The sequence below is a fragment of the Brugia malayi genome (genome assembly GCF_000002995.4).
Source record: "Brugia malayi strain FR3 genome assembly, contig: Bm_v4_Chr2_contig_001, whole genome shotgun sequence".
NCBI classification, from domain to species: domain Eukaryota; kingdom Metazoa; phylum Nematoda; class Chromadorea; order Rhabditida; family Onchocercidae; genus Brugia; species Brugia malayi.
This window is the reverse complement of record NW_025062476.1, coordinates 4892067-5015781: the sequence shown is the minus strand read 5'-3', so window position 1 is coordinate 5015781 and position 123715 is coordinate 4892067. Positions and strand designations below refer to the sequence as shown.

The following is a 123715-nucleotide window of genomic DNA, read 5'->3' as shown; positions in this document are numbered from 1 at the left end:
TTAATTAAAATTTATTTAAAATAATATTTAAAATTAAAAAAATATTTTAAAGTTGACATAAAAAAAAAAAATAGCTGCAATAATTAGGTGAAATAACAAAATTTTTGTTTAAAAATTAAAATAATTTACTATCAAATTATGATATTTCAACATTTACACTAATTAATAACTGAACTGAATAAATTACACAATGCAATATATATATAACATAAATGGAAAAGTGTGCTAAATTTCGATTAAATTTTTATAGTACTGTATTAATTTCAAAAAAAAAAAAGAAAAAAGTTATTAATGTATGCTTGAATTATTAATTTTATCTGCAATGATACTGAAAATTGAATGTAAATATTGAATTATTTAAAAAAGAGAAAACTCTTAATAATAGTTGCAGTATTTATGAAATTTAACTTTAGTGTCAATTAATTTGGCTAAACTAAATGTGCAAACAATTTAGTGATTATTTTAAACAAATAATTTTATCTCAGAACAACAAAATTTGGTCATTTTTTGAATGAAACAAATTCATTGAAAGAAATGAATTAGCTAGGATAAATGTTAGTAACTGATATTTAGTAAAATTTCAGGATACATCAGCAGATTTAGTACATCAAACAACAAAAATTTATCGCTCTGTAATCATTGTCAAAATTTAACAAAATTTAAATTTGTATTTGAATTTTTTTGAAAAAAAGAAAAGATATGACTTTATAATTATGAAAATCAATGAAAACGAAATACAATTTTATGTGAATACAAAAATTACCTCATTCCAATTATATATTTGTTATTGATTTTAAATAGCTTTTCAATATTAGGAATAAAAAACTTAAGTTTTTATAATTTTAAGTTTTAGAATTTAAAGTTTAACGGTGTTTATTTTTTTTTCTTTGCTATTTAATTTTTGGAAATTTAGAATTTTTTTCTCTTTTCTTTTCCTTTTTTTTTTGGTTTTTCAATTATTCAATTACAACACTTTTTGTTAGAATTGATTGGTATAAGAAATTGGCAGAATGATAAAGCGTTGAAAGGAAAAGAAATTGATAACCGGTTATCTACATTTTATTGATTTCAGGAATTATGGCGCAATTTTTTTCTATTTGTTTCAATCTTTAATAGTACTAAAATTTGTGTACTAAAAAAAAAAAGAAAGGAAAATGTATTTTATCAATACTACATAAAATTGTCATTTAATATATTTTAAAGAGAAAAAAAAAAGCTTAGTAAATTGGAAAAAAAATTCTATTTAGCATATGAATAAATCTGTTTTATTTAATTTTTAACAATAATTAATAAAAATTCTCTGTTATTTTTAATCTTAAATCTTTTTAAGAAAAATCATAAATAATATAATTTTATGAAAAGCTTAGTGTAATATTTCAATGATAGATGTAGAAAGAAAATTGATTTGATTGATTTGACAGTAAAACTGTCTTCGCACAATGATTGCTAATATTGTTATGACTAGTTGACACTTTGAAATTATATGACTTATCTGATCATTCCACTTATATTCCAATCATATTTTTGCGCTTCTTTTCAGAACATTAAGAAGTAAAAATAATGAAAAATTTTTTTATCGAAATTAATGGAATTAATAAACTGATGAATTTATTTAACAATATAATAACGTTCTAAAAATTTTCACTCTCTTTTCTTTTTTGGGTGAAATTTAAATATTTTATAAACCGATGAAATGATTTTTCGAAAAAAGCGGAAAATTTTTTAGTACTTTTGCAAAAAAAGATTTTATTTTGTTTTTATAAAAAGTTTTCTATTTTCATTAATAATACATTATTATTGTTTTTTTCAAATGATTAACAAAATGAAAATGTATTCGATAAATGAAACTAAAGTATAAATTATACATTATAATTGATTAAATTGTCACTAACATAAATAATTCATTTCAAAATGAAGAAATTCTACATTTGAGATTTTATATCAGTGATATAAATTTGAAAATTTCATCCGCATAGCAATGTCAAAAAAAAAAAAATTATATGAAATACAAAAGACAAACACATATCGAGTTTGCATTCATAATTTCAATTTCAAAAAAGCTAGAAATTTTTGATGGACAAAAATTTTTTCCGGCAAAAAATCAAAAAAATGAAGCAATTTAAACTTTGACAGAAATCACAACAATTTCTTTCTTTCTATATCAAAGAAAAAGAAAAAAAGAGGAAGAGAGAGAAAAATATTACAAATTTCCTTCGTATCGATTGATGAGTAAATTTTTTATGAAATGATTTTATGAGTAATTAATCTAAAAAGTAATCCATCATAATTAAAATGACAAGTACAAGGTATACATATATGACAAGAAAAAATAAACATTTACTTAATTCAAAATGAGAAAAATTTTGAATAACAAAAAATAAAATATGGAATTTTTTCTTTTTTTTTTGAAGCGAATTTAATGGCATTACAATATTTTATACAATAAAGAAAAAATGTAAATAACAAAGTAAAAAACAATAAAAGTTGTTTGAAAAAAAAGATAAAATTAATTCAAAAGTTCTTAATTTTACAAAAATTCAATAATTTTAATCATTTTCGAGCTTCCAATTTTCCAATTTCAATTCCAACTCCCAGTTTGTTTCGCTATATTCTTTCTACCTAAAAATTTTTTGATGATTATAGTAAAAAAAAAAAAAATTCTTGAAATTATTATGTTTGATTTTTTGTATTTTATGGCGCTTTTGTCTAGCAATGTTGTTTATGATAAGATTATTTAAAAAAAATTTCAATCTTTTAAATTTATATCAATATTGAAAGCATATTGAAAGTAATATCATAAATAATTCAACTGTTTACGACTGAAAAATTCGATAATATCGTAAACAAAATGTAAATTTTTATGTAAAGAAAAAAAAGGGATACTGTCGATGAATTGTAAATCAATCAATTAATGATAATAAAGATTAAATGGAATTTTACGACTGTTAGTATAAATTCACTCAGACGGAGAAATTCTTTTTATACAAATATGCTCTTCTTATCATTATTATCAGAATAACTGATAATATTATCAATAAAATTTGGTTGTCATTTGTCAATGTAACATTGATAATCCTAACAAATAACGCTAAAAATTGACGAATCATAAAAAATTAGGTATAATTTTATAAATTATTAACATTCACTTTTATTAATTGGTGAAAAAATAATTCGTATCACAAATATTTTTTCATCATTCGATTAATCAAAATTAAAAAGTAATATTTGTATTTAATTTTTAATTATTATTTTCAACTATTAGCGGCAATTAAAAGTAATTATATCTTTAGCACTATTATTCACATTACCTTTCTCAGATTGGTAAATTTTAGCTCCTGGTTTTGGTGTTGGAGTGCGATTCTTAATTGATGTTGTTGATGGCCTTTGACCTATGGATAATAGCGAACATTTAGACAATTCACCAGTTATCATCGAAGAAGTTTGATTCATTTTTACTTCTAAAAAAAAAAAAAAAAAAATTGAATAAATTAATTGTATTGGTACTTTATGTGGCAAACCTTAAAAATAATTCATAAACAGAATTAAATTTTTGCATTATAAATTAATTATAAAATTTATAATATTAAATTTTACTGACCATCCATTTTAAGTGCTTTTGATGATTTAATTATGGGTTCAGCTAATAATGATTTAGACGATTTAGACGGATTTGTGGAAATGAATTTCACTGCATCTCCTTTTTCAGCTTGCGATGTGTTACTAATTGTAGTTTTAGCCACATTACTCTCTTTTACTAATCTAAAAAAATCTCACAATTACTTAAGCGAATGGTAAAGTAAGAAAAAAGCACAATCACTTAAATGAATAATTAAGTTTTGAAAAAAAAAAAACGACAAAGTAACAACATTTATTAGTAGAAAAATTCACCCAAACACATCAGTAAAAAAATACAAGATATAAAATTAATTAATATTTTTTAATGAAACCAAACAATTTAATTGAATTGATAAGATTATCTGATTGTGTTTGTTATCATTAAAAGTTATAAATAAATATGATAATAGACGACAAAGTGATTTGTTAAAAATGTAAAATTTTGATACGATAATATTTTGGGTTAATTTTTAAATAAGAGAAATGTTAATCGAAAAAAGTATTAACATTATTCATTAAAAATAAAGGAAAATTTTCGCTTAACAAAAAAAAAAAAAAAAAGAAAAAGAAGACTTTGTGACCTATTTCTGCCGTTAATTATTCGCTCTCCCACTTAATTATAATTAATTTTTGATCCGTGTGACAATTTATAATTCTGTAAAATGTGAGTATTAGCTTCTTAATAACTGCAAAGTAATTATTTAATTTGGATTTTCTTACTTTATTGGTTTTGTTTGCTCAGCTTTTGATGCATTGTTGTTTCCATCTGATAACTAAAATGAAATGTATAATCGTTTGAACTTATTTTATTCCAACAATTATTATCGTTTGAAATGAATTTGAGAAAGAATTTCAATAAAACGAAATATATTTTGTAAAAGAAATCGTTTTTCATTAAAGTTAAATTATTAAAAATTAAAATTAAAGAATTTCCTTTTTTAAAAAATAAAAAAAATAAAAAGATCATAAATATCTTATTCAAATCAAATTATGAAAGCTGAAATTAGTGGATTATCAAGAAATTAATCAATTCTTCATTAAAATTGAATTATTAAAACTGAAATTATGGAATTAAGGGATAAATTTCAATTATTTAAAAATGATTTTTTTAATTATTAAAAATCACGGAATAAATTTAAATCATTAAAAATTGAAATTAAAATATTGGAATTAATTTGAAATAATTTACAATGGAGTAACCTTTCTTTGCGGTTGCACATTATTTTTGCTTTTCTTCTCTGCCACACTCTCCTTACGCCAACCTCTTTTCATTTCAACATTTCTCGACATTCGTAATGCTAATACTTTCGTTGACTTCAAATAAAATTTCCTTTTCCAGTTCACTCAATAGATACACATACATGGAACAGCTTATTCTCTCTTTTAAATATATTATAATTAAATTTAAAATTCGATAAATAATTTTAAATAAAATTATTTATCCAATAATTATTTCAAATTTATAAAAAAAAAAAAACTCATTTTTAAATATTTTAGCAGTTACGATATAATATAATCAATTTCAGTAACTAATTTAATTTTAAAATTTGCTGAAAAATTGAAGAAAAGACGAAAAAAATATGAAACGAAGACAGAAAAAATAAATAAATTAATAAATAAAAAAAAAAAAAATAATAACCGCTAAGGAAGAAATCTCAGAATTTATCATTGTTAGCTTATCGATTTTATCAGTAGATGTAATAAACTTCATTTGTCCGTATAAAAGTGCTTTGAAAACATTTGTTGCCGCTACATATTCCTTTAAAAAAAATTTTTTATTTTTGAAATTAGAATTTAAAAGATTTATTTCATTATTATTACTCTTATTATTACTATTATTGTAGTGAAGTTTTGTTAACTTTATGTTTAAATTTTGAAGTTTATTTTATTTGCAAAAAAATCAAAAAAATAATAACTGAATTAAACATTCAAAAAAGGAAACAGAAATTTTGTAAATATTTATTTTAAAACCAAATTATTATCACTCATATTTGCTTAATGAATTAAAAGAAAAAAAAGGCAGAAAAAACCTTATCACTAATTATTTGTTCCACTGATTGAATAAGCTCTCCATTTAATGTGTATAACTTTTTTGCACCATTTGTTAAACCAATTTTCTCATTTATAATATTCAATAATTCTTGCATATTTTTAAATTGATCCGTGTTGATGATAAACTAGTGGAATTGTCATTAATTTATTTTTCTTTCAATCTTTTGATTTTACAGAGTAAACAAAAATATATCTTAAATATTCTTTTGATAAATGCATCAACAATTTCGCCTAATCATTATTTCAAAATTTTGCTTTTTATTTTTTTAAAAAAACATTTCTTTTTAAATTTTTATTTAAATAAATAGCACATCTTCCAAAAAAAAAAAAACATTAATTTGTCTAAAATTTGAAACTTTGATTGAAAAAGAAAGAAAATAAATCCTTACATCAAGTCCTTCAAAAGAATTATCACCATTTTTATAAATTTTAACTCGCTTTTTAGCAATTGTTGTCTCCATCATTTTTTGATAAAATTATTTTAATTTGTTTCTGAAATGAAAAAAAAAAAAGAAGAAAAAGAAAAAAATAGATTAATTTATATTTAAAATACAAAGGATATGAAATTGCAAAAGAAAAGAGAAAAAATTAAACTAAATGTATAATAGAATACGTAGATTCTTTGAAACTTAAATATAATTCCGTTTTTGGCACAACAAATTCATAAAAGTTAAAATAAATTTTTCGATTACAATGAATTAATGCTTAGCGTTAAATAAATGTTACAAAGTGTAAAAGAATTTATGATAAATTACTTGCTTATATTTTTATGAAAAAATATTAATTTAAAAATATTTCATTTCATTTAATTTTTTTTTTCTGATAAATTCCGGCAAAACAAACAAAATAGAAAATGAAATGAAATTTGAAAATTGTGACAAATTCTTGGAAATATTATTAATGTCATATCAAAGTCTCTTTGAATTTTTCTTCATTATCACATTATCATATTTCATTTGATTACTAGAATGAATTTATTGCTATCTGAAAATTAATCATTTTATTGCCTGGTAATTAATAAAAAGATTGAAAATTGTTGTTAATAAATTATGATAAAAAGAAAAGGAAAAAGACTAATTATAAACACATAAATTATAATTAATAAAGTAAAATTAATTAATTAATTTGCTTTATTCCATCAATAAGTATTATTTGTTATTAAATATATATATATATATATGTAAGTCAATGTACATTTGTATATTTTTTTTATTTTTGAAAAAAATATGCTAAAAGATGTTTAATAATTAACTACTCAATTATATTGTTAATTAATCGGTTAGTTCAGCTAAATGAAATTTATTAAAAATGGATGAAACGTGATTAGCACTCATAGAATTTAATTGATTATTTAATTAATTAGTTGGTTAAAAGAAATGAAATTTGCCAAAATGAAATGCAAAATAAATAAAACTTAGGAATATATTATTAATTAATTAGTTAGTTAAATGAAATGATATTTGTGAAAAAGAAATAAAACTAAATAATATGAGTTATGGAATATATTGAATTTATATAAATTACAAACATTTTAAGCACGCAATTTTTTTTTTTTTTTCATTTTTTTAATTTCTTTCATTTTTCTCTTTTCATAATTTTTTTTCAATGCAATATTTATAATTTATCGCTTTTGTTCTTGAAATTGGTGTAGATTGTGATTAAAAATATTAGAAAAACTCCTACAATAATTATATTTTTAAGTAATTATTAATTAAACAATTCAGTTGCTTAAAATTCAGAGTTTAATTAATTGGTGATAAATTTAAAAAATAAGTATTTGTCGTATTTCCTAGAAATGAAAATATTGGTATATGAAAATTCAAAAGGAGGTCGTATAAGGGAGAGAGAGAGAGAGGGAGAGAGAGAAAGAAAGAAAGGAAGGTGATAAAAAAAAAGTGTAAAATATTTCGGAAAAATGAACAATGTACAATAAATTGAATCTTTTTTTCTTTTCAAATAATTCAACTTTTCATTTTCAATTCTTTAAAAAGTTGATTCAGTTTCTCATTGTTTAATAGTTTAGTTAAAGCCAAATTAAAAAGTAAGAGAGAAAATTTGAGAGAAAAAAATCTACTTTAATTCATTTATCTGAGATATTATAAATTAAAAGGGATAAAATTTTTTACCTTTTTTTCTTAATTTCACAATTTGCTAATACATTAAAAATTAACATTCAATCAAAGTTTTTTTTAAAAAAAAAAAGTTTAAGAGTTTGAAAAATGATTTTTTTGAATAATAACTGATTAAATCAAAGATATTTTAGCAATTTTCGAGAATTTTAGAGATACATAAAAGAGGAAAGAGTGAAATTTTTAAAATGTAAATATTTTATGAATTGTAACATTGAATTTTATAAAATCTCATCAGTTTATCATTAACGATAATTTTGAATTAAAAAAATAATAATAATAATAACTGAATTAAAACATTTGAAAAAATTTTTACTTTTGCAAATATTCATTTCAAAACCAAATTATTGTCATTTATATTTGATTAATAAAAAGACATAATTGTTTAAATTTAAAACACTTCCAAACGATTCGGAAAAAGGTTGGAAAACTGAATCTTTTTTTTTTCAGGAAAAAATAAAAAACAAAATTAAAAAAAAGGAAAAGTAATAAATAAGATGGGAATGAATGTTAACACAATGAAATTATACATATATATTCAAATTACGATCTTAATTTTCCTCTTCCTTGTTTTTTACTAATAAAATTTTCATTATTTCTTTATTCGTTCATTCATTGAGCGGAAAAATTTAATAGAAATAAGCCTATAAAGGATGGAAAAAAGGGAAAAAAGGAAAAGGAAATGCTATTTTTTATTTTATATTGAAACGATCTTTGCATTTTTTTTACGCAATAAATGAGAAAATTAGGTAAAATTATATTTGTAAAAATTAATAAAAAACAAAAAAAAAAAAAAGCAAATAGATGAATGACACACATACACAAACAGAAAATAATAAATATTATAATTAGTTTACTTTTTATAATTTACAAAATAAATAATAAAAGTGAATAAAAAATGAAAATAAATAAATAATATGATTCGTCCACTATGCAAAATGTATATGTATGTTTTTTTATTTTTTTCAACATAAATAAAAGTTATATAAACTTTTTTGCTTTTATTAATTTTGCATCCTGATCAATTAATTAAATTAGGTTAGATATGTTCTAATAGGTATGCTGTTCCTTTTCACGATATCATAAAACTTATGTGGAAAGCTCATAATATTTCATAGAGAGAGAGAGGGAGAGAGGGAGAGCCTTGTCATATGTATAGATAGAATCTCACTTTATCAGATTGATAATTTTTGACGACCTATTTGTTGAATCTTTACACTGAATGGCTTAAGTTAAGTAAAATGAACTTTATTTACCACCATCTCAATTATGAAATAACAGTAGCAGTAGCAGTTAGTTATATCACAGAGACTGTCGATTCTCAGTACAATTAATCAGTATGTGTTTCGGCATTTCAGTATCAAATTTGATATTTCACTTCTTAAACTGTTTTTCAAATTATCTGTTTTTATCTGCAGTACTTATTAAATTACAAAGAAGTGTTCCACATTTTTTTTATATTGCAATAAAGAATTACAAGACAAAAAATGTACTGTGCAAAAAAAAAAAAACAAAAAAAAAACAAAAAATAAGCACATCCTATGAGAGAGGTAAATAGTTGCCAAGACAACAAATTAAATATTTGAAAAGTATTAACATAACTGCTAAACAGCAACACGCCAACTGCTTCCTTCAAACAACAAAAAAAAAAAAAATGCAAAAATACGGTGAGATCAGATAAGAATGTAGTTTAAGTAATTAAAATGGGGCTTGCATAATCATCCTTATCAAAAAGCTCCCCATAAAGAATTATCATTCATAATGTCAACAAAACATGGAACGCTTAGTAAATGGAGCTGAAAAAAAAGTAAGGTTAAAATGTAACTGTAAGAATGATTTTTTTTTAAATCAAAGTAAAAAATTCATTAAAATGCCATTGATAAGTAAGATCAAAGAGAGACATAAACATGAAACATCTGGAAATATAAAAACTTTAAAATAGGCACCCATTTTTCGACAAAGTAAAACATTTGATATTTAAACATAGGTTCTATTTTTCTAATACTAAACACCAGTTGAACCAAATCCATCCGTTCCACGTTTACTATTTTCTAGCGATTTAACCTCGACAAATTCGCAGTGAGAAATTTTCTCACAAATGAATTGAGCTATTCGATCACCTTTCTTTATCTGTAATATGTATATAAGTTTTTTTTTTTTTTTTTTTTGAAATATGAACGTTGTCATGTTGCATAACATTTATATTAATAAAAAGTCGTCTTTTACTTCCTCGATAATTATTTTTGCAAACTTACTTGGAAATCTTCGGTACCAAAATTGAAAAGCACCACACTGAGGTGACCTCTGTAATCCGAATCAACAACTCCGGCACCAACATCAATGAAATGCTTCATAGCAAGACCTGAGCGTGGCGCTATTCTACCATAATAACCTCGCGGAATTTGAACTTGTAGATCTGTCCCAACAGAACCTTTATCTATAAAAGGTATAGAATTTTGGGAAGTATTTTATGAATAATCATAAATTACTGACAATACGTCAAGAGTTGGCTAAGGGATTATATTATATATCACTAGTAATGATAAAATTTCTAGCTACTGAAATAAAAAAAAATTACCCTTTGCGGGTATCACACAGTCATAAGCACTGTATAGGTCAGCTCCAGCTGCCCATTCCGATCCGTAAGTTGGAATCTGGGCATTTTCCGATAACTTCTTGAAATAAATACATTTCTTATCCATTTCTATAGTAGAAATAATCTGAAAGTAATGACCAATCATTATATGTAAATATGGTGAACATACTAACTTAAAAAGTTTAAAATCATTTTTACGAAACTGTGGCAAGAACTGTAGAGAAGTACTCTCGTTTCCAAAAAAATATAAATTTCCAAGCCGATTCTAATCACTAACTAACAGCTTAGGAGCACTATAAAACTAGTAATTAAGGATTTAACTCATTACTTAATTACTTTGAATAGCGGCATTCCTAAACCGGTCTTCATATGTGAATTAATCCCCAGAAACGCTAATAGTTATCAAAAAAACTAATAAAAATCAATGTATTAACAAATTCAACGAACTTGAACTCGATTACGATGAAAGATAAATTATCAGTTGAAAATAATACTTGCATTGAATAAAATAATTGAATCAAACAAGAATAAGATTTCAAAAATATTACCTCCGGAATTAAAGCTTTTACAGCAGGAATGGCATCCACTTTTAGCTTTTTTGATGTCGGATTTTCTGTTTCCTGCAAGATATTCTCCAATGGTGTTATTACATCACTATCCTTCGACATAGCTGCTTCTGAAAGTCCTACTAAAATTTCAAGCAAAAAAGATCTAAGTTTTGACAATGAAAGAAAGATGTTGCGGTAATGCAACTGTCTTATTTATGCAATATTTCAGGATTATACCTTTACTGAAAGTGCGATAAATCAAAAAGTTATATTTGACGTAATCCAAGAAGTCAGTAAACCGGCGTATCAACATTGTTATTCAGAACTAAATTCCATGTGCTGAAGGATTTAAAATCTAAAACTGTCAGAAAGAAAAAAACCCAAAAATTTCCAAGTAATTTTTTCAATTTATAGGTTATAACATATTTCAAAAAATAAAAAAAGCAATTCTGTCAGGAATTTATATCTACAGGAAATGCAGAACTGAAATCTCACAGTCTCGAAAAAAAAAGTTTTCGGAATGAAGTTAAAAAGTTACCAAGAACAATTTTAAATACTGCTCAAATAATGACATGAACTAACGTAATCACCACGCTACACCTCACGTACGCAACACCATCACGAAAAGACGGCTCAAATCACGCAGTCATTATGAAAATGTCAACATCCACATGCTTATATACCTATTTAATTTGATAATTAATTACAAAAGCAAATAGTCTGACGTACTTCTCAACGTCGTACGCTGTTTTATAGTTGAAAAACTATTTTTTAAAAAAAAAAAAAAAACGGAAACAATTAATATGAGAACTTATATGAAATCGAAAATTTAGAAAATTGTTATTAAAAATAATTTTTTAATAGAAACTTATTGAATAAAATATTTGAATGCTCCAACCTTCAAACTAAATTACTGAAAAAAACTGATAAATTTAATATTTTAAACTATTTGCCAACATTGTTATAGTTTTTTTCTTAAATTTATACTACACAATTTGATTTGATACTGAAATCAATCGCTTAATATGAAATTCAAATGATTTTTTCACTTCCATTGATCTAGCATTCATCAAAATTAAATCACAACTATATGTAAATTTGAATTCTGTTTTAAAAAAATTAAAAAGACGAATGAAAGTTGTTTATGTTCAACAACTTATTATTTCATTCGAAATGAATTAATCTTTTCATTGTTCTTTTGTTTGATTAATTAACTTTAATATATTATTAAAAGTAAAAATCGTTAAAATATTTTTTTATTACTTATTTTCAATAAATAATAATTAATGTTTCAATGAATAATTTCCATAAATATTTGAAAAAAAGTTTCATAACGATTCTGTAATGATAAATGATTCAATGTAAACTTTTTTCTGCATATTGCCAATTAAACAATTAAAAGGGAATAAAATCAGCAATAATGATTAATTAATTAATTTAATTATATTAAAGATAAATTTGATCGGAGAAATCGAATAAAATTAGTTGTTCGATAGCATAGAAAATGTTTTTATTTTTTTAATATAATTTTATTTAATGAAATGTTTCAATTCAAATTATATTAAATAAATATTTTAGTTAATGCAGTTTCAAATTGAAATTTTCAATAACCAAACGCATGATAAAATTCTGATGCATTTATAAATAAATAAATTTACCAGTTCAATTTGTTAATTAAAAAAAAATACAAAATGAATGGAATTTTAGGCGTAAATCATTTCTGCTTGAAGCTAAGCAATAAAAAAAAAATCATTGCAAAAAAATTTTTTGCGAACAGTTTTTTCTAATTTTTAAAAATTTCTAAGTAATTTTAATCAGATTTCAGTATATCTATTTCTTAAAAAAATTAGACAACAAGCAATAATCATTTTTTGCACAAATTTGTTTATTTGTTTTTAATTTAGCATAATGATAATAATAAATTTAATATTAGCATAAAATTTTCCTTGAAATCAATTCACCAATACTTTTTTGATAGATAATAAATTAAGAGAATTTGATCAAAATGGCATTCATTGTGATAAGAGGTCATTTGTGCTTCTTTATCAAATCAAAATTAATCACTGGCCTATAAAATAAAATAAAAATCACTGAAGAAAAAATTTTTTCTTTTTTACTTTACAAATAGTTTTTAAAATTTCTATAACAATTTGAAATTGAATTTTATTGCATATTTTTATTGAAAAATTAATTGCCAGTTATTTTTGTTTTTGCACAAATTTATGATAATATAATATATTTTATTTCAGTATTAAAAATATAACAGTAGAGTTATAATAAATTAATATGTTCAATTTTTAGTAAATAATTTTTGTTCCATCAAAATAAGCAAAATGTTTTTGTCTTACTAATTTCCAAATAGTTTGATCATTTTTGATTCACTAATTTTGTACAATTTCAAATGAACGATACAACTTCATTGTGATCTATTCTAAGTCATTTTAGTGATTAACTGATCTTCAAATGATAATATACCTAAAAAGAAATTCAACCAAATTTGAATTAAAATCTTATTTAAAGAATGAACGAATTCACTTACTTACATAAAGTACTTTTCAGAAATAATTCTTTTCAGATCCGATTGGATTAAATAAAAAAAAAAAAATGCATATCATTTTGAAAGGCGGATTCTTTTGGCTTTCTTAAATTACAACAGTGACACTTAGGCTTCTCTTCCAATATTTGCTTATCTCTTTTCCCTAGGCTTGAATAAATATTCGTCCTTTTTACACGCCTACTATTTATACTTTTAATACGATCATTCCATCGAATTGAAATATTTTAAGTTTTTTTTATTAAATACAGATATCATTTTATAGATTTGAAATATTTTTAAATTTACTAATTGTTGCTTATTTTATCGTACAAATTCAATTGTTATTTATCTATTCGATGTTTTTATTTTTTTATCTTTCATTTATTATTTCTTCATTTACCTATTAATTTGTTTATTTATTTTGATTACTTATTTATTCATTCATATAGTCTTTTGGATTGTTCATTTCATGCATCTTTTCAATAGATTGATGTAATTTATAGATGATAAATGACAAAATTTTAATTAGATTTTAAAACTAATGATTTGAAGCTAAAAAAAAATCAGTCACAATTATATTTTACCATGCTTAAAAACAAAATATCATTCATTTCATATTTAATTATGCATGAAATAAACCAAATAGTCTGATTAAAATAACTGATAGTACGATGAAAAGACCAATATTTCCTTTCTTTAAATTGTGAACTTAAATTGAATTGATCAGTCAGTGTATTCAGTATTCAGTATGAAAGTTTAAAACATCCAAAAAATTGAATGAATTATAAATAAATTCTTCAAGATATATAATATTTCAATAAATCCTACACCAAACAAAAAAAAGATAATTTATCTAAGTTTCAAATCTACCAAAAAAAAAAAAAAAAAAAAAAAAAAATGTAAAAATTTTAAAGTCATTTATGAAAAATGAAACATAAAAATGTTATAACTCCAAAAAATTTTTTTGCATATTTCTTCGAAAATTCTCTCAAAACTAATATTATTTTTTGTGCGTTATACCTGAATCAAAATTTTATTAAAGAAAAAATTTTAAAACCAATATGTATGAAAATGGTTTTTAGAATTTGTTCAAAATTAACTACCATATTTTCAATTTCCCTTGAGATAACATTATCCTCTAAAATGAAATAATGAAAAAAATTCTGAATCAGACATATGAAAATATATTTGAAAGTATTGCTTATGTATATTCTTTTTCTTCATTTAATTATATACTCAACTGATTATCATTATTATCATTATCACCAATCATTACTAAGATATTATTTTTTTTTTAATTCAATCAAACAATTTTCTCTAGTGGAATAGCTAATATTGCCTAAATGCATATATTACAAAATAAGATTCAACGAAGTAATTTAGTCCAATACTTAATATCATTTCTGATTATTATTATCATCATTACCAGTACTAATATTGTTATCAGTTAATGCTGTATTATTATCATTGTTATTATTATTATCACTATTATTATTATAGATTTCACATCATTATCACCACATATAGCAATATTTTATTTGCAAAAAATGAAACAAGGTTTACTTATACAAAAGTTACTTTTTCAATTTATATTAAAATATTATTTGTGCAAAATTTTTTGCAAATTCTTTCAGAAATTAAGAACAATATTTTAATTTGAAATGATATTAGAATTAATAATAACATCAGTATTACTTTTGTCAAATCGTAGTACTGCACGACGTGTACCACACTGTGTACTTAAATGTAAAGATGCACACATGCAACAGGTTGGTATTATTCATTTTAAATTGTTCAATTAATTTGACAAAAAAAAAAAAAATGATTCAGTGACCGGTAGACGACTATTTTTTATTTTTGCACTTCCATTATTATCACTACAGTAGGGGACTAAATTAAAAGAAACAATCATTGAAAAAGATGGTGGTCTTTGATCTTTTGACAATGTTTAAAATTGTTTTAAACATATTTAAATTGTTTAATTGAGTACCTTTTATTATTTTTATCTTTTGAAGATGGAAAAAGAATGGTCATTGAATTTTGCATTTCCATTATTATCACTACTGAAAGCTACCGGTAATGAAACAGCTGCATATAATCGAGCAGTTGAAATTTGCAGGTTACAAATATATTTTAATTTCTTTCATTTAATAAATTCGACAAATAAAAAAGACTAAAGGTTAATTTTCAAAAGTAAAAATTCGTATTTAAGTTTCATTTGAAGTGTCAAAGATCGAAAAAGAATTCACTTTAAGATATTATTTATTTTTCAAAGTTAATTCACAATTCTGTTTGCGTTTCATATGAAAATTTTCGACAAAAGAAAAATCAATTTCAAAATCAAATTTTTCATATCAAAAAATTATTTTACAATTGGTAAGGTAAGGCCAATTTGGCTCAGAACAAATCAAATAGACAATTTGACTTAGTAGAGATAAGCCAAATAACCTATGTAACTGGCATATAATTCCTGTTTCTTAATTAACTTATAATGCAACGAAAGTCGAAATTTTTTTCATACTTTCGATTAAAAAATTTGTTAGAAATTTTTTAAATTTATTTATTTATTTTATTTTACTTTTTTTTTTAAAAACACATACAAAAATATATGTTTACAAAAGAACAAATTTTATTTTTTAATAGAAATTAAATTAAAATTTCTAAATTTTTATTCAAACGTTTTTTCAGCCTCAATTTCTTTCCTTTTTTTAAGTATGAAAGTTACAATTATCTGCTATATTTTGATTTGAAAACATTTTATCAGAAAAAAAGAGAAATTTACAAATTCTCCGTCTTTTGTTTGCAAAACAAACAAACAAACAAAAAAAAGACACCGACAATAAATTTGGAAAAAAAAATTTATTTCAAAATCATTCGCAGATTATTCGCAAATTAATCTTTTGTTCAAAATTCTCTAATAGCTTTAATCTATGTAAACAATACCGTACTTTGCGCGATCCCACAATAATTATACTAATTATAATTGCTATAATTATAGCACATCGCTAAATTACAAAGGAATTTTTTGATGGATTAAGCTAAAAGAGAGAAAGGATTAAGATTTTCTGTCGATCAAAAATATTAATTAACTTCGAAAATCAGGCGCTATCTTACTATATCAATTATTGTTTTTTTTTTTTTTTATTATTATTTTAAAAAATAAAGAATAAAAATTTATTATTTATATAGGAAAATGTTATTTTGGTGATGTGAAATGACAATTGCAAATTAAATTTTCAATGTTTGTTAACATTGAAAATAAGTGTAAAAATCGAAGTGATAATTATGTATATTCCCTGAGGTAATAATATATTTTTATTAAAATGAAATTTGTACAATTTAATCATCTCATATATTTTGAAGATACTAAAAGAAATGAAGAAAGGAATGAATGATAAGAAGGATAGAAAGGAAGGAAGAATGATTAATTTTTAATGATAGGACATTTTTTTTGAAATTTGCTTTTTTGTTTTTATTAGTAATAAAAGCATATTCTATTTATCATAAAATAACTTTTCTTTGATTGTTTATTCGTTCTTTTTTTTTTTTTCACTTTATAAAATACGAAATATTTGTTTGTAAATTATTTTATACTAAGAATTTTTCAATAAATTTTGTTTTCCTTTCTGTCTTTTTTTTTAAAATAAACAAAAATATGAGCATTTTAGGTTTATTTGGCTGATGCTAGTTTTCTATGGAACGGTTGTTAATAATAATAATAATAATAATAATAATAATAATAATATATATTATTATTAATAATAATAATAATAATATATACATTTATTATTATCATTATTATTTAAAAAAAAGTGGTAAATATTTCAGTATAATAACAATGATAATTGTCTTTAATCGTTTTTTCTCTTTTCCTTAATCAAAATTTTCATATTTGTTTTTGCTAGAAAAAAAAAAAAATATTTTTATGCTATTTTAATGATTGCATAAATATTCATATTTATGTATGTAACATAAAATTCCATCACGTACCAAATGATGATAACAGTGTTGGCAGGGATGACAGTGATGACAACGTTGACAATAATATGTCAATGATTTATGGTCAATTGAACTGAACTGAATAGCTTATCTTTGATGAATGCGACACAATGACATCTATCATCAAAAATATTCAATCCATTCATACAAAGAGAGAGAGAGAGAGAGAGAGAGAGGGAGGGAGAGGGAAAAAGAAAAACGACCGATAATCGGTTTAATTGTCGCATTAGATTGAATTGTAAAAAATATACAACAATTAATGACACTATCTTATCGCTTTTAATTACTTAACATAAGTAGTGTTCTGGCGTAAATTATAGTTTATTAGTAGCAAATATTTCTTTTTTTTTTAAAAAAAAAAAAAAAGGAAAAGAGAGAGAAAGACGAAATGAATGGATAAAGAAAGAAACGAAAAAGGAAAAATTACCTTTATTCATTTTAAGGGATTTTCTCACAAATTTTTTTTTACAAAAAAAGCAAAAGTATGATTTAATTTAAAATGAGAAATATTTCTCAAAAAAAAGTAATTAACTTTTGAATGTTTTTTTTTTTTTTTTGAGAAGAAAAATTTTGTCACTAAAAAAAGGAAATATTTGTAAAATATTTTTAGAAGTAATGATTTGTTAATCAATTGTCTTGCCGGATGTAATAAGACAAATGAACGAAAAATTATAGAATTGGGACTTCTACCGTGGCAAGAAATATGCTTGAATTTACCTGGTAAAAGTATATTTTCATCTTTATGCATATCATATTTAAATTTTATTTCTTAGATAAATTTAAAATTTTCATTCACCTGACTGTGTCAATTTATAATTAGTCCAAAATATGATTAATTATCTTGAATATTTCTTAATTTTTTAATTTATTCTCGAATATTTCAAAATTTTGAGAGATAATAGGAAACTAAAGTTCTATTTAAATTTTTTAAGCTATGAGATTAATTTATTACACTAAACTGATTAAACGCTTTCTCATTCAAGTGAAACTTTTATTTTTTCATTGTTCTAAAGCAAATTTTGTTTTCCAGTAAAGTTTTTTTTTTTCCATAAATTTTGCAATTTTATGGGAATAATATTAAATTTATTAAGTTATATTAGTCTATCAATAGTTTGTTATCAAATGTTATTACCTTCACTAAGTTATAATTATCAAGATTTTGTTGAAAAAGTTAAAAACTAATTCAATAAAAATGTTGATCTCGATTTTATCACTTTTATATTGTCCACTTTAAATTTCAAACAAAATTGCTAACAGCGTAAAAGTTAATTGAGTAATAATTGAATTGATTAGAACGAAGAATAAATTAAAATACGAATAAACAAATAAATATATTTAGTGGACAAATGAAATTTGAAATTAAACTAACTTTGAAATGACAAGAAAACTGAATTAGCAAATAAATTAATTAATATACAAATACAAATTGGACAAATAAATAAATTTCAGTGCTTCAAGCGCAGTTTCCATGTTGGCGACAGAATATCGATAATTTAACGTCAAACTGTCGCAAACAAAGTTACGAACTTCGTGAACGCATCAAATTTTTAACTGTAAATGAATCGCCGTCAGCCCTTCAGAGAATATGTTTGTTAGTTAATTTATGAATTCTATTTCAATTGAATGATTATTTAATTATCATTTGTGTAAATTATTGAAATTAATGAGAATAATTTCTCAGTTTCTGAAGGAAGAAAAAAATTTAATTAATTAGAAGATTTTTTAATGAAATGTTTAGAAAAACTTACTCCACCACAAAGTAATTGGTTGTAATTAGGAAGAAAAAAATTTTTGTTCCTTAAATTACAAATCTTTTCTTATTATTATAAAAATGAATAATTTTTCGGTATTTAAATATATTCCTAATTCATATAAAAAAAAATAACTGACACTTAATTGTAAACAATAAAAAATTTTTTTGTTCGCCTATTTTTTTTTTTTTTTTTGTTCATTTTCAGAAGTCTGGATAAATTTGCTGATTGTAGTGTCCGCAACTATGGTCATCTTTGTGGACAAAGTAGTGAAAATGTAAGATTTGCATATGCCATAAATTATTTGTAATTATTTGATATATTAAAGATTTAAAGACTAATTGTTAAGTTTATATTTATACACTCTGTATTATAAACATTCTATTTAATAATCTCATAAAACAACTAAAAAATTCAATTGGGATTTTTTGCTTTTTTTTTAAAAGTAATATTTTAAATTAGCTTTTTTTTTTGTTGGTTGAAACGAAAAAAATGGAATATCTGTAATACTTATCTTTTGAGTGGTATTAATGAGCGCTTATGTTAGATATCGTTTGAATACATTTTACGCATTTCTCAAATAATAATAATAATAACACTTCAAAATATCTGTTTTCAAAAAATTATTATAACATTTGATAAATCAAATTTATTATGTCAATTGCGCCATACATACATTTTCATAATTTACATATAAGCAATCATAAATCATTGGCTTATAATTTCAACAAAAATAATTTTAGTTCATCGATCGATTATTGTGGATCAGTCGTAGTGCAATATATGACATGTTGACAATCAAATGGCCTATTCTACCACCATCCTGTAACATTGATTTTTCAAAACGTGAATTGAGTTTATTAAATTCGATTTATGTTCACAATCAACAAACTCACAATCAACAAGAATATAAATTATTGATTGGTTCAGTGTTATTATTTATATTTCTGATTAAAAATATCAATTATTGATCAGAAAAAGAAAGAAAAAACTTTGATACTGTTGTGTTATTTACAGTTTAATATGTTGATTCATTACAATTAAACAGCATTAACTGAAGATATTATCACAAATTGATAATTCATTAATTTCAAAAATTATGAAAAGAAAACTTTTCTTTGATGAAAATTTTCACTGAGAAATTTGAAATTTTTCATGTTATCATTCCAAAAAATATAAATAAAATTTCCTCATTTTGAATAAAATATTATTTTTCTATATATATAAAAAAAAAAAAAAAAAAAAACGTTGCTGAAATTAAATAACAAACACAATAATCACATGCAAAATAATTTTCCAAAAACAGCTTTTTTCCTACAAATTTGAAAACAGTTAAAATTTATTCTAAAATTGATATGTTTTTTATGGGTATTATGTTTTCAGTGCTTTTTTTTTTTTCTTTTATTGTTTTTTTTATCTGATATCTCTCAGAGAATTGCAATATTTCAGAACTTTGATAAATTTTGCATTGTAGTAATAGGTAGAGTATATAAAAAAGTAGTGATAAGCTTTAATAGATAACAATCATTGATAACAAATGAGAAATCATTTTTTTTTTTTTTTTAATCGTATCAATTTGCAATTATTTAAACCCAACTCATCTGAGTTCATCTCTTGTAATTTCATCTGTCTGTAAGAAGAAGTAATTTAATTATTAATATTTCATTTGTTACTATTTATTTAATTAAATGTCATTAGTTCATGAAAGATAACTTTAAGAATTTTGAGAAAGAATAAAAAAAAAATTTATTCACATTTTAAATTAATCCAACTAATTGCAATTTCTCTTTTTATTCGGATCGAATGATTTGATTTTGATAGTTTTATATTAATCAGTAAATGAAATTCAGTCCTTCACATTTGAATATATTTCCCTGAAAAATGGATGATTTTAGCTAATAATATTTTTCGATAATTTCAAAATTTAATCCATGCATCCATATATATGCATTTTTTATCATTATTATTGCTACTATTTAATATTATTATTATTATCATTTACTATCATCATTGTTATTAATTATTATTATTATGTCATCGGATCTTAAAGGAGAAAAAAATGATAACATTTCAATGGTTCGTCAAGTGGCAAAAGTTTTGTTAATTGGAATATAAAAATCAGTAATCAGTTTTGTGATTAAAATTTGCAAAATGTCAGATATAAAAGCAAAAAAAAAAAAAAAAAGAAAATAGAAAACTAATTGAATGTATTACTAGTTAATGAATTATTTTTGTTTTTTCTTTTTTAAATTAATTTCTGACAATGAAAACAAATTCTTTCAACGATATTTATTAATTACAACGATTAATCACTGTTCAGTATTTGAAATCATTTAGTTGTAGTATCGCTTCATTCTTTTTAATAGCAATGTTAATTTTTTGGGAAATATTTTGAAGGTATATTATTACTAAATATTATTTCATCTCTAATCTCTTAAAGATAATAAATTATAAAAGTAAATTTCATTGCAAAATAATTTCTGCGACTATTTTTAGACTTTAAAACCAAATTTTATGTTTTTTTTTTTCAAATTTATATAGTTACTAAAAATTATACTTTATGTAATGCATTTGAAATTTTTCCTTTTTTTGAAGAAAAATTTTTTCTACTTTTCAAATACTTCCAAAATTTTAAAAATTTCGATCAGATTTTATGCATTAATATTTTTCTCATTGCATTGTTTTATCGAAAATAATTTAGCACAATTTAATCAAACAGAAAAAATCAAAACATCTTAAAATCGTTTAAAATTCTTTTTGACATTTAAAATCTCAGTGATAAATTATCAGTTTAAAATGGAATGAAAAGAGTTTAAAATCAAGAAATAGTAGAAAAATCAACAAGATAAATTTGACATTTGCCCTCCATAACTTTGACACTTGACCTTGCCATTCTGCTCCTTAATTACTATCAATATAAATGTGTAAGATAATTATATGTAAAAGTATTTGGATCTTCACTCATTTTTAAGTACCACAATAACAAAGGTTGAGTAAAAAATCTCTTAGTCTACTTTATATTCCTGAAATGAAATGAACCAATTAGAAGGATTTGAAAAATTCCAAATTTAAAAATTTATTTGAATAATTGAGCTTTTTGTATTACATTTGTTATCAGTAATATAACTAACCATAATCGGAATTTCTCATTTACATTTATGAATGAATATTTGCATTCTAATGGAACCAATTTCATAAATAATTTAAATTTGAGCATTTAAAGTATTTCACTCCTTGTCGTTAATAACAAAACTAATCTTAGATATTATTTATGTGAGCTAGCAGAAATAGATTTCATTCAAATGTGGAAGCAAATTTCATAATCATAAATTGCTATAAATATTAACCAAAGAATAAAACGCCGATAATTTAGACATTTAATTAATTAATTTCATTTTTTTCCTTTCCACTTCTGTTTTTCCATAAATATGCTTACTTTTCAAATAATTTAATAATTTAATAAATCATTTATTTCTTAATAATTGCTATAATTTATTTACTTATTTTTCTACTTCATTTTTCTTTACTATTCCTCTGTAATTTTTTCAAAATTTTCAATTTAAAATTTTTAAATTTATTTTTCTCTTTTTTCCGAACAGAACAGACATAAATTATTGTTACTTTATAATTCTAATTAATACTATCATTATTATCACGTTAGTATCATTGTTATTATCAGCAGTTCCTGAAACTTTTATTATTTCTCCACACTTATCATTTTCCAAATATTAGTTATTATAACTAACATTATCATTATTATCGTTATTGTTGTTATCGTTTTTGTTATCAATAGTTATTCAAACTTTTATCATTTCTCTACACACATTTATCAATTTATCATCACCTAAATAATATTTCTTGAAAAAAAAAAGTGAAAAATAAGGTGAAAAAGATTAATTTGTGAAAGGTACTTAGTAGATATAATAAATTTTTAGTGAAATTTCTTTTTAAATTAAATATGAAAGAATATTTCATCTAGCTAATATAATAAATATTAATGATTAAATTGATCTGCTTAATTGAATTAAATCATTTATTCGTTAAAAAAAAGTGTATCAGAAAAAATATAGGCAATAATATATAAATTATCAATTTTAGTTCTAATTATTTTTTTATTTTTTAGAATTATTTGTTCGGATTAAAAAATTCTAGGGTCAAATGATCATAAAATATTTGTTAGGGTCGAGAAATTCTAAGGTCAAATGATCATACAGTGTAAATCTTTTTCACTCTGTACAACACTTCCGCTTTCTTTGCTTTTTCATCCATTAATAAATCAATCAGCGTAGTAGTATATCGGTCATTGGCATTTAGAAATCGTTGACAATAAATCAAATTCAATTTCATTCTCTGAGGTAACTTTTTTAAGAACTTTTTTTTTTTAGTGTTGCTATATCATTTACATATTATTTTGTGAAAGAAGAGTGGAAATTCTCTGAAATAAAATTCTCATATCTGTTAGAAAAAAAAGGAATGACTTTAGATTATTCAATTCAGTTACTTTCCTCATTATCTCCACTATTTTTTTTTTTTTTTTTGATTTTGTTTAACAGTATTCTTTGTATTACCGAAAAGAATAGAAGAGAAAAAAAAATGATAGCACAACGAGAACACTCCGGAATAAGGAATAACTTAAGATTGGTGTAATTTTAAGTAAGTATAAAAACTATCAGCTGTATAACTTATTCCAAATTTAAAAATTACAAATTTAAAAATATTCTCCATTTCAAGTTTACACGAAGTCTTTCGGAAAAGAATTTCGATCATCCGGAATTTCTTAATGATTACTGGTATGAAGAAGAATATGGACAATAAAGGGGAGAGAGTGATCAGATCATTTCGAGTGAAATGATTGTTACAAATATCAAAAAGAAGCGCTAAAGTATTGATTGCGCTCATTTCGTTTTCAAATGCTCCCATTCTATTCTACTTTATTCTTTTCTATTTTATTCCATTCTGCTCTATTTTATTCCTGAACGGATTATAATAATCGTTTATTTGTTTCTTTTTTTTTTCATTTTATTTTATTTTTATTTTCAGTCTATCCGAATTTTTATGCCACAACAATTCGATGTTTACTCATTTTGTTTGCATGTTTCATCCAAAATAAGACCATCCTATTTTCTGGAACTGCAATATCACCGGAATGATTGATATTTTCTAGCTAATAAACATTCACAAATCGGAAATTTGACCAATCCAAAAATGAACAGAACAAGTGCTGCTTAACTAATTAATCCCTATAAATATGATTAATTAGAAGAAACAGTTATAAGAAAAGAAATAATTTCTATTTAATCTTATTTTCTAACTTATTTCAATACAATTTTAGTGGTAGTAATACTTCTAATCATTATTTTAACTTATAGGATTTGTGTAATAATAATAATAATAATAATAATAATAATAATAATAAATAACAATTAATAACAATATTAAACTATAACAATAATAAATAACAATTAATAACAATATTAAACTATAACAATAATAAATAACAATTAATAACAATATTAAACTATAACAATAATAAATAACAATTAATAACAATATTAAACTATAACAATAATAAATAACAATTAATAACAATATTAAACTATAACAATAATAAATAACAATTAATAACAATATTAAACTATAACAATAATAAATAACAATTAATAACAATATTAAACTATAACAATAATAAATAACAATTAATAACAATATTAAACTATAACAATAATATCACCAAGATTTTTTTTCTTTTTTGACTAATTGCTTTAAAATGTTTTTTTTAGTCAAATTTTAGAGCTTTCCTTATGAATAAAATAACTAAAGAATAGTAAAAACTTTAATACAATCATTATAAATTACTAATATTGATTGAATAAAAAAAATGAAAAGAAAAGAAAGAGAAAAATAAAACAAAACATTCATTCTTTTGCAAAGTAAACTGAGAAGTAAAAAAAGTATGTGAAATATAACTTTCATATTATTCAAAATCTTTAAACCATTTTTTCCTTTCCTTCTCATTTGTCAGTAAATCTCGAGAATATTCTCTCTTAATCTCTCAACAATATTAAAATGTATCTTTCGAAGGGTTCGAGACTGCACAAAAAAGGAAGGAAAGAGAATTCTTCTTTTTTTTTTAGAAAAAAGCATAAAAATATGTTTTATAAAAGAAAATTGGAGAAAAAAGACATTTATCAAATTATGCAAAAACCATTTGACATTTTCTTTCTCTCTCTCTCTCTCTCTCTTTCTTCCTTTCCTCCCCTTTCTCTCCCTCGTTCTCTTTCCCTTCCTCTCTATCTATGCATTCCTCATCTCTTCATCTATTCAAAAATCGTTTCCAATTCTTTTTTTTTTACTTTCGATCCATTTCATTTTAAATTTTTTGTGATTTTTTTTATTCCTGAAAATAACGTCTCATCACTCTTTGCTTTTTTCCACACAAAAATTTATTATTGTTTAAATTTTTGCTTCATTTTTAGTCATTTATTGCTTCTTCTTTTCATTTCTCTTTGTTTTCTTTACTTACTTTTTTCTTCATTTTATCTTCTTTCTCTCTTCTTCCTTCCTCGCTATTATAATGAATTTTCAAAAAAAAAAAAATGAAAAAAGTGACTAACTTTGTTAAGTCTAAATTATATGAAATTGTTCTGACAATTTTTTTCTTTCCTTTTTTTTTTTTTGTTTTTTTGTAAATCATTTCAAATTTTGCATATAAAATCCTTTTACTTTTTTTTTCAGAAAAAAAGTTTTTAGTAAATATTAAACTACACACAAACATACCACACACACACACACACACACACACACACACAAACATACCACACACACACACACACACACACACACACACACACACACACACACACACACACACACACACACACACACACACACACACACACACACACACATACACATACACTACACACTCATCTATTCAGTGATTAATTGAAGTTAAAAAAGAAAAAATAGGCGGATATTTGCGCTTAAATAATGAATGATAGTAAAGAAAAAAGCTTTGATAATGAGAAATATGTTAAGTAGAACAAATGATATGATATGATAATAGTTTGATTAGTAAATGATAGTAAAAAGTAATGAGGAAGAAGAATTTACCTCTCTTTATCTTTCTCATATATTTCATATGTAATTTAAAGCTATACAAAATCACCTTTCTTTTCCACTCTTTTTTTTTTTTTTTTCAAACATTTCATTTGATTTTTTCCCCTTTCTCTCTCTCTCTCTCTCTCTCTCTCTCCTTCCTCTTATTTATTCATTAAATTTATTGAAGTGCTAAAATTAATCTTTTTGCCTCTTCGATATTTCCTACAGAGCAGTAGAAAAGAGTAATTTTAAGGGATTATTTGGCTAATTCATATTTGACCTTTAATACATTTCAGTTGTTTTTCCATTCCGAACACACTTTTCCTCTTCTTAAAGGTTCTTTTCCCTCCTTTCGTTCCATTTTGAACAGATACAAACATGGCATACACATACATACACATACACATACATACATACATACATACATACATACACATACATGTACATATACATATACATACACACAGACAAACAGATAGACGCCTACACAGAATAATCATTCATTGGTAGTGAACTGGTGCAACAGGCAGATGGTATGTATGGTACTGGGAGTGGCTGGGTGATTCCTCCGATGCTTTAGTTGTTTGTGCTTCTTAATTTGAGGTGGAATAATAATTATTTGTTTATGAATTATATAATATAAACATTGTTTATAATAAATATAAAATAGATATAGTTGAAAGATTTTAATAAGTAACACTCAACAATACTGATATTGAAAATGAATAATAAGTTTTAATGAATATTAAAAGTATTGTTTAAGTCGTTTCAAATGAAGCTAAATTTTTTAGAGAAAAAGTTTATTTATGACATTTTTCTAAGTTAAATTTGTGTGATGGGGAATTGGATTTTAGAACGGAAATGGAGAATTTTTAAAATTATCTACTTCATTTATTGATAATTAGAAATATCAAAAAATCAGTAATATCGTTCACTTATTTTGCAATGAATTTTTCGTCTTTGAAAATGATAATAATTACATCTCTTAGAAAACATATTAACGGTCGAATGAATTTCTAATTCTATTTTAATTTTCAAAAGTTTCATTCTTACAAGAAAGAAAGCCATTGAAAAGATTATTTTTTAATTTGCAGAAAATTATAAATTTTGATGAAAAGTTAGAAAATTCTGATTCATCAATTGTTTGTACAAATGTTAAAATCTCGTGGAAATACTTTTTCTTTGCCCTTCTTGTATATATGCTTTAAAATTAATATTTTTTAGAATTACTTCATGGAAAATTAATATTTCAGTACGTAATTTCAAGCCAAATAGTCTATGCGCTTTTTTTTACTGATATTTTTTTTCTAGAACTTAGTAAATTGCAAAAAAGAAAAAGAAAAATATCAATGCATCCATTAAATCTCATTAATTATTTTTGATTTGCATTTCCGAGATACAAAATAACTTATTTAATGCAACTTGAAGATATTTCTCTTTCTTTTTGAACAGCTAACTAAACAATTTTAATTATTTGTGATAGGAACTTTAAACTAACAAAATGTAAACATTAGATGAGATTTCGAAACTGAACAGTCATTTATTTCATTCCATTTTAAATATTCTTTTTCTTTATCCTTATATTCACGATTAAGTTGAAATAATCACTTCATTTAAACACATTTTTCATCCATATTTAAGATTCATTAGTTTAGTCTTAATTTAGCTTTCGTGATCACAACTTTGAAAGGAAGTAACATAGAAGTTTACTTGCTTTGTCTAAACGGTGCATTTGAAATTCAAATTCCTTATCAGAAATTTCACTGTACTGATAACTGATTTCTTAATTAGCCTATGTGAGAGGTGATATAAATATCTTGACTGTATTTATTAAGATTGATAGGGTATGGTAGAATTAGAGGAGTATCGACTGATAACAATAAATGTGACATTAATGACAACAGTGAATGTTACAATAGCATTTAGTAATGAGAAAATTAAATGATCAGTTCTAGTATGTCAGTCATTATGACAAAAAATCAGATTTGTGATAAAGTTACTGAGAAGCATCAACTATTTACTGATTACAGGAAATGGTTGACAAGCCGGACAATAAAGGAAATGCTAGGATGATAGTTGGAAATAGGATAGCAGCATAATTTAGTATAGAGTAAAGGATGCAATAAATTGTTACTAGACAGAAAGCATACTACTCTGTATGGTTTCATTTAACTTGATTCAGAGGAAGAAATGGAGGGAAGTTTTAGGGTAGCATATAATAATAGTACATGATAGTAGTACCAGGTTAGTGAAAATAAAGAAAGCGATGAAAGAGGAAGGATAATAATAACAATAATAATAATAACGATATTAATATAATAATAATTCATATATAATTGTTATAAAATCAATAATAATTTATACACTTTAGTGTTATCATATATATATATATATATATTTGAGTGCGATAATCAGAAATTTCCAAGAATTAAAATGGCCGAAGCCATGAAATGCCATACGGGCTGCGTTTTTCCCACCCAATGGTTGGTTTAAATGAAATCGATTGAGAGGGAGGAAAGGAAGGACGAGGAGGGATGAAGGATGGATGGTGGGTGAGGTGGAAAGGGTAAGGAGGAAGTTAAAGCGGGGAGGGTTGTGTGATTTTTGGTCTGAGGAGAGTTCTCTTCATTCGATATGTACGATGTATGTATAGACGGCTAGTTGGAGAGTTGGATTTTAGTTTGAGCGATTTTCTGTTTTTTGGATCAGTTAGTATAGAATTCATTATAGAACATGTTCGTTCAATTTTTAGATTAATATATTAATGAAAAAAATTATCATCAAAAATATGTCGAAGTACATTTTTTGTCGTATTAATGAATTCAAGAAGATTTAAACTTCAGAGAAGTTAATTATTTGAAATGTTTTAGCCGCTTAAAGAAGAAGATCTGGTGCAACAACCACCGCAAGCCGTACCATCTGAAATGGCTGAAACCAACAACGTAAGCAATTTTCAGTTTAATAAAAGAATTTTGAAAATTTGAGGAAAAAGAATGAAGAAATATTGTTTGTTTATCCGTTCCGATTCAGTCAGAATTTAATGGATAAAGTTATAATTCAAATGTTTTCAAGTGAGCCTACGCAACGCAATGATTTTGCAGAAGCCGGAGGGCCATTACGAGCAACCAAAGACTGAAACGCCCTTGAATGACGAAAACCACATTGACGGCAAGAAAATCGTTGCACGTCACATACAGGGCACCGTTAAGTGGTAAGTATTTCTTGACGTATTAGAATTTGAGATTAAGACACTGGTGAACAACGATATCGTTGTTGAGGCTATGTCATAAACAGCATTACTGTTAAAGAAATCCCACAATTCTGACATTTTATGTGACAGATGAAACAGTATGAGTTGCCGTTAGCAATCTTCTATGCTAAGAAATTGGATGGACGGATTGATTCTGTGATGGGTAATATACAGCAGTAGTGATTGATGTGGTATCACATTATTCATTCGTTCTATTTAAGTGATCCCATAGTGGTGTTACTTTCCATCATATTTTCTATTATTCACATTTATATTTTTCCAGGTTCAACGTCAAGAACGGCTATGGGTTCATAAACCGCGCTGATACAGGCGATGACATCTTCGTTCATCAAACGGCTGTCACAAAGAACAATCCAAACAAGTATTTGAGATCACTAGGCGATGGTGAAAAAGTTAGTTTTATTTACTTAAATTGTTGAATCCTGAACTTTACATATCAGAAGTCTGCATTGTTAGGGTTAATAATTATATTCGATGGTTGTGGTAATAAGAGTAAATCATTCTCTTATCTTTTAGGTGGAGTTCGATGTCGTGGAGGGACAAAAAGGCCCAGAAGCAGCGAATGTAACTGGTCCGAATGGTAGTAACGTGGAAGGTTCGAGATATGCAGTTGATAAAAGCGATATGCGAGGAAGAGGACGAGCTTATCGCCGACGTTTCTATTATGGTTATCGTCCGGGCAGAGGTGGAGCGAGACGTGCGAACTCTGAGGGTGATAGAGCTGATGGTGAAAGTGGCGATAATGAAGATGTGAGAAGTTCTGAATAGATGCTCTTTTATGTTATGCCTGCATGAAAAGGCTGCAGAATATGGTGAACATGTGGTTTTAACCTATTGATTGGTAAATAGTCGCGTTTACTGTTTAAAGTGAAATGCGATTTAGGGAGGAAGACGCGGGCGTGGAGGATTCCGTGGACGCGGACGTGGCCGTAGTCGTGGACGAGGGCGTGGTCGTGGTGGACAGCGTCGCCGTGCATCGGAAGGAGACCATCAGGAGGGTACAACGGAGGACCAATTAAGTGGTGAAAATGTTGCGCGGAAAGGTGGCCGCGGACGTGGTCGTGGTGGTACAAATTAATTTGCTTCACTTATCTCAATTATCGGGAACTTTCTGGGAGGTGTAAATTAAAATCACCCGACCTGTAAATTTCAGGCAGAGGTCGTCGAGGGGTTCGCAACCTTGATGCCATGAATGGTGAAATCGGAAACAATATTCATCTAGCTTCTGATGGTGAGAGTAAAGAAAATGAACGTCCAATTGGAGATATGAAGCCGTCTGAGCAATAAGTTACTCAGGTATGGATTCAGAGTGCTCTTTTTAGGTCATATTCAGAAGATGAAGATAGCCATGGAATACAATGTTATAGTTATTACATTGAATCCATTAGTTATCTTTCACTGGTATTTTTTAATTGATTTACTTGGTTATATCTACTGGGACATGTTAGGCTTGAAGTTTTAAAAAATTTTTAGGAAATTTTGGAAGTCTCTACTAAAATCTAACTGATCATTTTGCTTTAAATAATTTGCTTTTCAGCTGAAAACTTAACCTATTGTGCTTTCCCCAGCTATCATCAATTTGTCATGAAGCTCAGCCCTGTTATCTGAATGAATGACATCAGCTTCATCTTTTGCAAGGAAAATCCCTCATTGTTTTGTAGTCATCTCTTCGAACAAATCATTTTTTCTCATGTATGCTTCGAGTTGGCAATTAGTATTGTTTACTTTGTAAGTATCGCATTAGTACTCGACCACCGTCAACCTCTTGTTATGGACGGCCTCGCTTGTGTATCATTGGTGTAGATGCTTAGGAAAATTTTCCATTTTTTCAAGCTAAAATTAACATAGCCAGGATATCATGTTTTTCTTAATGTTACAGAGTTTTTTTTTTTTTTTAATTTGATAACCCGATGCATCCATTCAAAATTCTGGTTAAATCGTTGCGAGCAGTATGCGTTCATTCAAGATAAGACTTCATATCGTATTGCTATTGAACACACAACAATAAAATGCCAACAATTAGAGCATCCTTTATCATTTCTTTATTTCATCGATTCTGCTTCCATATGTTCCCAAAATCTGTCCTGAAAATAAATGGTATAAGAATTATAGTTCGGGAATACTGCAATATTTTATGTGCGAAAATGGTTTGAGTTCTCCTCTCATTTTTAAACATAATGTTAAGCTTTAAAAAGCATTCATAATTGTTGTTTCTTCACTCATGTAATTTACATTTCGTTTTCTGAAGTTTTGTTTTAGTGATAACCCACTTTGCTTAATCCAAATTTGTCAAATTTGATAATTACATGTATGCCTTTCGGTCTGTTGATGATTTGGAAGGTCTCCGTCTCCATTTTCGTCATTGCAATTGTTTTTGTTCATCATACAGCATATATGAGGAAAGCTCTTTTCCTCCTCGTCACTCCCAATTTTGTAAGTGAAAAACTGTTTTGTTTAGCAGGTTTTTCTCTAGATATTCATTCATCGTGGTCAAGTTTTATGTGCTTGTATATGGTGATGATGATTGCAGATGTACGGTGTTCAAAATTCATCCACAATTTAAATTGTTTGTTTTGTAGAGTTCCATTTAAATTTGCATGGGGAAAGTAAATTGGTTGCTTCTAACATGTTTTTCTTCCTGCATACTGTTAGAAAACAATGTTAAAAAGCGAAACCCCGACTACGAAATGGAATAAAGGTTGATGGAAGGACTAATGTTGAAGAGCGGAATAGTAGGAATCGCGAGGCAGTGTGAAGGGGACTACAGCTAAAGAGCATGAAGAACTGAAGTGATTGAGTTCACAGATAGGACTTATTAGTGGACTTGTTTCGACAGTCAAGTACCCATGGGCTAGTCGGAACAATAAAGATCGTGAAGTCGGGTTGCCATTAGTTTACAGTGCTGCAGATGTAGTGACTCGTGAGATGTTTTAATTAATGGTAAAAAAGTTATTTGCAATAGAGTACAATCAGTATCACTTGCGAAATGAGAATGAAATCAGACTTTGAATTTGTAAAAATGAAGGTAGTAAAAGTATAGCATTTATTTCAAAGTATTCTTTGTTTTACAGAATAAAACTTATAACTTCAAGATTTATTCCGAATCACTCTCGATAATCCGCTTTGTGCGCGTCTTTTTTGAGGTGGTATTATCATCCTCATCGGACACAGCTATCGGTCGTTCCCGTTTCCCAAGTATGATCTGAATTCGATTTAAAGACGTAATTATAGCAGTGTCTTAGTAAGAAAATTAAGATAATTCTTAATTTGAATCTTTATTATTAACTTGTAGCTTCCTTTACAAATGTACTATCCAGTATTATCCAAAATTTGACTTTCTCAAAAGGCTACTAATTCAAAATTTAAATTATTCAGGCAACATCAACCTCATCGTCGCTGTTATTTGTAATGACACTGTTCGTTTCACAAGTCGTTAATAATTCATCAACTTCCGTATTTCCATTTGATCTGGAACTCGCATGTTCAAAAATATTTGAACTGATAATACCATCAGTGGATTTAAGATCATCCTGCAAACCAAATTAATAAGTAAAATGCAAGTTTGTAAAAACTTTCAGAAATCTCATTATTGGAGTAGTTATAAGGAATCTCACATTTCGATATGCATTTCGTCATGATTTATTGTACTACTAACAGCAGTTGAGTGATATTTGACAATAATTTCTAGTAGCATTATCTCAGCAATTAACTAATAAATAATTCAGTCGATTTTTCTGCATGGAAAAGGATCAAACCCTTTATGTATACATTAACAAGAAGATTTTTAGTGCCAATGTTCTTAGTGGTTATAACTAGAAAGTAATATACTGGTTAATTTACAGTAGTGCGGCTAAGTCACGTAATTATACAATAAAAAAAAAAACGAGAACGAACTTACTTCTGGTGAAAGACATGTGATAGATTTGTTTGTTTTATTTAGTTCTCTGAAGATAAATGAAACAATGAGTCTTAAAAATCTACAGTTTTAGATACAAGATAGGAAAGGAGAAATCACTGAAGATGAGAAGTTCCTTGTCAAAAGTATAAATGACATTTACTACCTTTTTCCATATTCATCGTTACGTTGACGGGAATGGCCAAATCCCAGCATATTTGAATCTAAAATTGTAATCAGACTAAGATATGTAACATAAAGTCGTAAGGAAAGAAATAAATGCAGATATCTTTAAAAGAAAAGACAAACCTTCCAATAACTGATCAATCTCTTCTTCACCCGATTCTCTTTGTTCAATTAATTTTTGCGGTATTTTCGAATACCTGAATTACTGCATTATCGTAATTAATTTTATCTTTATAACGCATATTTCCATATATCAAAATTTAACATTACAAGGTTAATTATAGAATGAGAATAATGTAATAGCAGCAAAAAGGTTTACATATAATAATAGGCAGTATAACAACAAGAAATAACACAATAAGTGATAGAATAGTTGTACGAAATGATTCAAATATTTTATTCGACTCAAAAATTTATTTTCTTTGAAAAAATTTCATGCAATGATTCCTCTGTTTTGAGTGTTCTACTACAAAAAAAGTTCCTTGCCTACCAATCTAAATGGAAAACATGAAGTTTTTCACTATCCTGGAAGAATTATCATAAAATACGTATTTTGAAGGTTAAAATAAGTCTCCCTCAAAACTTTTTTCCACAATAGATTGAACTGTATTTATATGAGTTAACTGTAAATAAAAAATATAAAGTCAAAATTTCAAAAATTTTTTTGTAACACAAAAAAAAAAAAAATTCTTTTTGTGCTATTACTAGCACTAAAAATCCATTCTTTACAAACCTCTTTCTTGGTGGTTGTTCGTAGTGTATATTCTCATATTGTAGTTGTTTGATGATTTTTGCTCTCGTGTACTTTTCCGTCAAATTACTACGAATAAAGTTAACCAAATCTGAAAAGCAATGATCTGATATTATGTTCAGAACTTCGCGAAATTCAAAAACAGACGTTACATGGTTTTATGAAAAATATATAATATTCAGTTTTTTATTTTTTTGTAAACCGTTAAAGACGTTCATATAGCGATTAATTTCATATTTTCCGATTGTGACATTCAGTTGTACTTTAACTTAATAATCCACAAAACTCAGCGATGCTTGTAAGCCTCTATAACCGTAATACTATTCTTCCAGTGTTCATTATCTTATACCACAAAAAAAAAAAAAAAAAAAAAAAAAAAAACAAACAATAACAGCTTATTCAGATTATATAAATCATGGATTTGAGAAAAGAGTCCTTTAAACTTGGGAAAAATAGATTTATAACCTCCCTTCGAATCTGATCCAGAAGGAGGCGTTTTTGAATTAAATTCGTCGATAAGATTATGCATTTGATTGACAATTTCTGGTGTAAAAACTGATGACTTAAATCCTCTCTCCATATATCTGCAAAAAAGCTTAAAAAGCGCTTTGGAAAAATACCTGGTTTGAGATTTGTTTTAGCTAATTATTTGACTTTTTTTTTTCAAAAAAAAAAAGACATGCTTTAAAAAACGATTTGACCGAACATTTGGTAGACCGAAACAATATACTATAATTTTGTAACTCTTCTGTCTTCAATCTTGTTCTTCACCAAGATATGCTGAATTGATTTTCCATAAAAAATTGAATTTCTTACCTTCTCGTACCTCTAGCACCAAATGTGTTTAATCCAAGCATTTTCATTTGTCGAATAATTTGTCGACGTGTCCGAGGTCTTGACAAACCTTGCTCGATGTATTCAACAATATCAACACCTAAAAAGTTTTATCAAACTGCATACACTTCTTTTTTGCATATACTGAGAACCAGAAAATTTGAAACTTTCTCTTCGTCTTACCTTCAGGCTTTTCCTCAAATAATAAATATTCGTCATAAAGAGCCCGTAATTCGTTATCCAACTCTTCAGGCCATAATATTTCTTTTCCTTTACTACCATCTGATTTAATCCTGAAACCACATTTAGCTTTTAATTTTGTTAACATATAATATGGAAATTCCAATATGCTTGAGAAATTTTTACTTCCTAAATGTCTATTGTGCCTTTAAAATATTTTTTCTAAAAAAAGAAAGAAAAAGTGTTTCCGAGTAAGAACACAATAAACAACCAGTAATAACCGATATATGTGCACATATTCATTCAATACTTACTCGAACGTTCCATATCCATTGTCAATTTCATAACATTCTTTTGGACCTTTCCAGAATAAGAGTTCAGGAATCAATTTAGATCCAATTTTTTGATAATCAGCATAAAATCGTCGTAAAATATGATAACCAAATTGGTATATTTCAAAATATTGAGTTTTCTTGATCTCACTTATAGACTGATGTTTGAAACGTTGAGAAAGTCGCTTGAAGATTACAAAAAGGGAAAGCTGTAATTAGTAATTATCACTTAGTGCTTAAAATGTTTATAAGAATTTGAAGTCAAAATTTGAAAAAAAAAAAACTACTTTACTTCATTCAGATCGACTAACCTGATACAAACGTGAAGCCATTTTCAAATCAAAAGCTACTCGATGTAAAAGCTTTAAGACTGCCTTATTTACTTCGAATGTATTAGATTCGAAATCCGCTAAGAGAAAGATATACCTGTAAAGTGATTTTAAAATAGTTTCAAACAAGCAATGTAAGTTTGTTATGTAACATTGTTAAGAGAAAATTAATATAAAAGTATAACGATTAGCAGACACATTAAATTACCATTTTAGAACATCCACTCGTGCAAATTTTGCGACATAATTGTCGAAATGAAAATCGATTTCTTTCTCGACTATGTTTGTTTCAGCACCTGACTCACCACTTCTTTCCTCATATTCATCATCGAATTCATCAAATTCGTCACTGAACAGGATATCGTTTCGTGTGTCATCATCTAGCTCCGGTCCATATGCTTCTAGTCGATATTTCTTCCAATTTGCTTCAACCTAACTGTTTCTCATATTTTATTTTTTCAATCCAAATTCGAATTTTTGGTTTTTATTATATCCAGAAGTAAAAATTAAATTTGAATACTTTGAATCGATTATAAAAATTTTTAAATACCTCAATATCTCGACTTTTTTCTTCGATCTCGATTTGAATTGCAAATTTATTTAATTTTAAGGGGAAGTTAATAATTAATCACATTTATTTCAATAGGAAGTCAAATAATAAAAAATTGCGTTCTCAATTTCCCAATTCCTGTATCACTAATATACTCTAAACACAGTAATTCTTTCTCCTTCCACATTAAACGTTTTGGCTTTCCATCAGTCTCTTTCTGCATTACACACTTCCAGGATTAAAATCATCAAGAGAATCGTTGATACTTACAAATGAATGTCTAAGAATGACAAAACATTTTATACCAATCTTAATTTTTTTAATTTTTAAGAATAAAAAACCATTCTATAGTTGCTTTAAACTGAAACTGCTAATAAAATTTTGCTAATAATAAAAAGTAATCGATATAAAATGAGAAAAAAGAAAATGAAAAGTAATGAGAAAATAAAGAATGACTTCTTTAAGATCCACAAAGTATATAGCATATAATTCGAGGAACTCATCATCGGGTGTTATGTCATTTGTTCCAAATACATCATTTACGGGCCACAAATCACGCGCTGATCGATATATGCCAACAGCATCAGCCACACGTCGTTGTCGAAGTGCTTGCTGTACCATAAGCATTGCAAACTGCCTGCAAATAAATTTTTACAAACAAATATTTTTTTAAATCCTTGAAATTCACATGAAATATTGGTTACAATTAATTGCTCTGATATAAGGAAAGTAAGAAAAGAAGTTGTGAAAAGATGCCTGAGGCAATCACCATGAAAGAAATAGAAACAGTATAAAAAGTAAATAAGTTGATAAATACTGATGAATTCGATCTTCCACATTCAAAAGTACATCGATAACACTAATATCAACGGTTGGTTCAATATAACCAAATATAACATCCGATAATTCTTCAGAAATGTCATCCCACAAATTCCAGTCTGGTTCTTTTGATTCATTCACAATGCTATCTAGGAGAAATTCAATGATTTATACATGAGGAATATAAAAATCTGAAAAGACAAATGAATGACTTTAAGTTAATTCAGATTTTCAAGAAAATCAAATTGTCCTTAAATGTCAACGAGAAATAACCATCTAGCTTTTCTTTCTTTTTTGACTTTCGTCGCCGCATTTTTTGACGTTTAACTACCGTCGATAACATTCCTTTCTTGGAAAACTTCTCAATCAAACTAATGTATGCATGGTTTGCAAGCACAACATCTCGCAAAAAAGTTTTCGAGAATACACCTGGCTGCAAAAGACATAATCTTTAGCAGATTATAATTGACCATAAAAAGTGTGATCGATACAATTATAAAATAATTCATCTAAATTTAAACATAAATGTAGTAGAAAAAAAGCAATGACAATTTCAAAAAATTTTAAAACCAAGGAATGGAAGTAAATGTCATACTATATAGACTTCTTGGAGTACTGCAAAATAATATGAATACGTAACGATTCTTTAAATTTTAAAAGTTTCGATTCAAAATAAAAAATTTATTTGTAGTAGAAAATGTTAGCACTTAAATTAAACTAACCATAAATTTACGAATAACACAACTCGACAAATCTCTGTATTCTTCAACTCTTAATATATGTAAACAAGCTGATCCTACCTCCCGTTTCCATTCCTCATTTCCAGATTTCAGGACTGATATTAACCTTAAATGGTAGAACTTTTCAGTGGATTAAAAAAAAAAGATCCAAATGGAAAAGACAACTGGAAAAGAAAAAAATCACAAACAAATAAAATTAAATAGAAAAACTTACATAAGCAACAATTCTTTGTAAGCAGCTAAGGCGTATTGTGCACGTAAACCGTGAAGACGGCCTTCTTTTCGCTCAATTCTTACCTTTTCCAGATAATCGTCCAATTGAGTTTGAACATGATGAAATGCCTCTATGCTGAGTGAAGCCTTTATCTGAACTGACCACATAATACTTCATTTATTTAGATTTCGAATTCAAATTACGACATTTATAGCCATTCTCTACCTCTATTTTCTTTAACATTAGCTTCTGAATAGATCCAAATATTCTGTCATTCTCATATAAATCAACTTATATGCAAATATAAATGAAATATGGAATGAGAATTAGAATCTGAAATTTGCGCTATTCATCATTAAACAACAATTCTTATCCATACGTATCACATACTTACATATTCTGGCGATAAATCAGCCAAACGACAGAATTCCAACGAAAACTGCATTAAAATAAAATAATGTATATCAGCTTTATCTTGTCCCAAAGTTCGTTTTCCAGAAAAGGCCTAAAACGATTTCTGTGAAATTATTTCTCCTTTTCGCTCTAACAGTTGTCAAACTATCCATATCAATCGAATTATAATGCTCCTAAAATAGTAAAAAAAATTAAGATCTAAGCTACATACACTCGTTAAAAAAAAAATTCCAACAAAAAAAGAAATTCAAATTTTTTGTTGGATTTTTACATATAAATCAACTTACGCCATCTTTGCATCCACATATCAATCGACAGTACGATTTTTGCAGCATTTCTATGCAAAAGGATCGTAAAACTATACGCACGTTGAGAGCTGAAATATGTTTGTTAGTTTCAATGTCAAATGGTCGCCGACTTTTAGGAGCTCGATGCTGAATCTTCCGCTTATTTAAGTGACCGATATCATTGCAGTTTTTTATCACTCTGAAAAATTACATTAATTTGCTTTGAGACTGCAACTGAATTTTAATTTTTCTGATTTCCTTTTCAATCCTACAATTAATTGATGAATAATATTCAGATGTTGGCACTGTAATTACCAAATAAATGTTAAACACAACCTTTCTTACCTTTATAGTATAAAATTGTTTTAATTTAATCGAGATTGTTGAGAAGAAAATGAATTTAAAAGGACATGAATTTCTCAAATAGGCGGTTTTATTATGAAAAATGCTGAAATAACCCTAATACGATTTCCCAAGAAATAAACACAAGATTTTGTGCGACTTCCTTATTATTGCTTTTCATTAAATTTGATGAAACAAAAGGCAAAAACAGAACTTGTTGACAATCATATCGTTATCCTTATTAATGGCTTTCAATCCTTTCAAAATGTAAGAACCAGCAAAAGCAGTATGCCTGCTTGAAATACATCTACGTTTATTTAATTGTTTCTCAGTTTCTTGTTCAACAACTTTTCGCATCTCATTCTCTTGTCTCTTTCTTTCTTCAGCAGTGCGAATACTTCCAGCTGCCACAACATCCTTTGCTTCCTAAATTTTCAGCACTTCTTATTTAAGAAAAAAGGTCAAAAAAAAAAAAGAAAAAAAAAATCATCCAGCAAAATTTACGTGTTGCTTCAACAGCATTGCAAAAATTTCCAAAATCCACAAGTGAAAATCACGTTCCGCTGAATTTTCAGATATTTCAACAAGCAGTTTTCCAAAACCACTTTCCAGAATGGCTAGAACTAATTGATCATGACTGTTCATATCTTGTGGAACACGCTGCAATGATATGTTGGTAAATAATTCAAACAATTTTGCAATAAAACTTTTAAAATAAAGAGAGAAAAAACTAATCCAAATTCATTTTATAAAAGTACTTTCTCGAAATGAAGTTCCATTGGCTTACCTCCTTATCCAAATCGGTATCACCAATAGCAAGAACATAGCGAGATAAAGCAAAGATCCTTTCGACCAAAAGCTTCATTTCTTCATTTCTCTCTAACCAATCCTAAAAAAATATTTGAAAAAATAAAATGACATTTTGGAGCCATTATTTCAATTTCCATAAAATATTTAAACAAAGAGTGAGAAATCAATAAACATTTATTTCTTCGTTATCATTTAAATTAAGTTCAGGACCGGGAATGGATAAAACCACAGCACTAGGTTAGCTGGTGTAAATCAAACTGATTAGTTAGATCATTACTTGTTTCGTCAAGAGTGTCTACATTTTCGATTTTAAAGTGTTTCTGCAATTCTAATATTCCTCTTTTCATAATTTATGATTAATCAAACATTCTAGCTTATTCCGAAACAACCGTTTAAACCAAATCGTTCGTAAGCAAAATTTTCATACTTGAGCAAAGTAGGTCGCAGCTTTTCTTTCAAAGGTTTTAAACAGTTGAATATCACCGAAGGCTTCTTTTGAATTCCTGAGATTTTGCTCGATCTACAATAAAAGTGACAACTCAACGTCAAAGCAAACGATGGACAACAAAAAAGAAATCTAGAATTCACAAATAGCTTTACTTCTTGATAGATCAGCCAAGCCTCTTTATCTTCTGGATGTCGTCCAGCAAACATTAATGAAACTGGTTGACATAAATTTATTGTAAGCCTGTAAATATGGAAACAGGAATGAAAGAAATACGAAAATTTTAAAAGCGTCAAAATATTTTTGAATAATTCAAAGCATACACGAAATAATTGCTAGCCTTACTGCATTTCAACATTATTAAATCAGTAATCTCCACATGATAAAAAAAAAAAACCGAAATTGAATTCGGACAGTCTTTTTTTTTTTTTTTTTAGAAAAAGCAAGTCTGAAAAAATAAACATTAATTCTTCTTTATAATAACAGAAGAGGGTTAAAGGGGTTAAAAACTACATGCATTAATTATGAATAGTGTAGAAAAATAAATTTAACTTGGCAAATAAATAAAATAAAGTCTTAGAAACATCGACTGTTTGACGGATTGTTATATAAAGAAATACATCTTCTGCCTTCAGTTCATTAATTTGGATTTAATCAGTGATATTTTACTGTCTTAAAAAGGAATGCTAATAAATACCTCAAAGCAATATCGAATAATTTGTCAGGTGTATTTGGTGATTTCATAATTGGAATTAAATCGTATCGTACAATATTCCTTTCACCGCAAACACGTCGAGCCACTGCCGTAATCGTATCATTCCGTAAGAATCGTATCAAATCACGTATACTTTCTAATTAAATTCAAAATGACTTGAAGTAGAATTCTTCCGAAAATTTTTGTTATTAAAAAACTTCATTGCAAACAATGTAACATCTTATATTTTGATTACGAAAAATGATTTAAATTGTTTGATGAAATCATCATTAGATTTCATCAAAAAAAAAGACTGACAAAATGATAAAAAAAATCAACAAAATTTTTTCGCGGACATACCAAAGCAATCCGGTTCCGGAAAGTAAACATCATCTTCCAGAAAACCTAATGCATTGATTGTTGCTTGAATTATCCGTTCCATTGAGAAAAAGTTTAAATATTTATTGAAACATCTAAAATGCGAAAGGTATTATGGTTATGATAAACACAACATATGATAAATTGTGATTCAAATCTTATCACTAGTATCTTATCAGTTATCAACAATCAATTACCAACAATTAGTAATACTGACAACAAAAACAATGACAGTTCCACTAATTTCAACGATAAAAAACAGACAGCACAAATTATTTAAATTTCAAATTTCACTATTCCGCCACATTTCATGTGAGAGACAATGGCGACAGTGTAAGAGTGAGTGACAGGAAGAGGAGATGTCATTGTGGAACGTTCAGTACGAGAAGATTTAACGATTTAATTCTTAAATTTTTAGCAAGTTTTTTTTTTTTTTTTTTTTTTTAATTTTACAAAATTTTAGCAAATTCTTTTTTGAATTTCTCAAAATTCCAACAAATTCTTCCCTTTTTTCTTAAATTTATATAATTCCTATACTTTTTATTGGAATATTGTTTGCATCTTTTTTTTTTGTCATTTTTTGTTTTCAAACTTTCAAAAATTCTTTTTTTGATTATCAAATTTTCATTTATAATTGTTGTGAAATTTTAACTTCAATTAAAACATTGAAAATTTTTATTCTAATTGTTGATAATATAATTTTTATGTAATTTTAATTATTAAAAGAAAAAATTTTTTGCATAATTTCAATCATAAAAAAATAAAAATAAAACATTTGTTTTGTTAATCATAAAAAAATTTTAACATAATGTGTCAAATTTTTAGTATCAAATGAAATTTCCATTTGAATTGTTAAAATTTCAATTTTACTCATCATAACTGATAAGTTTTGGAACTTCACTAATGAAGTTAACTAATGAAATTTCATTTCAATTATTAATTTTTTTTCACTTTGATTCTTTCAGCAAATTTGATTTATTCATTTCATGATAGATAATTCAATTTATTGATTAATATTAAAATGAAATTCCAACTAATTGAGAGGAATACAGTAAGAAGAAAAAATGGAAATTAATTTTTAAATTTGAAATTTTTTGTTTCACTTTTTATTTTACTGTTTTTGACTTGAAATTTATTTTTTTCATTTTTTGTCGCATTTTTTCTTTTCTTTTTTTTTTTGTATTTCATGTTATGTATGCTTTATTAAATGAAAAATAATTCCAGTTGGTTCCTTTTTTTTCTCTTTTTTGGTTAAATATTCTTTTGATTATTAATAACTTTCATCTTATGTTCGATCAATGATATATTTTATGACAAAAATTAGCTGTCATAGGCAACTGTTGTGACAATAAAAAAGATCCAAATATTGAGAAAGTGAACAGTTGATTTATCTTAAACTAATCAAGCATAATTGATAAGCAAATCAATTTTTTTTGGCATTTAATCTTAGTTTAATATGCATTTTATGATGATAATTTTGTTTAAACAGATGTAATGTGACAATTAGAGTTCATTTAAAATATCGATATATGTTTCATATTATTTTATATTATTTAATCTATGTTAAGAACGTTTCATTCCATTGATTGACAATATTTTGTTAAGTCAATAAAAATGGCAATAATTCATGTTCTTGTAAGAGAAAGAAGTGAAAAAAAAAAAAAAAAAAAGATAATTAATCAGATTAAAAGAATTATGTTTTAAATTTAAAAAAAGTTAAATTTGTCAGATTTTTCATTCACAAATAATAATTGACATTTGCCATTTGCTTTATTTTAATTCCAACTTTTTACATTTTCAATTAATAAACAAAAATTTTAGGATGTATTAGAAATTTGAAAAAAGTATAATTATTGAAAGAAAAAGTAAGTAAAATTTCTAATTTACATATTGTTTAATCGTTGAATTCTTCATTGTTTACATGAATGATTTAATATTAATATTTTTTATGATAATTACTCCATTACATTACACATGATAAATTTTTCTTTTACAAAATAATTTCTTACAAATTTGTTTTCGTTAAAGAGTGAAATGTAATTTTAAAAAGTAGCAGTATAACATGCAGCACCTTGTGCTGGTATTACACCTATAACCGTCCCTAAAATTTCACACATAAATTCAAATTCTCCTAATTGGAAAAAATTGATAGCAGCACAACCGAATTGTCGACATGCTTGTGTGCACTGATCCATATCCTGCAATGTGATTGAAATAAATGATTATCTATTATCAGGTATCAAATATATATTATTTAATTTGATAAGAGTGATATCAGAGGGATTATTTGAATTACGATATAATTTTATTATAATAATTTTTTTAAAGTTATTAAGTAATCTGTTTTGATAGGAAAAATTTTGAATTTTCTGTCGAAAATAATTCCAATTAACAAACGAAAATGTCAGCGATAGTTTGTTGATATTCTTATTTCTTTTTTGTTATTGCTAACAGTGTAAATAGAATTTCTCGAAAATTATTTTTATTTAAAATATATATGTTACAAGGATTAAGCTTAATGATTTAAATCAATAAAAGCTAATTTAACCTTAACAATAGAAATTTATTTTTGGCTACTAAATTTTCATCATAATTTAGAATTATATTAGGCTAAGAAGAAGAAAAGCAAGCAATAAGCAAAATATTTTTTGTCCTGTAAGATAAAATTTAAAAATTTTAAGTATATTTTTTGTAAGTTATATTTCTGTGAAAATTCCTAAATAATCTAATATAGTAATTAACTGTTGCATACAATTAATATTTCAAGTAATATAATAATTTGCGAATAATTTGAAAGCCTTACCTGAATACCTTGGATTTCATATACTTTGGCACCTCGACATTCGGCATATTGCAATAAGTGAAAATTATTATAGTTTAGAAATTGTGGCAGTGCTGAAATTAAAATTTGCTAATTCACACCTAACAATAACAATGATAAACATAAAACTGGTTCTCTAACTGGGTAAAGTTCTCAATTCACATAGAAAATCTCATCATAAAAATAGTTTTTTTCAATTTTTTTATTTTCATTATTTAACTATAACATTATATTTGAAAATATTGTAGATTCGTTATCAATTTTCTATTTTTTTCTATGATACTTAAAAACTTTAATAATATCCAAGATAACTATTTTATCAGTTCTGTCTCAGTTTTTACTTAGCTCTTACCTTTAAAAGAAATATTCAATATATAAATAAATAAAATAAATGGCTGAATAAAAAATAAATAAAGAAAGAAAGAAGAAAAAAATAGTAAATAAATAAATATATTCTGTTCTACCCTATTAGCGCTGGGTGTTATGTTGTATGACAGACATTATCCAAATAAGCAAGTTGATATGATATCAACTCTTATAAGTGTAATAATAATAATAATTGATTAAGTAAATAAATGTCACTTACGAGAGCAAGAGTTTGCAGTAGGCGCTAGATGGAAAATAATGAAAGTGATGAAAAGTTGTCGATAGTGGTTTATCATGATAATCGTTGATTGCTGTATCAATAATGTAATATTAGGACACTGTGATAAGATAAATTTAGAAAAACTATAGTTTATATTATCTTATGTATTGCAAATGGATACTTAAAGTGAAATGTTTTTATATAATAAATTATATCTAACATAAGTTTTATATGTTTCTTATTTAATAATAAATATATTTTTAAAAAGGAGAGAAATTAGGAAAACAAAAAGTTTTTTCTTCCTTTTTTTGTTTTTATCTAGAATTATTAGAAGAGAAACAAATCTCTTTATCAACATTAAATAAAACTATGATGTACTATAATCGTTAGTTTGAAATAAAAAAGGAAAAAAAAGCTAAATATATTATGAAAAGAAATATATTTGTCACACTTTTTTTGCCATCATTTATATAAGTATGCTTTAACTATAAATTGATGAATAATTTTAGAGAATATTTTTATTTCTTATCAATTCTCATCGTCATTTCTAACCCTTCATTTTGATGGATATAAAAAATTGTCATACAAAAAGATTTGGTTATTATTTCCATTATTTATTTTTCTTTGATATAAACCGCTTTATGCATAAGGACGATTGGTCTTTGGTATTATATATGCTTAGAAATAGATCTATTATATGAAATTATTTCTGTACTTTAAGATTAATAATAATATATAAAATTAATAAAATATAATTTCAAGATGACAAAATGTTATCATAGGTTCATAATATGCATTATAATAAAAAAAATTTTTTTTTTTTTTGCAATCTAACTTATAAAATGTTTCATTAATGATATCTTTTTATGAACAATATTGTTTCGCATTTCTCATTCGACAGCAAAAAAAAAGAAAATTTTTCACGAGAAAATATGATTTCCTTGATTCGAATGAAGACAACAATGAATAATTTGTAATTTAGGGAATACTTTTATTTCTTATCATTTTCATCGGCTCATGAATGTTTTCATTTAAAAGTTAAAAAAAAAATTCTATTATTTATATTCTGAGGAAGAGAAAGTTATATTATATTAGTTTATTAGATAATAATAATTTCTCACATAAAGACACTTTGAATTATCTAAATGATTGATTGTTTTTAATCATAAATTAACAATTTCAATTACCTTTAAACGAATAGCAATGATAAGAGAACTATTATATTTCAGTCGTATCACATATCATTACACACTGATAATATAAATACCATAGAAATCATATAGTATTCGATCAGATTATATAAAATATTCGAAATTTTATTGCGACAACAATGCAATATATGCAGAGAAAGCTGTCTATTGCAAACTGTCGAAATTATTATATCTGATCAAAATAAAAGTGAAAAATAAAAAAAAAATACTGATCCATGATTAGACGTATAATACAAATTGAAAAATGTTTATTAATATTTCGTTGTGCAATTATCATAATCGCTAATCATAGTGATAATCAGTGTGACTAATGCAGTCTGTATAAATGATTCTAAAAGATAATATTATTAAAATTAACAATAATGAACTTTTTTCTTCAATACTTTTTGATTAAATTCATAAAATTGAAACTATGCTTATGAAATTATTGATTTTATAAAATGTAATGTTTGCATTAATTCATAATAAAAAGGAAAGTTAAAATTTTAACAATAGAAATTCCAATTGACTGTTATTAAGAAATTGATAATTTTATCTTAAATTAGAGCATTTACTGATGCAGTTAGGAAATTTTATATGAAATAACACCATGCAATAGTACTATCGGCTTATCAAACCAGTTTTGTTATATAATATCCACTTTACGATTCCTCTATAAAAAAAAAGAGAGAAAACTACTTTCCTGAATATTTAACTGTTATTTCATCATTTTAGGATGATATAATTGAGAAGAGGGAAAAAAGCAAATACTGATGGTATCTGTCTGGTTTTTTTTCTTTTTGTTTTTTAATGTTTAATATCAATGTTAACAATTACTCAAATTACTAAAAAAAACACTTGAAAATAATGTTGACATAGGTACAATAAATCATGGAATGTTGAATAGTAAAGAATTAAAAATACATCGCACTAAATATACTCAGAGTTGTTCATATGAGAAAATTGATTAACAGGATGACATTCAGATTTTCCATTTCATTTTCACCAATTATTTATCATTATTGCATGAAAGTGAAATACTGTATTACTTTTTTTGCTTCTGTTTTTTTATTCATTACACTAATATTGTAGGAAGCGAAGATTTTATTTTTATTTTATCACTTCAAAAAAACATATTAGGAAGAAAAGAACAATGAAAGAAGATAACAAAGTATGATTACTGAATTATAGTATTAGTTCATTTAACTTCAGAAACTAAAAACATTGTTCGCTAAAAACTTAAAATCAAGTCAGAAACAACTCAATTTATAATTCACTTACAAAATTTGGTTAATTTTGAGCAATTTCTATTGCTAATCAATTTTTCTAATCCGAAAAATGAAAATTTTTTCAAACAGAGTAAAGATAAACAATTGATCAATTCGTAATTATTGCAAATGTTTCAACCGCCTGTTCAACTCTTCTACCAAACTGTCTCGAGGAATATCCTGGAATGTTCCAAATTCCATAATGGTATTAAAAAATCGTAAAATAATATTGTTTACAGCATCATCATCATGAGTGACATCCTGATCATTAAATTGATATATGAAAAAGCGAAGTTGTCATGCCACGTAGGCAAGGTTCGATTTCAAACTGAAATTGAAACTTAATCAAACAGAATCGTAATATAAGTGATACCTGTTCGATACGAGAAGGTACATCTCTCAGTTTTAATATGCCTTCTTCCAACTCGCGCTCACCAACAATTATTGCTAGCGGTATTTTATGCTCTTCACAATATTGCATTTGGTCTAACATTTTCGGATTTGCCTTCAAAGCCATTTCAGCCTGAAATATTTTTACAATTCAAAAAAAAAAAAAAACACATGAATAATATTTTCAAAAGAAATATGTAGTTCATAGTGTTCTTATATATCTTGAGTCATGGAACACGTAGGCTGTAACTAACAAGAAGTAATATCAAATTTATTTAACAACAGACCTTAATATTATTATCCCAAAGCAACCGGCAAATTTTCATCCTTTCTTTTACTAATTTCTTTTGCGCAGAAGCAACAAGAACTTGTGTATCTTTTGATCGTACATCTTCCATCTAAACAACAAAAACATGCCAATTAGCAAAATTTTTGAACATTTACATTTAAATTTTTGAAATTCTTCCAACATTTTAATAACTTACTTTTAATTTTTCTTTCATAATCGTAAAAAGCCTTTCAATTCCGAGCGAAATTCCTACGCAAGGTACTTTATGTTTTGGTAAAAACATTGATACTAAATTATCGTAACGACCACCACCAGCAACTGATCCAATATTAGTACTTCGAGTTTCTTTATCGGAATCGCCATTTTCTATTTGTATCTTTTCGGAACAGTCTAAAATTCATTCTGCAGTTTTACTGCCTATATTTAATATCATCTCTATATCAGATTTCATTAAGTTGATTTACAGTTATTCCTCAAAGTAAAGCTTTGTGATAGGAGAATTTTTGAATAGAAACTAAGTTATACATAATAATATATACATAATATTAAGCTGTAAATCAAATTTATTTATCAATACTTAATCAAAAAAGAACCAACCTTTCAAAGTAACTTCAAAAATTGCTCCTGTATAATAATCAAGACCTCGTGCTAATGATGGTTCAATGGTAATAGTCGAAAGAATACCAAAAAGCTCACAATATTCCAAAAGTTGTTTCATTTCAGATACAGCTTTTTGTATATCATTATTTTGCGATGTCGTTTCATCTTTTTCAAACCAGTTTAATAAATCCAAATTTGTTAAGCTGCTGTTATGTTCTGAAAAAAAAAAAAAAAAAAAAAAAAAAAAAACTCGAATTATACTATTCTGAGAAATCAAAGAAGAATTAAAGATTGAGGCGCAAAACCATAATATAAATAGACAGCTAAAGAAAGAATGGAATAGTGACAATAAATTAGTGAATGGTAGATACATTTACATAGAGAATATCGATAAGCCAAAACATATGCAGATGCAAAATAGAAAATTTTTATATAGTTCTTCAAAAAATATGATGGAAATTCCCTCTGTTAAATTATGTTTCTTTATCTAAGCATTTCGGTTCCATAAAATCTCTTTCAAGCTTCTTTTTGCATTTGCTTTATGAAGACAACCTGAAATTACGAAAAAGATAGACAACAAACCTCGTAAACGTACAAATGTTTCCAGTTTGCTGGCTACATCACAATGAATATGTTTCTCATTACACAATTCATTTTTGATATCTTCCCACGGGAGTTTGTCTAATTTATCAATCGACGAATATACCGCTTTATAAAGCTTTTTCGGTACATCGCAAACAGCAAACATACCATCAAGTAGTAATTTATGGTTTACCTAAATATAACTTCTGAAAACACAATAGCACATTGAAATCAGTGCATAACTTCAACATAAATTCCATTTTTTCTATTAAAGAAGCCAAGATTCTAAAATTTAGAATATCATACATAGCATATTTGAGATAGCATTTCAGACAACAATAATATGACGAAGATTAATAATTAAGAGCAATGATATTAAAGATTTCAATCCACTTACTTTAATTTCAAATGTACCAACATCTAATGCATTTAGTATTTCACTAATAATTCTTAACAATTCGGCTTCCGGAATCATCAAGTCGTAAGAACCAGCAATATCAAAATCCTGAAAAAAATTTCAACAATAGTCTTGAGTACAAATTGACAGCAACAGATAAAATGCAAAGTCATAGAAAATAAGATGTTCCTTCAATACTTTGATTTAAAAACTTTGTAATTCTTGAAATAACTCATGATGAAACCCAAAGTAGCCATACAATCCAAAGTTTTCCTCTCCCTATTTTACCAAACCTTCAACTTTACAGTCAAAAACAGCAGGCTTTCATTTGTTAATGTTATTAATCCTCAAATTTTGTTGATTAAAACATTTCCCAATTAAGTTAAAAAGGAACTTCAATTTAGTTAAAAGATGAAAATACTCACACACTGATAAAATTCTCGAAAGCGTCCTCTGGAAGGATTGTCTCTTCGATAAACTTTCCCAATATGATACCGTTTTAGATACATAATGGTTTTATTCATAGCAAGATAACGAGCAAAGGGTACCTAAAACACCATAACTTTAATATATAGAGTTTAAAAGTCTAATGTGAGTTTAAAATTAAAGCGGTAGGTTTCTTCCGTATATCAAATGAAAAGTAAGATTCACCAATCAAAAAATTTAAGTGATCATAGGTCAATTTTTGAAACTAAACTTTTCGAAAAACTCCTAGGCAAAAAATTTATTTTTTCAACTTTCTAAATTCATACTTCAAAAGGATAAATATAAAAGCAGCTGCTTAATTTAAGGACGAGTGTATCAGCTACAGATGATAAGAAAAACTTCCTATATTCTAAAACATTAAAAAGCGTCATTTTGAACCATAAAATGATGACAGATGGAAACATATCATTCAGCTTAAAATTGTTATAAATATCATTGATAACATACCGTGAGGTCGTAGCGCAGACTAAGAAGTTCACCTCCTTGATCAGACAAGTCATAAACTAATTTCCCACCTTCCTCACCATACTTTCCCATCAAGATATCACGTAACTCGAACACAGGTGTATCAATGGTAACACCACCATGGCGTCTAAAGCATTCTGTAACTACATCTAATACTTGTCTTCGCAATGTCATATCTTGAGGCCCGTAATCACGAGTACCTGGAAAATAAATCCTTGAAAATAAGCGATGAGGAAGGAAAATTTCAATGCCTCAGATAAGAAACTTAGAGACATACCCCTTGGACATCGAATTTCAAATTTCCTTTGAGATTCATGGTTCGCCAAAGGCTTCTTCTCAACCATGGCCACTATATTTCTTTTAATCTATAAGAAAATTTTGGTAGAAAAAAACTCATCAACTAGAAAAATATCCTTTCATATTAAGGATTAAAAATTAAATGGTAATTAAATTTTTAAAACTAAATTTCATGTACATAGAAAATTTTGTAAAATCTTATGCCTAAAAAATAAAAAACTATTGATGGTGAAATTCTCACTACATAAAAATGAATATTTTATATAAGCTTCTGGACAATTTCTTTGGGTCAAATTCTCGAAAATGAAATCATATGACAACATCCCATACTTTAGGATGCAGTTTAGTTCACACAAGTTGTCTTCACCAATACATTTTGCTATTACGAAATAAAACAAAACCTTTAAAAAAAAAAACCAAAATCTTCATTCGGAAAAAAAAAAAATGAATTGTTGCCGAATTGATATTCATTTTATTACCTCAGCGATAGATCCGTTTCTTCGAATAGCAAAAAATCTGACAAAATTTGAACAAGAAGGCAGCCAATGACCAACAATAGATAACATCAATAATGAATGCGTACTACTCAACAATTATTATCTTTCCGCATTAGCTTCTCTCATGTCAAAAGATCCACAATTATTAACGAATTCTTCATGATCTAAGTTTTCTTTTGCTAGTAATCGTAGAAAGTTGATATTATTATTATTATTATTATGGTTTACAATGCCTTCGCCCAAATTCCCAAATTGATATCGATAATCTGTAGCTGAATTAACACCAGTAACCCATCAGTGAACATCATTTCGGCAACAAATCAATAAGAGTAAAAATTTATTTTCAAATATGCATAAACATTGCAAAATCATTAGAATTTTTTAAAATAATTCTCGCTTGAGAAAAATAAACATAAGACACAAATGATGCTTTCGTTTGAATTTCTGAGAATTTCAGAAGTATACCTTTCTCCTCCTCTCTCTGCACTCTATTTAAGAAACTCAACCATGTAAAATCCTAATTAATTAAACAATTCACTAGAAAATATTAAGAACTACAGATGTATTTCAAAAATCAGAGAAATTATAGAAGTACGTAGCATTAAATCTACAATCAAAATTAGCATTCAGTTCCAAACATTTATAAATTTCCATTATTTCTGACAAAGATGTCCACATTCATAAAAATTTGGAGAGTAGTTGAGAGATGTAAATCTGTATCTTCGATTTAATGAAAAGTGTGAATATACTTTCGTTACTGTAACGAGAAAAAGCTATCAAAATACTTCCTGCTTGCCATACCTTACAATCCTAAGATTTTAAAGTTTTTTCGTTTTTCATTTCATTACCAAGTCTTCTAGAATAAAATTTCTTACGAAACACTCACATTACTACGATTTATGCTACAGTATAAGATGCAAATATCATGATTCAATGAAAAACTATACTATTTAATAATACCAAGTCTTCATTCTCTTTCATATTTTTCAGAGTTTGTATTTCATTGGCTAAAGCTTTGATTTCCTCACGTAGACCATGTGCCGAATTAATATCAATGCTTTCCATTTTCGAAACGTTACTCTGAAAGTAAATTTCAATGCATAACTTAGGCTTACGTCAATCAAAAACATGCCATATTTTAAAATCATAAACCATCAGATAGCTATAAATGAATAAAATACTAAAAAAAACTCCTTAAAGTTTTAGTTTAACTTTCAATTTAATCTGCAAATTTTTAGTTTAAACCCGTTGAAATTGACTAAAATTCCAGACACTGATTAATTCACACAAATAATGTATGATATTTAAAATATTTTCAACTTTATATATTTTATATAAATTAGCCAATTTTAGCAAATTTGACAATGCAATAATACAATGATAAAATATACAACTCATTTCTTAGAAATTATTTTAGCATATAATTTTACTGAAAAAAAGAAAGAAAAAAAAAGTGGAAAAGAAATGGAACGAAGCGATACTACAAATTTTTGTAAATATTACTGATTTCACAATGAAATAAGTCCAACAACATCACTAAGTCATTTCTATCTAACCAACTAAACAATTCCGTTTTGTCCGAGTCTTCAAATACCACCTTTGATATGGGCTATAAAATGAGCAAATTGTTTGATGCGTTTGCAATAGTGTGTGATGCATTTCTTATTGCTGTACTTAAATTTACTATGAAATGAATGGTACTTTTAAAGATTTGTAATATTTTTTTCTCTTTTTCATTTTATTTTCTTTTTTCAAAAAAAAAAGAAAAACTTTTAATTCATAGTAATTATAAATTTGGTTGTAGTTTTTCCTTTTGTTTGATATTTTTATATTATTGATTGTTTCCAATATTATTTGTTTTTTTTTTCTTTTTTTGACAATAGAAACAACTAATTACCATTGTAATTGTCATATAATTTTTCTTTCTTTTTTATTCGGTTTTATAGCATAGCAACTATTGATTTTTTTTTTCACTTGATAGATTTATATTTCTAGAAATTATTTAGAAGAAAAAAAAGATTTTAATAAGGAAAAATTTTTATATTCCTTAGCTTCTCAGATATTTAAATCCTTGATAGATCTTTTTTCTTTTCCTTTTTTTGAGAACTTTTTAACTTTTTCCTCTAGAAAAATTTATATTTTATCATTAAGATTGAAATCTTAGCAATTTTTGCTAAATAATAAATAAATTAATAACTTTATCTAAGCTAGGAAAGTTTTTTGTCTTTATCTGTACAATATTTTTATTATGTACTTCCATCCGTAGAATATGATAGTCATTTACCTAAAATGTCGATCGATATTGGAGGGAAGCGATACTAAATCTTCGCATGTTGTTTGTTTTCTCTGTTGTTCTTTTTTTCTGCCTTCTTCCTGTTTCTCCCTCTTGCGTATTATATTTTGAACTATTCTGAAGTACTGTTTCCCTAATTGAACTTTGTATTTATTTCACGTTTCTGCTACCTTTGTTTTATCCGAACTGTAGATGCCCAGTGATAAATTGTTTATAAGTGGGAAATAGCATTGTCATATTTGACTGGCTGCGTGATATGTTGTGACCTTCGGATAGCTCGGGATTGGGTCTTCTAAACTTGCTTATCTCGAGTTGAGTAGTTAGGTTTCATTGTTTTTCGTATCAGTTTTAGTGTATTTCTTAACTTTTAGTTTCACAACTTATTCATTATTGAAGCTTATTATTTTATGGCTTATTTTGCTCGATGATGATTAATTCACTGTCACAAGAATTTCTCATTTTTGATATAGGTGTTAAATTATTCCCATCTCTTATTTTCTTCTTTGTGTCCTCTCTTGCTCGTAACATGTACTATTTATCATTGAAAAATTCACTCCAGAAAAGAAATTTTGGTCCTTTCAGATTGTTATTTCGTGTCAGGAATTACAAAGGAAATGAGCGATTATTCTCATCCATCATACAATCGGGCGGCAACTACGAACACAACCGCATCATCACATAAACATAATATTCCACCTTCAAATCCAGCATCTCAGCAACAAAATACGCGTCCGCCCTACACCAACTCAATGTTGAATTCGATCTCTTCCGGTATGTTCTATACACTGTATCATTTTATATGTTCTGTATATCATAGTACGCTATATGTGAGGGAGATATTTAAATGATACCATTGGGTTGACTGTATATATTTCGAGATATGATAAAATTAATATTTTTGGAGACGATAATATGTGATGCATTATGTTATCAAATTTCTTCAAATGTGATAAAATACTGATAACGTACGATAGAATCAGTAAAAGAAGTAAGGGGTGATTAGAGGAAAAAGCGTACTTAGTAAGCATTCCATACCAAAATAATCCGATTATTTTCATTAATGAGAAACTTCAAAACAATTTGGTTTAATAGCGTTATTTATAATGTATGAATTGGAGAGAAATTCAAGAACGTGTCCATAAGCCACAAAATAATTATGACAAACTGTAATGTGATTCAGACCTATCTATATAAGATTGTTTGTTTAGAATACCAACATTTAGTAGTTCTCTAATTATTTCAAAATTACTGCCAATGTGTCTTTCAATCTCCTCACTTCTCTGGAATATAATGCTTTGTAAACTTATATCTGGGGCTGTTTCATTTCCGGAATGTATACTGTTTTTTTATAAAAATTTGTCAAACTTTTCCCTTTATTAAAAAAATAAAAAAGACTAATTATGCAATGTTTCAGATGTGTATGGGTCACCGAATTCACAAATTCCATATCAGCAACCACCATTAAATTCTCATCACAACGGTAGTTTCCAGCTTAATCCGAATGCTCCACCTTTTCACCCATCATATTCGGTATGTTGTTTGTACTGAACTTCGATAAGTTTTAATCTATTGGTAATTTGGTTTCAGTGATGATAATAAGTATTTTGCTTTTTAATTTCTTTTCCTTCGACTTTCTTAAAGCAATTTTTTTTAGTATCATTTGCACGATATTCCATCTTACGTAAATGCTCCAATGTACGATGGATATTGTCCAGCTAACGCTTATGATTATCAGGTTTGTTTGAAATGAAATTTGACTGGACTGTAGATTTTTTTAGTTAAAATTTTAGTAAATATCGTCTGATTAGTTTTTGCTAGTTAGAGTAATGAGAATAAAAGTCGGAAAGCTCTCCAACTTCGCACACCTTCACAAAATACATGAAATCAAGAACGAAAGAAAAGGATTTAGTCAAGAGAAAGTGAACGAATATAATATTAATTTGATCTTATTAATTGATCTCAATCGAGAAATATTGCTTTTTTCTTTCTTTCTTTTTTTTTAGTTGATTTTTCAAAACTAAAATATCTCATTTGAAAAACTTATATTCTCTGATTTTTCAGCACTGTGGTGTAAATATAATGTAAAATAAGGTCTTGTGGTAGTTAACTTACTTGTAAGAAATGGGTTAATCATAACTCTGTAACCTTTTATGTAATTATGATTTGGAGCTCAGAGAATATAAGTTCAGTAGAACTGTGCTATGCATGTGGTCAAATTCTATAATTATAAACTGATCTCAGTATTATTTGAATGCTCTATATGCATAGCACCACAGAAAGATATACATAAAAACTATAAAAACAAACTCACAAACCAACCAGGCTAAGTTTTACGCTATTAAGCAAAGTTTAGCTTGGTTTGTGAGTTTGTTTTTATGGTTTTTGTGTATGTTTGTCTGTGCGTTGAGCACATATTCTTTTTTAAAATCTGACTTGGATCGATATGGTGTCATTAGAATGATGTGATAGACTACTATGATTGGGATGACACCGAGAGAAGTGGAGAAGGAAAGGCATGAATGGTATCGTGGTAGTTGGATGATTTATCTTATTCTTTCTGTGGTCTAAGATATCATCATTGTGCACTGTTTGCGCAGTTGTTTGACGATTATTTATAAGAAAGAAAAGGTAGATGAACATAATTCAAGGGATGCATAGATAATGTGATTTTATCGAAATTTTTAACCAAGCGATTTTGGTATGGAAAAGGAGGGGAAAGGTTCATTGGGCGTACTGAGATTGTTGGATGGGACAAGGCAATGAGATGCGGGAGAAGCGCGCACCGAATAACCATGCCATTTTCATTGCTGTATTTAAGTATGTGAGTCGATCTTCTCACTCAATATGAGCTCATTTTACCAATTCAAATTTATGAATTTTCCTTATTCTCTGCTCTGCTAGAAATCTCTGCAATCTGCTTTGTGTTTTCAAAGCACTTTCGTGCATACATACCTCTTTTGTCCTTTCCTTCACTTTTGATGTACGAGAAAGAGGGAAAGGAAGGATTGTCCTTCAATAGTTTCTTATTTTTTGTCCCACTTGGTTTATCTCACCTGTTCATTCTAATCTACTCATTGTCTGATTATTCAATTCAAGGTTTCATCAGCAATGACAGTAAAGCAAAATCAGGTTTAATTCTTTATAATATATGAGCTCAAAGGTAATTTCACAGAGAGAATAACTTTCGAGAATCGCTCGAGTAATTTTATTTTTACTCTGATACAGTATTCTTATGCTGATTTGAGTGGAAGAATTTGATTTTCTTTTCTGAGAAAATTGCGTTTTTATTAGTGGATAGGTCTGAAAAAATACTGGAATTTATAGCACTAGCTGTTAATTGATATTCATTGAATATTATTTACCTGAACGGATATTATAAGACGAATGTATTAGAATTAGAAGGTTTTGATTTTAACGACATTATTCTATAAGTATCTCCAATTACCCCAATTAACTGATTCTTTCATTTCAATGAATTTCCTTTTTATAAGAAATCAGTAAACAGATTTATGAAGATCAACTCCATTTTCGTTAGAACTATTCTATCGCATTTTACGATTGCCTTTGTTTAAGAAGAGCGCTTTGCATCAGCCGGGGAAATTTTTTTGGGTGTTTTTATCTCACTATGGTGTGATTTTATACAAACAGAACTGATTTGTACCAAAAATTTTTAAAATAATCCATCAGTAATAGTAGATTTGGTGGGGTCTGGTATTTTAGTATGCATCGATAGTAGTAAAAATATTGTCGGAGAGAAAATAAATGAAATTCATTATGTGTAATGCTGCAATTTAAATGAAAAGGTGTAGAGTGGGAAAGAGCATGGGAAGGGGGGAATGCATTAAAGTGAGTCTTTTCACGATTGTGTGCGCTACTGTGAAAGTGCATGATTAGCATATTGTGACTGGTACGGCCTACAACTGGTGGGTGATAATTTTGTGATTACTTTTTCTTTTTTGCAACAAACTCTACCTATTTTTAATCTCGAGAAACAGAAACAGGGCTGTTTTATTTTATTCCATGAGGATCTGTTATCGATGTTTCTTGTCGTTATAAGTTGATTATAATTTCTGCCACTAAGCATCTAGTTTTTACTGCTCATAAAACATATTAAACTGAACTCTTGAGTATCGGAGTAGAGGTAATTTGGGAATTTTAATTTCTGTCTTTTTTTTTAAAAAAAAAGGAAAAATCTCATGTCTGGTTTTCATAATTTATTTACAATAATTTCATTTATCGTATTTAATAATTTTTGATTCTAATTCCGATAATTTCTAATCAATTGTGTCCAGTCAGTTTAATCGTGATTATTCGAATAGTCATTACTAGGATCTTAATGTTATGATTGTAAGCTGTTATGCTGGAAGTAATTGTTATTGTAGTTTTCACAAGAGATTCCAATGTTCACTCCATATATGGAGCCACCAGCAGCAAATGGTGATGATGCGGAAACTCTTGGTGCAGAATTAGGTTATGCTAATAACTTTGGGTATTATGGACTTCAAGCTAACCTTTCACCTGCTCTCTGCGAACGAATGCTGTGCAGTGAACGAGCCAAGGAGTTACAGGAGGTTTGCTTATTAAGTTTATATGTTATTTCTTTTTGCATAATAATGTGAGTCTGTTTATTCATTTATATTTACAGTTCTGTCTCTATAATGCTGCAGTATTTTAATTAGAACGGATTAATTTTAAGTTTTCAGTCATACGACAGAATAAAATTAGGAAAAATTATATATAAACGTAATAACCTAGAACAGTTACTACTGAGAGAAATGAGTGATTTAGCAAAGGATTATTATGCAATTACCTATTCGGATGAGGTAAATGCAATGGACATATATTTTTTAAGTAGTTCTAGGTTTTTTAAGTCTTAAATAGTCCTAGGAATATAAATGATATAAGTTTATTAAATGTAATTGGTAGTGTTTTACGGTCGAAACTTGTCTAATTAATGTTTTCCTACCTCAAAGCTTCCTTAGTGAAACTGCTAATTACATGAGCTGGAAACAAATTGACCATTTAACCATTTGCATGATCTCTTTTTTTTATGTATTTTAAAAATTATCAAGACATTTAGAACTTTACCAATTTAGATACAAGTCGGTTTAGAGCAGCTAATATTAGAGCCAGGTGAATTTGAAACCTGGTCGAATGCTATCCGAGAGCGCACTACCAATCCATCGTTCAAAATTGACGCTTTGAAAATAGCGGTTGAAATGATTATTCAGTTGGTAAGCATATGCTACTTTTTCCGTTAAAATTGAAATAAGATGGTTTCGGTGTGAGGAAATAATATTTGGGAAATGGCGAATGACAAAATGATGTGATCACTACAAAGCAAGACTGAAAGGAAGATTTTGGACTTTCATGATTGTAGTTTGATGAAATGGGGATGTCTTTCTTTTGAAGATAAGGTAGGTGGGAGGACAAATATGGGAAGCATTACGAAGACTTCAAAAGTGACTGTTTATCTCTGTGTATTATATTAGGATTCATAGAAATTAATAGTGCTCCATTCAGAAATATATAATTTACTAAGAAATTTCTGTAAATTATTAAACCGGAATTTGTTGTATTTAGTGAAGAGTTCATGAACAAAGGATGAGCATTTTCAGCGTATGGCTTAAATTTGATTTTATAATTTATAGGCAGCTTTTACTTCATCATCGCAAACGGTACAGTACAATTTGGCAAAGTTATGTTCATTTTTGTGTCATGACCTGCAAACTTTCCAAGATGATATGATTGCTAGCTTATTAAGCTTCCACGAAGAGCAAAGATCTAATCTCAGTGATCAGCAACGAAAGAATCTTTTGCTTTTTTTTGCAGAGATTTATGACAAACTAGAGTCGGTAAGTTTTCTTAAATTCTAATATTGCCTTATCATATATATATATATTTTTTTTTTCTTTTCATATCTAACTTTTTCCCAATATATATTTTTTTTCACCATTGGTACTAATATTTAAAGGAAGTCCTTATCGCTTCCTGTTTTTCACCTAAATTTGATTTTTTGTTTTGATTTCTGGTGGCTGTGATTTAGAAATGGAACAATTTCTTATCATATTTACTGTTAAAATTTGTATTTTTTAATATTGTTTTTTAATGAAATTCTTTTTCGACAACACAATATGAATTTTAGAAAAAAAGTTCACAGATGCAGGCTTTTGAGAACGCGCTACTGGACCAAATCAAAGAAGTCTTAGTAGCTGATCGTTTGGATGATTCGAAAGTTAAAGTAGTAGTAGAAGTGCTTAAGGTAATTTACTGCATTTCCCAAATTATGTTAATTTTTATTATGGTATTGATAAAAATTATAAAGTCAATTTGAATGTGACTTTTATGTATTGGAACTTCCATGAAATTTATTCCAGCTTACTGGTCGTTATTTGGATATTGATGAAGGAACCTCAAAAATTAACGAGATCCTCACACAGTTGAATGCTATTGCTAAAGCACATCCAGCTATCAGCGAGTAAGCAATAGTGTTATCAATGTAGTTTATATCTTGTATGTTCAAGCTTTTGTAAAATAGTGTGGTTTAATAATACCGACTGCTACATTTATAATCTTAGAAAAAGAGGTAATATCAAGCATAATAAGTTGTGTGATGTCGAAAATTTATAGATCAGGTTGATATCATTTATGTAAGCTACTAAAATTTCTAAACAGGTCGTTATTTACATGGTTGGAGTCGGTAGTACTTATAGAGCTAGGAAGAAACCTAAAATTGAGTGACCTAAAATGTCTTATCAGCGTGCTATTTTCTTGAGATGCGAAAATGATTAGTTCTTCACAGTTTCATTGCTGTTTGCCTCTTCCTTATTTCGTACTAAATCGCATTCGTACAGAGTGTTCTTTGCATCATCTGTGGAAAACCTAAAGGTGAAGGTCTATAGGTTTGACCTTTGAAGTACACTAATCTCGAACTGCTCTGGTTTTCAGTTCTGTGAAGGAGCGGATACTGAGTTTGAACACATGGCGTGAGAACAAATGGGATGCAAGGAATTTTCCAGCTAATAAAGAAGGAAAATTAACGACTGACGTAAGTGTTTATTCTTCAAATTTTTAGAAGATTATTATATTAGTATTTTTATATTGATTTCAAAAAAAATTTTTTTTTGATCTGTTCATTAAGTACCCGGAAGGCAATATCAAAAATTTTTTTTTTCTGAGGAAGTGAAGCTGGCATAAAATTGTAAAATTGTATTTCAGCAGGGTCGTAGAGAAAATGATCAAGGCTTAACACCATCTTGCTCATCCAGTTTCATTATTGGCCCTGATGGTCAGCCATTGACTGAAGAAGAGCGAGCCTTTCTCGAAGAAAGCTTTCGTAAACTGGATAATAATGACACGATGTTGGATAATGATGATGTGAGCGACGAATATGACGAATTTTTGTCGGCAGGTTTGAAGGATTTTTATTAACTTTGTATATTTATAAAAAATTTACTCTCGTATATTTATAGGCTAGAAAAAAAGGCTATTAATTTCTCTATTGCAGCTTTAATGTGTTTTTTTTTTTTTTTTTTAATTAGATTTTTATTCAGATAAAGATAAAAAATAAAAAAAAATAGCTAATTACAGTCGCTAATGAAGAAGCTAAAAAACGCGTGGCAGAAATGGAAATGGCTGAAATGGAAAAGCAAATGGCAAAAACTAGTTTAGACGGTCGGGGTGAAATCTCTTCAAATCGGAGTGAAAATGGCAAGGGTACGGCAAAAGAAAGAGGAAATGGAAAAAACTGATAATCAAGTTATGTCGGGAAATTCTTTAGAACACGGATGGATTGTAAGATAGTAATTTTTTGGGATTTAATAGAATGCTCTAATCATATCACTGGAATGAACTTTTGCTGAGATTTTCACTTGACTGAGTTGGTTTTCTAAAAATGCTTGGCTCAACTTATACTAATTTTTTAAGAAATTATTTCGAAAAGTGTTGCTATACACGGTCACTCTGTCTTATTATTGTTGTTGTTTTTCTTTTTTTTTTTTTCAGTTGGGAAGGCTATTTTTCATTTGATTTTCAAAACTAAGCTTTTATTTTGGTTAGAAAGTCCATTCATAACGGATTGAGAGTGTATTAGATTTTTTTTTTCAGATCATAAACTTTTCATGCTTTTATCTCCCATTGTTCTCCACAGTGTACGAGTTCCATGTTGCAAGTGTTGTAATTTTTTTAATCTCGGCAGTGGATATTATTTTTGATTTTTAAGCTTCTTTTTTTAAGGTCCTGCCAGTAGTGAATACAGCACGCTTAATAGATAAAATAGGTAGGAATAAAGGAATGCTTATTTTGTTCAGCAAAAGCATCATTTTATCTTTCATTTGTTAAGTAGTATCCTTTTAGAAGGTTGGTTATTTTTGTCGCGATAGAAACTACTGACATACATCTCCTATTATTAATCAAAAATTAATTGAAATTATGCAGTAAATAAACCAAATAAATTACGCTAATTTTTCCAAATTTATTTTATAAAGCTACTTGCTTTAACGCAGAAATTGCTTTGAAAGCTATAATAACAGTATTACTATGCATCCTGACTGTAAACTGCCAACAAAAGGATATTCATAATTTGATGTACGATAGATTTCCTCTTTTGGAATTTTATTGTTTTCAATGTATAATTAGTTCTCAAATGAATTTTTGCTATGTACATAATAGTACTTATTGGCGAAAAAGATGAGTGCATCAAGTACCTCGCGTGATGTCACATCACGCAATGTCGTTTTTTTCACTTTTTTCTTTTCATTCTTCTAAAAGTAACAGCTCTGAAAGTTATGTGCTCCTTTCCTGTATTGCATTTGATACATGCGCGCTTCACACGACGGTAAGACTGTGTAATTTCTTGATCCTCTCGTAAAATTTTATGGGCACTCTACATTCAGTTGAACTTCTGATATATCTCTTTTTGTTTTCTTCATCTAATGTATATCCGTTGTGAATAAATTATGACTGCAAAACCTTTTTATACGCATTAAATCTATTTACATTTTCTTATGTAGCAAACATTTCGTAGGATGTAACTCTTATGTAATGTAAAACTATATTTCAGTAAGAATTTATTTCATATGTTATTCTATTTCATCTACAGTTTATTCTCCCAGATTCTCTGGAAGCTTCACTTTTTTCTACCAAGATGAAAAATCACCAAAAATCTGATTTGGCTTAACAGTTTTTTTAGCTATGCCAAATTCGGTGGCATTATCCGCCATGCGCTTTGTCACGGCAACTAATTCTGGCAAATTTATATATTTTCCAACACCAGTACCATATTCCTTCGGTTTTGGGATTTGTGTTGCTACAGCTGGCTCACTTACTGTTGTTTCTGAAATTGGAAGTTACAGATTCCCACTTATCTATTTCATGCAAAAAGTTATCAAAGCATAAAATTTTGATACTTATTACAGGACAGTCCATCTGCAACGTAAAACGTAAAACAATTTCACCTAAACAATTCTCAATTCTGGAAATTTAATGCCTTACTCGAATTTGAAAGAGCTAGATTCATACCATTTCCTTGATTAGTTTTCGCTAAGCGAATATTTTCTCTTTCTTTCGCTACCGCTGCTTCAGCCTCTTCGAAAGGGTCAACAAAAATTTCTGAGTTAAGAAAAAGTACATCTGCCTGAAAAACAAGTGAATTTAACCTTTCACTGCTCAAATATACAAGACTCTCAAGTCTAAAATTAAAAACTTACAATTGGACGGCTGCCTTCATCAGTTTCTACCTTTTCGATAGCAGCCAATGTTCCGGTACCGCCCACGACACGTCCAAAAATGCTATGTTTACCATCTAGGTAACTGCATGATCGGAAAGTAATAAAGCTAAAAAAAGTATCATTGAAAACTATTCTGTAATAGGATAAACAGTTTATTCACAATGTTATTCGATGAAGTACGTAACATTTCTTAGACTTAAAGTATACAGTACATTAACAGAAATATTTTTCAAAAAATCACAACACTTACAACTGCGATTTATTCGTGTCCGTTCCCTGATTTGCCATACTTAATATACCACGTTGATTATGACTAAATGATCGTATGATTTCATCTTTAAAAGGCTTTCCCCAAATGGAATCACCCCCTTTGCCGGTACCTGTTGGATCACCTCCTTGCATCTAAATTATAAATTCTTCCGTATAAATTTATTTCATTTTATCCAATAATTTATAATTTATTTCCTAAAAGTTTTTCAGTGAGTAATAATTTGAAAATGATATCGCAGTGCTACTATAAGGATCTGATAATGAACTCAATATTTATAATAAAGATTTTGAAATTCACCATAAAATTCCGAATGACTCGATGGAACTTGGTATTATTGTAGTAACCATTTTTGCAATGCTTGATGAAATTTTCGCAAGCTCTTGGTACATCTTTGCAATACAGTTCAAGATTTATTGCACCATAATTAGTTATAATTCTTACATAACCATTCTTGTTCACTCTTGCATATCTGAAGAGTGAGAGAAGTATATCTGTATAGGATAAAAGCCACTACTATTAATATTCCAGAAAGTCTCTAAAACTTGTAAAAATCACGACAAACTATCATCACTCACAATTTTAGGAAATACAATATTTGAAAAAGCTTTTGTTTACTTGACGGTATCAGCATCAAGTACAGCTGCCTTCTGCTGTGTTATAGGCTCCATCATCGTAGATGTCAACCCAGCAGCTACACGACCTTGACTGTAATGTGCTGCATTAAGTTCATCTGCTTCTTCTTCTTCTGTTTTTTCAATTTTCTAAATGAATTTTGGATTTTAAAAACAGAATTTGGTTTTGAAAAAAAATGATCGAAATTGAAATTTGTGAAGTATCAATGCACATATAAGTTTTTTCTCACTTGAGATTTAAACTCGATTTCCCAATCAGTAGCACCATAGAACTATTAAGCGCAACCACTATCAATTTCAAGTTATAAAAGACCGCTTAAATTTACCGATGGAACATATTCTTTCGCTAGCTTTTCCAAAATTTCTTTAGTTTCATTATTCATTCGTCGGATATAAAATTTTGGATCTTCCATAGCTTTCTTTTCAGCTTCAATTTGAGACTTCGTTTTCAAATCCAATTTTACATGATGAAACTGTTCAATGTTAAACTTTTCTAAATGATTCGGATCCTTAAATAAGAACTTAAGGAAATCTATATAATGCATGGATAATGTTTTACTAAACAAAACTGTTTTCATAACTTCTACTTGAGTCTAATTCTTTACCTGATTGACCTCTTACAGCTTGCTGATATGAACTAACCAAGAAATTTCGAAGTACAAAAAATAACTTAGGAAATAATTTTAGTGAGAACCTAAACGTAAGTCACACGTGTTCAATTATGTCAAGTAATACGCGCTACATTATCATAAAAATATGGAATGAATTTAAAAGTTTCTATGCCTGCAGCGTCACGATATCCTTTCTTTGAAATGGTTCATCGGTCAGAAGATCTCTCAGATGTCCAGGTTTCAAGTTTAATTCTTCGATAGCCTCAAGAGAATATACATTTCCTGTTTGACAGATGGTCACAATATGACTTGTGGGTGTGAAGACACGAAAGGTAACTGGACATCGAAAATTACCTAAAATATAAAAAAAAAAAAATTTACAGCATAAGAATACAGAAGTATTCTAGCTGATTATCAATGCATTAAATAAATAACAAATATTACTCAAACGCAAAACATTTGCATATCAATTAGTGCGACATCTATGACTATTTCCTTGTAACTTCCCTTTCTTTTGAATGATTTGAAATTCTCATAAATATGAAAAAGTACATTCACACTCACAATAATTGATTAGTGAAAACTTAGATGTGAAGCATGGCAAGAACTACAAATCATTTCCTAATATGAACTTCAAAAAAATAAGCTATTTTCAACTGATAGTCAAAGCAAATAATGATCAAAAATAATCTTTACCATCACTGTCTTTGTCGAATTTTAGATGAATCAATTCTTTCGCTGTCATTTTTTTGCCAGTTACTGGATTAACACCATACTTTTTTAGATAGGGAATAATTTGTCTGGAAAAGTTTTTTATCAAGAAATTACAGAGTTGCAAAGGAAAAACGAACTTCCTTTCTTGTATTTCTCTTCTTTTCACTACTTGTTTGTTTGTAAATGTTTAGAAGTAGTAAGTAAACACAAAGAAGTATGCAAATCTTGTGCACGGCTAAAATAAATAGAGCAGAGAAAAAGTCTTCGGAATAAAGGTGATTGAATGAAAAAACATGAGTGGCTTATTTTGCAAAATTTTACCTTCAACAAGAATTTGATCAAAAATTCTATATTTGAAAATTATTAGAAAAGAATAGAAATCTTAATCCATACGTCAAGTCAAAAATAATTCCATCTCGTGAACAAACAGGATCCTCAAACGGTAGTAATGATAGAGAACAATGCGTAATAGGCAAACGTTTGAACAGTGCACGTTGCATTCGCTTACCAGTATCTGTAAGATTTTTTTATAAACTTAAAGAGAACACTAAAATATTCATAGAAATTTTTTACCAATTCAATATATTATTAAAATTAAAAAGTATTTATGAAATCCTTTCCTTTTTTTTGATCATAACGTTAACTTCGAGTAAAATTTCACGCCGCCCAAACATTGAGCATCAATATGAAATCAACTGAAGTAAATCAATCCATTTTCATTATTCATCAACTTCTTATAGAAAAATATACCATCCTTGTGACCGCCATAAGTTTCTTTCCATTCGGTAGTTGTCAAATACCTAGAAAAAAAGTTCCTCGTATTCCCAGTTAAAAGTTGGAGTAGAAAAAAGGCAGAACATTTTATTTAGAAATAATATGAAAGAAAAAAAAAAAAAAAAACACAACTGGAAATACAGAAATAAAAAACAATTTAATCAAATTAATTAAAATACTGCACTGTTCCTTCATTCTTGTATAATTCATCTCGTCACTGTGTAATTCGGTACTTTTAAAAACATTAAATTTCTCTCTACTTCTTCCAATTATTTTCTTTTTGCTTTTCATAACTGCTTGGTTGAGAAATATTAGCACAGAAATTCTTACGTTGAAAAGATGAATAAAATAAATTCTTCACCATGCAAAAAAAAAGGATACGGAGATTGTCAAATTTTAAACTTCATATAAAATAAATTCAACGATTACCCCAAATTTATTTTCAGTTAATAAAATTTGATTGAAAACCAACTTACAGCTTATCTTTCTGATGTTGCTTCTTCCCCATGTCTAAAAAATTTCAAAACGAATAAATCCAATTGATAGAATTAAATTTTTGCAAATTAGCTAATGTTAATATCTTATTACAAATGTGTTTTAAATCTAACTCATAAACCTAACATTCCAGCATTTTTATCAATCTAACCAAATTCACCTCTTTAACTTCTCACAATAATTGCTGAAACTTTTGAAAATCTTACTAAGTCATTGTCACTAATTCATCATAATCAAAATTTGTCAGTTAAATTATCAACAGCAATATTATAAACTTACCTACTACCAACCCTAACACAAAACTCCCAAAATATTACGGAGAAGCGCAAATTAACTGAGCGCAAAATGACCACATATAGCAAAGCTAACCATAGCTAGGAGCGTTATGCAACTTTCTTGTTCTTCGGAGAACTTGTCAGCAAAGAATGGTGACAATAAGAAAGGTAGACAGTTCCAAATGTACTTTTTTCATTCTACAATGATTTTTAGCTTTAATGAAAAATCTTTTAAAACAAAAATTGTTTAACGTTCGAATAGTTTAAAGTCTAAAATACATCCATTAAAATTATATGTAATTTAGAATTAATTTGATTTATCAAATTTAAATTATGCATATGTTATTATTTTTGACAATTTCTGTGCAAGTTTATCTGTTTGTTTGGTTTATTCATATTAATTTACTTTTTAATTTTCAAAAAAATCAGTTCATTATCAATCATTGATTTCTTTTTCTTAAATCTGATCATATAATGAAAGATTAGAAAATTTCTGATGATTTTTTTTCCGCCAATTTTTAGAAATTTAAAAATAATTCGTTGAAAATAATTCAATTAGATGTCTTAAAATAAGTGCAGATAAAAATATTTCAATTTATCACAAACTAGGAGAATACTATTTTTCTTTATTAATTTTTTTTTGTCAGCAATTTTTTATCAATTGTCCAAATTCTGATTTCTATAAAAAATACGAATAATTCTTCATGCAAGATTTACAAATATGATAATTGATAGGAAATCTAGAAAATAAATGATTGCAATGCTAGTGATAACACTGGTGATAAAAGATGTGAAATGCAATGTTGGCAGTAATAACTTTTCTCAAATATTTTGAGATATTTTTTAATGGCAAATTTTAAATTATTATTTCAATTTTAAATGAAACAGATAAATTGAAGTAAATTAAATTTCTGTTCGTATTCTTAAGTATTGTCATTTTAATTACAAGGATTGAACAAATTTATGATTATTACTTATTGATAATTATCTCTCATTGATAGTTTGTAGAATAATACAATAAAGTTAGTTTAAAAATTTGTTAATTTATCAATCTTCCATTATTGCAGCAATTAATACACATAAAGTATATGAAAAAAAAAAAAAAAAACTTTTTTCTTCATTCAGTGCAGTAAACTGCAGAATTTTTTTTCATTAATTTGTTAATTTTTAATTGAAAATAAAACGAAAAAAAAAAAGAAAAAGGAAAATTTGTTAAAATGAGTAATAAAAATTATCAATAAAAATGATATTTAAAGGAAAAAAAAAAAGATATTTAAAAAGAAAAATAGTCAACAAATAGTGATAATACATCAAAATGAGTATTTAAAAAAAAGGGAAAAAAATGATACATTTGAAAAAAAAAAAACTTATTAGAATATTTTGTAATATCACTAAATAAAAATATTTTCATTCTCAAAAAAGCAAAAAAAAAAAAATTAAAATTAAAAAATACAGCACCAATAATAATTGTCATTGATATCATTATCACTTATTCATTCTTTCTTAACATTTTGGCTTATATCCTATTGGATAGAATTGTGCTTTCCATTCATGAAACTTTCTCTGCAATTTGATAGTTTTATAAATTAAATTTTTAAATCGATTAATTATCAACTAATATTTCATAAATTATGTTCTCTTTGTTTCATTTTATTAATTACTCATGATATTTCATTAATATTTCTTTAATTATTAATAATGTTAAAAGTTTCAGAAAAGAAAATTATATCTATTACTAATCTCATTTGATTAACATATGTTAAGAGTTAATTTCAACTACTCAATACAAAATACTATGAGCTTTTATTTCAATAATAAAAATTAAAAATTTTAACTCGAAATTCCTCCTCTTTCTTTTGCATATCTTCATTAGCAATTTTTCGTGCTAACATTTGCCTTTTCCATATTGGCAACGGCTTTGTTGTTCCATTAATGAATTCTGGTACTTGATTAATGTATTTATCTGGTGTACATTCCTTTTTCATCATTTCAATATCAATTTCCAGCTGTAATTTTAGAAATAAAAATTAAAAGTTAAATTAAAAATTTTACGAAATTATTTTTTTTAGCAATAAAAGAATATGAATCGTCTTGACATTTTTAAAATTCTTTTCGTCTAAAGTGATATTGGAATGCGTTAAGCAGAATTCCATCATACTTTTGTTTTTGTTCCTTTTTTTTTTTATTTCTAAATTCCTGGAATAAATAAAAACGATATTGTGACAATAAGATACACTAGAATATTTGCATCTTATTTGAATTTGTTACGTATGAATTTTGCAGATTACTAAAATTTCATCACTAAAATTTTTTACTAAATTTATTTTAACATTCTTATTAAAGATATTAAACAAAAAATAAATTGTTCTAACAACAAACCAATTTTTGCTGTTCATTTATTAAATTCTTTTGTTTTAATTTATAATCTTTCAGTGACATCATACCATTCGGTAATTGTTTCAATTCTAAAAGCATTTTATGCTAAATTTCATTTAACTGAATTTCTATCTCAATTTTTTTTGATAATGGATATAATTTTGATTGAAATGCTAAATTACATAAAGTACAAAAAAGAAATAAGCGAAATATTTTACAACAAATGTAATATAAATCTTAGCCATTTAATAAACTATAATCAAAAATTCATTGTAATATACAATTTGCATAACTTTTGCTCTCTACTTTTGCCTACTAATAAAATAATATATGTAAAGATTTATCACTTATCATCTCTGATTTTATCAGTAATAAAATCATACATTATCAATTATTTTCGCAATTTGTATCTCTTATCTAAACTATTATAGCTTTAAAAAAAGACTTTATTTTGATGAAAAAAGTTAGCAATTTAAAAAAAAAAATAAAATAAAATAACAAACCTTGAATCAATTGATCACTGATCGAAATAGTTGTCTTATTGTTATTTGATTTTTTTTCATATTCTCGTCTTTTGTCTTTGTTTTTATATGCATTTCGTAAATTATCTATAATAATTCTAGAAATAAATTTATCTTTTGATATACGTGAATTAATGATTTGTTTTTTTTTTTTTTTTTTTTGGTAATGAATGGAATTTTTCAATAGTTAAAATTGTTAAAAATAAAAATTACAGTTCATCACTTTTTTTCTTAGCATAGTTAGATTATAAGGGGAATTTGAAAAGACTTTGAAATGAAATAATCAAATTTTTTTTACCATATTCACGGGCTGAAGAATATTTTAAATCATCCAAAAGATCGTTTGATATTGATGTAATTTTCTGCAAGCAAATCAATTTATCATTCAACTCTCTCTTATCATTAATACTTTTTTTCCCTGTTTACTTCTTTATAGGATGTTTTTTTAATAGAAAATTAAAAGCAAGTGAAATTGAAAAGAAAACAAAGGTAATAACATAAATTGTTTCCAATAAGCTAATTCTAATTTTAGAAAATTAAAACATTCTCAATAAATTAATACTTATTGATATTAAACGGTTGTTTACACTTAAAACTCATAGTTACACTGAATAGAAAGAGAAGTCAAAGGGATTTTTTTTAATTTCCATTAAATTTATTTGTGTAATTTCTATATTTTATTCATCATATAATATATATTTACCAATAATCAATGATAATTTGATAATTTTTGATCAATGATAAATTGAATTTGGAAAGAAAAAGAGAATAAAGTAAAAAATTTTTACAAAATACACTGCAGAAGTTTATTAAATTAAAAAAAAAAAAATTACTTCTGAATTTTGCTGTGTTTTGTTATCACTGTTCAATGATATATTGTCCGATTCAATCAAAATTTCTTTCACAATTTCATTAGCATTATGTGGATGACAAATATCTAAAATTTAAGAGAAAAATTAAAATAAAATGATTAAAATTTTTTTTTCTTCTTTTTTTTAGAATAATTTTTATTTTCATTTCTATTACTTATCTACAAAATTTTGCTAATTTTCTCACATAAACATATGTAAAAATGTTACATTTGTAATATCGATAAATGATAACGATTTTTTAAGCAAAACATAATAATTAAAAAGTTATTATTTTAATAAAAAAAAAATATTTCAGAATTGTTGAAATAGTTTTGAGAATTAAATCGTCACAAATAATTAATTCAGTAAATGCATTTTTTCACGAAATAGCTAAATATATTGATTATTAACTTTAAACATATCAAAAAAAAAAAGATTGGTTTGATAAGTTTCAAACAAAACAAAACAAAAAAAGAAAAAAAATCACTCTTATATTATTTATTTTCCATTAACGATCGCTATTGAATGAATTAATTCAATAAAAATCATTCAATGTATTATTTAATAATAAAAGTAATTGTGAATTTTATTGATGTAATTATGATATTGATAATTTAATTCAACATTTGAATTATTTGAAATCAAAAAAGATTTCAGTGACTTTTTTTGAAGTGATTATTTTTTGAAAATTTCGAATAATTTTTGATGGTTTTGATAATTTCCATTTAAGTGGTTCATTTTTCTTTTTTTTTTTTTTTTTTTTTTAGTAAGTATCATCACATTTTCTTTTAATTTCAATTTTAATTTACTACATATTGTACTTTTTTTAATGAATTTCTAATTTGTTGCTATTTTAACTTATACTTTTTAACAACTTTTTGTTTTCTTTTTCTCAACAATTTCTTTTATCTCTGTGTCATTTCTTAAAACATTACTGATATGATTCGATGGTTTTTATTTAACTTTTTCATTGCATTAATTAAATTTATTTTGAAGAAATAATAATGTAAGGGTAAATTATCTTTAGTAGAATTGGATAAATTCCTGGAATCAACACTTCTCTCTTCCAAATAATTCAATTTCTTATTGTCATTGAAATTACTCCTGTTATAGGAACCATAATGTAACAACGATGGATTGTCAAGAATAATATGCGATCGACGAGTGGGAAAAACAAGTATTCCGAGTGAATGATTTTGCATTTGCTAAAATTAATTAATTAATTAAAATACTGACAAATAGATGATGAAATAATATATCAAGAATTTGCGCAGATATACAAACTTATTTGAATAATAATTTATGTGCATAAGTAGAAGAAATGGTTTGTTACTTTATTTTAATAATACTTAATTTAATTCATAGACATATTATAAGTAGAAGAAAAAGTTTGTTTAATAATTATTAATAATTGCCTATATATATGTAATGATTATATATAATGATAAATAGTTTAACCTTATCAATGCATGTTAAGGATAATTCATAAGGATGGAATACTTAACTTAATAATACTTAACATACAGACACACACACACACATACACATGCACACACATACCACATGCATAATACACATATATATGTATATATAGCGATGATGGTGAAATGAACAAATTAGTCATTCTTTTGAAAGTTTTGAAAAAAGGTTTGCAAAAATTGATGTGAGGGATGAGAGAGTGATACATTCAGATATTATTGTTCCAAATTTAATAATCTGATTGTTATCGATTGTATACGGTATGAGAAAGAAGGACATAGCATGAATAAGTGAAAGAGAAGGTTTTTGCCTTGATGGGTAATAATTATTAGAATAATGAAATGATAGAACCTTATCAATGTATGTTGATGATAACATTTTGATATCATTTCACTTTCTATTCCATTTTCTGTTCACATGTAAACATTTGGAAATTGAAGATTAATGATTTAGAGAATGATAGAATGACAGTATTTGATGCGTAATATCATAACAAATAAGTCAAAGATTGCTTTTCTTTGTTATATTAAATTGTATGATATGTATTTCTTAGAATAATGCTTTAATTAATACAAACTATTTAAACTTTAAAATTTTTAATTAAATTGATATGGATAAACTAATATTAATTATTATTGTCATTACAATTATTACTAAGAAAATTAATTAAGTGACTTAACATCCATTTTGTTAGTTAATTATTAGTTATATTTTACTAATTATATTATGATCATATCAGTCTTATTAATTAAATTATAATCGTTACTATCAATAATCATTATTCTTAATGATTAATATTTTTACAAAACTTTCACTTATTTCATAAAAAATTTCACAAACTATAAATAAGTCAAAAAGTGGAGATAGAAGAAGAAATGAGAATAATTTCACTCACATCAACAAATCTAAATTTAAAATATTGATCTATTCATTCGTCATCTTTGATTCTTTATCAAAATAAATCCATTAAATTTATCAATGTTAACAGAAATTGAAATCAACAACATCATACAAAAGAAAAACGAAAGAGAGAAAAAAAGAAGGAAGAAAGAATAAAGAATACAGAAATGATAAGATGAGAATGAGAAAAGAACATAGTATTATAAATGAAATAAGCCAACAATAAAATTGAAATTGGCAAACAAATACGGAAAGTGGCAAAAACGAAGGCAAAGTATTGTACAGGTAAAAAAGTTCCTATCAGCAAGGTGGAAAATTTATTCAGTAAATTTTGATAAATGCAAAAAAAATCAAATGGTAGCATAGGAAAATATTTGACAAACAAACGATTGTTAATTGTACATTTTTGCTTTACCTGTTTGTATCATTCCTTTCTAACGTTATTACAGTGATATGATAGCGAGAAAAAGAAATGCATTTTTATAGATTATCACTAGATAATACTATCATTGATAATGAATACATAGTTTTCTATGATTTATCAGTCATTGATTATATATTGTCACTAACTAGTGGTAACAGATGTGTGTTTTCCTAAGATTTATTAATTATTGATCATTAGTCATAAATAATATTAATAAAAATGAAACGTTAAACAGATCAAAAATGAAATAGATGTAAATATGTGACAACAGTAATTCGTTTTTCAATTATCAATATCACGAATAGATTATTGCTAGCTAGGAATGGATTAGAAATTGAAGTAGATTGTACTAATTAATCGAATTGAATTTTTTGTAATTAAAAAAAACGAACAAACAAGGAAACATTAATTATTGATTATTAAATATTTAACTTCGATTGTTAGATTAATAAAGATTACATGAGTTGAAATATTTTTCATTCTTAATTTTTGCTAAATATTTATTCAATGAATGATAAAAGACTGATATTTGTCAATAAAATAGTGAAAGAGTTTAATGTCATTTACATCATTTAATAAACAAATTATCAAATTTTATCATTCGATTAAAACTTTATCATTCAGTTACTTATCCTACGGATCAACTGTATTCTTATATAATACGTATCGTTTATTTACTACTAACTTAGTTTCGACGTTATTTTTTTAACAAAATAATTAATAAAGTATATATTTACTATTAAATTTATTTTACAACATTAATTAAATTAAAGTAATTTCTTCTTTTTCTTAAAAAAAAAAAGAATATTTATTATGGCAAATTATGATCCAAATTGAATTATTAACAAATTTATTTTTGTGATCAAATTGCATTAGATTATTTTTTTCTTTTTTTTCAAAAATCTTTGGCAATTCAAATGTAAATTAAATGAATAATAATTTGGATTTTATAATTAGTTTTTTGCTTTAAAGAAACTTTTAATTAAATATTTATATAAATAGCATAGGCAATAAATCATCTATTATTAGTATTCAAGTATTTTACTCATGCTATTACAGTTTGTCATAAATTTAAATTAATATTTTTCAACCATACATTGTTACATTTAAACAATCATACCATTAAAAAAATTACTGTTAAAATTGAAATGATTTTAATTTTAATATATAATTATTACATTTCATTAATGCAATTAATTCATATATTTAATATACATAATTAACATACAATTAATAATTAATATACACAATACGTTGTAATTATCTATTATTTGTTAATTGCTGCCCAGATTACGCTATACTTCCCTGATCCCAGTTTTTTTCTTTTTTTATTATTATTAAAAACTATATTATGACTTTATCGCTTTTTATTCCATAACAAAATACTATTTTAAAAATGAATTAATCATATTATGTTTTTATCATCATCATTAATCAGTTGTTAATAATAATTATTAAAAGTTGTTATCAATTATCAGTTAAATGATATTGATTATCATTAATGCTATTGAGTTGTAAATACTCGTATTTGTCATGAAACGAGTATTATAGATACGATAGTAACATATTATCTGCTCATTGCTACTGTTCCGTGTTCACGTGGATTACTTTGCACGTGGGTTACTTTAACGTTAAGTATTTAATTTATTGTAGCTGGTGTTTAAAAGTAATGTAAGTCTTTGATATCTGATTGAACCGAAATTTCGATATGTTTATTGCATCAGAAATATATTAATGTGAAAATTTTTCATCACTTCATATGAAACGTATAGTTTCACTGAAATATATGAAAGTTTCACAGACAGTTATAAAGTTTTGTCTTCCTTTTTCTTAATATAAAACCTTCTGATATATTATTCTTCTTTATCCATTTAATTAAATATTTTCCATGTAAGCATATTTGAAAGAACATTTTATTGCTTTTTTTTTTTTAAAGAAATTTAATAAGCAATGAAGTGTATACATTTGCGTTTGTAAGTCTTTAACACGTAATACGTAAAGTTCCCATTTTGCTGAATTAAAAAATGCTTAGCAATTAGAGTCGATTTTGCCGTTATAAATTCATGTATTCAGAGTGCAAATTCACGCATGCACTTATTTAACCTGTTTTTCTTATTATTTTCGACGATTAACTATGACTGTAAGTGTCACTTTACAGCTACAGCACTCCACGTTTGTTTTTATTCCACGTGTTATCACAACATGGGAGTTCTCCGCCAAAAATCAGGTTTGCTGATGACGGGTTATGTTACGTTGGATGAGTAAGCGCTTTTTTTTTTTTTCTTTACGAAACACTTTAGTAGAATGATTCAATGCATTTTTCAGTTATTATACTTATTGTAAGATTTGATGGTTTTCAAGTGGTGTTTAATCAGGAGGTCAACTGTGTTAGTGGAGAAATTGAAAAAGCCGTTTTTCAGTTACCTACTTGATGATGGAAGTGAGGATGAAATTCATTCCGAAAATGTTATCAGCGAAAATGTGACGCAGAGCTCTACATCCCATCGAAGAAGGCAAAAAATAAGTTTTTCTACCTGGTTTAAGTTTAAAATTGATGAAATGTTTCATTGGTTAATTTCTGGGACTCATAGACTTATCGATTAAGGGAGATGGAATTCTGTCGCTGTCACAACTCCTTTAATAAAAAGGTTCGAGTTACGAAAGATGTTGATGAATTCTTTTTTTTTTTCAGGATGGACGTAATCTAAAGAAGACAAAGTGGTTAAGGGATATGACAGGTGATTTAAACATGGTAAGAAAGGGACAGATGGGTGCACGGAAGCAACGAAGATATGAGAATGGTTTTTTTCTTTTTTCAAAATATTCGTATTGAACATCGTGCTTGAACTATTCAACAAAGCGTAGTTATTGATTGCGTTGTTTGTAATGTGTAAAAAGATGAGTAACTGATTTGTAAGAGTTAAATAATAGTTGAGTAACTTCTTACTAAAGCATGCTTGTATAACTTTATTAACGAATAAAATTAATGGAATTAGTGACTCGTTTTAAAACACTATGAACATATATTTCCAAATATTTCCAAGTCTTAATTTTTTTTTTCTTGTAGCACGGCTTTTATATTCGATGGCGGATGCGGAAGATATCTGCGAAGATTATTCTGATATCTTACACTCAACAGTTACAGCTCTTTCAAAGCTGTTCATCGAAGATGGGAATATGCAGGTGAAATTCGCGATCTTAAATAGTTTGGTTCGTTCAGCCTTTAGAATCTTAGCATAGCAGTTTCATGAACTGGTATGAAAAGAAAAACTCTTCAGGCTTGGAATACTTTTATTGAAAAGAATGAAGAAGAACAAAGAGAATTTTTGAAAAGTTGTGAAGCAGACGAAACACATGAACATTGCTCTTGCTCTGATGGCTCTTATTCCCAAGTATTTGATAACTGTGAACAACAGGCTTCTGATAGTTCGTTTCTGATATATCTGTTTGTAGAATGTGATTTATTGCTTGTAGGAATACGTTTGCTATCAAGAATCCTATAGGCTATGTATAGATATTAAAATTCCCTTATCAAGTAAAAATTTAGGCCATCCATTACATTCAGCAAAAGCTTCGTTTTCGCGTTTGAATCGACGATTCAGAATGATATTAAGACATAAAACACTACCACTGGTATGTATATTTCGCTTTTGTAAATTTGAAATATGGAGTTTATGTATCACACTTAGGGCTATATTCGATTGTCCTTTTTATGTTTCTTTTTTATACCGTTAGATGTTTTAATATGTCACCATTTTGTCCGCAGCTTAATCTTGATTACAGGAATTTATGGCTGTAAATGAAAAAGAAATGAGAAAATTTTTCCATAGTAATGTATTACCAATATCGGAATGGTCTTCATCTGTCCTACCACGTTTGCAGCGTCTTATCATACATGCGCTATCGCAATATCTTTCTCTTATCTCGAAAAGTAATTTTCTCGATAGAATTTTTGTAGAATAGGAGTTTGTCTAGATTATCTCTGAAAAACATCTGATGATTTACATGCTTTCTTTTCTTTTCTTCATATTGCCTAAAATGATTTGACATTATTGTGATAATCGAGTTTGAATCCAATTTTATGACAACACATCAATTAAAAATTACTGAAATCGTATAATTAATATCATTTTAATAATTAAAACAAATTCTATAAAATAGTCTCTTAATTAAGGCGTAGTTGTTGGTAATGGTGATGAGAAGCTTGTCAAAGTTCGCAATAAATACTGCTCATTCCGGCCACCTTCGGAAACATTGGTTGATTATTTGAAACGAATACACGGAGCTGATAACGCTGGAAAAGTTTCTTGATGTAAATTTTCAATATTTCGGATCCGATTTCTTGGAATTTGTGATAGGCTCAGCAAGCAGACTGATTTGTTTGCTTTTGTTCTTTACCTTACTTGTTTATCTTCGGGGTGAATTGGAGCTACGTTTGGCATAATAATTTTTGTTAATTTGGATAAGGGACCTATTGTAAAAAAAATCATGAAAGTCACACTGAATTGCATTTTCTATAACTGTTTAATGATTTTGGAAATATTTCTAGTCGATTTGAAAGCAGTTATTGTTCAGCTTTTGAAATGTGCCAAAAGACATTCATTTTTTCAGTGCCGAGTAATTCCATGATGTGTTTACTAAGTTTTTTATTTTTTGCTGAAGATTTTCAGCTTGATTTTCAAACTCTTTTTGTACTTTTCTCAATTTCTTGTTTGCCGAAAGTTTTAAATTCAATATTAATTCAGGAGCTGAGTTGGCAAGAATTTGAAAATTTCGGGAAAAATGTATATTTTTTGCTACTTCTATACATATTAATAACAGAAATCTGTCTATATATATATATTAATAACAACACAACGATGAAATAATAGCTTATTATTTCATCGTTGTGTTGTACTTTTATACTTATTCCTAGAGATTGTTTCATTTCTTCTTTTTTGAAATGCGGTTATGTTTCAAAAAAGTAGTGGAAACAACTTCACTTTTTCTTGGTTAGTATTCAAGTGCAAGAACACTATGTAGGATAACGCTTTCCGTTTAAAAACGTTTCGACATTAGACTTTAGTCTCTGTAATCATTGATGAAAAAGCGTAAAAATAATTAGAAAACACTGAGAATACTACATGAATATCAAAAGTATATTTACGTTTTCGAGACTTTGGATATAATAGTAATAGACTGAAAACTGTCTTAGTTCACTTTATTAGATATGCATGTTACTGAGAAGTATGGTTTGATTTTTTCAAACAAACAAAATGGAAATTCAAGTTACCGTTGGTTTATAACGCGAATTAGTTTTATTCTTCAAAGAATGGAGGAAAGAGAAAGTTTTTAGTTTGTACTCCTACCTCTATTTACTCTTGCATCTATAAGTGAGTTTAAATGTTTTTCTATTTCTTCTATCTTTGACTTTGATTTTTATTATGGATGTCATAGTGGAATGTCATAAACGATACACTGCAATACCATAAAATTACACTTCTATTTCTTCGATAGTAATAAGTGAAGGGAAGATATGACTCCTCGGATTTTTGTATTTAAAAATATGTTGGATGAGAAAGATGAATGGTAAGAAAGGTTAAATTCTGAGATCTACAAGACGGATGAGTATTTGTTAATTATCCACTTATATGTTAGCAAAGTAGAATAATGAATTCTTTACTGAGAAATCAATATTAGCATCGAAATCGATGGATGCAAGGAGGAGGACTGTTTTTAACTAAGAATATATAGTATACTTTGTTTTCCTGTAATATACTTTGAAAGGTAATAAGCAGAATATTAAACGACATAGCAATAATAAGCTAGAATTTTAAATTTAACCAATTAATATAAATTTTATTTCTTTAAACAAAATGAATATGCACTAGTTTCTTATTGCAGTTTGATGTGTTTAGCGTAGTTTTTTGTTTGTTTCAAATTAGTTGAAGCTTCGGGTGATATTTTTTGTGCTAAGTTGAAGTTATCACGATAATTTTTGAGTTATATACTAATTTAAAACAAATGCTTACAGTTTTACTAAGGTAAATTTTATTTACCGATAGTGAATACTTAAATGAAAATGTGAGTTAAATTTGTTAACGTTCATAACGTTAATAGTGATGGAAATGTTGACACTGTTGCGTTATTACAGATATGATTCATTGGTATCACAACTTACTATTCAGATTTATAGATTCCTTTTTTTTCTTTGATTAACAAGAAATACGACGAAATTTTTTTGGCATAAAGGTTGATTTTTTTTTGTTTGCAGATTAGTATTTACTTAATGTCTTTTATATGTTTTACTAGATGTTAGGTATTGCTGTAATTTAGTACTAAACATTTAGATCTAAAAATATTTAACATCGAACAGACTGAGAACATGCGGTACTATCAGATTAATATGGTTATCATTTTTCATGCTATTTTTTTTATCAGGCAATTGGTAATTACAAAATGAATGCAAAGTTAACGGATTTTGAAGCGGGATAATATATGAGCTTATAACAGGTGAAGTTAGAATCATATTAATTTTAAAATAACTTTAATTAATTAGTCTTAAATACTTTAATTAGCATATATCTGTGTTTGTTTCAGTAATATCAGTCAAGATCATTACAGAAGCATTGATACTTATATAATTATGAATATTTTGTATTGGTGAAGAGAAATTTTGCTGGAATAAGATGGATATATCAGTGGAACATACACTAACTAACGATATAGTTCGGAGTGTTATCTTATTTGTTTGTATCAAGAATATCGCATTAGGTCAAGTATTTATCAAAAAAGGAAATGGAAGTAAAAGAAAAAGAAAAAATTTGGTGAAACGTATAAATCATATGAACTTATTAGATATTCTATGATGAATTTGGTTTTTTTTTTATTTTTAGATGATAAGAAGAGAGAGTATTTCGACCCATTTTTCTGCCATGAATCCGGTTAATGATGTAATGAATTGGGTGTATTATTATGAGAAGTACACTAAGTATGCCTTGTTGTTGTTTTTTGGACTTTGCACTTTGTACCACTTTGTATCACGTTCAATGGCACTAACTCGTTCAACAACTCATTTCAGTTTCATTAAATGGTAAATTATTGCATGACTCTGGATTGGTATTTCGGTGTTATTACTGATATTTGATAATATTATAAAATTTTTTTAATATTAGATGTTATATCATTTATTGCTTTCGTTCATTGCAAAATTGTAAATTTAATAAGCATAATTCTTTTATTTCTATACGTGCATTGTGAAGTAAAGCTCTTTATCATAAGAAATATTTTTGCAAACGTTTACTTTTAATGTGAATTTTAAACTTTCTTCTTTTCATCAAAAATTTATCTTTTATTCATGACTGTAATGAGGATTGTATTTGATAAAAATCTATGTTGCATTCCCAGATATCACAAACATTTAATGATTTTAATATTAACCAAGTTTTGCAGGATAGAAGTTTTAATGAAGAGATTTATTTAATCATTTTTAGGACTTTACAGTCAGTTCATGGAATTAAAGGAAGCAATGGCAGAAGCGCACAGTATTGCTGCGCTGTCTGTTTCGCTAACGCATGACGGCATATCCGTATCATACGATCAAGAATTACTTAATGAAATTTTGCATTCATTCTTTCGAGCTTACAAAAAACGTGTTGCACGTTTTAAGGTATGCCAATTTTTCATGAATTAAGCAATGTTTTTTTTTTTTTTTTTTTAAATAGAAGCAAATTTCTATTAAAATTTAGGTGAATTTGACAATTTAAATGACACTGTAATTCTTAATTATTCGTTGAAATTACGAGGAATTTTGAAAGTAACGCTTTTATAAATAAAATTAGTTATAATTTTATGAAAGTACTCATAGATATTTGTATTTTATTGTATAATCTATTTCAAAGATACTGTATAACCTATTTAAAAAATTTTTTTACTTATCCTTGCTAACCGTTTGTTATGTTGAACAGGTTTGTTGAAGAACAAAGACTGATTTTAGAATGTGTTGATTATCAAAGCATATAATATTTTATCAATGATTCATTTACAAAATATATTTTTATTGTCTCTGTTTCCTTCCATTTATTAAACTAAATTATAAAATATTACCTAATTAAATTAGAAAGTATTATTTAATTGCAGAATAACTTTTATAACGGTATCTTCCCAGCAAATGCTTATACAATGTGTATAGTTATGTTTATAGTCAGTTTTTTATCAACTTTTCATTATGATTTTTCATTTGGTACACTATATTTACTGCGATATTATATCTTCTACTCATTTTTTGGGTAACTTTTTTTTCCGATTTCTTTTCGTTCCTTTCAAATTACCATTATAGCATACTTTTTGTTTTTACTGAAACTGCAGCTTTAAATTAAATTTGTCAGGCATTAATGACAGCAAGATTGGTAAAGGAGTTTCTGGTTTTTATGAAATGATTAAAAATCATGTTGCCAAAGTTTCAATTTGAAATTTTTGATTATTGCAAGTGAAGCATAATTAAATACAATATTTTTTAATATTTGATTGTAACACTTTTTGTTCGATATTAATTTTTTTACTATACTGTTCTATCTTATAACATGATATAATTCTTGTTTTTCCGTGGAGTCTTAATCTTCCAGTCTTAATACTTTCAAGTAATCCAGGATAAGCAAATCTAAGATAGATGAAATAGCTAGCTAATTTTTCTGTATTTTTTTTCAATGAATACTTTATTTCTAAAAGATACCATCATTATTTATTTTTATAGCAGTGGTGTGTTTACTCAAGTATTCTCGTTAATGCTATATGGAATTTTTGTATGGTTTGTGATAATTCAATTCATCCGGTTAAGTCTGAAATGTTTTTTGCTCTATAAAGGTTGGATGTTTGAAAATCCTCATTTACGACCACTTTCAAAATCATCAAAGTTGTGGTTGGTAAGCTAATGCTTTTCTTCTTTGTATCATAATTTCTTGTTTTTGACAATGACTTGGTAATTTCCGTGTGGTTTTAGTACTAAGTTTTTTTTTTTTTTTTTTATAAACAATACGTTGTTGTCTACATTTCGAAGCTCATGCAAAGATTTCTGTTGTGACTTATTCCCTGTAATATACTGGGAAATCATGAATTGAAAAATTCTGAATTATTTTTTGTTTGCAGACTCTTTTACATCTATTATCAAAAAGCGGCCTTATGTTACATTCATTTCAAGGAGCTTTGCCTCGTCTGCCATTACCGCGACTAAACGATACTCTTGATAAGGTTAACATTGAATTAGAAGAGAGTAGTTTTTATGCTTGAAATAACTGCTCAGAGCATTTAGGAAAATCATCATCATTATAAATGGAAATTCATTTTCAAAAGATGGTTAATTGGAAAAAAAAAATCAAAAATTTCAGCACCTTTGTACGATGCGTCCGGTGTGTACAGATAAAGAATATGATGAGCTAGTTCAACTTACAGAAGAATTTCGTACTGGGGTGGGACGGCATTTACAGTGGTACCTAATTATTAAATCGTTCCTTTCGATCAACTATGTGGCAGAGTGGTGGGAAGATTTTGTTTATTTGCGACAGCGTTCACCGATAATGATTAACAGGTTAGTTTTTTTTTTTAAATCTAAAGGACTGAACTTATGTTGAGAGATTTTTTTTTTTTGAATAAGTTGTTTTTCAGCAATTACTATGGCATGGATTCAATCGTAGCACATCCGACATGTAATCAAGCGGCTCGTGCTGCTACAGTGACTTGGGCGGCGCTTTTGTTCCGCCGAATGATAGAACGACAGGAGATAAAACCAGTCAGTTTTCCAAACCAGATCTTTAAAATTTCTTGAAGAAATACCATTTTATATCTCCGATAAAGTGATCAATAGCAAATTTTATCGATTAAATAGCGATTAATAACGAATTTAATCGTTCGAAAATTTTTCACTCTTTTTGGATAAAAAGTTTTCTATTTACAGTTTGCATTCTTATCACAATTCAAAATACCACTTTGTACCTCTCAATATGAACGATTGTTCAACAGTTGTCGTGTGCCGTATTTGGAAAAGGATAAGTTTTATCATTGGAGTGATGCGAAACATGTTGCAGTTTATAGTAATGGCCGTTGGTTTCGTCTTGCTATTCATAATGGAAAAAGGTTAACCTTTAAAAAGTTCGAAATATGTTGCTAAATACGATGTAAGAAATATTTTACTGCATGCAAACATTTTTGAACTTGTCTTAAAAATGTCTATAACATGTCATATCAGTTTGTAAGCATTACTGAAATAGCTTTAAAAAAAGGAACTAGAATATAAAGAATTCAAGGAAGAAAAACTATAGAAACTTTGTTGGAAATTCTAAAATACAGAATATTTTAATTTTTATTTGTTAGAAGAAAAAAAAAAATGTTCAAATCCGATGATTGGTACATACAGCAGGCGAGATATGAAGTGATATAGGTTCAAAAGAACATCGATGAATTTTTAGGTAGAATTAAAAATTTAATTTTGGTTCGATAAGCCGTTCAAATTAAAAATTTAGGTAAAATTAAAAGTTCTTTAGATTTTCATATTATTTATTGTGTGTTATATGTTATTTGTTCAGTATCTTTCTCTTTTCCTTAACAAATAATATCATTGACAGTCAGAATCAGGAAATGGATTAAAATATATAGTTGAGTGCCCACGCCATTGTTTGCATTGAGAAATTAATGATTTCTTGCAAAAAAAAAAAAAATTCCAAAAAACTGAGTATTCTAAAAATTTTTAATGTTTGGCAAATTAATTAATAACCATTTATCATATATAAATTACAAGTTGATACATTTCATATGCAGGCAGGTTGTAGTTCATTCATTTTTTCTTTTTAGGTTATACGAGCCATGTGAACTTCAGAAAGGTTTTGAAGCAATATTGAATGAAAAAGTGAGCTCAGATGTGGAGGAAAGTTACATTGCTGCTTTAACAGCCAGTGATCGGGATGTATGGGCGCAAGTACGCAGAAATTATTTTACTTCCGGAATCAATCAACTTTCCTTGCATGCAATTGAAAAGGCGGCATTTGTAGTTATCTTGGATGAGCATGAAGTTTTCTATGATCCTGTAAGTTGCTTTTTCTTTTCTTCCCATAAACCACCAAATGATTGGAAAATTCTTCAAATATTCTCCGTTCTTTTAATATCAATTATGTTCTTGGAATTCTTGATATTATCCTAACATTATCCTAAAGCTAATATTTTTACAAAGAGCATTCGTTGCTAAGAAATTGATGGCATCATTAAATTTATGATTAAATTTAGAATGATCCATCGAAATTAGATTTCTGGGCTAGCAGCTTACTGCATGGTACTGGATGTGATCGTTGGTTCGATAAGTCGTTCAATTTCATCATTTTTAAGAATGGATATTTTGGTATCAATGCTGAGCATTCTTGGTTTGTGTTTCTTTTATCTTGTTTATTCTTATCCCTGCATTCAAAGCAATTGTCAAAGCTTCAGTACATTTTTAGTTGTAGGTAAGGAGCAGAATTGACTAAGAAATTTATAATAGTAATTAATTAAGGAATAATATAAATTAATTGATTAAGGAATAATATAATAGTAATTAAAGTTAATGCTAACAACAATCTTGCTTATCTAATGCGAAAAATTGCAAAACAGATTTTTTCCGAAAAATTGCTTTTTAGATTTTTAAATATTACTAGACTGCTCAGTAACTATTTGATTACTATTCACATATTTTAATTGGAAGTGTTTCGAATCAATTTTGCTTCTTGTTATTAATTTTCATTTTGCAATTTGTTGTGAATAGTAAATTGATCACGTAAAACTCCATGAAATGCTTCAGGGGCGACGCGGCAGTGATAGCTCACTTAATGGAATTTTGTACTATAAAAACAGTTTGTGAATATAATTATGATGAAAATGGAAATACACGTGGACAAGTGGAATCGATCCCGAAATATGATCGATTACGATGGCACATTACACGTGAATTAAATGTAATTTATCCTCATATTTTAGCATATGTTTCATATATTATTATTATTTATTGTTTATTGTTTACTGTTACTGGCAAGAACTTTTTTTGTTTGATGTTATGTAAATTCAGACATAATGCTTTGGCTGAGAATGCTTATTTCCGACAGCTACAACGGAATAAATTCAATCTAATTAAAAAAAAAGGACTCTCTTACAAGACGTACCTTAATTGATGATGTAGAAATGGCTTTGTTGGTTTGAACTAAATATGGTAAAAGCCTTATAAAAAAACTGAATGATCAAGCTGGTCGATCTCGTTCAGGAACTGTTAATAGATAGGATGTTAGAGTTACTTTATCATGTTTTCCAGGAAAGTAAGGAGTTCAACTCCAACATGCAAATATGCTGAATAGATTAAGAAATTTTTAAGATTGTTTTAAATTTTTTTATTTCAGACCACAATAATGAAATGTTTTCAAACAGGACGTGCCTTAATTGATGATGTAGAAATGGCCTTGTTGGTTTGGACTAAATATGGTAAAGGCCTTATAAAAAAGTTACGCGTATCACCAGATGGTTTTCTTCAGTTGGCTTTACAACTTGCATTCTACCGTGTAAATTCTTCATAAAAATCATTTGATGGGGTTAACTTGACAACGTTTAATTGATTTTTTCTCTTTATTATGAGTAAAATTTGTCCATGTAGATGACGTTAGATTAATGGTCTTTTATTCTATGCTTCAAAATCTTCTATTTTCAATATCATTCAAATTAAGACTGACTTGTCTTCAAATATATGTTTATATTTGAATCTTTTTATGTATTAAATAACTGAATCGGCATTTTCACATGATTCACCCTTTCTTTAAATTCAAGATTTTTGATCTTGCAAAATGTTTGTTTAGAATCAGAAAAAGTTTGCTTTAACTTACGAAGCAGCAACGGCACGTTTATTCCGAGAAGGACGAACAGAAACTGTTCGATCATGTTCCTCGTATAGTTGTGACTTTGTTCATGCTATGCTCGATCCAGATCAAACTGTAATTTTAATTCGTCTATTTCACTTTGCTGTTTCAATTTTTTTTTTTTTCTTTTTTAAATTTCGAGACAAAACAAGGACTTTTCAAATAAAAAATATGAAAAGGCTCTTTTCAAACTTCCGTTTTAACATTGTTACTCAGATAATCTGACTTCTTTACTTATGCATCTTTCTAAGTATTCTCTGAGTACCTTCCCGACAAGTATCTTCTATATTTTAGCATCAGGAGAGATTAAAATTGCTTAATGCTGCTTGTAATTATCATCAAACAATGTACCGTGATGCGATGTGTGGTAAAGGGGTTGATCGACATCTTTTTGCTCTGTAAGACTTAAACGTATTTAGGAATTTTTACTATTATTTAAAATTAAAAGTCATAGTGTTAAACGAATCTTTCCTTCTTCCCTTAATCAGTTTTCAACCCAATCAATCGAATTATTCAGTGCAATATGGTTTGCTGTAATAACGCAACCGTAAGTTTGGGAAAACTCGGTATTGCTGTAACAAGTTGATATTGTGAATTTATTCCATTTAATCCATCTATTGATGGGAGTTTAAAATTTTGAACCAATTGATCTCATCTTTTTCAATTTCAACACATTCTATCTAATACAATCAAACTTGCGTTCATTGAAAAAGAAAAAAAAAAGCAAGAATGATTTCTTTTTTTTTTATAGGTACATTGTTATGCGCTATCTAAAATTTAAATCGCCATTCTTGGAAAGAATATTCCCACCCACTTTTTTGCTTTCTACTAGTCAAACACCATTGAATCAATGTGGTGAAGAAGTAAAATATGTTAATCTTGACCCTCATAAATTTGGCACTGCTGGTGGTGGTTTTGGACCAGTAGCTGATAATGGTTATGGTGTTTCATATATTATCGTTGGCGATGATATGATTTCTTTTCACATTTCATCGAAACGTTCAGCACATAATACGGTATATGTTTTGAATTTGCATTAAGTTGTAATTAAGCTAACTTCTAAGAAATTTCGTCTTGAATTTCAGTTTGCGAAATTTTTGTTACAGTCCCTTTGCTTTGAATGATTTTTGTTTCCTGAAGAACAGTCAGATTTTCAATGAATTTTTCTATGGAAACTTTTTATTTATCTCTAATGCTTTCTACTGGTCTTTAATTCTGTTAGTTTTAATGTGAGCAACTGAAATGGCTTATTTTTGATTGCTGTATTCAATTTATATGTTATATTTAATGATTTACAGAGTTCGGCAAGATTACGGGATGATATCGCTAGAAGTCTTGAAGATATGAGCTTACTTTTGCAAGGGTAATAATAAGACATCAGAATTTCCCGAACTGTTCAATCATTCATTCAGGAATTGATGATCTGCTTATGAATATGTGTGATAGTTAAAATGATAATGAATCACAGATTTTCATAAACTATTTCTTGTTTTAAAATAGCTTTTAAGGCATCTTTTAAGATACCTTTAACATCTTTATATATATATCATATCGAAAAATTTGTACAGTATAAATTGAGTGATAATTATTCAGTGATAATTATGTTTATTCGTATACAAATATAGATTAAAGATATTTTGCAACACACCGTGTATCACCGAATAAGTTTTGTGAATCATTAATTTACATTTAGTACTGGTATAAAGAAAGATTAGATTAGATATTTTTTAGCATATATATAATTTAGGTACAGTTAATTAAGTTTATATTTTTCAAAATTATTGTTGCGAGGAGATCGAACTATTATATAAACTCAAATAATAAGTATTTAGTGTTACGGAGAGATATTTCTATCATTCGAGTTGAGTACGGCATAAAATTGGTAGAGTTTCATACAACAATAAATTGATATATCGTACGTATATTGCAGAATTCCTTTTACAGCTTGTAGTTTAGAAAAAAAATTCACATATGTCAAACAATACAAAAAAAATATGTATAACTTGCGAGATGTGAATTCAAATTTATTGAATATAAATCAATCGTTAAATTGAGTTTTTTGTGTCTTCATTTTTAATTCATACTTAATTCATATACTAAAAAACATATCATTTGGTATTTTTCGCTAAATATCTTGACTTTTTTTTTCTGGGAAAGTTTCCGGATTTCAATCTCTTTTTTGGATGCATTTGTCCGTTTTTCGACATTCGGCAGTCAATTTGATTCATTTCCATAATCATACATTATGGTCAAAAGAGATGAAAAATGTATTGTTGCAATGCTGCACAGTTATTCCTAATTTTATTACGAAAGATGAAGAAATATCACTTTTGGATGAAATTAATCCACATATGAAACGAATTCGTTATGAAAAATCACATTGGGATGATGTAATCTGTTTTCTTCTTTTTTTTTTTTTTTTCATTTTTAAATTTCAAACTATTTTCGATTTTCTAGATTTAATTTGCAGTTAACTTGTAGCTTGATTTGTTTTTTTTTTTTTTTTTTTTTTTTTTTTTTTTACAACTTTATTTTTAATTTAAATTAATCAAAGTGTAATCCTGATTTGTAACATCGTCTATTTTTCGTTTATTTTTAAAATTTTGTCAGTAAGTCTTCTGGAATTTAATCTATGAATCTTTTATAAATTGAAAGAGCTGTTATCAAAAGTTAATGAAATTACTAAGGAATACTATGATTATTGTGATGTGTAAGTTTTATTTACGAACAATAGAATTTGAAATATGCAATACGTTTCTTTCACGTCACACATAACTGTTGGCAAATTATTCATGTTTTGCTCCATTCTAAACATAATAATCTTTTATAATATAAAAATATTTTAGTGCCCAAAACTTTGAGCTCACTAATTTCAAAAATTTAGGCTATTCACTTGTACCGTGAACGAGAACAGCTAAAGTGGCGAAAAGAAAATGAAGCTATTCTTGATCGAATTCGAAAACACTCATTCGAAAAAGAAGATAAACAACATTTATTTGTACATATCCTTGATTTACACGAAGATGGTGTTATTAAACCGCACATTGATAGTGTCAGGGTATGTATTCCCTTCTTCTTTTCTTTCAAATTTATTTTTATTATTATCAGAATGTATGACAATAAATCAAACTGTAAATGCATTTCCAATGTAAATAAAACTTTTTTTTTTGGTGTAGGAATTACATAATTTTATTTGCTAAACATAGTGATTAAAAGAATCTTTTAATTCTCTTAATAATCTTTTAATTACTAAACAACTAAAAATGTTTACACTTTTTGGATCGTATTTTTTATCTCTTGATTTTTCTCTCCAGTATTGTGGTGATGTTATCACTGGCCTTTCCTTGCTATCAGATGCTGTAATGCGTTTACGACATAAAGATCGAAAAGATGAACTCATTGTTGATTTATTTTTGCAACAGCGATGCCTTTATAGAATGGCGTAATATTTTCTTTTTTTATCAATTCATCGTTTTATATATTTCAGCATTTTCAGCTAAGATTTAAGTTTTATTATTAGCGAATTACAAGTCATTGAGATTTTGAGAATGGAAGTAATTGAAGCATTCTAGCTTGCTGAAAAGCCAATTTAACTGAATGAAATATTTGGTATTATCATCTTATATATAATCATACTGAGAATGTAATACAGTAAACTGTCAAGACTACTTTTTTATTAATTAAAGTTTCAACCACTGTCGCGAATTACTACAATAATTTATTTGCTCTACTGGATAAAAATTTCAGGGAATTTAGTCGTTATGAATTTTATCATGAAGTGCTTGGAAAAGCGGAATCATATTTCATGGAGAAGCCGATTCCACGGAGTCGTCGCATATCAATAGTGTGCCGTGATTTGCCACGTAATGTACAAGAAAATGAATCGCACACTGCCAGCAATATTGTAGGAAAAAGAGAATTACTGCAACGAAGTGATACTGAACGAATTTAGTTGTTATTATGCTAAACCGATCTTAAGTTAGGAAAATATGGGGATCAAACCTCAAATATTTCCTTTAAGTTAGAATCATCATGATGAATTATGCATGATGTAAAATCATCTGTGCTGCTGAAATAAATGTTGTATTTTCAAGTTACCTATATCAGCGAAAATAATTCTAAACTACTCCAACAATATATATAGTTGTTCATTCGGCAAAATGTTTATTAGGATGTATTAGGATATGAAATTACTGATCAAAGAAAAATTAAAAACCTCCTACACACAGCCTGTTGTTTTCAATAATGGTAAAAAAGACTGAACCTACCATACGTTTGAGAAGACGCTTCAATGAATTAATGGTTACTGCCGGTGACGTTATGTTATAATACTATTTTCTGAACAGCACAAAAATTAAAGACGTATCGATTTTTTTCTTTTTTTTTTTCAGCGTTAAAGCACCCACAAAAGTTACAATATTTCAAAGTGAAACCATGATTATCATTTGATGCAAGCATATTAAAATAAGAAAAAAAATGTATAATACAACAAATCAACGACTGCACAAAAGTAAGGACTAATTTTCTAAAAGAAACTTTTAAATAAAACCTTGCACTGGAAAACCATTGCAGTTTCGCAGTTAGCCCTTATCTTTACCTCGGCATGCTGATTTTTTGATCTTTTTTTTTTTTGTTCCTAAACTTTGGATACCAAGCATCAAAAATTGCGAGTTGCCATCAAAATAGTCCTTACTTTACTGCTTAGATCAAAGATATTTCTCAATCTATATCACATGAACGCAGTTCACACTTCGGAAAAAAAAAAGATTTGAACGACATTAAATGAATTGTTATTTTTCAACATGGATATGTCACAGTTCTTCGCTCTTATAGGCAGTTTGGAAGATATGAAAATAAAGAAATTAAGAGCAAAGTTATAATCCGAATTTGGAATACTTTTAAAAAAAAGAAAAATTCTGCAATAAATTTCGTAAAAGGAAACAACATGAAGTTTCAGAACTTTAATTTGATTCATTCCCGACGTAGATTTTCCAACCTAGCCTGTAGATCAGCATCTGCATCCGACAATGCTGGCTGCGGCTGTCGGTTTTGGTCTGCCGGCTTTAATGAACCTTGTGCTGCAGGTATCGCAGACAGTTCCTCATTCATCTGGATTCCTAATTCATCTAACACCTGCAAATAAATGATGTTCGGATGAATCTTCTGAAAATTATTTCATCACATATAACACAGCATGTTATATGTAGCCATGAGACTAACTGATTTTTGCAATATAACATGAACGCCTTTCTTTTCTTTGATAGAAAAGCAATAAAACTAATCAATACATCAAATTATGATATTCTTCAATGGTAAAACTAGCAATTATCAAAAGTTGCCATTTTAGTATATATTCTCATTGAAGTGAAAATCTGATGAAACATCAAGCCGGTCTCATGAGATGTCTCAGTAATAAAAAATCAAAGGCACAGTTCAAACAAACATATCACTCAAATATACAAGTAAAACAGTACCTGCAGTAATACCACAAAGCAGAACCTATATTCAAATTAACACAAAACAATTATCCTAAGCAATTAAAGTTTAAAAAAAAGAATGAAATTCTTATTATATATTGACTAAAACGATGAAAATTAAAGAAAATTACAAAATTTATACCTGAGCAACAATTGTTTCTGTTTCCTCTTCATCACCCTCATCTGCAATGGCATCATCTACTGCTTCACCCATCATTTCCTCTTTCATATCCATAATTTCTGATTGCCTTTCAAATTCCATCATTATTTTCTGGATCTGAGGCAAATTTAACTGTCGATTCATGTTTTGCATTGCCCGCGTTACGCCTTTCATTGCTTGTGCCATTGCATCTTGACTTTTTAGAGTTTGCACCTGCAAATCATTGATGTCTAAACTGATAAAATTTATTTAGGACATGTAAAGGAGCATCAAAGAGAAGAAATGACATAGCTCTTGGAATTTAAAAATATCGAACTTTTGAAACGATCATAATCAATTTCATGCTGATTACTATTTGAGCAAAAGTAATTTTGTATGACATGCCATACTTAACTTCGTTTAAGTCTTTGAACATAAAAAAACTTTAAATCGTACAAAAATTCGAATAACTTTTATCTGTATCCACAGCTCTGAGTGAAGTAATTAGAATAAAAACAGTCATTAGGAGAAAAGAAATCAATAATAAAAGAAATACCCTCAATGAGACGGCTTGTATGTTAGCTTTCATCATAATGAATTTTTTGACATGTCGGCGAGTCCGGACAAGATCTTTTGCCATAACTTTTACTGAATCCTGAAATTTCTTGAAAAATACTGAAAATTATATTTTCTACTTTTACAATAATTCTTAACATTTTCCTTTTGATAACATGAAGCTATTCGAAGTTGCACAGATCAACAAAGCATTCGCCCACTAAAATCATACTCAAAAAACTATTCTATGCTCATTACCCAATTTTTTTTATCATTTAATATATGTGGTTGGGTAATCTTGAACTTCACTTCGAGCAGATTTCAAAAACTTTGAAGTTCCTCAATAACTGGCAAATAATGGACATATGACATAAAATTCAAACGTATTTTCTACCATTTGATTCATTTTGGCCATTTTCTTAATATCAGCAATAATCTTCTTCTCCTGCATTTCAAGACGTGATCGTTCTCGGTCCAATTCACGCATCGCCTTATTCAACGCTCTCTGATTTTGTCGTAACATTTCGGCAGGTGTCTTCTTTCGGCCAAACAGAAAATCCATCTTGTTACCCGAATTATTTAATTTGTATTTTAAAGCTGAAAAATTATGAAAAACATACAGAGTGATTTCATCCCGTGCAATGCATTTTTTTGGCACTCGCAGAGTTTTTAAATGGTTTATCTGAACAAATAAACAGCGCATAACACATACACATAAGCTAACCACTGAACCACTGCATTTGATTTACCCATACTCCAGGTAAAGTGTTATTCCTGATGAGTATTTGACAAGTTAAACCTTTCGACCATCTAATGCATCATATCTTTATTATATATAACATCCTGAAAGATATCCATTACGGAAATTCTCAAAAATATTCACAAACTTTACAAAAAAAAAAAAAAAAAGATAGAATAAGAAAAAAAGATTTTCAACAAATACGACCAACATAGTATACAAATGTCGAGAGTACAACAATTTCAAATTTTCAGCTTCGAAAGTTAAAAAAGAGGAAAAAGAAGAAGCTGATTCATCGAAACAATGAATCACAGTTAAATTGCTGTATGAATTTAATGAAAAATAAAAAATTCTCGATGGAATATTTAGTTGAGAAGAATGAAACTACTTTTTAATAATTTCTAGAAACTTTTAAAATGCTACAGAAAGAAAAACCCTAAATGCGTTATCCACAAACATCGCTTAATGACACTGCCAATAAACAATGGTAAACAAACAAAAAAATGACACTTTGAGCAGAGAATAGCGAACAGTTTAATTCATAAATTTGACGCGCTATGCAAATTTTCACCTCATAGCATTAAATCTAAATTAATTTCATTTAAGAAACAAATCAGATTGAAATTGGTCATTTGATTTATTCATTTGCTAAAAGCTAATTGCAAAATCGAATCATATGGCATCATCAAATAATGGCAAATGTCGAATAAGTAGTTATTGCGTTATCATTAGAAATCCGAAGGTTTTTAATGGATTTGTCAAATTTTTCTAACTGATCCAAATCCAAATCAGAAATGTATGGAAAATGTTTGAAAATAACTAGAAATAACTATACTTCTAGTTCTTACTTAAAATTTTGATACTTATAAAAATATTTGTTAGAAAAATAAACAAAAAAAAAAAAACTCAGCAAATATTATCATTTTCTTTCGCTTTTTTAGCAAATTAAACTAACAATGGAATGCAATAAACAAAGTTTGAAATTAGATAATACTGAATTTGTAATTAATGAAGAACAAATGATTGCAATGTCCAATTTTTTCAAACGAATGTTAATTAGTGGCGGTACTTCAATTTTTTCCACTTTTGATAAATTAATTTAAATTGACTATTAAATTACAAAGAAGTTTTACAACGAAATTTTATGGTCTTAAATTTAAATTTTTGGAAATTTAAAATGAAGATTACCTAGTTTGCATAGTTCTTAAACTTTGCTTTTATTATTCTTATAAAAGTTCTAAGTGAAATAAAGTAATTGAATTACAAAATATGCAATTGATGGATTAAAATTAGCTTTATTTCAAAAAACTTTAAAAATTAAAATCAAAGTTTTTCTCGTTGCATTCTTGCTAAAACAAAATTCAATAGAGAAATCTTATTATTATCATATGAGTTATTATTGATTCAATTGTTAAAAATTTTCATTCCTTTCTAAATTACAACCAAATAATATTTTAGGGAAGAAAAAAATAATTGTACTTGACGAATTAAAGCAAAAAGAACCGTGCTTCAATGCGATCGGATTAGCAATTGCAATTTCATTTGCAGATGGATATGCTAAAATACCACTAAATCGAGTAAAGTTTTTTCTTTTTTTAAGAAAACAAAATTTTGTACTTGCAACTTTTGAATTTCACTCAAATTTCAATTGTTAAATTTTAATTTCAATATATTTAATGTTAAATTTCTTTTTTTTTTTTTTTTTTTAAAGATTATCAATGCATTAGCAGCGGCAAATGCCCTTGAAATGTGGGATATGCGTAAAGCAATCATCGAACAACTGCGCATATTAGCATCGAAACCGGAAAGTGCGCCATTTGCTATTAGTGTTGCTGTATGCAATTTGGAAAAAAATAAGGCAAAATATGTCGTAAAGGTTTATTTTAAATATTGTTTCATTTGCTAAACTGAATTTCTAATTTGTTTCCTTTTTTATGGATTATATACAAAGTTTGAAATTTACTTATTATAAATTTACAGCAATCATTGGATAAATTTAATGAAATAATCAAGCAGAATAGCTTTCTTGCTATCAATGATGCAAGTTTCGAGTTTCTCATTTCTCTCTTCATTTATGAGGTTTGAAATTATAAATTTTCATCCAATATGAAGTATGAATGAATACATTGCAATATTTATATATTAAATAGATCTGATAATTAGAGTTATAGAATTTCAATAACAATTATTTAGTTGAATGGATGTAATTTGTTTTTGATTATTAGTTAATCGATAATTTGATATGAATTCGATATCAGTAATATATTGATAATTATGAAATGAAATTTGAGCAAAATTAGGCATTTTGAATTTTTAGCATTCGACCACAAGTGAAAATCAAGTAGCAATTGGATTAGCAGCGCAAGCAATTAAAGTTTGGTGCTGTAATGATGATCAGCGTTACACGGTTCATTGATTGATTTCATTTCAATCATTCCAATCAGACAAAATAAATGAATCAAATAAGAGAATTAGAAATTGGAAAACATTAAATAAGAAAATTCTTAATCCTCCGTCTGTATAAGAATTTTTTTCAGTTTGTAAAGGATATACTTAATAAATTGCGATTATTCTGCAATTTTGATTTTATCGACCAAATCGAACGATTAACTGATCAAAATTTAGCAATTCACTCGTTTCGGTTATCTTTTATTCTTTTCATTTTCTTACAAAAACTATAATTTGTGTAAAGTTTTATTTGCACAAAAATTTTTAGTAGCATTTTTAATAGCATGTGAAATTATAAGTTAACAATTATCAGTAATTGTTAATTATTTGTTGATAACCTTTTTCTTTTCTAGAGATAAGGTAGAATTAGTTAATGATGCCGCCACTCAACATAATACATTTAAAATGATAAGCATAACTAGCGGTGATCCAATTACGGATTCCGATGAACCGTTGAAGTTTGGTAAATTTCCATAAAATTTTTCTATTCAAAATATTTTCACAATTATGTGAAATAAGTCTAAAAAAAAATATGAGAAACCATCTATCATTGTATTAAATTAATTATGATACATCTGCAAAAACACATTGTAACATTTCGTAATGAATTACGGAAAATATATATATATATTACAGAAACATTCCGTCAAATTGAGCTTCCAGCAGTTAAACCGGATGCAAACGGAATTCGTCATTATTCATTCACCGTAACTTTTCTTTTTGATTTTTTCCTTCTTTTTCTTCGTTGAAAATAGAATATAGCAATTTCAGTAATAATTAAAAATGTTTCTACTTAATATAATCCTAATTGATATTACAGATAGAATTTGAAGCACCAAAAGAACTACTTCTCTCGAATAAGCCAAAACTTATTGGCTTACAGCTTGAAGCAATCGTAGAATGTCCGAATTAATAAGAAACATACGAATACAACTGACCAAATTCTAATTTGTTTACTGTTCAAGCAAAAAAATTTAGACTGGCAAACTTGGCTACTTATTGACTTATTGCACTGACAATAATGTAAAAGAAAAAAGTGTTATCAGATAGTAATAGTAAGCTAATTGAGTGTATTAGTAATGTATTTGTTTAAGTTGATAATTCTATCTGATAACACTTCTTCATTATCTTTTATGAGAAAATAATTATATCAAAAATAAATTTTATTAATTTGGTTATATAATCATTTCAGGTTTTTTATTCTATTCATCAACTAAGCTAAATTAATTTTACAACTACTAATTGAATAGTAATTAATGTCAAAAGTTTTTGAGATATACATTGATTGAATATCTTTTTACTTGTATACTGCTTAAAAGTAACTCAATACTTTTTACTTATACGCTTGTAAAAGTTAAATTTAGCAATAAAATTTATTTTCAAACTTTTAAAAACAAACATATTATGGAAGTGTCGATTTACTACAAATGTGTCTTCACACGATGCGCATCCAATTTTTCTGCAATACGACCTGCCAGCGTTTCAATTTCTCGTCTATTCCAATTTCTGACACATCGTTTCAGACATTTTGGCCAAGGTAATGGCCATTCTATTTCATTTTGTAGGCGACCCGATGGTACATTCACTTCTAATTCATACATCGTCCAAAAGAGTAATAAACGACGGTAGGCACGTGTTCGGATACGTACGTGATGTGGTAGCAAAATGAATGAATGATAAAGACTGCAATAATAAATTACACATTCCAAATTTTAATATTCTCTTCAATAACACACTTAACAAAGGATGGAGAAAGAACTATATGCTATTTAATATATTCATATTTATATATAAAGAACTATTAAATTATCAAGTAAATATAATGTGACATACGTTTAGTCAGATGTTAAATTTGACATTGGAAAGTTTTAATCCATTTGCAAGGGATGAAAACATAGATGCCTCAATATTTTTTTGAATTTCAGAAGTTTTAAATTAAAATTTAATGAAAAAGATTTTTAAAAACCTGAAAAAGAAACTAGACAGCCAGTAAGCAATTAATACATCAACGCTATAATGTGTTCGTGATATTGATAAGCAGATCATACCACCAATACATATTAATATTAAGCACCATCTTAAATAAGGAAAATTTTCTTTGAAAAATAAATTTTTTTTTCTCTTCAGCTCGAAATTTAAAAAAGAACTGAATTGAATTTGTGACGTTTTGAAATTTACAATTTTTGTATTAAATTTAAACTGCTAAATGAAATAAACCTAAGTGGCCAAATAGAATGTGGTGAATAATGATTGAAATAGAATGTTGTTGTAGAAACAAATATGGTATGTCCAGAAAATAAAAGATCACCACAGACTAATTTACCATTTTCACTGATCTGTAGGCCTAACTAAAATATTTCATTTTTTCTTTTTTTTTTAATAATTTCAACAAAGGAAATTTGAAAAATTTCGTATTTTCAAAACTAATTTATTTGTCAAATCAAATATGAAAGCATAATGGGAAAAGAAAATTTTTATTTGGAAAAATTTCCATATTATTGTTTATAAAAATTTTGTAACAATTCTGTTTTCTAAATTTAATTGACTTGAGTTGAAAAAAAATTGAAAAATGATGTTTTGAATTTGTAAAATATGTTGACTATGCTAAAGGCCTTTTTAAATGATTCAATAATTCACTTAAACAAATTACATCAAATGGCTTTTATAAGTAAAGTTTTTTTTTTTTTTCAGAAGTATTCAAAACAATAAAATATGAAATTATTGATACATCTATAATTATTTCGATGTCAAATGCAAATTAATCAATATTGATATCAAATAAACTTTAGAATTTAGTTTTGAAGAATGCTTTTTGAAAAATGGAAACCTTGAAAGAATGTTGGGCAAATCGTTTCAGAACACTTAGTACTGTTGCCTGATAATTTGGTTTTATACATTTACTATAAAATTTCAAAAATTCAGTGATAAAAATTAAAAAAAAAAATTTCATGAGATCAAAGAATGTCACCAATTATTTTACTAAATGTATAATAATTGATTTTTATAAGATAAAATTGTGAAATTACATTTGGAAAAAAAAGAAAAAGAAAGAATTTACTGGTAATTATTCTGATAACTTGCTGGAATATGAGTAACAGATAAGCAAATAGCTCGAAATGTATACAATACAGTTATTGTAAATATTAATCGACGTAAAACAATAATGCGATATCGATGAAAGACAGCGATAAATCCGAGAGCAATAATGCCAGCGATACAGGTAAGCATGTCACCAACGGCTAAAGCCCATTCCTGTTCTGGCACTAACGTAAATACCAAATCCGGTAATGCATTTCTGGATAAGATTAATTTAAATGCATCGATTTTAAAATCAAAATTTATGCTCTATCATAGATGTAATTCAAATTATTTCAATCAATCGATGAATTAAGGTGAACATTAACATTTGATTTCCAATAATTCGCTTCCTTCTTAGCTTCTTTTTCTCCCGCTTACGCTTAAATTCAGAAGATAATCAAGATTGAATTAAGATTAAAGAAATGGCAAAACATATTTACTGATTCGTTCTTATGAAATTTAAAAAATTTAATAAAATTAACCCAATTAATTAAATCCAAACCTACTGGTAATATCATGTGCTAAACAAATTACAAGTTGATTTAAAATTAATGATACAAGTAATGCTAGAAAGCAAATAAATGTTTTCAAATATTCCGGTCGGTAAGTTACCAAAGATTCTTGTGCTCGTTTTTTCTTTTCAGTGTTTCCTAAATTTTTTTTTTCCTTTTTTTGTCCTTTCTTTAAACTAATCGGCGATAAAAGTACATCAAAAAATACATATAGAAAAGTTGTTTAACAAATCATGAAGTTTAATTTTTTTTTAAATGAATTATGGATGAAATTAAACTTTTGTTAAAGTTTTGCATGCAATCAAGTAAACTTTATTATACAAATTTTATAATAAATACTTGCTGAAATTATTTCCCCAATTATTTACAATGTCTAAAAATCGATAACATTTAAATCTAAGATCTAAATTTACCGAAATTATTTATTAATATTTGAAAATAAATTTCTAAATAATTGATTTAATAGAACGAAAAAGAAGATTAAATTACTTTCTGAATCAGTGCTATTATCGTCATTAAAAGCTATATTCCTGATAAAATTTGTTTCACTTTCGCTTCGTTCTATTCCTTCTCGCATTTTTCATTTCATTCAACTACTGAAATTTACTATTAAAATTTGAAATAATTAATGCAAATTTTCAAAAGATTATTTAGCGATGTAAAAAAAAATTACTGAAGCACAGAATGAGAAGACATATTAGGAAGAAATATGAAATTACTAATTTATTTTGCTATTAGTGAAAGTTAATTCATTTTTTTATTTAAGAATAAAAAAAAGTAAATTTTAATTTATTTGTATTCCTCCACATAAATTGAAACAAGTTATTTTTTCCTTTAATTTTTTATCAATCAAGAAATGAAACAAAAAAATTTCCTTTCAATATACTTTTCTCTAACTGCAACAAATATAACAATGATCCGAAATGATCCGAGCAAAACTATTGTTAAGTTTATATTACAATGAAAAATAATTAATTTAAATGAAAAATTTAAATAAAAATGAATCATAGTAAAATGCTAGAATTTATAGTTATTAATGTACATACAAAATCATGAAAAAAAGAGAGAGAGAGAAAGAAGAAGTAGGTGGGAGAAAAAAAAAGATATAAAATTAATAAATGTTTATTATAAAATTTAAGAAATTTAAAAGTGCTAATTAATGGAACATATAACTTTTCCCATTTAATTTTACATCCATTTCGTTTATAAATATTCTATTCAACAAAAACTAAAAAACTACAATATTTGAACTAACAGTGATATACGATAAGTTTAAATAATTCTCATTAATTTTTTTTTAAAAGATTAGGTAGGAGTTTTTGAATTTTTGCAACTGTTCAAAAGTAATACGCATTGGATGACTTATGTAAATGATTTCCTATTGAAAGAATTTTGAGAAATTGCTTAATTTTCTAACAATTAATAGTATTATGCATAAATTTTATAGCAAAAAAATGTACTGTAGTGCAATGAAATACTACCGTATGACAATCTAATGGCATATAGTACAGCAGATAAACCATTGCAATGTTGCAATCAGGGTACTGTAACGGTGTACTGTAACACAGAGAAATATTACCGCGTTACAGTATATCAGTATGTTTTAGTCGCAATATAATTTAATTTGAAATTGACTACATTAGCTCTTCAAATTCAAATTATATCTCAAAGTTAAATTTTGTTCTCATAAATTCAAATCATGTACTAAATCAGAGATTTGTGCTTTTTCTCCTTTTTAATACTTAGCGTTTTCAACTATTTTTTCAGAATTATCTGTAAAACATTTAACTATTGCAGTTATTTTACATTAATTTTCCTGTGTATTTTTATATAATTCCGGACAGTAATTTTTATAAGAAAGGGAAAGAAACAGGACATTGTAATAAGTCGGAAATTTCTATGAATTTTTGTTTATGACAAGTTTATTTATTCTTAATAATTTCTGTCTGAACAGTTATTTTTTTGTCATTTGCTTACATTTGCTATGTAAAGTATTTATCTATCATTTGGTAGTAAGAACAAACTGTTCAGTTTCGTATCTTGCTTATCATTCTTTTTATCGTTTATCAATTGAGATTATGTCGTTGTAATTTATAGAAAGCAATCATTGTATTTTTTTCTTGTACTGTTAAAAAAAATATATATATAAGAAAGATAGAAATTATAACCAATTATACAAGCTACAAACATAGAAACAATATAAAAATAAACAATGAAGTAAACAGAAAATGAAAATTTCACTAGCAAATTATGTTTTATTTCCGGAATCATTTAACGGATTGTCGAATAAATGTAAAAGATTGCTTCGTCGCGTTGCATTAGAATTTTCATCATTTGTTATTTGTCGTCGATCTGTCATCAATGATACTGCTTCGTCCTTGAAGAAAATAACTCATAATCAGCTAAAACTTGAAAGCTTTATGCACTGTCAGTAATTTTTTATTTTATCACCTAACCAACATTCCAATGATAAACATTTTTTAAATCCATTGTTGTGAGGTTATCTGTTTCATCTAAAAATTCAAATAAAAAATTTCAATCATAAATGGCCCAATCGATAGCAAATTAATCATAAATCTTTAAAATTAAAATTAAAAAATGCTTAACATTAAAAATCTTTAAAAAAACAAAATCTGAATTTTATCATTTCCATCTTGATGTGGGAGAAATGAAAAGATTATTTGGATGCGATATGATCAAAATTATCAAAATTAAAACTCTACTGACTTTCCAAGAGCGTATTTTTTTCTTTATCAACTTATCAATAAAATTACTTCATTTGGTTGTTGATTCCCAAAAATAGAATTCCGACGTCGTTCAATAGCGCGAATGGTGTTCCGACGTAACGTTAGACGTCTTTCACTATTAGAACGATCAACTGCTTTGTTAATTGACAGCGCAAAGAAACGTTTCCTGAATGCAGCATCAAGCGTTTCCGTTTTCGGTCGATACATTGAACGCTTGGAAGATTCTAGATTGCGAACAATATTTCGACGTGAGATTGCTTGCTCCTCCTGAAATCATTTTTAAGCTCACCATCATTAAAGTCGATGATATAATTCTAAAACACAATAAAATTTTGAAAAAGGTAACAAATGAAAAACAACTGAAAGCAAGAAATAAAGTTATAAAATATATTTTCAGATTAAAAAAACGATTGTTTCAAGATGATAATTTTCAAAATAATTATACTGATGGAGCATTTTCATTGGGTTCGTCAACTCCACGGATAGCTTGTAGCTCACGTGCTATTTCAACTGCATTTTGTACAACCAATTCATCTTCCGTCAAATGATCTACACGTTTACGCCAACAAAATAATTGCGTTGACGCAATTATATGCGCCATAGTACCAAAACGATGCAATAACATTCCTATGAACTGCAAATATGATCACTAACTAATTTCTTCTCAAAAAAAGCAAAAAAAAGGCTTAAAAAATTTAGAAAATACAAAAAAAAACTAATGATTTGAAATAAGAAAAATAAGTGAAATAAAAACGCATTATAAAGAAATTAAAATATACTATGATAAGGATATATAAGCAAAAAACGAGATTGATTCTAGGTAAATACCTGAATGATAAGAATGGACATGAAGAAAAGTAGAAAGACTAATCCGATTGGTTCTAACTGCAATCGTGTAACTACCCAAATTGGTTCCCGAATATCCGTGTTGCATGGAATGATCGTATGATTATAACGTGGACCTAATGGCCATTCAATATGAATGCAATCTTTTTGTAATTGCAGCAAAAGTACAATAATGATAAATACGACATTTACCATAAAAAATCCTGAACAAACCTAAAAAGAAAATAAATAAAAAGTGAGAAGTAATTAAAGTTTAAAAACTTTAAATATCCAATAAAGTTATATCAGTGATTGGTTAGGGCAAAAAAGATTCAAGCATAATTACATGATAAATTTGCATAAAGGTGTGTTTAAGAAGTGCTGTAAGATAATTATTATTAATTTTTACACAGGTAAATATTTTTAGCCTGAAACAGGTAAGTAACTTCAGCTTGTAATAAGTAAGTATCTGCAGAGGAAGATTATACAGAAAGATGACATTTTCATCTATTTCCATAATTTATACATGCAACAAAAAAATTTAAATGAGCAAAAATAAAAAACCTTTGGCTTTCCTTTGCTCTTTTTTTTAAAAAAAAAAAGCGAAGGAATTAATTTGCTAATGAATAACTTTTAAAATAAATCAAAATTTCAGTACAAATCAAACTATTCCAACCTTATTTCTTAGTAACATTAGACCATCTCTAATATTTTTCTGTTCTAACTGATTATGAATAATTGGTGTTAAATATTTATTGATAACATCATTCCAGAAAATTTCCTCATCCGGATCCAAGCAATCTTTTTCCGCTCCTCGAATGCATTTATCATTTAACCATACTTCGCTTATTTTAGAATTCCATTTACGATTACGCATAGCAGCAGCTGACTGATTAGTTATATCACGATCATCTTCTACATCTGTCTAAAAATTTAAATATAAACTTAAAAGTTTAAATTAAATTCTTCTGAAACTTTTGGATTAAGTTAATGCATGATAATTGTCATCTAATGCATTTATTTTTTACAAAACTAAAAGTAATTAAAATAAATATCTTTTTCTTTCCTTCTTTTACCTGATCTTCCTTAATTGAATTATTCTCCCATTTAGCTAATTCTGAATTATTTGCCAGTGCATTTGTATGAACTGTTCGAGTTGATATTGGCATTCCCGTTGATTGCAATCCAATGCAATCTAACTTATCCATCATTTCATTTACTTTACCACTTAATTGCCAAATCTATAGTAATTTTAATAATTCAATATTTAATTTTTATTTTTTTCTTATTTCATTCTTAGTAAATAAAACAACAAAATTATAATTCATTAATTCTGTTCCTCTATCAATATACCTGTGCTGTTTCCGCTGATTTATCTCTCAAACAACATATTAAGCGACAAGCTGCGCCACAACCAATTGCTATTTCACCGTCCACCTAGGAAAAAATTTTCTGTAATTTTTTAGCATAATTAGTAATTACAAATAATTTTTGATAAATAATTTCAGAAAAAAAAAATAGAAGAAAGTTAAATAAGAGTAGTAATGTAATTTAATACTCAACGAATGATTAATAACAAATAAGAATAATTAAGAACAATAATCATAACGATAATAAGAGTTATTATTATTAATGAATAGTTAATTATTAATAATAATAGTAATAAATGAACTAGCTAATAATTAAAAAGCTCAAATATTAAAGCCATAATATGTTAATTGTTTCTCAAATTTAATTATAAATTAACTCAATTAATTGATAATTATACTACTCACTTTAATTATATCATTCAAAATAAGAAAAATTATTTTTGGACAAATTTAAACCATAAAAATTTTTGCTTGAAAAGGATTGAAAAGTATGGACGTGAGAGACAGATTAAAAATTAGCGCACTATAAAATTATTTCTACAATTGAATTTGCTGAAATTTTAAAAATCGAATTCATCACATGCTCAGAATTAGTATTATATTATTCTTTTCTTTTTAGTTTTAAAACCTTTACCTCATTATTGACAGCATTATTGCTTATTAGGTCAATATGTTTGGGGCGCTTTTGTCTTATAGGATCATTTCCTTCCACTGTAATTAGCAATTTCTTTCTTTCATTATATTGAGGATAGATAATTGATTTTTTTTTTTACTTATTTGAATTATTTGTTATTTGAATTATTTCTATGAGGATTTAATCATTAATGAAATTATTTGTTTACATAATTAAAAGACGAGAAATAGTTCTTTTGGAAAATTACACTTTGTGCTTAGAATTTTTTAAAATTTCAACTTTAACCTTTTGGATTTTCTCGTGTTCCCCAAGCAATATTATTCAAATTGCATAAACTATAGATTGGAAGTAACATATACATGCATGGTATTGCCAGGAAATATAGAATTCCCGGTGTTATACAGGTAAATTCTAGTGGATGTAATATAGCAGCGGTGAAGAAACTAAAGGAAAAGAAGGATTTTCCTTTTTTTTTTTCGAAGATTTCTTGTGATTTTTTAGAATTTTGATAAACTTTTCGTAATTCTTTTTTTAAAAAAATTTGCGAATACTAAAATTTAATAAAATCAAAATACCTTCCAATAACAAAAAGTAAAAATATCGAATGTGGTGACATGATACCATCTTTTTGCATTTGTATTACTGTTCCAACAATTACAGCTGTCATTAGCATAGCAAATAGTGCACCGATAATTTGCGCTGCCATTAACTGAAGAAATGAATTAAACTTAAAGTAAAAATAAGCAAACAGGCATATTAATTGAATTACCAGATTAATTAAATTAATTATACAAAATTTTGGATGCATAGAGGAAAAAATTTAACTTTAACTTTTTCTTTTCTAACATTCAAAAAAAAAACCAAACAAAAAGAAAAAGAAATAAATCTTAAAGAAAAAGCTTTGCTTCTATCTATTTATAAAATTGGTGTGAAAATTGGTACTAATATTATTTTATTACTAAATACCTTTTTTTTTAAAAAAAAAAAAGAAACAGTAACGGAATGTTTATTTCTTTTTTTTTCTTTAAGCAAAAATTTTATTGATTAATTTAAACGAATGGATTAATCAGATATACCTGTTTCTCTGAATCACTTATAAAACACATAAAACAAAATAATGCAACTGGTAAAGTAACAACAAATAATGACAGTGAAGTGTCAATATTAAATGATATGGATAAGGCACCAACAACCATCAAAAAAATTGTCCCAGGGCCAAGAATTGATGAGATTAGCATTATGCATTGATATAATATATACCTAAAATAATATTCTCAATAAAAATTGTAATTTATGTGAAAAAAAGAACAAACAAACAAACTATTAATAAGCATTTTTATCTCATGATTAGCTATAAAATAATAGAGAAATATTTGTCTTAAAAGAAGGATAAATTTTTGATGAAAAAAGAAAGAGAGAAAGGGAGAAAGAAAAAGAAATTTAAATGATATTGTTAAATAGAAAAAAAAAAAAAAGAATCCTTTGAAATTGGTTAAGATTCTAAATTAAAATAAAAAAGTAAAGTAAATCTCAGTAGTTGATGCCAAAAAGAAATGAAGCTGTTCATAACAATTTAACCTATCATTTACAATTGGAAAAAGCTATTATCTATATTATAAAATTTTTTTAAAAACTGTAATTTTTTTTTTCAAATAAAAAAATTTTTTTTATAAAATATTAAATTGTTACCAAATGGAAATTGATTCATTCACATTGATAACATTCTTGTAATCTTGCAACAGATCAATAATATTTGCCAATGTAGATGGTATCCAACGACGGCGCTGATTGAAAAATTCATTGAAACCTTCTGGCGCATAAGTTAATGCGTCTGATGCTGCACAATACTCAACCCTATATGAAGAATGTTTAAAAAAATTTTTTTTTTTTGCTTCTTTACAAAAGTTTATTTGTAAATTTTCAATTTAATAATTAACTATTGAAAATAGAATGAAACAATTTGTTGTGTAAAAGTGTCGATATCGATAAAAAGATGTGAAAATATAAATCAAACATTTTTCCATTTCTTATCAGATAACTGAACTGATAGGAAGTGTTAGTAAATTATAATAAAACTATAAGTTAGTTGCAAAATCTACCGATAACCTCGTTGTAAAAGTAAAGTACATAACCAACGATCTTCACCCTGATCATATTGAATAAAATCAACTGGGTTTTCGGCCTAAAACAGAAAAAAAAAAAATGATAAGTTTTTTGAAGATTTGAAAGTGTTGTAAAATAATTTGTAAGCAAATGCTTAAAAATAAAAATGATTTTATCCCTACAGTAAATTAATTAATATCTCAGTTGTGAAATTTAAAAAAGAAAATTGATTAATTTCTGTTAAATAATATCTTATTGTTTTAGAAATTTAAAAGAAAAAAATGAAATAAAATAGCAGAACCTTAGATGCATATCGTCTAGTAACATTATCATCCATCAAAGCCAATGATCGAAATAATGAGAAGCATCCAGGTGAGCAAAGTACACAGCCAATCATATGTTCAGTTGCTTTTTGCAACCAATGTCCAATTGCATATTCAAATTTTTGATACCATATCATTAAACCTAAAATAAATTATTCTTTTAAAATTGCAAAAACAAAAAAAAGATAAAAAAAAATAAATTAATTAAAAAAATGTGTTGCAAATTTTTTAAAATTATTATCCATTTAAACTTCATTTCTCTATCTCAAGAAAAGGAATTTTTCAAATTACTTTGAAATTTTAGTATTCTCAAGAGCTTTTTTTCATCTGCAACCATTACCAGTTCCACGTGGATGTATTCGACCGCACGCTGCTCCAAGACGTCGATCTTTCTTCATCAAATCGATAAGTAAATGAACACACTGAGGCGAAAAGTCCACGTCGCCATCTAAGGTCAGAATGAAAGTATTCTCTGAGATTATTTCTTTCCTCATTTCATCATCCACTTTCATCATTAATTGATAACCCAACAAATAGTATAGATACATCACCTAAATGATAAATTTTAAATAATTTAAAAATGATATCTTTATAAACCAAACTGATTAATTTGTTCAAATTAAAAAAAAAAAAAAAAACTTACTAATTAGCAGCTAATTATAGTGTAAATTTTTAAAATAAAACAATTTTAAGAGTTTTAGGAATAAAAAAAATGAGGAACATTTACTATTAAAATTAAAATTTTGAGCTCAATAGCCATAAAAGAAAATAAATTTGAATTTGCAAAAATTGAATTATTTGTAAAAAAAATTTGGAGAAACTAAAAGTGGAAAATTACTTGACTCCAACGTTTTCGAACGCGAATTTTTTGTTTATCTTTTAAATGTATCGTTAATCTATTCTTGCCAGGCATAATAAAACTCAATCGTCCACCATATGGAGTTGAAATTTTTTTCGGTGATTTAAGTTTCATCTGAGTTTGGTGCAAGGCACTAAAATTTATTTTATCAGCAAATCTATTTATTCCACTCAATTCTTTAAATTCAATTTTTGATTTTTAGCAAAAGAAAAAACGAAAGTAATTATAATGCATTGCAAATTCAACTAATAAATTATTTTAATAAAACCTGGCTGCTTCATCAATTTTTTCAATTAATTGTTGAACAAATTTATTAATTACAGGTTCACCATATTCGTTTATTTCAAACGCATCATCAAAAAATATATGCGCTTCGAATTCATAGTAATCTGGATCGATAATCTTTAAAAAAAAGAAGCAAAAAGAAAAATTATATTTTCTTTTCTTTTAAATAAAAATTAAATAATATTATAATTAAAATGAAATTTTATTTACCCAAAAAACTTTTATGTGAAATAAATACTTTAAGATATTTTTGAGCATTTCTTCGGGCGCATTGGTCCTCATCAAGACGAAAGATACTTTTCAGCATGCAAGTCATCTCGAGTGCAGTTTCATGCCACATTGTTGCACAAACGTAAATTTTTGTCACTGCATCTGCAGATGATGCCATTTCCCTTAAGAATGCAATTTATCAATGTAATAACAGTAAGTTGATAAATTGTGATAATTAAGTAAAATAATCAAGTAAAAGTACAATGTGTCACGTAAATAATGCGAATTTTTGGTATGAAAATGGTAATTTTTATAAATTAAAAATTTCACATAAGTGTAAAATTTTTCATCCTTATTATCAATAATTGCTAAAAATTAAGATCTCAGAAATTTTCCATAAATTTAATTTCAAAAAATCAAAATTTTGGCAGAAAAAAAAAACGGAGAGAAGAGAAGATTTTATGAATTAATTATTTACTAAATAATTTTGATTAATTCAGTGGTTCAATATTTTTCATAAATAATCAGTTCCTTAATTAATTATTGGAATAGTCAATGATTAGTCGTTTTTTATTGATTTTTTTAATAGATAAATATCTTTTTTTGTATTTTATTAACAGTTTAACAAACTTTATCATAGCTGTTTCGATTACTTTAGTCGTCGAATCACTTGATAGTGATGAAGCAGTGGGTTTTATATACGTCAATCCAGAATTTATGTTACGTGTTGATAAGTCTTCTACATCAAAATCCAAATCCTGAAAAAATAGAAAATTGTAAAATTTAGACTTTCAGATTTTCAGGTTTTTATCACTTATTTTTCTAACTGATAGGACATCCTAGAGAAAAAAAATAGCGCTTCATTGAACTATGACCTCAGTTCGAATTTTTGTTTTATCATCACATCTTCGATTTAATGCCAAACATTGATCCGTGAATAGAGCACTATTGTAGGGTAGAATGAATAGTCTTTAAAAAGCAATGATTAGGTAAAATTTCTGAAAGTTTTAAATTTAATTCTTTTAAAATCTTCGAAAATAGTTTAATTTCTTGTTTCTTCTTTGAAACTTATTTTTTTATGGAAAAGAAAATTAAGCATTATATTAATGAAGCAATCATTAATTATTGTCTTTTCATTTAAAAAAAAAATTTAATTTTGAATTTACTAAAATTTTCACTTGGCAGTTTTAGCAAGTCTTTCATGACGTGGCCTCCAAAGATGCAATGTTATCCATAATTGTACCATTAAAATAGCAAACCAAATTTGTGTCAATGGCGAGAGCAAAAATTCCGATAAATTTTTTGCAGTATTACAACGCCAGAATAATTCCTAAAAAGTAATATCGAATAAATTCTATTAAATTTTAACATAAATACGGAAATTTTTAATTTGTATAAAAAATAAATTTAATTTTATATAAATATAAAAAATAAGTTTATATCAAACTAGATTATTTAAAATATTACAATTAAGTATGAATTTGAAAGCATTTTGAAAGCATAAGCGAAAGTTCTTTGATAACAAAATGAAACAAAAAACTTTTGAGCATTTATTATTCATTGAATTTAACTAAAAAAAATTCATTGACAGTAAAAAAAGAAATTTCACTGAAAAAATGTAATTATTTTGGAAGAAAATTTTCTGTCAAAAAACAAAATAAAAAAAAAAAACTGTGCAATCATTTCAGAAAAATTTACTTTGGGAAGAAAATTAGTTGAATGACAAGCATCGATGTATCGCTTTCTGCACATTGCCAACAATACTGCAACAGTTGCCGGAACACTAAGTACCACAGGTAGTGCAAAACAGGTTCGTTGTAACATTACCTGAAATTTAATTAATTAATTAATTAGTTGGAAGAAGGATAAATTTATTTGATAGTATTTATTCGACAAAGTTTAGCTTAATCGATTTCTTAATTAATCTATTATCGGTTAACTCAAATAAAACAGCCTAGATAAATTACATTTAATATAGCAAAACAATAACAAAAATAAAAATAAAATAAATTATTAAAACAAAAAACAATAAATTCCTAGAATATTAATAGAATAATTTGTTAAAATAATAATAAAAAAAAATTAATGAATTGCAATTTAATTCCATAAAATTAGAAAAAAGAAAAATATTTCTCAATTATTTAAAAAAAATTTCAATTGAACTTTAAAAACTCTTTCTCAATGATCAAAAAAATGAAGAAAAGAAAAATCTGAAATTTAGATTAAAAGTTTTACCTTGCAAGCAAACTTAGAAGTGTGATAGGTAAGTATTACAGCTATAGCTTGAGCAAGAACAATCCAAAGAGCATCAAATGAAGTTGTATACTGATTTAATTCTACGTAATCATCGTATATCTAAAAAAAAATTAACTATTGCAATTATTAAAAAGGGAAAATTTTAAATTTTTGATAATATCAATTATCAATTTTGATTTTGCTAATCAGTAATGTTATCAGAACTAATTTCTTTCGTATTATTCGAATTAATGAATAATTAAAGTGAAGAATATCAAAAACTATTGAATGTTTTTAAAATGCCAGATTTTAGCTTATTTAATTGATCGATTTTTTTGTTTATTAAGTAAATAAATTTTTGATAAACGAATTTTATGAGTTTTATTCGATTTCATTTATGATTAGCAAAATAATTAAGATTAGATTTAGTAAAATTAAAAATACTTTAATTATTCATACATTATAAGTATTTGGTGGTATTTCATATTCATCATCATCATCATCAATTGTCCGTTTCTGTCGATTTTTCGTAAATTTTTCAAATTGTTCTCTGAATGAATTCTGTGATGAATCATTTGATTCAAAATTACTATCAATAGCTGTTGAATAAGGTATCATACTGTGACCATTATTATATTTATTAATTTTTTGAGGTTGAAGTGATTGTATTGTCGTTGATAAGACAGGTGATAAGGCAGGTGATTTGTGTTGTACTGATTGACTTTGATCAGGAAAAAACTGTGAATTATGATTGTTCCATTGATTGATTAGATTACGATTACGATAACTTTTCAATACAAGAGATGGTTTCATCATTTGCATTCCAACAAATTTCAAAGCATTTGCAGATGACATTTCACCGTTCTCTAAAAGAATAAAATATTATTTACAAATGTATCGTTGTTCTTTTTAACAACAATTTTATTTAATCAATTGCTTTAATAAACTTTTACTGATAAAGTATGATTATGAGAAAGCAATATTAACGGATAGCATTATTGATCAAAATTTGAAACCTTGAAATGGCATTTTATAGTTTTCTATAAATTTTCTTATTTGAATCATTTTAATATCTATAACTTTGGGATAAATTTTCACTTATATAAATATGAATTTCAAATTAAGATTATACGAAATGGTTTCTTAATGATTCTTTGTTTCATAGTTTAATTTTTGATATTTGGAATTAATTGCAAATGCTATTAAAGAAATTCTAATTCATTGCATTAACTGACCATTCTTAGCTATTTCAATTTTCATACGTTCATAGAATTTATTGATTTGAGTTTGATTCAAATTTCGAGCAGTGATTGTTTGCAGTTTTTCTCCGAATGGATCATTTTCGAAGAGATCTTTTGATGTTAAACTAAAATTTTTTTTATTACTGTGAAATTCTAATAAAAGATTAGGATTAAATGAATAAAAGAGATCAGAAAGAGTGAAAAGAAAAGAAAGAAAGGGAGGGAGAGAGAGAGAGAGAGAGAGACAATACTGAAGATTAGTTTTAACTATAAAAATATGATGATCATCTGATAAACAAAAGCATCGGTAAGTAAATTAAATTAAGTGACTAAACTGAATTAATTAGATGCTGAAATAATTTTATTAAGTTAAGTTTACTTTATTAATAATTAATTTATTACTATTAATTACGACCAGTGATATTAAAATAGATTTGATTAGTTTTTCTAATTTGAGACTAATTATTTTTTATTACTCATCAATTTCTAATTATAATTTTTATCTATACACTTAATTAATATCGACTTGATAACAATACCGAATTAAAATATTTTTCTTTTTGTTAGTCAATCGATTAACTAACAAACGACAAGAAATATACATTTCAGATAAAGTCCAGAATTATTGGGATAGTTTAGAAATTTAAAATATAAATTAGAAAAGTATTAGCTTACTTATTGGTAAGTACTAAGAAAACCATAAGCAAATAAACGATACATTTCCAAATTGAAATTAGAACGTAAGTCTTCGAACGTCGTTCATTTAACGTTACAGCAAATCGCGCCAATGCACGAATTGGTGCTAAGGCACTTTCAATGTGTACGAAATTTTGCCACCAACCAAGCGATATTAATATCAAGCAAAATGGTAAAATAAATTTGAACTTTTGTAGTGATGCATTGAGATTCTAAAATATTAAATCATTTAGGTCAGTAATTAATTAATCAATTAATTAATTCTAATATTTTGTTAATTTTCAAAGTCAATATGTTTCTTTTTTCTTTTTTTTTTTTTTGAAATCAGGGTTGCAAAAAATATTGTAATAGTGCATGAAAGAACAAATGAAAGAGATAACTGATAACGATATCAATTCTGTAACATTTTCTAAAATTTTGATAAAATTAATAAAATAATTTTGAAGCTAAGAAAATATTAATTCATCTGATAATGATTTTAATGAAGTTCAGATGATATTAATTCAGCTGATAATAAATAATTTTTGGACTGATACAAATGTGGTGCAATAAACATGAATTTATTCAAATTCTTTCCAGAAAAACAGGTAAGTATTACATAAAGCATCCGGAATGATTCGTCCATTTTTCATTAGATCAGATGACATATCAGCTACTTTAAAATTAAAATTCAAGTTTTATTTTTAACTGTTACTCTAATCAATTTCCCCAACCAGTCTTCTTTTCTTCCCACTCACTTCACTATAAGGTAAATTACATTTAAATTAATTGATACTTACTTTATCAACATTTGTTATTATATAAATTTTTATGAAAAAATGTTAACAATGTTTTTACTACCAATGTTTTTGCTATGATATTTGATTAATTAATACAAAATTTCTATTTTATTCAAAATTGAATACTGTAGTTTGAAATGTTATTTCTTTGTTTTTTATAAAAAAATAAAAATTCTCACTGGAATTGTCCATAATGCGATAATTTGTACAATAATACAAAGAGTATCAATGGCCATAAGTAATATAGCTAAACGATTTGGTCGACGACTTAATAACAATAAAATGCTGGGCACGAAGCATGCAAAATTAGTAAGCATTGCTCCTATAAGTAATTAAAAACTTAATTTTAATGGCAAAATTTTAACATTCTCTATTTGTTTATCAAATTTTATTTGCATCGCAAAAAATGTTCAAAATCACTTGTCTGATAATGTCAAAATAAATTCAATTTAAAAAATTTTGCTAACCATTTAACATTTCATTTTAAATGATAGAAATGAAATAAACTGACCTGTAATAGCATCCAAATTAGGCAGTATTTTAAATGCTAATATACTAACACCAATAGCATTTAAAGTTTCCACGACAAAAACCTTTTTAATATTAAAAATATAAATGAGATTGATAGTGTGAGTGATAGGGGTGATAAGGTAAAAGTTGCAAATACGTCATTAAATGATAACTGACGCTTCTTTGTCACACTAACAAAATCTGCGAAAAAGAAAAATAAACGAAATAAATTTATCAATTCTTTAATTATTAAAATTTACAAGTAAATAATGTTTTTTTTTCTTTCCTTAATGGAAGTCAAATGTACAAATATGCTTACAATAATAAATTGCGCAAATGTCGGCTTTTTGACATTGCGGAAGAAAGCTCGATGAATGGATCCGATGAAGCATTGCAGTTCCGGTATGCATAGTGAAATATATACTGCCCAAATCCATTTTACAACGTGCATTGGCAATATTTCCACCTGATTAATAGGACTTTCTGGAAATTTTCTTTTTTTTTTTGTTGTTAAATATTTCATCAAAAATTAAAACAAATATTTGTATGTTTGTTTAACCAATTAAAATGTATTGTTGACAACTCAAATTCCGATAATTCTACAAGTTTAAGAGTTTCAGCTAGAAGAAAGTGGTTTTTATAAATTTAAGTAGAAATACATTTCTGGATACTAGATCACAAATGACTCATTCTAGATACTAAATCACAAATGATTCTCACCAGATACTAGATAAGAGGTGACAAGAATTAAACTGAAAAGCTTGCAAAATTAAATTAGTTGATTAATAATAATTATTTGATTTATATTAAATTGAAATTCCAAATTCTTCGAGTCTAAATAATTCCAAAAAAAAATTTTTTTCCGATTTTAACTTTGAAATTAAAATTTTTGTATTCAAAGGATAGCTATAATTTAATTGATTGATTCGTTATAAATTAACATGAAGAATTAATTAATTAATTAATTGAGTTAGAAGTAAATGAGTTACTTCAATTATCATCTATTAACCCGATTTTACTCAGCAAATAAATGCTTAGCTAACAACTATGATTCATCATAAGTTAAACAATTAAAAAAAAAAAACATGTCGCTCTGAAATAATTAGAGGAGTGACAGACTGAAGGAAAATACAGAATGTATTAATTAATTAATTAATTAATCAGTTGAATTACTAAATTGTTTGTTATTCATCATTTCTCTCTTTGAAGTTAGTTAATTGTGAATATTAAAAAGAGATGGAAGTATGAAAGATATGCTAAAAGAATATTAATAATTTACCACCTTACTTTATACTATTGAAAGATGCATAAAGGTTAGATCGCTCTCTCTCTCCCATTTCCACTCTCACTTCTATCATTTTTTTTTTTAAATTTTACTTAGAAATCATTTGTCATTTTTAAAAGTACCATTTAATTCATTCTTCAAGTACATTTAACAAGTCAATATCAATAATATATGTTATATGTTATATCTATAAAAATTTTAATCTATAAATATTACCTAAAGATTACTAATAACAATGATTGAGAGAAAAATCTTAAATAGCATTAATTTTAATAATAATATCATAATCTTATTCTTTGTTCTTTATTGTTGATGATTAATTTATTGATAATCATTATGTCATTTTCTAATCTCGATAATGATTAATAATATTCATCGATAATCATGATCTTACCCTTTTACTACTGCTATTATTATTATGGATAACGATCACACGATCTTATCATTGTATCTTCTAACAATGTGATAAATACTCACATTTTAACTTATCATTTTATTCGAATTTTTGTTGTAAAAATTAAAATATGAATTTCGTCATCGTAACATACCGGGAATTTTGTCATTACAAATGGTCAGATTCATTTTAATGGTACCAATTGCTGAGGTCATCAACAGAAATGTTGCTTTTGAAATGATAGCACTTAAGAGAGTTAGAATGAAGAGTACACAAAAACAGGTTATTTTTAATACCTGCAAACTCACATCGTACCAGAAACCTGAAATTACTCCAGTTTTGTATTCATATGAATGATTAATCTAATTCAAATTAAATTATTTAATTGCTAAGAATAATAAAATAAAAGCAAATGGAATAAATAAATAGTTGTATAAGTTAAATCGTTAATTTTGTTTTGTTAATTTGGCATAATAAGCAATTATTTTAAATCAAATTTATTATTTGGAGTGTAATTTATAGAGAATCAATTTTTTATTTTAGTAAATTTAGCCAACTGATTTCAATAAATTTACTTCAATTTACTTCGATAAATTTATTAAAATGTACTATTCTTTTAGCTATTAATTAAATGAGCAATTCCAGTTAAAGATATTTAATTAATTCGCTTAAATTAAATCAAATCAAGTTTTACCATGCAATGTTGTAAAGTTTTATCATAAAATGCTACAAAAAATTAATTTCAATGTTCTAACTCATTTTATTGGATTTAATTTTTAAAATTGATTATATCTAATATGACTGCTACTCACACTTTATTTTTTTCAGTCTATGAATTAATTGCATTTTTTACGGAATATATGAAATGTATTCATACAATCCTTGTAATACTCAACTGTACAATTAGGTATAATGTAATGAGTTAATTAAATATAAACTATTTTTCTCAAGTAAAATTGATGTTAAAAGTTAATTTACCTCGATTCAAATTATCCGGTGGTGGTGGTAGTAAGCGAAAAACATCCCATCCTCGTGGTACTGTTGCCCAGCTAAAAAAATAAAATTTTTAAATTTAAATATTTGCAAAAAAAAAAAAAATTTTAAGTGATAAATAAAATTGGATTTTCAAACTTACGAGAAAGTTTCTAATTTGCAATTTTTACTTCCAATAGGTTGAACATTTGATGTATATGAATCACTCGGGGTTATAGGTAATGAAAAACCATATGATCGTTTATACATATTTGAATGATTAAAATTATTGCAAGTAGTATTAGATCGTGAGATATTATTTGCCTCAATCATTGCACCCATAATATGACTTTTCGGCTTACCCATAACAATTTAACAACTATAAAATTGAATTGATGAATAGAAATAAATGGAAAAATATGGGAGAATGAATTAAATTTATAACTAACATAGAATACATTAAGCATTATATGTAATACATAGTATATTACTTTAAGAGAAATGAAATTATACAATTTCTATTCATAAGCATATAAATTATTTAAATAGCATTTTATTAAGAATGAATGAATTTAATATCGTCGCTACAGTCTATATAAGGGCAATTATTTGAAAACTTGAAATTTTGTTAGGTAATAAAAAAATGAAAAATACTTGAAATAACAACAATGAATACTATAACATTGTTTTTTTTTTTAATAATGTACTAGTAAGACTAGTTTTTATTCTAACAATGATAATAATAATTGTTATTGTTATAGCAAAAGTATATAGTAATAAATGTCATTATTATTGTGGAAGTAATAATAGTACTAGCAAATGTCGCTCATTTTTTCACAACAATAGTAGCACTCGTATACCTATTGTTGTTGTTTTTATAGTAACAATAGCACAGTAAATATTGTTTTTGGTATTATTATAGTTATTGCTATTGTTGCAGTAATAATGGTGCCAATAGGGATTGTTATTGTTGTTGCTGTTATTGTCGTTGTTATTGTTGTTGTTAAAGTAATAACAGTGCTAATAGGTCTTGTTTTTCCTATTGCTGATAAGCGTTAATACTATTATTGTTATTAATACTATTATTATTATTATTACTATTATTATTATATTTATTAATAATAATGATGAGACAAATAAATGATTGCTAGAAGTGATTTGATCTAAATATGTGAAGAGGAGGAGAATGAATTGATCAGTTTCTATTAATCGTTTTTTTCTTTTTTTTTTTTTTTTTTTTTTTTTTTTGCTTCCTCTCAATTTTAATTTAAAATGAAAAAATTATTTTTTTTTTTTTATTCAATTTATTCTCAGTTTGTTGCTTATATTTTTTCCGTCATCAAATGAAAATATAGAAATATGAATGAGATAGTACTGTTAAACTTGTTCAGAGATTGAATCATCCAGAGAAAATAGAAGAAAGAAATCTGGATTTGAATTCAAAATAAAGTAAGAGATGTGTAAATTCAATCCAGATTTATTTACCAGATGTTTGCTATCTGTTGATGATCACATTTTAAAGTTAGGTAAAAGCAAAAAAAAAAAAAGAAATGAAGGAGAGAGAGAGAGAGAGAAAGGTAGAAATGATCAAATTTCAATAGAAAGGAAATAAATAAGATTTTAGGAATACATAAGCGTAAATAACTTACAAAAATTAAAAGTTTAATAATCAAAGTCAACTTTTTGCCCTTCTTCTATTAATTAATTGTTTAAAAATTTACGCAATATGATTTGTGCTAAACATAGAAATAAATTAATTATTCATATTATTATCATATCATATCAGTATTAAATTTTATCATCAGTTTAAAAAAAAATGGAACTGCTGTAATATCGTATTAGAAAAATTCTAAATATCACTTTTATCCTTATCAATATCATAATTCTTTTTCTTATCACCTATATTGCTACTTTTTTTTTAATAATATGTGATTATATATCTAAAGTATTCAGATGTTAAATTTTGTTTATGGATAAAATAGTTTTAATCTGTTGCTTAATATATCACAAAGTATTTTTAACTGCTGTCAAAGTAATGTGAAAGTTATTCAAATCAGTAGCATTATATTTGAATGATTGAAAGAATGAATGATCTATCAGATTAAATTCTCTTAAATTTATTACTCTAACATTTATCTGCTGAAAATTCATAAAGTATATTAGTATTTTTTTTTAATTTATTGTTAAAAATGATTCTCTCTTGTTATATTCCAAAAGCATTTAAGCGCACATATTTGCAGGTTATTTTACATTTGCGCATAAATTTTTAGTAATCAAATTACTAGCTTACATTAATTTCATTATTCTTTCATTAAATTGCTTGCTAATCATTATAATTGAAGTAAAAAAAAAATATATATTATAGCCTCTTTCTTGAGGACTTTTCAATTACTAATTAATTAGAGTGATAAAAATTTCATATTTCATTAACATCGATAACATTTATCGTCTCATATACAATAGTTTTCTGATGAATAAGTAATTTTAATAAAAGATGAAACTGTATTGAAATGAAAAATTGGAATTAAAACTAAACATCTTTAATTTTTTTTTAAATTAAGTAAGAAAATTTTTTGAAGTCCAATCATTTCATACTCAGGTTTTCAAAAAAAAAAAAAAATTTTTTTTTTTTCTAAAGGTTTTAATTAATGTTTTGAATGATAATTTATTGTCAGTGCGCTTTTGTTCACAATTACAAGTTAAACTCCATTACAGTTATATTCTATTTGTTATAGCTATAATATACTTTTTCTAAATATAAATCAACTGATACTAATTAAATATATTAACCAATTTAACACTACACTTTAGTTTGCATTTTTATTTCTAATAAAATTAATTTATATAATTAAGAATAAATTAATTTTATTAGAAAAAAAAAAAATGTAAATTTTATCCGATTAATCTATGTCATCTATATCAATTATCATCACAATAATTTTAATTTATTCATTCATTTTCTTCAACTATTAAAATATTTTTATTAGAATTTTCTCAGAAACGTCACTGCTGCACTTAAAAAAAAAAGATAACGGAAATAGCAAAGTGATAAAGTGATAGTATATTAAAAGAGAAACAATTCATTTATGCTAAATTGCTAACTTAAATGATAAAAATGTTTACCTATTAGAATTTGGATTAGGACGATCAATTTTTTGTTTACTTGTCGTATGTGAAATTATTGTTTGACTATTATCGGAACTCTGTCTCGAACGAGATTCATTCTAAAATTTGATAAATATTTATAAAATACATTTGTTGCCACTTTCCATTTATTTAATTTAAAACTTTTCAAATTTCTATGATATATTTTTTAAAAATATTTTTTAATACATCTTTTCATTCTTTTACTTATATGAATAGATGAATACTTTAGAATAATAATTTATTTAAACTTTTTTTATTTAAATAATAATTATTATTGATTAAAGGTATGCAATTAAAGATATTTATTAACCGGTGTGATAATATTTTTTAATCGAAATATTAATGAATTAATTCATTTATTATTATTAAATCACTTTAGTACCTTCTTATATCGTCCAGCATAACTGATCAGTGTTGGTTCATCATCATTTGCATCGATTGGTACATATGCATATTTTGAATCCTGACAGAAAAGAAAAAAAATACAAATTTTTAGTATTAAATATTTTAGAATATATTTTGGTATCTTAAAAAAAATTAATCAACAAAGCAATATTGAAATAAATAAAAAAAAACAAAAAAAACAAAGAAAATTCAATTAATATATGAAAAGAATAAGTTAAAATAGAAAAAACTAGTAAGATAATTTTAATTATTGTGGTTTTATTATAAATAATCTTATTAAAAATGCTTGTTAAATATTATTAAAAATTAATTTACAACTTAGTAAAAATCTTGATAACCAATTTATGCAAACATTGAATTATTTTAAGCGAAAGTATATTAATAGAGAAGGGAATATAAAATGTGTTAATAATTAAAAATATTTTTTTTTTTTTTTTTGTTACTCGAAAAATCTTATTTATTATTTATAATTTTAATTATTAACCAATAAAGTTTTTAAAAAAATTACTGATAAAAAAATGAAAATTATTTTTAACAAATATGTTATGTGCAATTAAATTATTTCAAATTAATAAATTGTTTTATTAAATTATTTCAACAATTGTAATTGAATTAACATAAAATTTTGATAAATTAACAAAGTTTGATGTACAAGTTGGTATAGGTTATATAATTACCAAACACTTTTTTATTCTTAATTAAATTATTATAATAATGAAATTTATTATTAATAAACACATAATACTATGGTTTAATATTCAAAAATATATAATTCATATGGTAAATGAATTACTTTAACTATTATTTTAATTAAATTATTGTGGCAACAAAATTTATTTTACCTAATTATTAATACACGTTAATAAGGTTTAATTCAAAAAAAAAAATTCATCAGTGAAAGTTAACTAACTTCAATATTAGAAGATAAAAGGTTGAGAATGAAAAGTTTTGCAATGAAAAAATACCTTTTCATTAAAGATTCGCTTATTAGTAATCTTATTTGATATCATTGTTATTATTAAATTGATGAAATTGAATATTTCGCTGTCAATTTGTCACCTCACCTGTCACCTGTCACCTTAATAAATACTTCTATTAGAAGCGATTGAAATCAAATGGAAATAGTAAGAAATAATAAAATAGATTAATGTGCAATTCGTGTGCATGCGTGTGCGTGCGTGCGTGTGTGTGCGTGTATGTCTGTGTGCTTGCGTGTGTGTGCGTGTATGTCTGTGTGCTTGCGTGTGTGTGCGTGTATGTCTGTGTGCGTATGTGTGCGAATAATTTGGCAAAGTTAAAAAGCGAACAGAAATATATTCAAGAAGAATAGCTTAAACTTAACAAACAGCAAATAAACATATGACAAATTGAAATGTTAACAAAAAATGAAAAAAGTTTCATTCTGTTCTGCAACAAACATTGTGTAATTATTGATGAATTATTTGTTAAATATTTCAAAGTTTTATTAAAAATTAAAAAAAAAAGCAAAACCATCTGCATTTCTCTTTTTTTCTACATTTTATTTACATAGTTACTAGTATTTTTTGTTAAATTCTTTGAAAATGTTGAAATTGTCAATTGCTTGCTAAAAAAAATTTTTTTTTTAAAGGAAATACTTTGATATTTTTTTTTATAAAAATCAACCATTCGATGATGATTCATATTTCTTCTGTTTGTGAAATGCCTCAAACTCATCAATTCATTCAATTTTTCACAGGTATGTAATTCTGTCATCCATTGGTAATATAAAGAAAGCAAAGAAAAAAAAGGAAAAAGAATAAGAAGCAGAAACAGATAAATACTTAAATAATTTATATTCTAAAAAATTTGAATTTAATAATTTTGGGTAATATTTTTAATTCTATATTTTTGCATTACTTATAATTTAATTTTTCCTTTTCATTCTTTTAGTGAAATAACTTCATATATTTTTTTTTATTTTCTTATTCGTTTCCAAACTTTTCACTGACAAACACATACCTGAAATAAACATAATATACTTAAAATTATAATTCTGTTTGTTTCGTTATTAAATTATAATGATACAAGCAGATATTTCACAGTAATTATTTATCTTCTATTAAAATGATGATTTAAAAGTATGATTTTGGTACTAACTTCATTTAGGCATTTTATTTATATCCTTTAATATCCAAGTATTTGCATTCCTATTGATATATTTTTCAAATTTTCACATAATTTAGTTGAAAATCAAAATTTCACTAATGAATTATTTCCTAGTTTAGGTTTTCTTTTTTTTCACTTTGTTTGTTATTTTATCAAGCTTCTTAAGGCATTTTTTTAATCGGTTCGCTAATTAATTATGGCGCTAATTATTCTCTATTCATTTTTATTTACCCATTTTATTAAATCTAAAAATTAATAAACATATTAATTTTGAAATGTTAATAGAAAATAGCTTAATAAGAAAAAAAGAAGAAAATGAGCTTTAAAATTTCATTAGAAGGATCAATCTGCATTGATGATTTTACTTGTTCAAATTAAAATTTAAAGTATTGCACCACTTCTCCTCGTTTTCACCCATCTTTTCTCTCTCTCTCTCTCCCTGTCTCTCCAATTCCAATCTAATTAATCATTAATCAAAAAATTAAGTGAATGCAAAGAATTTCATACTTATATTTTTATCTTTTAATGAAATATAATTCATTCCTTTTTTATAAATCAAAATACAGCAAAAAGAGAAAAAACGTGAGAAATTATTAATATGAATTACTTTAACATTTCATTAATTAGTAAATTCTGCTTATTTTGATGGATTAATCACCTATCATATATTTTTCTTTATCATTTCAATCATTCCTTCTTTTCCATATCAAATGA

General features: G+C 26.4%; 17 protein-coding genes across 22 annotated transcripts; 7 read left to right on the top strand and 10 right to left on the bottom strand.

The window, feature by feature from the left end:
* Positions 1 to 3258: 3258 nt before the first annotated feature.
* On the bottom strand, positions 3259 to 5762 carry Bm13587 (Uncharacterized protein; the record flags this gene model as incomplete). The annotated part of the gene is made up of 6 exons (XM_043078469.1): positions 3259 to 3458; positions 3599 to 3759; positions 4336 to 4388; positions 4816 to 4929; positions 5255 to 5374; positions 5646 to 5762. The coding sequence occupies 6 exons, from the start codon at positions 5760 to 5762 to the stop codon at positions 3259 to 3261; spliced, it is 765 nt and encodes a 254-aa protein (XP_042934403.1).
* A 4038-nt stretch (positions 5763 to 9800) lies between these two features.
* Positions 9801 to 11060, bottom strand: Bma-dut-1 (dUTP diphosphatase, putative; the record flags this gene model as incomplete). The annotated part of the gene is made up of 4 exons (XM_001892163.1): positions 9801 to 9926; positions 10052 to 10233; positions 10375 to 10516; positions 10941 to 11060. 4 exons carry the CDS (start codon positions 11058 to 11060, stop codon positions 9801 to 9803), a joined length of 570 nt encoding a protein of 189 aa, XP_001892198.1.
* A 4077-nt stretch (positions 11061 to 15137) lies between these two features.
* Positions 15138 to 20197, top strand: Bm2112 (Uncharacterized protein; the record flags this gene model as incomplete). The annotated part of the gene is made up of 6 exons (XM_043078468.1): positions 15138 to 15245; positions 15492 to 15595; positions 18086 to 18195; positions 18925 to 19066; positions 19434 to 19503; positions 19970 to 20197. The coding sequence occupies 6 exons, from the start codon at positions 15138 to 15140 to the stop codon at positions 20195 to 20197; spliced, it is 762 nt and encodes a 253-aa protein (XP_042934402.1).
* A 9054-nt stretch (positions 20198 to 29251) lies between these two features.
* Bm3781 (Cold-shock DNA-binding domain containing protein) lies at positions 29252 to 30885 on the top strand (the record flags this gene model as incomplete). The annotated part of the gene is made up of 6 exons (XM_001902926.2): positions 29252 to 29269; positions 29429 to 29538; positions 29861 to 29990; positions 30115 to 30348; positions 30482 to 30665; positions 30752 to 30885. The coding sequence occupies 6 exons, from the start codon at positions 29252 to 29254 to the stop codon at positions 30883 to 30885; spliced, it is 810 nt and encodes a 269-aa protein (XP_001902961.2).
* Positions 30886 to 32692: 1807 nt separating this feature from the next.
* Bma-tim-1 (Timeless protein) lies at positions 32693 to 41862 on the bottom strand (the record flags this gene model as incomplete). The annotated part of the gene is made up of 26 exons (XM_043078467.1): positions 32693 to 32800; positions 32985 to 33128; positions 33497 to 33542; positions 33660 to 33717; positions 33803 to 33876; positions 34413 to 34521; positions 34896 to 35014; positions 35247 to 35364; positions 35448 to 35557; positions 35759 to 35985; positions 36088 to 36202; positions 36314 to 36537; positions 37112 to 37292; positions 37473 to 37623; positions 37748 to 37907; positions 38197 to 38320; positions 38429 to 38580; positions 38823 to 38933; positions 39130 to 39328; positions 39686 to 39897; positions 39976 to 40131; positions 40259 to 40360; positions 40709 to 40801; positions 40882 to 40969; positions 41424 to 41577; positions 41781 to 41862. The coding sequence occupies 26 exons, from the start codon at positions 41860 to 41862 to the stop codon at positions 32693 to 32695; spliced, it is 3417 nt and encodes a 1138-aa protein (XP_042934401.1).
* A 1978-nt stretch (positions 41863 to 43840) lies between these two features.
* On the bottom strand, positions 43841 to 45281 carry Bm4612 (Uncharacterized protein; the record flags this gene model as incomplete). Its single annotated transcript, XM_043078466.1, has 3 exons — positions 43841 to 43996; positions 44602 to 44693; positions 45206 to 45281. The coding sequence occupies 3 exons, from the start codon at positions 45279 to 45281 to the stop codon at positions 43841 to 43843; spliced, it is 324 nt and encodes a 107-aa protein (XP_042934400.1).
* Positions 45282 to 47783: 2502 nt separating this feature from the next.
* Positions 47784 to 52731, bottom strand: Bma-hars-1 (histidyl-tRNA synthetase, putative; the record flags this gene model as incomplete). Of its 2 annotated transcripts, none has more annotated exons than XM_043078464.1 (11): positions 47784 to 47843; positions 48037 to 48186; positions 48341 to 48451; positions 48539 to 48732; positions 48940 to 49158; positions 49525 to 49717; positions 49922 to 50029; positions 50347 to 50469; positions 50855 to 51072; positions 51150 to 51237; positions 52627 to 52731. In XM_043078464.1, 11 exons carry the CDS (start codon positions 52729 to 52731, stop codon positions 47784 to 47786), a joined length of 1569 nt encoding a protein of 522 aa, XP_042934398.1. The 2 variants fall into 2 exon arrangements, with proteins under 2 accessions (XP_042934398.1, XP_042934399.1); XM_043078465.1 differs by lacking the exon at positions 52627 to 52731 and adding an exon at positions 51649 to 51735.
* A 1842-nt stretch (positions 52732 to 54573) lies between these two features.
* On the top strand, positions 54574 to 61710 carry Bma-pqn-27 (Uncharacterized protein; the record flags this gene model as incomplete). 2 transcript variants are annotated; one of them, XM_043078462.1, is made up of 11 exons in its annotated part: positions 54574 to 54730; positions 55374 to 55489; positions 55614 to 55694; positions 58342 to 58530; positions 59056 to 59193; positions 59611 to 59814; positions 60105 to 60221; positions 60337 to 60437; positions 60908 to 61007; positions 61178 to 61370; positions 61550 to 61710. In XM_043078462.1, 11 exons carry the CDS (start codon positions 54574 to 54576, stop codon positions 61708 to 61710), a joined length of 1557 nt encoding a protein of 518 aa, XP_042934396.1. The 2 variants fall into 2 exon arrangements, with proteins under 2 accessions (XP_042934396.1, XP_042934397.1); XM_043078463.1 differs by lacking the exons at positions 54574 to 54730; positions 55374 to 55489; positions 55614 to 55694 and having other exon boundaries at positions 58360 to 58530.
* Positions 61711 to 63096: 1386 nt separating this feature from the next.
* Positions 63097 to 67197, bottom strand: Bma-cyn-4 (cyclophilin-type peptidyl-prolyl cis-trans isomerase-4, Bmcyp-4; the record flags this gene model as incomplete). Its single annotated transcript, XM_043078461.1, has 12 exons — positions 63097 to 63293; positions 63479 to 63593; positions 63667 to 63793; positions 63938 to 64089; positions 64256 to 64427; positions 64574 to 64719; positions 64917 to 65099; positions 65386 to 65555; positions 65898 to 66001; positions 66309 to 66429; positions 66666 to 66715; positions 67166 to 67197. 12 exons carry the CDS (start codon positions 67195 to 67197, stop codon positions 63097 to 63099), a joined length of 1569 nt encoding a protein of 522 aa, XP_042934395.1.
* Positions 67198 to 68962: 1765 nt separating this feature from the next.
* On the bottom strand, positions 68963 to 72409 carry Bm1298 (Uncharacterized protein; the record flags this gene model as incomplete). The annotated part of the gene is made up of 7 exons (XM_043078460.1): positions 68963 to 69022; positions 69295 to 69465; positions 69839 to 69924; positions 70339 to 70443; positions 70655 to 70718; positions 71190 to 71295; positions 72231 to 72409. The coding sequence occupies 7 exons, from the start codon at positions 72407 to 72409 to the stop codon at positions 68963 to 68965; spliced, it is 771 nt and encodes a 256-aa protein (XP_042934394.1).
* A 3803-nt stretch (positions 72410 to 76212) lies between these two features.
* Bm6585 (uncharacterized protein) lies at positions 76213 to 78321 on the top strand (the record flags this gene model as incomplete). The annotated part of the gene is made up of 8 exons (XM_001891876.1): positions 76213 to 76271; positions 76431 to 76491; positions 76703 to 76811; positions 77078 to 77193; positions 77289 to 77436; positions 77558 to 77643; positions 77794 to 77941; positions 78185 to 78321. 8 exons carry the CDS (start codon positions 76213 to 76215, stop codon positions 78319 to 78321), a joined length of 864 nt encoding a protein of 287 aa, XP_001891911.1.
* Positions 78322 to 81499: 3178 nt separating this feature from the next.
* Positions 81500 to 88273, top strand: Bma-cpt-1 (Choline/Carnitine o-acyltransferase family protein; the record flags this gene model as incomplete). The annotated part of the gene is made up of 15 exons (XM_043078459.1): positions 81500 to 81658; positions 82129 to 82277; positions 82742 to 82910; positions 83134 to 83235; positions 83373 to 83572; positions 83650 to 83773; positions 83939 to 84117; positions 84832 to 85063; positions 85261 to 85394; positions 85808 to 85961; positions 86397 to 86555; positions 86847 to 86981; positions 87201 to 87304; positions 87658 to 87922; positions 88205 to 88273. 15 exons carry the CDS (start codon positions 81500 to 81502, stop codon positions 88271 to 88273), a joined length of 2334 nt encoding a protein of 777 aa, XP_042934393.1.
* An 816-nt stretch (positions 88274 to 89089) lies between these two features.
* Positions 89090 to 90858, top strand: Bm6589 (spermatogenesis associated 11, putative; the record flags this gene model as incomplete). Its single annotated transcript, XM_001891874.2, has 4 exons — positions 89090 to 89296; positions 89791 to 89964; positions 90221 to 90348; positions 90654 to 90858. 4 exons carry the CDS (start codon positions 89090 to 89092, stop codon positions 90856 to 90858), a joined length of 714 nt encoding a protein of 237 aa, XP_001891909.2.
* A 1019-nt stretch (positions 90859 to 91877) lies between these two features.
* Bma-vps-2 (SNF7 family protein) lies at positions 91878 to 93780 on the bottom strand (the record flags this gene model as incomplete). Of its 2 annotated transcripts, none has more annotated exons than XM_043078458.1 (4): positions 91878 to 92039; positions 92526 to 92756; positions 93079 to 93177; positions 93472 to 93780. In XM_043078458.1, 4 exons carry the CDS (start codon positions 93778 to 93780, stop codon positions 91878 to 91880), a joined length of 801 nt encoding a protein of 266 aa, XP_042934392.1. The 2 variants fall into 2 exon arrangements, with proteins under 2 accessions (XP_042934392.1, XP_001891908.1); XM_001891873.1 differs by having other exon boundaries at positions 93472 to 93639.
* Positions 93781 to 94492: 712 nt separating this feature from the next.
* Positions 94493 to 97177, top strand: Bm9739 (Uncharacterized protein; the record flags this gene model as incomplete). The annotated part of the gene is made up of 10 exons (XM_001891872.2): positions 94493 to 94558; positions 94758 to 94881; positions 95275 to 95393; positions 95528 to 95692; positions 95797 to 95895; positions 96134 to 96223; positions 96354 to 96457; positions 96618 to 96727; positions 96901 to 96971; positions 97085 to 97177. The coding sequence occupies 10 exons, from the start codon at positions 94493 to 94495 to the stop codon at positions 97175 to 97177; spliced, it is 1041 nt and encodes a 346-aa protein (XP_001891907.2).
* A 508-nt stretch (positions 97178 to 97685) lies between these two features.
* Positions 97686 to 100431, bottom strand: Bm9738 (the record flags this gene model as incomplete). 2 transcript variants are annotated; one of them, XM_043078456.1, is made up of 8 exons in its annotated part: positions 97686 to 97947; positions 98231 to 98341; positions 98482 to 98612; positions 99092 to 99164; positions 99323 to 99559; positions 99669 to 99721; positions 99955 to 99992; positions 100344 to 100431. In XM_043078456.1, 8 exons carry the CDS (start codon positions 100429 to 100431, stop codon positions 97686 to 97688), a joined length of 993 nt encoding a protein of 330 aa, XP_042934390.1. The 2 variants fall into 2 exon arrangements, with proteins under 2 accessions (XP_042934390.1, XP_042934391.1); XM_043078457.1 differs by lacking the exon at positions 99669 to 99721 and having other exon boundaries at positions 99845 to 99992.
* A 1671-nt stretch (positions 100432 to 102102) lies between these two features.
* Bma-chs-2 lies at positions 102103 to 121884 on the bottom strand (the record flags this gene model as incomplete). Of its 2 annotated transcripts, none has more annotated exons than XM_043078454.1 (34): positions 102103 to 102231; positions 102629 to 102868; positions 103047 to 103235; positions 103430 to 103660; positions 104103 to 104351; positions 104503 to 104667; positions 104780 to 104863; positions 105431 to 105507; positions 105716 to 105873; positions 106006 to 106139; positions 106507 to 106690; positions 107120 to 107284; positions 107530 to 107612; positions 107835 to 107998; positions 108197 to 108407; positions 108695 to 108848; positions 108984 to 109117; positions 109239 to 109392; positions 109841 to 109968; positions 110086 to 110179; positions 110389 to 110540; positions 110909 to 111037; positions 111446 to 111565; positions 111905 to 112311; positions 112681 to 112811; positions 113362 to 113594; positions 114341 to 114483; positions 114673 to 114754; positions 114991 to 115154; positions 116505 to 116672; positions 117329 to 117399; positions 120446 to 120546; positions 120852 to 120932; positions 121840 to 121884. In XM_043078454.1, 34 exons carry the CDS (start codon positions 121882 to 121884, stop codon positions 102103 to 102105), a joined length of 5154 nt encoding a protein of 1717 aa, XP_042934388.1. The 2 variants fall into 2 exon arrangements, with proteins under 2 accessions (XP_042934388.1, XP_042934389.1); XM_043078455.1 differs by having other exon boundaries at positions 102185 to 102256.
* Between the last annotated feature and the right edge of the window lie 1831 nt (positions 121885 to 123715).